We start from the raw sequence: 128,000 nt of genomic DNA on the forward strand, positions 1-128,000 counted from the left end.
AAGTAAACATGGTGCACGAGCCTGAGAAAAAAGGTTTTGTGTCTCTCCAAATACAAAGCAACACATAGACCAAACTAAAGTTAGATTATTCACATTAATTTGGATTTGGTTTATTTCAAGCAGTCAAAGCAAAAAATACAAAACTAGATGAAAAAATTGATCAATTAGATGGAATTAGACAGTTTTACCCTTTTTATTAAATATATTCCCATTGTCACATTTATGAAATGCTCCAACAGAGACAGAAACTGCTCTATGTTTGGATCCTATAGAGTCAGAAAAAATGTGCAAAATTTGTACCTTTAGAGGTACAATGGCTTGTCACTGGGGCAGTACCCTCAAGGGTACAAATGTTGTACTGACTGTCTGCAGACTGTCTGCAGAACATCAGTGGCGGTTGAGTTTCATCGTCTGAAATGTACAAAAGTGTCCTCCAGATAAAATAAACACATTCAAATAAAGTACTTTAACCTAGTAAATCCTCATAAACATGACCAAGTAGTTACATGGACTAAATCTGTCAAAGTTGAGCACAGAAAAGAATAGCAGTGATAGAACCATAAAGTCTATCTGCCGTGAAACACCAAATATGGGATTCATTTTTAAGCAGTTGACTCCTAAAGTCACCCCTGTTAGGATCTCATCTTTGTAACTTTTACAGAGAAATCAGTTTCACTGGAGTACTCGGGTGTGTCTGTTGTAGTGTACATGTTGTTATGGTTTATTGGGGTTATTGTAATGTCTGATTTTTACAGCAAAGTGTCTCTAAAGCTTAAACTTGATTCTGTCACGAACTGGTGGTGGAGGACCCAAATGCAGGAGACCAAGCTTGGTGACAGGAACTAAAACATTTAATTAGCTAAATGAAACATGACAAAACTATGAGGGGAAACAAAACTGTGACACAACAGAGCAGATGACCTGACAAGGAAGAACAGAAACCAAGACACTTAAATAGACTGAGGGCAATTAACTGAACTGAAGACAGCTGTGGATCATGAACCTGAAGGTGTGACTGACAAGGAAACCAAAAACATGACAAAGAAAACCAAACCACTGAATCCTTACAGATTCCTGAACATGTTTTGCCCTTTTAGATACTTTAGAGCAGTGCTGTTCTACTGCAGCTTTGTATTTGGAAAGCTGCGTAACTGTTATCACAGTTCTTTGAGACCAGTCTGTCCTCAATCAACACGAGGAGATGATAATTCCCTTCTACTTTAATGACTCCAATCAAAAACTTGAAAAAACTCTGTTTCACTAGTTAAAAACACAGCTATGTTAGAGGAGTATTTACAAACTGAAATTAACACATGAAACAGCTCGCAGGAGGGTGATGGTTCTACACCTGCCCCTCACAGGCTGCTGAGCCAAACTCTGTGACTGAGATGCTGAGACCATGCGGGCTGCTATCTGCGCCCTCCTGACACTGACACACTGCTCCCGCAGCCTGTCACAATCTCGCCTTATTGACAGGTTTCATAAATCCGCTGCATTCTGTTTTTTTCTTTTATTTATAAAAACAATTGCTGTTTTTATCATAGAACAAACATTCGTGGACAGACTCCTGTTTTTGAAGGCCGTACAGTTTTTTTTTTTTGGCTTGAAGGCCGTGTCGCACAGCAACCACGTACATTTTGCGCATTTTACACGTATAAACTTTTGGTCTTTCGTGATCCATAAGTGATATAAGTATTCCATAAGTGTTTCTAGTGTTCGTCATTGTGAGCGGATGTCTTAATCCGGGTCAAACGTGAATTCGGTTTTGAGCTGTTCAAAAATTTAGTTCGGTTGGGAACTGTGCAGTTCACGCGTTTTATGTAGTTTATGTGAGGGACCTGTCCAGGTTGTCCCCTCCCTTCGCCCACAAGTGGCCGGGATAGGCTCCGGCAGCCCCGTGACCCCGAAAGGGAAAAACGGTCAAGAAAATGAATGAATGAATGTGAGGGACAATGGTCAACGAAGTGTGCATTATCAAAAGATTTACGCACGCGGTGGAAGCCTGAACCATCCTAGGTGAGAAGCCAGCGCAGCGATTTTTAGAATTTAAAGTAATGACCGGACCATCTTTTTTAGATGTGCATTGTCACACAGTTTATGTTACACAGTTTTATGAGCAACTATAAAGTAAATCGTATGCATTTGTGTATGATTGCTGCGAAATTTATACGCAGATTTGTGGCTTTTCACGACCTTTCCACGTATGTCTGACAGAAATTTTACTCACCGATGTGTAACATTTATATCATGGATACAGTACATGTCAACTTAAAATTATGTAATTGGCAAAAAAATCACTAATGGATTACATAAAAACTGTGCAATTATCACGCACAGTTCATGTTCTACGCTGATTTACTTGTCTTCTTTGCTACTTCTACCATGGTTTTAACGTTGTTCATTTGTGATACATTTGTTAAGACTTAATGTACAAACCACACTTTTTCCACCTGCATTTATGTATGACCGATATTCATTCGTGCAATATGTGCAAATTGTATGTAGTGGCCTTCAAGTACAGATTTAATTTTGTTACTCTCCTTCTTTTTATTCCAATCTGAACACCGACATTTTTAATATTAAACAAAATCAAAGCTTTTATACCGTTTTCCACAACAAATTTGAGTAATATCAAGTATTTTTATATTGATTATTTTATTTTTGGTACATCAATACGAAAAGAAAAAGAAAAAAAAGAGTACTTTTTTAACATTCCAAATTCCGAGTTTTGGTGAATGCACCGCAAACGTGCGGTATTTCTGATCATTTTCAGTACATTTTAGCTGCAACATTTAAAGCTCGCCGTTTACTATAGTCGGATTATTAGTGGCAAAAGACATATAGAACGAAAAACAAAAACAAAAGAGATGTTCCGGTAAGAGTTTACTTTGACGTTCCTGTCTTTAAAGATAAAAATGGCGACTGCTGGTCAGGAACAGGAAGTCATTTCCGGCTGTCAACAACAAGATCCGGTGAGTTAGCCGTTACAATTTGGCCCTTTGAAAGGTTAAATGTAGTCTTTAAAATGGTATAAGACAAGCTATCTTGTTGTTTTAAAAGAGTTTTAAATGAATTTAAAGGATTTTTTTTTGTTGCTCCAATTACTTCCTAATTTGATACAATTGTAGCTCTTATCGATGTGATTTGAGTTAGCCGTAAGCACTTAGCTCTTTTAGACGAATTAAAATGTTTTTTAACCTTTTAAAACAAAGATAAAAGTAATTATCTTATAAGTTAAGAATGTTGCTATGACTAGTTCCTGGTTTGATGAAGTATTAGGCCTCTATAAAAATAAATATGACAATAATGTAGTAACATTATGAGGAAAAAAGTCAAACATAGACAGAGGAGAAAAAAAGTGCTAAAATAATTTTTAAAAATCCTAAAATTATGAGAAAAAAGAAATGATAATTTTACAAGATTAAAGTTGTAACTTAATGAATAAAAAAGTTTTAAAAAATTACGATAAGAAGTAGTAAACATTATTTTATAAAACTATGATTTTTACAAGACTAAAATTGTAAAATTATGAAAAAAAATCATATTTAACAAGATTAAAGTTGTAGCTTTATGAGTAAAAGTTAAAAAAAAGGAAAACTGATTTTTACAAAATAATGTGAAATTATGAAAAAAATGTAGAACTTGTAGAATTTATGAGTCGATTTTTTGCAAAAGTAAAAGCATAATTTTATAAGTTTTTTTTTTTTTTTTTAACTTGTCCTGTCCAACAGCTAGGCAGACAGATGAGAGCTGAGGGCCTCTTGTGTTGGACATATTTTACTTTAACAAGAGGGGTTATTAATCTTCAGACAAACCAAAGGTATGACTGAACAAACCCCTTTTGTAATTGAGGCCAAACTTTATTCATTTCAACCATGTTTGAAAATCTTTGGTGTTGGACCGAACGGAAAAGGAAAGAAGGGAAGCAGAGGGAGGGTTGTCAGAGGGGGGGGGGGGGGGGTGATAGTGAAAGGGGGGGGTAAGACCATGAAGCAGCATAGAGCAGACAGGTTTACTGGTTGTTTATCATTACGGTTCGGTTCAAATGTAGTACAAAAAGGGCGGGGCCTGTCCACACACACTCAAATATTATCAACACACCTGCTAGCTGCAAAAATGTCCACATGTCAACATGTACACAAAACAGATAGTGTTCACGAACGCATACCTATGCCTTTAAACCAACTAGTGTGAAATATTTCATTCATTCAATCATGCAAACTATAAGTGCAAAGGTGAGCTAACACCTGTGCTCAGGTGAGTGTTTATGTTCTTCTAAAATGGATGGTGGAATGTGAAAATAAGGAGGAGGAGCGCCCAGCCACCCCCACACCCAGACCCCCGCCGCAGCAGCAGCGGCAGCCGGAATCCCCCCAACGCCACAATAATTTTATAAGTTAAGAGTTGAGAAGTTATACATTTGAGGTAAAAGCCTGTTGACTAAGAAAATATAAACAACGATGAAAAAAAAGGACCAATATTGTGTTTCAGTATGTGAGATGTGAAGTGCATTGTAAGCGGTTACCATAGCGCTGGTTTCACAAATAAGGAAACACGGTCTTTTAGTGAATCAACAGGACGCTAGACCTTTTCAGAGGAAAATTCTTGACTTAACGTTGGGAGTTGGGTCATCTAGACCCACTAGACAGTGCCCTGAACCTTTTTTCTTCAATGATTTGTGATCTTCACTGGTGTCCATGGATTACATGAAATGTTTCCACCTTTATCCACCTTTGTCATGGTAGGGAGAACACGTCAATGTAAGGGAGGGATCATCTGGACACCACAAGATAGCACAAGGGTTAGAAAGATTGGTATTATTTAAGAGTTTAAAATGAAATAAAAACTTTTTTTTTTATATAAAGAGAAACTTTTAAAAGATCCAAAGGTAATTTCGCTCTGCTTAGTTCCTGGTTTGGTTCTGTAGTTGGGCTCATACAGGTATGGCTCTTTCAAGAGCCTTAAGGAGCTCAAAGTTTATGTGTTTGATTGAAGATCATTTTTAAAAATTTAAAAAAAAGTTATGCAATGGCTGATTTTCTTCTTCTTCTTTGTTTTAATGAATCTATTGGCAAAATGATGCTTAGTCTAGAGCTACCAGGCAAGAGGTCTTGAGGAAGACCAAAGAGGAGGTTGAGAGATGCAGTAAACGAAGACATGAAGGTAGCCGATGGTGGCGTCTAGATGACCCCATCTTTACACTGATGCTATCCCTTCCATGACAAAGGTGGACAAGATTTCATGTTTGCCATGGAAGCCAGTAACAATCAAAAATCATTGGAGAAAAAAAAAGTCTAGCTGTCTTGTGGGTCCATATGACCCCATTCCCACCAGTAACATGCCTTGGCTAGCACAGAGGGTAGAGGATGCAGAAAATGGGGTTAGATGGAAAAAACTGATTTGCTGTTGTGACCCCTGAAGATGTAAAGAAGCATATAAATGTTTTATGTTGCTGGAAATACTGTTTTGAACCCTTTAAATAACACTAGTTTTGTAAGGAGTACTGCCATTCTCGTTTTCAAAACACAGAATACAAAAAGTTACCATAAAGTACTGTCCTTCTGTTGTACATGTTTTGTTTGTTTGTTTGTTTTGGTGGGTTCTGGTCACTGTGGAAAAATCCATACCCAGACAGAAAATACCATTTAAAAAAAGCTTGTATTTGTGATGTAAAAACTATGCTGGGTGGGCCACAAACTTCCTGCTCCGCTCCATTCCGATGCATCCCCTTGCAGACAAATAGATCCATTCTACGTCTTTGTTTTCCTCGTCTGAGCTGGAATCTGGATCCAAACTGTACGGCTGGATAGCTCGAATATTGCTCGCCATTTTTGCTGCACCGCTAATGTTAGGTCGGGGGTGTGAGGGGCTGTAAGCTAGCAGGAGATGGTCATGGGGGCTTTGTGCCAACGGTCCCACCAGTAACCCAGAGACGAATTTGTAATGAACTCCTGCTGCTCTGCAGAAACGGTCCTAGAAAACGATACAGGTGGGTCTTTCACAAGGACATTTGCTTCAGTGATACCCTCACCCCCCCATGACAAGGTGGTAATTGATGGCGGCCCTTTATTTTCTCATCAGGAGGAAAAACGACAACTAACCTGTTTGTGTTTATGCACACTGAGTTGGCATCCTGGTGCAATCTAATTATTTAGAACCTTTTTGGGGTTCTAGCTAAGTACTCCATAATGGCTCTTTGTTTGAAAACTGTATTCTTTCCAAACTCCTTACACATCTCTTCCCAGATTAGTAAAACCTGATGACTGAAGTGAAAAGCCTGCTGGTGCGAGAGGACCTCACACCTTCTGCACATGCATGTCAACAACAGCCCCCACCAAAGCCTCCTTCACGCATCAAAGTGTAACACAAGCCTGCGCTGTGCAAAGGGGATTTAGTGCAAGCGTGCATAATTCAGGTTTAGAGAAACAAAGGCCTGCTGATGTCATAACCGCGGGACATTCTTGCAGGTGAAGCAGAAGCGAGGGAAATCCAGCTTCCACATAAACAGGATGAATGTGTGTCCAGATTCGGAGACTTTGAAGCATTTTCCAGGAAAACTTCTGTTTTTGTTGACATTCATTTATTTGAAACACGGCGAGAAACTTGTGCTAAACAAGACGATTTGGGCTTTATAGCAGATTTTAATTAAACATCTTTACATTTTAGTATTTTGTTGTCTGTGTCTTGGACTTATCCATCTTTAGTTTCTTTTTTTGGAGGTCAGTAGTGTTTATTTGTCTACACAAACCCCATCACTCATTTTGGATTTTAAGCGCTGCAGTCCCTTGTTTTATTTTGTGTATTGCAGATCTTTTCTCTTTTCTGCATCTCCAACAGTCTCGGGACAACGTGGCAGAGAGGATGTGAGTCTGATGCTACTCTGCCCCCTGCTGGCTGATTTAGAAAAGAAAACAACTCCAAATCCTCATTTACAGACTAAGGATTACTCTTTTTTTGTGTGTAAATTCCATAACAAAAAACACCATTTGGAATTATTCACTTTATATTTGTAATAGTTTTACTGCTGGATAGGACATATAAATGTAAATATGTAAGAAAGAAAGAAAAAAAGCATATGTGGACCCATCTGAGGGGAAATAAACTGCTTTTCATTTTACACTAGTGAAATAATTTACTAAACTCAAATAGATATATATTTTACAGTATATTAAGAAAAATTAACAATGGAAATAAAGAACAAAAGGAACAATTTAATATAAGAAGAAATAGATTTATGTGTGTGGGATGGATTTAGACTTTTGTCAGACAGAAACCTTTTGATGAGTCAAAAACTGAGAGGATCAGAAGTGACACCATTGCATCTTCTTAATGTTTACAGTGGTACCGACCGCTTCATTGCATTTATAATCTGATACTAAAAGAAGTTTTATTTTGGGAAAACAACCGGATTGTCTCCACCACATCTGTCTCTCTTTTGATGCAAGTCGTCTTGTTTGGGTGCTGGAAAAAACAACAACATACGCTTACTTCCTTAAAGCGGCTGCACCGCCCGGTTAGTGACAGTAGTTGCTATGGAAACGTTGTCTCAGACCGACTGGGACCAATCGCTGCTATTAACCTCGCCTGGCTCCAAATGGCGGCGTCCATATCGTGGGACAATGGCGACTGATACGACTCCATTTGTTTGGAGCTGGAATTAAACCGTTTTCTATGGGCGACGTCACTCCCACTCAGTCCAGTTCTCAGCTACAGTCAATAGTACAAATAAAGTTGAAAGCAGTTGCAGATATTTTACAGGGGATGAAGATAAAGTTGACCCTCAAACGTTAAAAGAAACGGGAAGCTAAAAAAAACCCCCAGAAAGACGCTGACTTCAGCCTCGCACAGGCCTGTCTGTGAAAATAATGTCTGATGTTAAACCGGCCTGAAGGAGGTGGGAGACCGCTGGTTCACTGCAATCGTTATGCTTGCAACAGCAACGACCTTTAATATTGCTTTCTGTTTGAAGCGTCTCATCATCATACCACCTCCGCCGTGCCTTATCTGCATTTTTGTAGATTTCTTTTAGTCTGCTAAAAGACTACAGCATCCTTCATCGTTAAAAACCTAACGATCTGTGAACGTAGCGTCTTTTAGAGGTTTTTGTCGCGGTAGACTGTAGAGTTTAGATCTTTGCTGGCTCACTTTAGGATAAATCAAGTTGTTCTGTGACTGTTCCAAGTAGAAACCAGCCTTTACTATTGCAGCCATGTGGCCACAGCAATTTCTTTTCTTTTCTTTTAAAAACAAACAAACAAACTGATCATGGAGATTGCTGTAGTCTTTGGAAAGGGCGCCATCTTCAGTCAGAAGCGGGTATCTCACTAAACGGAATTGTCCTTTTGGTCATATTACACAAATTGTTGAATTATTGAAACGATTTATTTATAAAAACAATTAAAATTTTCATAGTTTGTCCAAAGTGAAAGTCTGCCCATGAAACACTGGACCCTACATTTTCCATTGTAGCTTTGATGGCACGTGTAAAACGTTTGTTTTGGTTGGAAATGCATCGATAGATGATCACTGATGGATGATCATTGATGGATGTATCGATCAGTGGCATGACTGGAGTTGGAGACTCGGGTCTCCGTGGCAGACATCCGTTTGGTGGGATGATCCCGAGCTCAGGAGGACACTAGGGCCGCACGGACACCGAGCCTCACCTGAAGCGGCCAGAGGGCAGCTTCCGGTCCCGGTCCCGGTCCGGTCTGAGCCGAGCCGTTTGCTGGTCCATTGGAGGCGGTTCGGCGGCTGCAGAGACATGAGCGGAGCGGCGCTCCCCCCCAACGGAGCTCTGAAGGTAGGAGGGAAACCATCTTTACTAATCCTTTTTTATCTTCTGGGTTAAAAAAAAACACTGGAAGCTCCAATCATTTACAAAATCAGAATAATAATAAAAAAATACACGATTTAAACTATTAAAACTCATGAAAAATAAGTTTTAATTTTTGTTTACGAATTTCAGTGTCTAATAAAAAAGCAAAACCAAAACGGATTTGCTCCTGATGAACTTTTATTTGCTTTTTCATTCGTGTTCGTTAAACCATTAAACGGTTTTTACATTTTCTCTCCAAACTGAGCATCAAACTTTTCTCTCTTTATCGTGTTGAAACTTAACGAGCAAACGGACCGGCCACCAGGGGGCGCCCTCAACAACAACAAGGCTGAGCGCAAAACGTTTTTTATTTAAAGATGACTGCAAACCTCTGATTTCAGGCACAATAAAGTGAATGAAGAGAGTTTACGCTGCAAAACCTGGATCTTAAGAAAGAAAAAGACCTGTTTTATTCTTGTCTTCCAAGAAAAATAATCAGATTAAAAAGGTTTTCAAATAATCTTTGTTTAAGAAAACATGTGTTAGTGACTAGAATTTCTCTTTTAAAGTAAGATTTCTTAGTAGGACAACTTTATACCCAATTAACACATTTTTGTGCATCTTTTTTATTTATTTAAAGAAATTGTTTTACATTTTGAGGCCTGTTGTTGCACTGTAGACATAACAAATAGTTATTTAACACTTGGTGACATTTGAACAATTTCTGAAAAAACTCTTTGTAAAACCAGGTGACTGAATTTTGAAAGTTATTATCATTAATATTTTTTAGACCAATCTAAAATGTGAAATCCAGCAAATAAAATGTATTCTCTGAATGTTTCTCTTTTCTTTGAACTGTTTTTGTTTCTTTTTTTAATTTTCCTTCTTAAAAATTCAGCTTTTGCTGGGACTTTTTCTGGTTTACTCACATATTTACTAAAAGATGTGTTGACTTTGTTTCATTTTTAATATGACCAAAAAGTAACTGTGAACTTTGATAAAAATCAAATGACAACAGTTTTTGATTAAAAACAAAGAAGAATTCTGCTTTTAAGCAACAGTTTTCACACTAGTGATGGAATGTCACTCTAAATTTTTTGTCTCCCTGTCTCTTTGTTGGTTTAGAGCATACACTAAAAATTTCCGATAAGACCTTATTGCCTCACTAAAAGAAGCACGGTTTCAGTTTTTTATGTTTCAGTGGAGGTGGTATCAGCTTTCTTAGAGCAAAAATGACTTAAATGCATCATTCTGGAAGTTTTGGTTCCAGAAATCTTCTGGATTTGATTCAGAACCAGGTGCTGACTGTGGTACCTTAGAGATGGATCCTCATTTGAAGATGTAGATTTTATGTTTTATTAGGAGCACAAATACAGGATAAGCTCTGGTTGGTTGACAGGCCTCACATCAACAATAGACCTGAAGATGTCTTCAAAAATGTCCAGTTTCTTCAATTTGTTATCTTCCAGTCTTGATTTCTTCCATATTGTGTTCATTTATGTGAGCCATTAGGGGACAGTTCCACCCTGTGCCTTACATTTGGAGCTGTCTGCGGGAAGAATATGGGCTAACCTGTGCAGTGTCCCACACAAGATGTTCGTAAACCGCTTGGTGACCCCACAAAAAGGTTCCTGCTCATTTTTTATACTCTCATGGACCCTTGCGAATCACCTGTGTGCAGCATCTGCCTGCGCTCAGTAAGGGGCTATACTAACGACGAGGGTGTGGGGGAAGGACTCCGTACGACAGCATCACCCGTACGTCACAAATGCGACTAGCTTACATTAACGTTATTAATACTATGCAATACGCTTACCTTGCTCACAATTATGGTACATTTCATTTTCATAAGGTGGCCGCGTGAGCAGCAAGGGAACTTGGACACCTCAAAAGCCTGCAGCCCCCGTAGGGGTCAACCCCCCACAGGGGTGCGTTTGACTGAGTCTTTCTTTAAATATTGATATTTGCATTTAAGTTATTTATCAGTCTTTAGTTTAACCCTTGTGCTATCTTAGATGACCCCACCCTTACATTGACGTGTTCTCCCTACCATGACAAAGGTGGAGAGATTTCATGTAATCCATGGACACCAGTGAAGTTCACAAATCATTGAAGAAAAAAGGTTCAGCGCACTGTCTAGTGGGTCTAGATGACCCAACTCCCAATGGTAAAGTGCCTAGGATAGAACAAGGGATACAGCGACACGGTGACTGTCAAGCCCGGGATATCTGCCGTCATCTGACTTCATTTACGACGCACAACTTTGTGGATTTTTTTCTTTTTCCACGTCGTATTTCTTATTACTGTTGGGAAGAAAATTATATTTGATGTTTTTAAACCTTATAGTTTGTATAAATGTGCGCACGACACCGATGACCTCATGAAAACTAAAAGCTAACATGGTTGAAGATATTTTTTGGTTTTCAAATTGTTCTAATGTTAGTGAGGCTAAACCATCCATCCATTTATCCATCAGCTAAACCTGTCGGGTTAGTCTCCGCAGGAACTCCTGAACCTCTTCTAGTTCTCCCAGACGGACACTGAGGGCTTTCCAGGCTCACACAGAGATCGTGGCCCTGGTTGGATCAGTTACTGCAGGCGCTGCGGACTGTTTATCCTTTTTTCACTTGTGAACAAAAATCCTGGATGAAAACGCCAGACCTAGCATTTCAAGCTCTGAAGCTCTGGCACCTTGGAGAAGCATTTTTTAATTGGAGACAAAAATACGACACCAGAATATTAAAAAAAAAAAAAAACTGACATGTTTTGTGTTAACATTTTATGGAGTTAAAATAATTTTTGCACTTGTGCCCAGAATGCCAGACTGAAACCCGAATTCCTTTACTACTCTGAAAAGACTATATAGTGTGGGACTATCAGGTTCCCTGGATTTAAATGCAATTCGGACACCATTCTCACTAATTTATTATTTTTATTTATGAAGTCACCCATTTGCAGAAGTAAAAACCTAATAAATAAGAACATTTTACAAAGAATGTTTATGAATTCACTGTTTTTGATGATGAAAACTTGGATGATTTATGTAAAAAAATGCACACACATTTTTTTCCAGTGACCAATCGTTCAAACGATTAGTGGTCTGTATTCGCCAATCTAATGAACATAGTTGTACACTTTTTTTTCCAGAGACTTCTGGGAAATTTCCAGGGCATTGGATTTTGGAATTATAGATTTAGATGGTGATACAGTGCACTAACTGGTTAGCATTGAGTGGACTCGAACCTAGCCTGAGATTTAGAACTGTAGTTTGATGGGTCACGAACGCATCACAAAACTTTCCTTCCTTTCTGGCTCTAAAACCAATAATGGTTTGAGACAAAACGTTGTTGCTGTAATCTGTTTTTAAATGCATTACCTTTTAATGAGCCCTAAAACCTGTGCCAGGATGTTATGGCACAAGTGCCCAACTCCGGTACCCACCACCCCTGATTCATTTGTTGGTGATAGTGGAGGCTCTAGTTGATCACAAAAAAAAGTGGGGTAGAGGTTCTTTGGGAGGACCAGGGTTCAGCATACCCCTGTTGCTCAGTAGTTTACGATCTTATTCTCATGGTTGTAGACCATTGACCATGGGAACTGAAGTGTGACATCACCCGCAGTAAACGGCGCACCTCTGTGTCCAATTAAATGAAGTCAATTCAGTCGCCTTTTTTTCACGATACAGACATGTTGGAGCCAGTCGTTGTCAGCACGCAGTGATTGGTCCAAGTCCGTCTGAATCCCTATTGCAACCTTGCTCACCAATCAGGAGTGAGCTTTTTGGGAGGGCACACCCCTACCACTTGAAAGTGGAATACACGAAATCTGTCAAAGGTTTTGAACATTACACGTGTCGGCCAGCAGACTCCACCTTCCTTTATTGAGACATCTGATTGGTCAGTTTATAACTTGAATACCTTTAACTACAGGACAGATGTGAAAAAATGAGGATTAGCAAGAAGATTTTAAAAAAGGTATGAGGGCTAGAATGGTTCCTCTGACCAGTAGAATGAGTAACAGCTGTTTATCTTTCCTTTGAAGATTATAGGATGTTTGGTTATTGGAGCCTGCAGGTACCTCCTGTTTGAAACACCAGGGGGAAAGAGTCACTCTGTCCAGTTAACCTATACAGTCGATGTCATAGACATACTTCCACCCATCCACTCCTTATCCCTCTTGTGAAGCACTTGATACTTCCAATCGTATTGTCTCCAACCCTTCAAAATTCCTCATCACTCTGGCCAAAACATGGATTTCCCTGAGATACAGTCTAAAAAGTCAGTTTGTGACACAGACGCTTGAAAATATCATCGACATTTTTTCTTTCACACAAGTCTTGCGTTACCGTGTGACGGACGTGCTGCTGAAAAACAGGAATCTATGTCAAAAACCCATCCTCCAGTATTAGCACAACTGATTCAATGCAAACGTTGCAACCGAAATTGTGATTAAACTCATGGTTTTGTAACCCAGGCTCTGCACCAGCGTCAAAATGTGACACTAATTACAGCGCACCTACAGACACGCCTGCATTTTAGCTGTGGAGCTCTATAGTGACGCAGTGCTTTGCACCATAAGTTGCTATGGCAACCACCAATACAGAGTTTAACCATTTTGCCATCAACTCGATTTCTAAGTTAAGTTTGGTGATCAGCTGCTTTTGTAACTTTTAGCGACAATGAGCTGCCATGTTTGATTGGAATCTTACACATATTTTTACACACAGCATAAAAACGGGCTCATCTCAATATTGGAAAAGGAAAATAAATCTAAAAGAAGTTTCTTATAAATGAACAGATCTGGATGCTGGTATTTGTAGTTAAATGATGAAAGAAAAAAATGTACAACAGCACCGACTCGCTGGTTCCACTGGAAATAGGTTTAAAAGAACGATATTTTTACTTTAGCACACTTTTATAGGATCATATAATCATTTTAACTTTGAGCTTTTGCTCAACACAAACTTAAATAGAATATGTTCAGTCAAAAATAACAAAAATGTCTCCAGACGTTTTGTCAAAGTTCTAAGTAGACTTTTATTTATGATGAAGCTGTTTTCAGCAAAAATCAAAACAAAAAACAGTGTCATTTCCTAGGACATAGTTTCTGCAGAGCGGCAGGACTTGATTACAAATTCGCCTCAGAGTTGTGGGCAGAACCGATGCTGCGGAGCAACCCCAACCTCCTTCCCGTCATCCATTCTGAGAGCTCTCTGTTTACACACTCACCTGCTGGCTTACAGCCCCTCACAACCCCAAGCTAACATTAGCGCTGCAACAACAATTGCAAGCAATATTGGATCGATCCAGCCGCACAGTCTAGATCCAGATTCCAGCTCAGACGAAGAAAACAAAGACAAACGTGGATCTATTTGTCTGACAGTGGATGCATCAGAATGGAGCGGAGCAGGAAGCTTGACTACGTCACAAATAATATTTTTTTTAAATAGTATATTTTTCATCTTCTCCCGATTTATGATTTTATCATATGATTTTTTTCATAGAAATTGGATTTTTAGGCTTAATTTTCCTAATATATGTCCAACATCATGAGAAAAATGACACAAGACGTTAAAAGCACAATTTTCATCAGAGTGGGTCTTCAAACATATTTAAAAATTATTTCTGACTAAATGTCAATATTTGTTCCAAAGTTAAGTTATCCACGGAGAAAGATGCAACCACTTAACTAAACATTAGGCTGCACATTGACGGTAAGGGGAGTTTTCATCCGACAGGATCTGATTCATCACAGCCCAGCTTTAAATGACCCCTGGGGTCAGATCAGGCCTCCTGGGGGATTAGAGAGGACCTGCTGCAGAGCTGGGAGTGAAACAATGTCAGTGATGAACAGAGAGGGAGGAGAGAGAGAGATGAACCGCAGCCAATGATCCTTCAGCGGAGGAGCTGATGAGGAGACGCAGGAAAAGCCTCACAGGGACGCTTTCAGGCTGAAAACGCGAGAGGATGCGCGCGGAAGTCGGATATAGCCGTGACGAGGAGCTGTCGGGGGGTTTCGTCCATTTAGGCTATTAACTTTTGCTCAGTAGTCCGCGTCACGGGCGGCGCAGGCCGTCGGCTGGGTGGATTACAGCCTCCAAAACACCGCGTCCCCAATATGAGAGCGATGAGCTGAGGAGCAGCCGGATTGAAGCGCATGATCAACCGCACCTTCCCCTCCCTTCATGTCCTCGAACGGAGGGGAGAGCGCGTGGATCCCGCCGCGGATGCGCGGACTGAGCGGCAGCGGCTCGCGGCTGGAAGGTGGTACCCAAGCGTGGGCTCGGCGCTGAGGCATGGGCTGCGCTCCCAGCATCCACGTCTCTCAGAGCGGGGTGATCTACTGCCGGGACTCGGACGAATCCAACTCCCCCCACCAGACCACCACCATCTCGCAGGGCACCGCCACCGCGCTGCACGGGCTCTTCATCAAGACTGATGCGGCCGAGAGCATCCCCTCCGTCATCACCTACCAGAGCCGCCACGCGCGCAACAACTCCTGCCGGGGTCGAACCCACGTCCGCATCGAGGCCGAGACGCAGACCAGCAACAGCAGCGTCAAGGTACAGAGCGAATCCGTGGCGGCGCGCGGGCGCAGCGCACACCTTCACCGGCGGGCGGAGGGTGACGGCCACCCTGGAGGAGGCCTTTGTTTTTTGGCTTTCATCAGCAGAGGAGGCCGGGAGCTGCCGGTCCACGGGTCTGCGCCCTCCTAATGCTCTCCACAGTGAAGCTTAGAAACAAACTCCACTTGGATTTGGGTCTGTGACCTCAGGGCGCAAACCTGAACTCACACCAAAAGGCCCAAACATGCAGCATGGTTCGGTGGTTCTGTTATGGGGTTTTGTTCTGTTAGTAACTTTAGACACCCTGAAATAGGCATGACCTTTATTTTCCTGAACGCCTGTCTTTCATAATACAAGTCATAAAACCTTACTGACTTGGGCTGTTGGAAAGGTGCTTACATTTACAGCTGCTTTTCTCTTTTTAAGACCCACTCAATAAAAATGAGGTTTTTGGTGTTTTTAACATGTTCATCTGATGATGATGGAGGACATGTATAACAAAATAAGCTTAAAATTATATTTCTTAGTATTTCTTTATTCAGATTTTTGTGAATCAGGAGCAGAAGAAAAGATCGTATTGGTGTAGGAAAGAGCCTGGGTGGGGCTACAACCTCCCTGCTCCAGTCCATTCAGATTAATCCACTTGCAGGCAAATAGATCCATGTATGTCTTTGTTTTCCTCCTCTCGATCTAAGCTGTACCGCTGGATAGCTCTAATATTGCTCACCATTTTAGTTACACCAGTAACGTTAGGTTGGGGGTGTGAGGGGCTGTAAGATAGCGAGATGATGGGAAATGAGAGAAGGCTTACTCAGCGCCAACAATTCCATCCACAGCTCGGAGGGAAATTTCTAACCAACTCCTGTCGTTCTGCAGAAACTATGTCCTAGAAAACTTCACTGTGGATAAAAGCAGCATCAACATATTTAGAAGACCACTGGGAAGGCTTTGAAAATGGATCAAAAGATGACCGGAGTGAGACTTTAAAACTGCAGGATTTTGATGCTGCAGCCAAAGAGCAGTTATGATTTAACTGCCATTCACTTCTCTAATTGGTGCAGACTTTGAGCCATCTCCAAAGTGGTGCAGACTTTATGCCGGTCAGTGTGGTGAAGGCACTGGAGCCAAAGTATAAGCGCCTATAGACGGCTGATGAACAGCTTCATTGATGAGGAGCTCCTTTTCTGTTGAGACCGATGATGTCACACCTGAACCTGGACATGAATGTTAATGATGTGGGAGTGGAAACATACCTGCTGGTTGATAAAAAAAGATGGAAATGTGGACTTAGTCTGTCAATTTACAGAAAAATAACATGGAAGTAGCCTATTGGATTCAAATGTAAAACTAAAAGGTGCGGTTGCTGTGAACCAATCATCTTCTTTCCTGATCTGCTTGGTGTTATACCCCATGTCCGAATTCCCACCCTAACCCCTATAGAGTGCACTATACGGCATATACTTATACATGGTAAATGGCGTTTACTTATATAGCGCTTTTCTACCTTTTTCGAAGGCCCAAAGCGCTTTACAGTCACAGACCCATTCACCCATTCACACACACATTCACACACTGGTGGCGGCTCACTGGCACCAACATCCCACCAGAGGCAAGGTGGCCCAAGGACACTTCAACACATGGGTGGCAAGGTGGGAATCGAACCTGCAATATTCCGATCAGAGGTCGACCGCCCTACAACTGCTCCACAGCCGCCCCAATATATATTTACAGTATATATATAGAGTGCGTTTGCCATTTTGTAGTGCTGTCTAAATCTACAATTCCAAAATCCAGTGCCCTTGAAATTTCCCCTCAAGTCCCTGCGAAAAAACTAGTGTGCATCGATGCTCACTATATCAGCGAACATAGACCACAATGCTTTGTATCGGAACAATTTTTGCCCAAAACATGTATTTAAATGTATTTTTAAAATAATCCATCAATGTTTTTGTCTTCAGAAGACAGTGGACTCATAAATAATAGTCGCAAAACGCTCACAGCAATTAGATTTTAACTTTGTGAAATCGATGACATCAAATCCGTCGTTTAAAAAAAATAGTGAGCACAATGTCCAAATTGCTTTTAAAATCCAGGGGAGTCCATGGTGCCACACTATAAAGTTTTTTAGTAGTTAAGGGACCAGGGTGGGAATTCAGATATAGCCATAGTTTATGCAACATGTGATGTTTCATTTACAGCCAGAGGAGAATCTTCTTGCAGAATGACAAACATGTGAATGAACCTTAGAAATAGGAGGCCTTTCAACTTTTCAGGCTTTTTTTTTCTTCTTCAAAGATGGTAAATGGCGTATACTTATATAGCACTTTCTACCCTCTTTCGAAGGCCCAAAGCGCTTTACAGTCACACACACATTCACACACTGGTGGTCGCTCCGCTGCCAAACACAGGCGCCCGCCTACCACCAGAGGCAAGGTGGGGTTCAGTGTCTTGCCTAAGGACACTTTGACTCATGGGTGTGCAAGGTGGGAATCAAACCTGTAACCTTACGATCATGGGTCCACCGCCCCACCGCTGCACCGCGGCCGCCCCAAGATAAAATCCATCACATCACATGAAGATGATTTGAAGAGAAAAATGTAACAAAGAAACTCTCACAGCTGTAGCATTTGCACGTTTATTAAAACAGTGTTTAGTAATTATGCAGACAGAACAACTTTCCAAACTTTGCAGCTTGTTCTTCAGGAATCTTAATTAAGAAATTTAGCCTGATTCATACTCAATTTAGTGCTAGTGTACATTGATTGTTTTGATTCCAAATTTATACTTTCAGCCTCCAAAAACGGACAAACCAGGGACAGTTAGATTTAAAAAACCAGGAGGAATGAAACTGGGTTGAAGGAAAAATGCTGCTGCTGATGTCTGTGTGTAGAAATCACAAATGCATGCTGGGAAAGTTGGTCAGTTCTTTTGTTTCTTAATAGTAAACCAAGAGAAAATGTTTCAGATGCTGGAAAAGACAAGTTTGAACCTCTGCTGTCTGGACCAGTTTGGTGAGGCAACATGCAGTCATGTTTCTGTTTGAAACTTGGGGAATGCTTTGATTTAAAAAAAAAAGAGCAGCAGATGATCCAGTTATCAGACTCTCAGAGCCACACGAAGACTTAATCAGCAATCATTTTCTACCTCAGATGTTCATTTTCACTAAATACGAATTAGGAATAACAGTAAACCTAGAGAAGGAAAAGCTGCTCTGATGGTGGAGCAGCAGCAGCGATGGGGTCAGAAAGGCTCAAACTTTTTTTTTTTTTGATTGACTTCAGTTACATGAGGCAAGAGTGGATAATTACAGTGGAAAAACCTACGTAAGAGTTCACCCGTCCATCAAAAGGGCACCACCGAGGCTACTGCAGAGCTGACAGGATGAAAACTCACAGCTATGACCGCCATGGAAACAAGCGTCAGTCCAGATCACATCACCAGCCCTGCGGTCCTGTCAATCAAAGGAAAAAAGTCCTGCTCTTTTGCCACTAAAAGGTCCAAACTCCCCACTGGTCCCTGTTTTAGCCTGATGTCTGGTCCAAGCCACAAAACTGGAGGCAGGTCTTTTGAACTACAATTTTTATTTCAAAGTTGTCCTTGTGTTTGTAGGAATATGAAACAACCTTTTGACCAAATTAGAATTGATCAATACTGTAATTATTGCTGCAGTCCCGTGAAGAAACGTTATCACGCTTTAAACGTGTTTTTGTGAACTATTGAGTATCAATGTGCCACAGGACAGACAGATACACCGCCCTGCTCTGCAGCAGAGAACGTATGGTGCACGCCTTTGAGTGAATTGATTTATCCATGAACTCAGACAGAACGTAAAGCCTTTCATTCAACAACACAATGAAATTGAAAAGCGGACATTTCCTTTGTTTTTTTTTGTCCGCCGAAGGTGTTAATTTTAATAAAAGTGAAAGTAACTAAACACCTTTGGGAGGGATGAGTTGTAGGGTAAAATGCACCAGCGAAACAAGGAAGACACACCATAATTTTCTGTTAAATGATTTTAGTTTTAATATAGAAGAGATGTTAATTTAGTTGTTGAGTTTTGTGTGGTTGCAGTGAGAGCGGTTTGTCAGCTGTTCCTCTGTTCTGCCCCTTCTGTCACACAGACAGGATCAATGATAGCATTTATTATTAAAGCCACCCGCCTCTCCCTGCAGGATCTTCACCATCCGCCACGCTGTCGACGCAGCTCAGTGTTGGCTTGTGTGCGTTCACAAATCATTTGTTTACCCCTCTGGTGTGTACAGCAGGGGTGTGAAATGTCACATGTGCAGGAGCAGATGCTGGTAGCTGGTACAGATGACTCTACAGAACTCAGAGTCACTGACAGAAGAATTCTCAGAAGACAATTGTTCAAATCATCGAATTATAAGAGACTTTATGCAACTGTTCTCCTGATGAACTAATAATAGGAAGTGAGAGACTGAAACACTAAAGCAGAAACCTTTAATGCTGCCAATGTTTGGTAAAATGTGTGGTTCTGTAACACTTTTAGGACCATCCGGGCAGCAATTGGTGATGGACGTGTCTACCTTTCCGGGTTTGTTTACTTGTTGATGTGTTTGTGATACTGGGGAGAAAAAAACAATCAAATAGTTTAGACCTGTATAAACAGCAAATCTGAGTCTGTGGCCAAATCCAAATTCTTCCCCTACCCCTAAATTTACCCCGTCAAACAGATATAGAAAATTGTGTCTTTAAATTCGGAAAATCCGCCCTCGAAAATACACAAAAACATCGGTTTTATAACTTTAAAAAGGTCATGCTAAAACAAAAAGTCATTACTTGCATTTAAATATAGACTGCTGTGCTTACCCACATGAAGAAAAACGCTTCTCCTTTGCGGGAGAAACAGCTGTATTTCGGAAAACCCTACCCCTCCAAATACCCCTACAAATGGAGGGGCAGGTAGAAACTGTAGGGGTAGGGAAAGAAATCGGATTCAGCCTGTTTTTTATAAAAACGAATAACATTACAAGCTCATTTAGAGCCTTATTTTAAGAAGGTTTTTGATTCCTATCTAGTCCAGATGGAAGATATTGATACTTTATGTACAAAGATGACCTTTGGGACCATTTTTCTGCTTATAAAAGTCTTGAGTAACGTAGCTATAAAGGTTCCGTATTAAAAGACGCATCAGGATTTTCTGTGATGCACCAAAAAAAGGGAACCTACAGTCGTGGCCAAAAGTTTTGAGAGTGACACAAATATTAGTTTTCAAAAAGTTTGCTGCTATACTGCTTTTAAATCTTTGTTTCAGTTGTTTTTGTAGATACAATAGACGGTGGAGTCTATACTAAGGAGTAGATACAAATTGCTGTTATTTCCAATATTTATGTAATTCTCAAAACTTTTGGCCACGACTGTACTGTTGGTCAATACATGGATCCCTTCAACAACAGAAAACTACCAGCTGCTAGTTTGTCATAGATTTAAAACGTGTCTATGTTCAATTATTTTATTACAATCGTATACTTGTGGTAAGTGTTTTTAGTTTATGCACCAATGACAAACTGAGGAAGGGCTAAACCTAGAAAGAAAATTAACAAAAATTCTAGATCAAAATGTTAAATAATGAGTTTCATTGTTATGATCCCGTTTCGTCTAATTCATTCCAAGGGGGTTCAGCTCTCTGTAGGTTTTTTTTTTGGCAATAATCTTTACAGTCAGATTGCATTAACTCTTTAACATCAGAGTTGTTGCAGACAATAACAAAATATCGCCTGTTCTTTGAAATACAGTGTTGCTTCGCTATATCATGAGTCACCTTTCGCAGTCTCACAGGTTTTTTTTTCCATTGCAATTTGTCTGATTCATTTCTTTCTTTCTAACTGTGCATTGTGTTCTGCGTCCTAATTGGCTGTAGAGCATTGTCAATCAATCTATGTCCACCCTACATGTCTCCTGTACAGAATGCATTCAGCTCGCCAAATTTACATAGATCTTGAATTGCAATCAGATCCTTCTTGTCATTCTATAAAAGTCGACATCTTTTGAAATTTGAAAGTTTAAACAAGATGTTTGTCCCAGAAAAGTGTGAAAGTGTTCATGCCTGAATGAGAAAAGTGTAGAAAGTGTGCAGTGAGGAGTTTTACAGCCTTAAAACATTTATTATCCTACTTTGTAGATTTAACCTGTCGCAGGCTATTTCTTGGAACATAACTCCCAGAATAAATGAGGGAACACTGTACTGTGATTCTATAAAAGTTTACTTAAGAACATAATTCCAACTGATTGGCTGACAAAGGCATCTTTGGCTACGTTCACACTGCAGGGCTTAATGCTCAATTCGGATTTTTTGAAAAAATCCGAATTGTTTGCTAGACCGTTCACATTTCCAAGTAAATCCGAACTTTTGTGATCTCCAGTGTGACCGTGACACGACCCAAACGAGACCCGCATGCGCAGAAGCCAGAAGAATACTCAACGGTGAACGACGTCACTTGTTTGCGGAGCAGATGTCAACAACAGTGTTGTCAAAAGCGGAGCTCTTTTTGTAATATTAAATTTATTTTCACGAAGGAGCAGCACAATTACAATCTTCTCATTTTAAGAAGGCAATGGAGTCGGGATCGTCTGTACCCACTGTTGTGGAATGGAAATGTGTATGTGTTGGAGCCGCTCGCCCGCGTGTGTGCAAGCGCGTGCCGCGATAGAGAATGGGGGGGGGGGGCAGTGTGTGCGCGCATTCATGTTGTGTGTTACGGAGGACGGTAATAAAAGAAGGTTTCCCCCAGAATAAATGCTATGGACTCTTTATTAACCTGTTCTGGAGAATCTAAGGATCAGAACAGGGAGGAGGAGGAGGATCGCCTGGGTCCCCTGCGCTTGAGCACGGTGGGAAAGGAGAAAGAAAAAAAAGTTATCGCGGGAAAGGTTCAACACCACGCTCTGCCATTTATCTGGAAATTTTTTCAAAAACCGCCCAGTTGCGATCAGAGCCCTGGAGTTTGGCCTGAATAGAGCGATCAGCCCAAATATTAATCCAATCCGTGACCTGCTTCCCTTCCACTGACTGGTCTCAGCAGCATCGTCCACCATGGTTGATGTTTACGTTCTCGTTCCCGCCTACTTCAACGCAAAATGATGACGTTTGTTGCGTGTCGATGACGTACAGTTCGGAATCAAGTCGCCTGGCCGGTCAGACGGCGGTCGCAATTGAAAAGAACGGCTACAATTCGGAATCAGGACGGCAAACCCACGGGGCCTGGGTCGCAATTGAAAAGATCGGATCTGTGTCATTCAGACTGTCATGAAAAGATCGGAATTGGGCCGCTTAGGGGCAAAAAATTCGGAATTGGGTCGTTTCAGCCTGCAGTGTGAACGTAGCCTTTGTGCTAATATGCTACTATATGTGTCGCATATTAACCTCAGCATCAGAATATGTTGGAAGTTCTTCGATTGGACATCATTTCTGTAACATGTTGCATCTCAGCGCAAAGCTGCTTTTGTCCGCTTCTGAATCTGTTGAAATGATACGGTCGATGAGTTACAGTAGTCCAAAGAATGTCAGCTGGAGCTGAAGCTTTGGTGTCAAAGGGTTAAAAAACAAAACTAAAGAATGTTATATGCGTGCTGAGACGACATTTGGGTGTCTGTGGAGAGGAAAACCTCCAGAAGAAGCTAACTCAGAGGTAAAAACAATAAAGAAACGGACAAAAACACTGGAACATCTTTCACGAGACAAAAGCGGAACAAGTTAATAACAGAGGAAAGCGATCCAAATGCCACTGAATTAGAACCCAACCCAGAAGGAAGGAAAATCTGTTTGGTTGAACAGTTCTTCTCGACTTGTGGCGGTACCAGAAACTTGGCAGAGAAGATTTGGCAAATTGATAAAGTGTACAGCCTACATGTGCAGTTCTGCTGCCCATCACACAAATGCACCACCCTTACTAATGTGGCACAGCGCAGATAAACAGACTTTTCAACAGTTTAGGACTATTTACCAATCGGATAAATAGTTTTATAAATAGTTTTATTGTTGTTGTTTATTTGTTACTATTATGTCTATTACAGGGCTCCAGACTGCGACCATTTGGTCGCATTTTGCGACCAAAATTTGAGAGTGTGCGACTGACACTCGCGTGTCATTGAGTGATGCCTGAGGCGGCCAATGCATGTGAGAAGAATAGGGAAAGCCACTGTAAGTGGCTAAAATATGTGGAGGGGCGGGGCCTAGAGATAATGAGCGCGCGTAAACATCTGTGGGAAGGTAACGGAGACAAATATCATCACAACCTGATATGTGCGTCTGAGCTATGAGCAAGTGAACTATTGATTCATTCTTCCGACCTGCGGCTACGGTACCAGTGCCAGAGTCTATAGCAGGGGTCTCAAACTCGCGAAGCAAACCACGGTTCTCATCATGCACGGCTGTTACTACGGCAGCACACCGCTCCTGCGGGAGATGGTCAGCTGAGGAGCATAAATGTGCCACACCTACATGCGTGACAGCTAACGGGGCTCTAGCATTAAACACGTGCGAGCAACAACACGATTTAAAACAGGCGGGGAAAGTGCAACAATAGACGTGTTTAAGATGAACCAGCGCCCTGGGGGGGGGGGCATGAAGGCGAACAGGAATTAGGAGTTGTCCTTAACATTCAATTTAGTTTTAATTTGCCTCTCCCCCTAAGTATGATCTGTGATATTACATCTTTTATAATTATTTTAATGTTTTGCAATGTATGCAATCTTTTTTTAATCAGTTGGTATTTTAAATTATTTTAATTGATCAGTGAACTACAAAACCCATCAGGACACATGTCCCATAATGCATTGTTTTGTAGTCTGTAGGGCAGCTTTCAGTCAGTTCAGTACTAAATTTCCAGCTGCGTTCGCTCAGGTTGGGGTCTTGCTTCCGCCCCTTTATGGTGATATTTTTGTTTTGATTGACAGGTGATGTTAGAGCAAAAACAAAAATATGTCTCACACCAGGTGATCTGTGCAGCGTTGTGCATCTGCGTGATCTCAAATTATTGTGCATCTTGGTTGCACCTATTTGGTGTCGCCAACATGAATTTCCATCCCCTAATGTTTACATACATTTAAGTATTGTTTGAAACTGTGAAATGACCGAAAGGTTACTACGGTAATCACTTGTTACTAAAAACTTTTTTTAAATTATAAATGTATGGTATTTTTTTTTTTACTATTTCTACTGTCATGACAGCGATGGTGCTGTCAGTTTACCTTTTTGTTGCATCTTCAAAAGTGCAGATTAAAATGTGACACTGAATTTGGAACAGTACATTGTAATTTCGGCATCTAATATTAAAGTATTTATTCGTAATACAGTGGAAATTAGTAGATTTGGTTAGCATGTTGATTTACGGTATGCGCCCCTAAATTTTCTGGTTGTGCCCCTAAAATTTTCAGTTGGGGGCCACTGTGCTCCTAGTGAAAAAAGTTAGTCTGGAGCCCTGCTATTATGTTTGTTTCTTATATTTATTTTTTCTATTATGCAACAGGGCATTTTATAAGATAAAGGTCAGATGTTAAGATTATATAATTCCTTTGTCTATATATAGTATCACAGATAATCAATTTTATTTGCACAAATCTGTGGGTAAAAGCTGACTAAATGAACACTCCTCAAAAACACGACTGCTCTGTTTTCTTGATAAGCGAGCATTTGTCAAACAAATATTCTCCAGTTTAGTAGGAAAAAAATTCTCCCAAAATCTTTTTTTTTTTTTTTTTAACTTACACTGATAATGAGCTATTGAGAAGTCTTGATTCAGGTTACTCACAGTTTTAGTGTTTGTGGCTATAATTAGATCTGTGACAAATATTACATAACCTCCTGGTTGCAGTTATTTGTGCTGACCGCAATAATTTTGTGCGATCTTTCTAATGGTCTCCATTCTGGAACAAAAACAGCACCTAGAGAGGCCATATGTCACATTTCCATGGGTTTCCATATCCTTTTGCACCGTTTGAGGTTTCACTTCCTTCCTTTTTTTTTTTTAAACGTCATCTTGTGCCGGTCCTGTTTTCATTTATTTTGGTCTAACTCCACCTGAGAGCTAAATTAATAATCTTCATGCTTTTTGTTTTTTGAGAATTTGTCCTCTTATCAGACATAATTTCTTTAAGTACAGTCATCTATTTGAACTGATGCAGGCTGGCAGTTTGAAAAAAAGTGTCTGGAGAAGCGCCCAGTGCATGATGAGATAACCTCCAGCAACCTGGGCGTTTATGAGAGGAAAGTCTCTGGGTCACCGGAACTTTTCAACTTTCCAACCTGCAGCTTTGGGACAGAAAACAAAAAAAGAACATAAAGAAACTAAGTGCCAAACAGCAGCTGTGTAAATTTTCCACGTATGAAATTTCAGCGCATGATATACGTAATTTATAAATGTTTCTTGTGTTCCTCATTCATCGATCTGCGCAGATGTACTTTGAAGGTTTCGGCCGACGGGTCTTCACATGAATTTGGTTTTAAGTTGTTCAAAATTTTTGTTTGGTTGAGAACAGTGCAGTTCACACGTATTTTACGTAGTTTATGTGATGGATAATGGTCGACCAAGTGTGCATTATCAGAAATTAACGTACGCTGTGGAAGCCTGAACCGTCCGACGTGAGAATCCAGAACATTTAAGCTATGTGACCGGACCTTCTTTTTTAAGATGTGCATTATCGCTCTGGATTATCACTTTTTCATCCACACCCAGGAGCTTATCAGAATCAAATATTTACCCGTACAGTGGTATAAACGCAATTACCTTACACAATTGTGCGTGATTTTTGCGAGATGCATACAGAAAATTCATGGCTTTCCATGACCGTTCTATGTACAGTATGTCTTAGATTTTCATGTATGTACCACCACAGAATAACTTTTATATCACGTATACGGCGCACATATCACATTAAAATTACATAATTGACTTACAAATGGGCAAATTTGGCTTTTACGTGTTCTTTGCGTGGTTTATTTGCACTTCTTCCAAGGTATTAACGTGGTTCATTCGTGATACATCTGTGAAAGTTTTATGTAAAGACCACAACTTTTCTCACTTTTTCCACGTATATTTACGTAAGACCAATTTTCATACGCGCAAAATGTACGTAGTGACTGTGTGACACAGCCTTTTGTGTTTTGGCTGCTCAATTTAGGAGTCACCTTATCAAGTCATCCAACTTCATCCAACCCTCTTCTCTGTATCCTCCTCGTCGACATCACCCAGCACCACGACCTCCATCTTTTCATCCATGTACCTCCTCTTTGATAGCTTCAACCTCAGCATCCATCTGCCAACATCCTCACTGTTCTCCTGTCAATGGATCCAAACCATTTCTATCTGCTTCCATGCATTTATCTCCAAAACATCTACCATGATCTTTTCCTTAAATGGATTCATTCTTGATCCATCCTGGTTACTCCCAAAGAGAACCTCCACATCTTCGTCTCTGCGACCTCCAGCTCTGCTTCCTCTCTCTACATCAGAGCCACTAGGTTGGGTTTATGTCCCAGATTATTAAAGTGCGCTTGAGCTACTTTCTGTCCACACAGTTTGTGGTGTTATGGCACACTTTTATTTATTCTTGTAAATGTGTATACAAATCTTTAAATTTGTCCTAAACTTTCCAGCGTCATAAAACATCAGGGTGGACAGAAAAGTGCAGCTGGACAGCAGCTTGTGTGCTTAAACATGTCAAATGTTCTTTTAGGTTTTGCTTTGCAGTGCGGGCGCTGTCTGGGCTTCTGCGTCATCCAGGCAGAGTTTTTCAAATGCTTGACTGGAGCAGCTGTTTACACACAATGAAGAGCACGTATGATTGTGTTTACAGTCACAATATCTTACTTTTCAGTGTTTTGCAGGTGATCGCGCGAGAAACGGGGAAGATGAGAATCGCTGCTCACGCATGGAGCTTTGCAGGCACAGACAGACTGTAAAATGTGACTCAAAACAGCAGATCAAAACTCCATAAAAAGGAACAGATTTGGCTGATTTAAACTTTTGGCTGACATGCAGGTTTGGGGGAATAATCCTTGAACTGACTTCACCTTGATTCTTTCTAACTCAGGAAACTGAGAGTAAGCCTGTTTTCAGGAGATCTGAGCAAGTTTGGCTGCTTATAAGTTTAAAAGAAATTCCATGTCATCTTTGTAAAGAATTTAGGTGTAGACCTAAAGTTTAGGGGGAAATTCTAAGTGGACACATTTGGTTTGCTTGAAGTGGACCAGAGTTCGTCTCCCCCGATAATCCGGAACAAATCTGAATACACCCAAGCGAACCCTGGTCCAGGGCCTGGAAACTGATCTAGGATCCATCTTTCGAGGTGGTCTTGATTTGTTTCCAATCAGATTGAGTTTCCTCAGTCTGAATAGGCTCCATGCTAAGAGCAAAACAACCAACCCAAACGGCCACCGTAGCCGGGCATTACGGGATGTAAAAGAAAGCAACCGTGACGACGAGACACAGCAACTCACTTGGTCGGATGCAGGCTCATTAAAATTTTTTTTTAATGTGATACACATTGCTTCCCGCAATTTTTCCCGACGACAAAACGTTTGACAGATTTTGTGTAGCCCGCTTGCAAATGCCTACCAACAACCTCACTCCTGATTGGGGAGAGTGGTTGCCATAGAAACGTTGACACGGACTCCCTCCGACCGACCGACCGACCAACGCTTACCTACAATGTCGGTACCACAAAGAATTTGGCAACTGAACTGACCTCATTTGGTTGCATGACATCACTCTCACTCCTGTTCTCAGATGAAGTCGATGTGTTGAATGCAGTGGGTAAAAGAGACGGATCACGCCGTAGGCTGGAAGCAGAATCCTGATGCTTTTGTGTATCTGCATGTGTGCAGCAGCTTTCTGCACCACATACTGAGGTTTTCATGACAGATAATTCAAACCATAGATCAGAAAGTGTCATTCTCCTTGTTCTGACAGCTTCCTGTGAAACGCCGGTCACATGACTTTTCTAGCCAACTCTTGACTCCTTAATGTAAACGTTTAGAGCGAAGCCTGGCAGCAAAAGGGTTAAATGCAGAAAGAGAATGTGATTTAAATCTTTACCAGATGATTTTACTGATAATGTGGCTGTAAAGTCTGAAGGCTGCAGTCAGGCCGGCTCACATGACAGCCTTTCGCCGTGTCAAAATATCAGATGATCAGTTCTGTCTGACTGCACAGAAGCTTCAGAGTAGGGGGGGGGGGGCATGCAGGCGCAGATGACTTCAGGTCCATCTAATGCATGCAGAGGGTCACATGCACAGCAGATAAGATCCGTTCATGTTGAGGAACATCTCGAAATTTTTCAGCAGAAATGAGAGAGGTTCTGCGGTTAAAGGCGCCCAATAGCATGTCGTTTCCTCACTGGAAAACTTCAAAATAAGACAGAATTGTTGCACCTTTGAGTGCCAAGAAATCCTCTGCCCAACCCTGGTCCTCAAGGTCTTCCACCCTGTTTGTATGCCAACCATTTATGTCCAGATTACCTGGATCAGGTGTGATCAGTCCATCAGAACCTGGAATCAACTGATCCCGCTAACAGGGCTGCAACATTTTTTCCTGCATTTTCTTTAGTTTGACCTGCGTAACTAAACCACATGCACGGTAATCCAACCCAACTTTAGTTGTTAGCACTTTGAAAAACAGCTAGACTAAAGCTCTACAGACAGACAAAACCTGCTTTACTAGAATCAAGTTAAGCCTTGGTCAGTTACAGGCGTAGCGGCTGTTGATTTATACGGATGCTGCAGGTTTTTGGGTTTTCCGGGTCTGTGGAGGGTCACACAGACTAGTGTTTGATTAATAGGTCATGTCATACAGCCACTATATACATTTTGTGCGTATTGCATGGATGAATATTGGTCATAGGTGAATATACGTGGGAAAAAGTGAGAAAAGTTGTGGCGTCGGCGTGAAATTTTCACAGATGTATTACGAATGAACCACGTTAAAACCACTGAGAAGTAGAAATAAACCTCTCAAAGAACACATAAATTGACGTAGAACATGAATCGTGCATGACTATTGCTCTGTTTATATACAATTTATGAGCGATTTGTGTGTCGTATATATTCAGGTTATAAAAGTTTTAAAAGTGAGTCATACGTGAAAAGTCAGATGAATGTGGAACGGTCCTGGAAAGCCACACATTCGCGTTTGCTCACAGAAATTATGCAAAAATTGTGTCAGATTTACACAATATTGGGGTAAAAACTATAATAAATATGCATGAAATGCGTAATTTTTCAACAGACCAAAGATTTTGGACAGCTCAAATCTGAATGAATGTAAACGAAACCCTCAACAGACATCTGCGCACATCGAGGAATGTCAAACGCAAGAAACACTTATGGATTATGTACATCACTCACGAAAGGCCGAAATTTTATACGTGGAAAATGCGTAAAATGTATGCTGTGGTTGTGTGCCATTCCTTTAAGGGGAGCGCAGGTGAGTCTTGCTGTTCCCTTAAGGCTCACACCTTAAGGGGTGTCATGAAAATGGAACGTACCATTGTTGTGCGTGTGGTAAATGCATCGTGTTGACACACAAAAACATCTTGTCTGATGTGGAGGGCAGATTGGACCAGATTTTGTGCTGCAACAAAGGCACTTTGTCGTTTTGTTAGCTGATCAGCTGATTTTAGAAGATGCGACAACTTAAGAAACTCAAATGTTGAGGGTTTAAATCAATAAAAACAAATTGAAAATGAATCCTTAAACAGGTTGGATCTAACTAGAGCTCTCGTTACAGCAAAATCTTAGTAAATGAGAAAAAACGGATTGCATGATGGCACAGGATTGTGTCATTGTGCCACAATTTAGTAAAAGGGAGTTTGACTTTTTTTCTACTATTATTTGTGCTTTTTGCCTCCAAGAAGCTTTAAATTGTATACTTTTTCCAGAATCCTTGCTTTCTGTTGAGATGTGTTGCCTATAAAGGGGGACAAGTCCACTAAATGTTTTCCTCTACACTTCCTGTATCTTTTAACTCCACAGACTGATCTCTGTCCAAATGATTCTCATTGCTATGAATGCTGACCTGTTTCTGCCGCCTTCCTTCCTGTTCTGCTTCACATCTGGCTGTTGATCTTCAGGAGGAACACATTCTGTCATGTTTTGAAAGGCTAATCTCAGCTCTTACATTTCTGTCCTTCACAGAAAAAAAAAAAAACCAACACAGGAGCTTTTCCCGTGTTTTTTCGCTCAGGATTTCCAAGAAAGTCTGCGATCTGAAAGACAAACAGAACGTAAAGTCCACATAAACCAAAGCGGCTGCTCTGCTCTGTGATGTTTACAGAGTCAGTGCCGTTCTGGAAAATTCTCGTGTCAAAGCTGTAAGTAATTTTTGATTACGTTAGGCTTTAGTCACACGCACCCACTCGGTACGGGGGGGGTGTTAACCTGTACATGTGCTGTTTGTTTTTGGCATCTCCGGGTCCGTGGAGGGTCGTAGAGGGGAGCGGCTGCATCTTAATTGAGTGCAGATGTGTCTTTAGTCCCGTCGAGGTTCGTATGGCCAGCTTAAAGGGGGCCCTGGAAATGGAACGTACCACTGTTGTGCGTGTGGTTAGTGTATCGTATTTGTAAGACTAGCGAAAGTTACGCGTACTTATGATGCTGTCGTGCAGTGCCCTTATGCCACAATAGTCATTGGTGAGGTGCGAATACTGGCTCCTTACTGACTGACAAATGCTGCAGCCACAGGGTGTGCACGTGATGCATAAGTGCTCATAGGATGCTCTGATTGTCTAATTTCCATATTCCTAACAGTCAGGTTGGAGCGCACACTTATCATATTCAAAGGTTCCTACTGAGTCCGCAGGATTTGAGGGGATTAAAAAAAGAAAAATCCATATGACTCAGCTGCGTCTCATCTATTTCCCCTTTATTTACCTTGACGGGTTGTATGAGTGTTCACTACGACCCGTCCCTCACAGCATGCCTGTAGGAACAAATGTGCATTTTCTCTCTACCATCTTAATGATTTGTCTGGGCCTCCTGCATCCCCCAGACAGCTTTGATCAACCTCACCTGCAGACAGCCTGTGTCTACCCATAAGGACAGCTGTGACTTTGTCTGAGAACTGGGGCGACTGAGTGTGACGTCACCCATGAAAAATGACGTACTTCTGGCTCCAATCAGATTAAGTCAATTCTCCAGCCATTTTCCTGCGAGATGGGAGCCGCCATGTTGGAGCCAGGCGTCGTCCGTAAGAAGTGATTGGTCTGAGTCGGCCTGAGTCAAAAGGTTTCTGTGGTAACCACGCAATCAGGAGTGAATCTTTTGACAGTGATCCCACACACTTTTATTAAGGCATCTGATTGGTCAGTTTATAACTTGAAAAGCTTGGACTAAAAATCATCAAGAACATGTTAAAAAAAAGGTACGAGATTAGGGCTGCACGATATAAGGGTAAATTTACGATATGCGATATTAGAGATTAATATTGCGATAACAATATAATTTGCGGTATATAAACCAATAGCAAAATAACCAAAAACATCATTCCCATTTCATTGCAACAGTTTAAAAAGTATACTCCAAATGACCCTCGTCAACATGGGTGACAAACATCTAACATAATAGGCCTCCACCTGATTGGTCAACAACGTGAAGGCCTCCATCCGATTGGTCAAATGCACAAAGGGATTTATTTGATTCATTAAATGCCTCAAGCTGCCATAAGATTGTTTTAACACATTTAAGGTTTACGATTTATTGCGATTTTTGTTGTCTTTTGCGATATGGATATTGCCGAGCTGGATATTGCGATAACGATAAATTTGCGGTATATTGTGAAGGCCTATACCAGATCTAGAATGGTTACTCTGCCCTATAGAAGTGAGTAAAATATATTTATTTCTCTATAGAAGTCTATGGGATTATGCCTTCTGGGAGCCAGCAGGTACTTCCTGTTTGGAACGCCAGGGGGGAGGGGTCTCTCAGTCCAGTTTCACATATATACAGTAAATGGTTGTGACTAAGGATTTAAGAGTAAAAAGTTTTTTTTGTTTTTTTTACTACGTGTTGATAAAAATGTGTCCACTGCCTGAATCACCAACTCCTACCCACCAACACACCACAGATTCATTAGAATTCTGTCATCAGAAAAAAAAACAGCCCTCAAAGCAGACGTAGCTGAAAAACAGTTGGATTTGTGAGGGTTTCTACGCAGACATGACACACGCGGTTGATGCTCCGTCCGCTGAGGTACATCGTGATACTCTAAACCGCTGATTCACCCTGTGTTTTGTTGCGGGGTGTAAGCATGTTTTCGCAGAGATGCACCTGTATCTGCGTTGGTTGCTCACTGCAGAGTGACGCATGCGGTTAAGAGGCTGCTCAGACGGCCTGCAAACGCTCACACGCGTGTGTGTGTGTGTGTGTGTGATGCTCCCACAGTGGGATTATGGGGTTAAAGCTGCGGGCTCAGTGGGTGGATAATACCCTCCAGAGAGGTTAGCCGTGGACGGCTGCAGACGGCTCAGAATTCAGGAAGGTTTCCGTGACTCCAATGTGGGACAGACCCTCATAAAGCTGCAGATCAGACCTTCAGATATATACATTTTTTTATTTTTTGAAAAGCATAGCAGTCTTATTAGTCGGAAGGAGGTTGGAATTGCATCAGGAGCAGACAAAAATATGCAACATGTTTCTGGACATTAATGGTAAAATGGTGAGGAATGTTCCTTTTTCTTTTGGTCTTTGTTATGTTCTCAGTCTGCAGGAGATCCTCACTGGTTGCTCTCTTCTGCAGGTTTCAGCGACAGAAGAATGTCTTGGACCAATGAGACTGACCCAGGAGCCAATTCAGGTAACAAGACAACAGCATTTCTCATTTCTGTAACTCACAGTTCGAATTGTTTACATTTCACGTGAAGTTTGTTCAAACTTTTTATTTAGATAAAAACTTTTCCTGATGAAGTTGTTCTTCCATTTGTTATACACTGAGGCCTAAATGCAAATTTATGGTAGAATTGCACAAACTGAAAAACATGAATAACATAAATATTTGTTTCCTGAATATCCTTAATCAAACTAACGAGCCTGACACAAAAGGCAATGTTTTAGCTAATCTCTCCCCAAACAGCTCTATTTCTACAACAATAAGGTGCATATTAACATGAAAAAGCCTTAAAAAGTAATATAGGGAATAACTTTATTGACATGCACAGTGGATAATTGATCTGTAAATATGCTATTTCTATGACTAAGAATGCTCCAAAATGTCTTCATGTATTTTGGATTTGGTCGAAAGGCACCTTGTTTGTCCTTCTGGGATTAGAAGTGGGGTTTTGTTGTGGACGGCAAGAACTGGGGAATATTGCAAGGTTAGGGAGGCTGAGTCGGGATTGTTCGAGCTCATCCTCTGGTCAGGGATTAGAGCATGTGTCGGTGAGATTTATCCTTATGTAAGGAGGGAAGACAGAGCTGGTGGAGGTTACCAGCTGCCTGGGATGCAGGGCTTGTGTGCTCTGGAAGTTCCTAACCTGAGTTACTTTATTAGATCCTCATGTCGGAATTTGATTGAGTTTGGTTTGAGCTGCTCTTGTTGGACGGATCTCCAGGGATTTCTGAGGTCAGATCTGCTCTCACTCCAGCATAATAATGTGAGAAGCCTGGCTTGTGTCTTTCCCCCCCTTTTGACTCCAACTCCCGACTGAACGAGTCAAAAAGTGCTAAAGCAGGAATATCTGACAGAACGCAGGCAGGTGGAGGGTTTTAATAACCGTAAGAGCTTCCCTCTATGAAAGCCTAAAACTGCTCCTCCAACCAGAAATGTTCTGATCGATGCTCTGCTGAATCCATGACCTAACGCGACCCAACAACGGCGGGGTGAGGGAAATCAAAGGCTCTGCAGGAGAGAGCCGTATATTGGAAGTTTTTGTTGAAATTTATTGTTTCTGCTTTACAGCCGTGGAGAGTTTCATCCTCTCCACATTCCTCTCCCATGTCTGGAAATGCAGGCATTACATTAATTTAGAATAAAGTGTTCCTCAAACCCATCCACTCGCAAAGAACTTCTTCACAAGGACATTAGACTTCCTCTTTAATGAAGCTGGAAATCTAAGTAAAATTTGAATGAATTGGGAGAATCTTTAAACTGGATGTTTTGTGCAAACTCAGTTCCTGTTCAGTTTATTTATAAAGTGGCAGTTCACAACCCAGTCCTTGTAAAGGCGCCACACAAAAGAAGTCAAACTCAAAAAAACAAAACAACCACATTTTGGTGAAGCCTTAGACCCATGAACCTGTGTAGGGGCTGATCTGTACCGATGCTGCAGGTTTTTGGGTCGTCTGGGCCCGTGTAGGGTCGTAGAGAGGAGGGACTGTATCCTAACGGGAGCGCAGGTGTGTCTTGCAATACCCTTGAGGATCGTACGGCCACCTTAAGAGACGACAGGAAAATGCGACGTACCTTTGTCAATGTCCAGTTTCACGCACTTGAGGCGTACGGATGATGCTGTCGTATAATGCCCTCATGCCACACTCTAAATCTTGGTTGATTGATAAATTGGTTGACTGATTGGGTGGTTGGTTGGTTGGCTGGTTGGTTGATTGATTGATTGATTGATTGATTGATTGATTGATTGCTTGATTGATTGGTTAGTTGGCTGGTTGGTTGATCGATCAGTTGACTGGTTGGTTGGTTGGTTGATTGATTGATTCATTGATTGGTTGGTTGGTTGATCGATCGGTTGACTGGTTGGTTGGTAAATTGATTGGTCAGTTGGTTGATCGATCAGTTGACTGGTTGGTTGACTGGTTGGTTGGTTGGTTGGTTGGTTGGTTGGTTGATTGATTGATTGATTGATTGACTGATTGATCGATCGATCGATTGGTCGGTTGATTGATTGGTCGGTTAGTTGATCGATCAGTTGACTGGTTGGTTGGTTGGTTGGTTGGTTGGTTGGTTGGTTGATTAATTCATTGAACAGCACCAACGGGCATCTTGCGGAGTGTACAGGTTTTAAGGGAGTTGAAAATGGGAACAATCTGTACTAAAGTCCCGTGTCTCGCCTACTTCACCCTTGGCTGTTGTGTAAGTGTTCACTCTGACCTGTCGCTAGCAGCATGCATATGAAAAAAAACAAAAAAGTGCTTTAAGGGCTCACTGAGCATGCTCCGTACAGGTTTGCTTATTTTCATGTGTAAGGGCATTTGTGACTCAGGCTTTAACGACTGCTTTAGTTGATAAAATCCCAATCAAGCAAGGCTGAGTTATGCTAATCATCAGCATGTCTCCGTTAGACAAGCTAATGGTTAGCCTCCTTGGCTGGTACAGCTTGGTCTTTGTCTCTGGTAAAGCTCACAAATGGGACTAAAAATATTACCAATAATATTATGATTATATGACTGTTCATCAACTTGTTTAACCACAGATGGAATATACCTGTGGTTTGTTTTTGTTGGCGTTTTTCTATGGGTACACCACAGACTGCCGGACTGTACACCTCTGAGGTCACGCATTGGATTCTGCTTGGCTAAAGTTAGAAAGAGCCACGTGTGGATGTTCTTCTGTCCATCTTAACAGTGTTCCAAAAACAGAAAATGAGTGGGACACATTAAGTTTGAAGCTCTGTTGGGTTCACCCGAGGGTCCACTTACTTGCCAATAAAAATAAAAAAACGCCCCTAAAAATAAGCTAATTTGACCTCTGACCAAACTAAAACAGCTGTTTCCAAAAGGAAAATATACATTCCCCCAAAAAAAGCTCTCACAAACAGGAAAAAAAAGTCAGTTACAGTGAAAACTAAACTCTAAATACTATCATTTTGGGTGTAAAATCTGACTTTTTAACATGGAAGTCAACAGGAAATTGCTTTTTTCTACAACCAGCCTACTACAGTCTTTGGTTGAACTGCAATATATGATCCTTTATGAAGGATCCTTCTTGAAGTGACACTTCTTGTGACTGGAAGGTAGGGGCTGAAGATCAGTATTGGTTTAGAGATGAACATCAGCCAGTGTCTCACCGAGCTGTGAAAGTTTAAATCTCTTTAAAGACACAAAATAAGAGAAAAAGTCCAGTTTTGGTGCAGTTTTTTGCTTTAAAAAAACAATATTTTTTCATTTCGAGTTTCTTAGCACAGAGTCAGTAAAGTATGGACAAGAACTGCTGGACTTTGCAACGTTTGTGGGAGTAGTGAAGCTTTTTGCCCCAAGGAGTCAAAACTCCCACTTTTGACCCCATTTTTCAGGTCAGTTTCGTACACTGACCAAAAATTTAAACGCAACACTTTTGTTATTGCTCCCATTTTTCATGGTATGAACTCAAAGATGTGAAACATTTTCCACATACACAAAATAACCAGTTCTCTGAAATATTCTTCACAAATCTGTCTAAATCTGTGATAGTGAGCACTTCTCCTTTGCCAAGACAATCCATCCCACCTCACAGGTGTGCCATATCAAGATGCTGATTAGACAGCATGATTATTGCACAGGTGTGCCTTAGACTGGCCACAAGAAAAGGCCACTCCGAAATCTTCAGTTTTGTTTTCTTGAGGGGATCAGGGGAGTCAGACAACCAGTCAGTATCTGGTGTGACCACCATTTGCCTCATGAAGTGCGACACATCTCCTTCGCATAGAGTTGATCAGGTTGTCTATTGTGGCCTGTGGAATGTTGGTCCACTCTTCTTCAATGGCTGTGCGAAGTTGCTGGATATTGGCAGGAACTGGAACACGCTGTCGTATACGCCGATCCAGAGCATCCCAAACATGCTCAATGGGTGACATGTCCGGTGAGTATGCTGGCCATGCAAGAACTGGGATGTTTTCAGCTTCCAAGAATTGTGTACAGATCCTTGCAACATGGGGCTGTGCATTATCATGCTGCAACATGAGGTGATGGTGTTGGATGTACGGCACAACAATTGGCCCCAGGATCTCGTCATGGTATCTCTGTGCATTCAAAATGCCATCAATGAAATGCACCTGTGTTCTTGGCCCATACCATATAGTATGCCTGCCCATACCATAACCCCACCACCACCGTGGGCTACTCGATCCACAACATTGACATCAGAAAACCGCTCACCCACACGACGCCACACACGCTGTCTGCCATCTGCCCTGAACAGTGTAAACCGGGATTCATCCGTGAAGAGAAGACCTCTCCAACGTGCCAGACGCCATCGCATGTGAGCATTTGCCCACTCAAGTCGGTTACGACGACGAACTGGAGTGAGGTCGAAACCTCGATGAGGACGACGAGCATGCAGATGAGCTTCCCTGAGACGGTTTCTGACAGTTTGTGCAGAAATTCTGTGGTTATGCAAACCGATTGTTTCAGCAGCTGTCCGAGTGGCTGTCTCAGATGATCTTGGAGGTGGATATGCTGGATGTGGAGGTCTTGGGCTGGTGTGGTTACACGTGGTCTGCGGTTGTGAGGCCGGTTGGATGTGCTGCCAAATTCTCGGAAACGCCTTTGGAGACGGCTTATGGTGGAGAAATGGACATTCAATTCCCTAGCAACAGCTCTGGTGGACATTCCTGCTATCAGCATGCCAATTGCACGCTCCCTCAAAACTTGCGACATCTGTGGCATTGTGCTGTGTGATACAACTGAAGATTTCAGAGTGGCCTTTTCTTGTGGCCAATCTAAGGCACACCTGTGCAATAATCATGCTGTCTAATCAGCGTCTTGATATGGCACACCTGCGAGGTGGGATGGATTGTCTTGGCAAAGGAGAAGTGCTCACTATCACAGATTTAGACAGATTTGTGAAGAATATTTCAGAGAACTGGTTATTTTGTGTATGTGGAAAATGTTTCACATCTTTGAGTTCATACCATAAAAAATGGGAGCAATAACAAAAGTGATGCGTTTATATTTTTGGTCAGTGTATGATGTTTTTGAGGTGACTGGGCCGTCTACAATAGCCAAACCAATTTAGAGCTGCCAGGCTGTTGCACCTCCTCCACCAAAGCCAACCCTGGGTATCGTGTTGACCTCGGCGCCTTCTCCATAAACGCTGATGACCATCATCTCTGTGGAAGGTCATGCGACACTCATCAGTGAACAGGACGGTAGACCACTGCTGCATTGTCCAGGTCACATGGTCTGGTGCCGGTGGAGTCGCCTGCAACCCGGCTTTCAAGTCAAAGCGGTGGAGTCGGTTGTGAGTGGTTTGTCTGGAAACCCCAGTGCCCCCCACATAAACGGGCCTGCAGCTGTGTGGTGTTTGCCAAACCATGTCAGAGGTCAGAGGTCATTAGATTCTGGTCATGGTTGTGGTCTGTCGCTGGCGGGGCTCCACTCCTGGGTCTGTCACAGACTCTTGACGCATCTCTGCTGATGACACTTAGAGGCAAGTTCACCTGCAACACCTGACTGCCTCCTACCAACCTGAAGGCGCTGTGGCCACATCCTGTTCAAGGCTGTTTGAACGATGAACTTGGAGAGACTTACTGCCAAAATCTTCTTCTTATCCCCACAGAATGTTGACACTGATGCCACACTGAAAAAGTTTTGCTTTCAGATTTTGTGGTTTTGGCCCCAAAAAGGAAAAACACACTGTGGACAGTGAGACCATTATGTGGAAAACACTACACAAGGTGTGTCTGTCAGGACAATACAATTACATCCCTATAAAATCTGTAAAGTGAAACAAACACTGTGTTTACGACATCCACCAAGTTTCTTTCCAAATATCCAGACCTTTTTGTGAGTAATTCTTCAGTGAGGCTCAGATATCTGTCGATGGAGTCCAGGTTGAGACCAACGGCGCCTCCTAGCAGGCCCATGTTTGGGGACATATTTGGTTGGCGGATCGCAGATGCGTGTGGTCCTCGGGCTCCTCTTTGTGTGGAATTTCACATGCTAGCACCGTGGTTACACAAGCCAGCACAGGATCAAAGCGTGTGCAGCTTTCACAGGGACTCACAAATATGATTCCTCCCTCTCCATCTGTTCTCCTCTTTTTGCATCTTCTCCTCCCACACCTGCTTGGAGCTTCTTCTTCTTCTGGGGTTTCCAGCTGCATGGACAGTCTGCGCAGGAGGTGAAGGAGGTGAGCACGTGTGTGCTCCTAATGTCTCCTGCGAGGTCTCCTTTGGTGTTCAAAACTGCTCCTTGACAGAAGAAGCTCAAACCTTCCGATAAGAAAGTCCACTTTGAAATCCCCCTTGGTGTCATTTTCCACTTTAAGGATCTGAAAATGGTGGAAAAATATGAAACATTTCTTTATAACAGAACTTTTGTGAAGAAGGAGGGTCATTGTTGTGCTCCTCAAACTCAGGATTTGTCTGTGTCTGATCTTCATGGTTAAACTTCTCTTCAAATGTCTCTTCAGGTCCTCCTCGTTTTCGCTAAGGAAGACGGCCAGAGCGACGCCTTCTGGTGGGCCTGCGACCGCGCCGGCTTCAGGTGCAACATCGCGCGCACGCCCGAGTCCGCTGTCGAGTGTTTCCTGGACAAACACCACGAGATCGTAGTCATTGATGGGCGTCACTCACGCTACTTTGAACCCGAGGCTGTCTGCCGGTGAGTTTTGGATGTTCTCGCCGCATTCGCACGGTTTCCATCACTTTCTACATAGATGAACGTTATTTTCCCTCTAAACGGTACAGTGGATGTTTTAAACTGCTCAAAATAGCAGGGCGGATTATACAGAACAAATGAATCCAGTTTGATTTCATGTACAATTTCTTTACATTTTCCAATAAAAATTGAGCTAAGGTGAAATTTCCTTTATGAAATTGTAAATTATTCTATTAAAAAAACGAACTTCTTGGCCTAAAAATGCAAATTTTATTATAAAGATAAATCTATTTTATATTTATAGATTTCATTGATATTTTTTAAAACCTGCCTCACTGCACAGGAAAATTTGAAACCACAAGCCTCCATAGGAATTACGACCTAATTTACAAACACTATAAATCTGGAAAAGTTTCATGTTTTTATTCCAATTTGCAGAATTTTGCAGGTTTTATGACAGACTTTAAATCTTTTCTTTCTGCTAAAGAACACTCTAAGGTGTATTTGTACTAAATTTTAAATAATAAATCATTTAAAATCCTTTGATCTTGTTTAATTTTGGAATTGAGAATTGATTTACTTCAAACAGTCAAAACAAAAATACTAAAGAAGAAAGGCTAAAGAAATATGCATTTATGCTCAAACTCTGGACGATTTAGTGTGATTTAATTGGAAAATTAAAAAGTATAAACTAAAAGAAATACTTCTCCATATGTATACATCCACATGGAAATGATGTCATTATATGTACTCTTGGTCATAAATAGACATATTTGATGCAATAAAACCAATTAAGTGTAAAGTTTGACAAAAAGAGTTTAATTATTTGCTCTAAAAGAAGTGTGAGGAAGTGAAGTTATTCCACTTTTAACTTGTTTTTACATCATTTTCTAATATTTAAAAAAGAAACTTTTATTTTATAAATAGACATATTTAAAAAAATATTTTCAATAATTTTTTGGTCTCAAAACACCTGAGCGTCCCTGGTTGTCGCCATCTAGTGTTTGTTGGAGGAACTGCAGACCCCAGCAGCTGCAGAGACGTGCTGAAGGTCCTCGTGCCGCTTAGTTCAGTGCTCTTTATGCTATAATGAGTCTCTGCTGAGTTCATTTTTTTGGATTCAGGGGCTCGGAGGGGACACAGCTTTTCTTCTTGTTCAGTTTTTCCACATTAAAAGCCTTTGGCTTTGGTTCACAGGCTTCTTTTATGGCCGAATAACGCCTTTGCCCCCGTTTTCCCCAGCTGTGTGTCCCTCTCATGCCTGCAGAAGTAGTTCAGGATTTATTTAGGGATTATTTTTAGTCATGTATTTTGCACGGTTTCCTTTTCCTGTTGAGCCCCCAAGTGTATATTTGGTTGTAATGTCGTTTTGCCGGCTTTAATGCGACACTGAAGGCAGTGATGGGTGCTTTGCTCTGGTCTGCAGAGCTTCACTCTGATTTTCTGCAGACTTCCGATGATGTTATCTTCACACCTGAAGTGATCCTAATTTTCTCAGCTCGTTCCTCCCCTCTGTGGCCATTTGTGCTCCTTTCCTCCCTCTTTCACTCCCCCGTCACCCCTTTCCTGTGCTTCCTGCCAGCTGTGCGGCCTCGTGGTCGAGCCTTCAGCGCACATGTCGTGTTTGCCGTTTCTGTCGGGAGCAGACATATTCTTCAGAGCAGATGACATCACTCCTCCCATCCTGCCCTCCTGCTCAGTCCTGCTGAGTCCCAACCGCTTCTGCAGAACTCGAGAAGAAGAATCTAACCGCTGCCAGTCTGAAATCCGCATCTGCTTGTCTTTTTTGCAGCATGATCCGCGCCACAAAGCCCTCTGAAAACACAGTTATTCTAGCTGTTGTCCCACAAAAGTAAGTCTGGGTTTTATTCACGTCATACTTTATGAAAACTCCTTCAAAGCCACGTTGATCTCTATAATCAGTTTAAAAATCTCACTAACTGTTTTTCCTGCACCATATTTTTTCACCCTGGAGAACCCCTGGGGTCAAATTTGGCCACCATGTTGTTTTGGCTGCTGTTGATGCTGCTTCTCAAAATAAACATAAGAAAAAATGTCAAAATTTAACCTTTAGAAGGCCAGAAGGGTATAGTTTTGGGGTTTTCCGGGTTCAAAATGATTTTTATGACCAAATATTTCAATTCTTTATCTGGATGTTCAAATTAAAAAAAAAATGTACAAGCGAAAAAAAAAATTATTTGTCAAATTTATTTAATTTTTTACAAATCGTGAAACCTGAATGTCAAAGCCCATTAAAAACCCTGTGAAGACCACCAAGTCAAAGAATGAACAAAACATATTTACTTTTTTTTTTTTTTAATATGTTTTTTTTTAAAGCCTGTAATGAAATCCACAAAATAAGCTTCTTTTTTGTTGTTAGAAATAGACGGTGTCTGTTATGATGCCTTCAGTTTTTTGGTACTTTTTTGCTCACAACAATAATATCAGAAAATCTGCACCTTAAAAATATTTTCAAAAAATGGATATTTCTATTTTTTTTTTTTTGTGTGGATTTCATTAATAGGAAAAACCTCTTTAACCCTAAAAATGTGACTTTTCTGTCAATTCTCGGTAGGCTCCACAGAAAATGCTTTTGGAAGTCTGGGATTTTCACATGAATTTCCACTCTTTAAAAAAATATATCTCCAAAAATGTTTTACATAAAAGTTCAGAGAGGTTCAGAGTCAGAAAATGTTAGGAAATCGAGGCTAGATTGTGACTAACCAGAGACAAAAAGTAATGATGCTACATCTACTCATCTTTTTTAAATGATCCTAAAAGCACCCGACTTTGGAGAATCAACCAGGACGAATACTTCTTAAGGTTTACAACTTAGCCACAGTTTCAGAGCCTAAACAGCGTCTGGATTTCATTCAGTGGATTTGTTTCTGGTGTAAGAAAAAAAAAACTACAATTCCCAGAACTCCACATGAGTTCACAGTAGTTGATTCAGACGTATGAAGGGGTTTGGAGATACTCAGGTTTGTTCTCTACAGAGGACAAAGTTGCATTGCCGCTGGTCAGGAGGTTGCACAACAGCTCTAACACAGGAACGTCTCCAGACGGGGTCAGCTTTTGGTTTGAAACTATTTTTAAACAAAGGAGGAACTTTATTTTGGAAGTCTCGTATTTTCCAGTCTTTATAAAACTTTAGTTTTCCCAGTTGTTGTCTATTCTAGTTTCTGCCAGCAGGGCTCTCATCCCTCTTCTGTGTTCCCGCCCAGGCTGCCCGAGCAGGAGGAGCCGTCCGTTCTCCCTCTGCTGTGTGCCGGATTCAGCCGAGTACGTCCAAACCCTTTCCCGCACTCGTGGCTGTGCTTAGAACACACTAGAACAATCTGTGCCTCACTCATTTCACAGCAAAGACATGTCCAACTGAACCAGCATCGCAGTTCGTTTGAAGCCTCTACTTTCAGTCTGATTCTCCGTTTTCTTCTCCTTGTGGTTCCTCAAACTCCACCTGTCGGTCCCCAGAGGTTCGTGGAGAACAGCAGCGTGGCGGCGTGCTACAACGAGCTGCTGCAGATTGAACACGGCGAGGTGCGCTGCCAGTTCAAACTCAGGTACTTTTGGGGGGGGGGAGCTCTGATGGTCGTCACAAACTCCCGTGACGACCTGAAAACACTCCAAGAGCGGCTGAGGTTCTCCGGCATGGCAGTTTGAGGCTTTCACTGAGACGTTTGAGAAGTTCTGCCAGGACGCAAATCAACACAAATGCCTACTAGCACACGTGGAAACATAAAAATATAAAATGCTCGTTGTTCTTTTCCTGATATAAGTGAAAAAATCAGTTACTATAACTAGCAGAATTTGTCTTGGAAAGATTTGTTGAAACATGCCTTGATGTTCTGCGCTTTTAGGAATAAATAAGCTCTTGAACTTGGCTATAAACACTCAAATTTACGCATGTTGTTTTGTTTTGTTTTTATATTTATAACCAACCCCCCCCCACACACACACACACACACACACACAAACAAGTTAATGTCCAATTTAGTAACTCCAGTCTAAATGTCTCTATTTTTAGTCCATAGAAAACTAGAAATAAGAGAAGAACTACTCATTTTAAGGTTGTTTGTTTCTACATATTATACGTAAATGCATTTTTACTTTCATATTTCTGACCTGCTGTTGTTAAATGCATTTTTTACAGTGTAATGAGTCAAGCTCATCTGTTTCTTGAAACAAAAAACTTGTTTTTTATTTTGAGATATCGCTTAAAATAAGATCTTATCAAAATCAAATGACTGAAAAAAAAAATTGATTTTTTTTCAGCATCTTAATGAAAAGCTATTAGTGAGTCAGTTTTGTCTTAAATCTAATGTAATAAGACGCTTCAATAAGAAACTGTGTTTTTGCACATAAATTTTTTCACTTTCATTTTCAAGAATCTCTTTTGTAATTGTTTGTTTGTTTGTTTGTTTTTAGGGCCTGCAACTCTGTCTTCACTGCTTTGGAGCATTGTCAAGAGGCTGTAGAGATCACCAGTGAAGACCACATCCTGCAGGTAGACTGGATATGAGTTTGACTGAATATCACATTTCATGACAGCCTAGCAGAACAGGAACAAAGGAAAAAATACTCTGTTCAACTCCACAAGTCCAAACTAGCATCCCAGAGAATTATATTTGACTTTTATGGACTCAATTTCACCTTGTTGCCCCATAAAGTGTTGTGAACAAGTATTTGCATGTGTCTAGATGTTAAATTTTATGCGACTTTGATCATCTTAAATGATTTCTAAATTCTATTGCACAAGGAAAAACTTTGAAAGTACCAAAAATAATTTATAAATGTTGATTTTATTCATGGTAAAAATGTTTTTTCCTGGGAAATAAGTTTCAGTAAACCCATTCAAATAGAATATTAAAAACTGTTCCAGTATGTCAATCCTGCATTTGAGAGGATGACGGGATACCACAGGGGGGAGGTCATCGGGAAGGAGCTGACCGAGCTTCCCAAGAGCGACAAGAACCGAGCCGACCTTCTGGACACGATCAACACCTGCATCAAAAAAGGAAAGGTGAGTTCTGGAGGAGCCCGCCTCCAACAGACCGCCCTGCAGAACCAGGCCGGGTTTCACAGCACGGCTGTTTTGTTCTGTCTGAAGGAATGGCAGGGATGCTACTATGCCAGGAAGAAGTCAGGCGACAGCATCCAACAGCAAGTGAAGATCGTTCCTGTCTTCGGCCAAGGAGGGTAAGATCTTCATGAAGAGTGGAGAGAGGTCAATGGAGGTCAATGACCCTAACTGACTGCCTCTGTCCTTTCAGGAAAATTCGACATTTTGTAGCCCTCAAAAGACCTCACTTTGACAACAATAACCAGGTGAGGAGGATTGGAAATTTGGGTTCTCACTTGTTCAATTGGGAGAATATCAGAAAACGAACGAATAAACCGTCTTTTTAAAATCAGAGAAAAAGAGTTTCTTTTTTTTCTATTGTAAAAAGTAAGATTGTAATGAATGAAACGACCCCCTCCAATGATCATTTGACCTTAAAACGCTCCTGGTGGTCTTTCGATCATAGTGTTTTAGGCAAAATCAAAAAAATCTGCATCGTTTTAGGACATAGTTTCTGCAGAGCGGCAGTTCTTTAGAAATTGTTTACATGAAAATGCTGCAAAATCACTATTTTCTGGAAAAGCGTGGTTTTCATCAAAGAAAATCATGTTTTTAACATGTTGTGGCATTTCCACATGATGGAGGAGACATGCAGTATAAAGAAAATCAAGCTTTCAGTTGCTATAGTTAGTACTTCCTGTGTGAATCAGGAGCAGACAAAAAAATGCTGTTAGAAAACACCTTGTAGCAGTGACGGTGCTACAGTTTTCTTTGCAGCGTTAATGTTAGCTTGGGGATCTGAGGGGCTGTAAGCTAGCAGAAGGATGGCGGGAAGAAGGGGCGGGCTTACTCCGTGCTAACAACATTTCAGAGGTGAATTTGGATGAACTCCTGACGCTCTGCAGTCACCAGAAAACAACACTGGTTTTTGGATTTTGGATAATCAGAATTATAAGACCACCTTAAAAGTGGTTTAAAAGAGATGCAGATAGGATACTTTCTCTAAACTTTTAGGCCAAATTGTCTGGTTAAACACCTCAGCTGCCAGCGTGTTGCTGCATCCAGCTTAGTTCCAAGAAAATGACGTTAAGCTACATCTAAGAACCAGGGTCCCCCGCCGAGGTCGAGCAGAGCCATGTAGGCAAGGCGCCACTTTCTATTCATACGTCTGGCTTGTGTCTTATTATGTCTTTCTAAAAGTTTTTCAGCTTTTTGTTTGACTGCCGGGTCAAACCGAACCAAACAGTAGGGTTGAAATATGAGCATTTGGGACGGCTTTACAAACATATTAACTGTTTTACATGTTGATTACCCTAAATAAAAAGTACTTTGAAGTATTTTTATTTTTACATTTTTAAACGGGTCAATCTGACCCAGACCATAACAGGGAGGTAAAACATTACCGGGGTCAATTTGACCCGATGAAGTCCACACTGTTGCTCAGAAACTATCATAAAAGGAGGTTTTAAAATTCAAAAGCTATAAAAACACGACCCTACAGCAAGTTAAACCAATCAAAAACTGACGTTTGTTTTATGTTTTTCTGTGTAATTTAATACCAGTTCATGATGTTCCGTCTAATCTGTTCATCACACAAATGCACATGATGCTGTGTCAGCAGCAGGTAAAGGTGCAGTGACTTACACGGGTTCTTATGCAACCAGATAAACTGTTACACACTGATCCATCACCAGATAACCATGACTAACCCTGTACAACATCAACATAACAAAGAAAAGCATTTCTCTGTGTGGATTATTTTTAAACCATTATGTTTCCCTCAGATTGAGAATAAACCTCAGTGTCTTAGAAAAAGAAGGAGGCTGTTGTTTCATAGGAACATTAAAGTGCACTTAAGTTTAGTTATTTCCCCCCAGCCTATTACAGTTTGCTGTTTATACCGTTCAAAAAGTTCCTACATACAGTACAGCCTGTCTTTTCTTTTCCTGGTGTGACGATCTGAGTCTGAAAGGCGAAGCTCCTCCACCTTCATCATCTGTTGCTCTCTCTGACAGGTACACAAGTTCAACAAAGAGGAGCGATGTAGCGGGGAGCATTCTCAGTCAGGTACTCGTCAGTGAGACCCTGTATCCACAGCAGGATACACAGATTTAGGCCAAAATAGTCAAATATAGACTAAAATTGTATTATTTGTGGGATGCATTTGAACAGCCATGTTTTGATTGAATAAACTGGAAGAAAAGAATGAAGAATCAAATCTTAATTCACGTTTTGATTCGTTTTTTTTATTTTCCCGCAGAGTGCCATTCTTTGCGCCACAGAGACCGGAGGAAAGACTCGATCGACGCCAGATCGGTCAGTTCCCGTGGCAGTGACGGTAAGACACATTCCGATTCTCTGTTCCTCTGTAAACATTCAAAGGGGTTTGGATGAGTGGAGCTCCAGAAAATGAAGGTGAAGCAGATGCATTCGGGTTGGATTGGGGACAGATAATCACATGTGAGTGGGACTGTGTTAGGGGAAGGGCTTGACCTGAATTTATAATTTAAAGTCCTGTTTTTTTTCTAAACACCAACTGACTGATTTTGTTTGGTTTTTTATTTTTTTGTATGTGGATGTTTTATTGGATGAGCAAAGTTTGTAAAATGTCCCATGATGCATCTGATCTTCATTACAGGTCCAAGTTTACAGAATCGAAGGCACTCGTCCGTCGCCAGGATTCATTCGATGACCATCGAGGCTCCCATCACCAAGGTTAGCATGTTTCCAAAACCGATTATATTCTGCGCGGCTTAATCTGTTGTCTTTTATAAATAAGAAAACAAACTCTCTGTCCCTGAAAAATTAGACTAAAACTTAAAAAAAAGAGGTAAAAAAAGTTGCAGACAGGAAGTGAAGGCGCTTTTTAAAAAAAAAAAAAATAAGTGAAAGAGGGGTAAAGTTTGTGCTTTTATTTTGTCTGACACACCTGCCCTTCCTTTAAGATGCAAATGCCTCTCTATAGACTCTTCCACAGGCCCAGACACCCCAAAAACCTGCAGAACCGCTGTGGGTCAGTCTACGTACGGGTGCATGTGACCAAAGGCCGTGTCACACTGCCGCTACTTACAATTTGCACAAATTGCACGATGGAAAATTGGTCATACGTGAACATACGTTGGAAATGTTGTGGTTCTTTGCGTGACATTTTCACAGAGGCTTCACAAATGAACCGCGTTATAAAACCGCGGAAGACGTAGGGATAAACCACGCAGAGAACACGTAAACCCGCGCTTCATTGAGTTTCCTCACTTTGACATTCAGAGCACTCAGCAGAGATGGCGTCAGCACCACGGTCAGCGCCCGCCCTGTCCCTCGCGATGCTGTGTTTCAACTAAACAGTCGGATTAAACGGGAATTTCCATTCATTGCACGTCGGGCACATGTGAAGAATCGACAATAAAGTTGACTTTAAACTTTGACCATGACCTTTGAAACGGTTGGATTCCACCGATCAGCACCAGTTCTAAGTCAGCTGCTAGGCGCCAGGCGAGGCAGCCCACAGGGGGAGGGGACCCACACTGTGACAGAGGACCCCTAGCAGTAGCCGCAGCTGGGGGTCCCATCAGTAGTCCTATCCGCACCACTTCCCCTGCTAGAGACCTGACCTGAGTGGGAGACCCCCACCTGGTATAGACTGCTGGAGGGGTGAAAGATCGTCACACAACACGCCAATCGTGCATGAACTGTGCGCCGCTTATATGAAATGTATTCGTGGTTTGAGTATGTGAGCCGAATGCGCAATATTAGAGTTAAACATCAGTGGTAGTTGAGTGGAAAGTCCATTGGACATAAGTTGACAAACGTGGAAACAATCAGGCGCATTTGTATATGATGCACGTAATAATTCTGTATAAACTACGTAAAAAAATACGCATAAACTGCGTAAGTCACACTCAACCAAAAAGTTTGAACAGCTCAAAACCGAATTGGCATGAAGACCCGTTGGCCGAAACCGTCAACGGACATCTGCGCACATCTACGAATGACGAACGCAAGAAACACTTATGGTTGACGTCAATCACGCATGTACCACGACGACACGGCCTCGAGGCTTTAGTGAGGCAACATTCACGCCATCCTAGTTCAGATTAACCGCCAAACCCCAGAGAGACTGAACCCATCGACACACTTTACTGTAGTCCCTTCATTCCTGAACTAAAGTTGTTCCTTTGGCTTCAAGATCTCACAGCAGAGCGTCTGCCCTCCACGCTTTGCGGAATTTTATCCAATATCCACGGGACGTTTTGTGGTCGTCTTATTTTCAAACTGAGGGAAAAGACCAAGAATGGAGTTCTAATTATAGAGCCACGGTCAAGTGGCTCTGTGGGCCGGATTCCCCACAGAGTATCCCATTGTCTCCTTGGCCTCCTGCAGCGGTCCTGTGATGCTCTTGTGTGTTCAAGTGTCTTTATTTAGCCGATTTGTAGAGAATCACATGCAACACTAGAGTCACAAAGAGTCACTGTGTCGTGGCCCAAAAGCCAGAGAGGTCTTTGTGTTTTGGTTTGAAGCTTCTCTCCTCTGATCAGGACTTTTCCTCCAGGTGATAAACATCATCAACGCGGCCCAGGAGAACAGCCCCGTCACGGTGGCCGAGGCTCTGGACCGCGTCCTGGAGATCCTGCGGACCACCGAGCTTTACTCCCCACAGCTCGCCTCCAAGGAAGACGACCCCCACACCAATGATCTGGTTGGGGGGCTCATGAATGTGAGAGGCAGCTATCTATGCTTTCACAAACGCAGTCCTGAAGTCCTGCAGCTATTTAAAAAAAAAAAGTCTGATTTTCCTCAAATAAAACTTTGACTAAACAGAAAATTCCTGAGTCCCTGCTGGGGGGTTCGTTTTAGTCCTGAATTGATTACCTGCTGACTGCAGCTGATTTTTATGTAATGATATAAAAAATACTCAGTATATTTATTCAAATATCTTCTAAAGAATCAAATACTGAAATAGACAAAAGAAAAGCTTCAAAACTTCAAATTTTACTTTTTTTTTAAATTGCTGCTAATTGCCTGATTTAAATCAAATTCAAGGCAAAAAGGATTTTTAAATTTCACATTTAAAATATATATATTATATATTATTAAAAACTTATTTTGTTTTTATTTATTTTGTTTTTTCACTGGAAAAAGTGTTGAAACCAAACAAAAGTAAAGATAAAAATCAGAAACTTGTTTTTTTGCTACCGTACAAAACTTTAAAGGTCAAATGACACCGACTTTTATGATTCAATATATTTAAACCTTTATTAAATGTTTCTAATTACCATCAAAATCCACCAGATGACAGAACTTCTGGCCTGAAAAAATATTTATTTCTTTTTTCTTCTAAACTTTTTACAATCCACCAGCAGAAAACTTTTTTTTTCTTTTTAAATCCTGCACCTTTACAGGCTGTTTGGGTTGAACCCATTGACTGAGGCTTTTAATTGGTCACCTTATAACTTGACTAACTTGAACTGAACTGAAGGCTGATATGTATTTTTAAGAAAATTTATATGTGTTTTATATGTTTTTTTTGCAACGACATTTAATAAAATTCTGGCTTTGATTTTTCTAGGATGGGATGCGGAGACTCTCTGGGAATGAATACGTTTTCTCCAAAAGTAAGTTTAAGGTCATTTTTACGCTAAAATAAATTCATTTTTACATTTAAACCTTTAACTTGCTTTAAGTTGAATTCTGCCTGCAGTCTTTGCAGCTTTCAGTCACAGATTTGATCACAAAACATCCTAAAAGAAAAGCCTGAATTGGTTCTCTTGGCGTCTTCATGTGGACGTTCTGGCTCATTGTTTCAGTTTTCTTCACAGAGGGATCAGGATTGTTGGTTTCTGACCCTAATCTGCTGCGCTGCGTCTTTCAGACATGAGCCAGAGTCAGCTGGCCATCCCGGTCACCTTAAACGACGTGCCTCCGTCCATCGCAGAGATGCTGAATGACGAGGAATGCTGGGATTTCAACATCCTGGAGCTGGAAGCAGCGACTCACAAGAGGTGAGTCAATGTAAACACTGGAGCAAAGGATGCTGAGAAGACCCTGAAAAAGTTCCATCTTGGGTTTGGAGGTGAGCGTTTCTCCTCGGATTCGTTTCCCTGCAGGCCGCTGACTTATCTCGGCCTGAAGATTTTCACCAGTTTCGGCGTGTGCGACTTCCTGAACTGCTCGGAGGCCACGCTGCGCTCCTGGCTGCAGCTCATCGAAGCCAGCTACCATTCCTCCAACTCCTACCACAACTCCACGCACGCCGCAGACGTGCTGCACGCCACCGCCTACTTCCTGCGCAGAGAGCGGGTCAAGGTTAGAGAATGAACATCGCAGAGATGACATGAGTTCTTCCTGCAGGTCCTTCATGCAATCTGGTCTCAGAAGCTCTGCACGCACGAACCATGCAGGCCTCATTTTTACCACAACTCCCGGAAAAACTCCCGCCAGACTCATGGCACTAAAAACAGTCCTCGCTGCTTCAATTTGAGTTTTTTCTCTCTTGGTTGTTTATGTTTATTTATGTTTGTACAGAGAGTCAAGGAGCAACAATGTATGGAGTCCACAAATTCATAAGTGTGTATCTTACAAAAACAGTCGTTTGCACATGTGCAGCATCGGTTGCCATAGTGACAGAGTTTTCTCTGTGAGTCGGTGGAAGCGCCGTGGGTCGTCCGTGTGGATGACGCTTTTCCTCCGTTTGCCGTCTCCTTCAGAGCAGTCTGGACCAGCTGGACGAGGTGGCGGCGTTGATAGCGGCGACAGTCCACGACGTCGACCACCCGGGCCGGACCAACTCCTTCCTGTGCAACGCGGGAAGCGAGCTGGCCATCCTGTACAACGACACGGCCGTGCTGGAGAGCCACCACGCCGCCCTCGCCTTCCAGCTCACCAACAGAGACAGCAAGAGCAACATCTTCAAGAACATCGACAGGTGGGTCCAAATCCAAAGCTAAGAATCAGATGTGAGCAAAGAGACATTCATTGGAAATTCACTGAAACTCCAGCAGCCTGCAGGAAACCTGCAGCAGATTGGAGCTGCAATCAAAGAGAAAACAGAAGATGGTCGTTTGATGCTTCTGACCTCAAACACAAATCACTACTAGCTTTAAAAAACTGCAAATTAAATTGATCATTTATTCGTTCACGACAATTTGAGAGATTCAGTAAATAAGCTGCTTTTCCCTAAACATTCATGTTAATACTTACACTAACATTGTTATGAACAAAAACTTACCAAATCCCCCAACTCGTCATAATTAATATTTATTTTAATCTTGCAAAAAAAGAAAGCTACAATTGATTATTACAGTCACCATAAAATAACTATAAAGTCTTAAAATAACTATAAAGTTAAGAGAAAAAATTTTGAGTCAGAGTAACGTTGAACAATTATTTAAAAATTCAACATTTTACAAGAATAAAATAATAGATGTATTTTGTACAGTTACAAATTTGACGCATAAATTCATGACTTTATTCTTGTAAATTGTTTGGTGTTTTTGTGCAAAATTTACCTTTTTTCTCATAATAGTAAATGATGTTTGTACGACTTTATTCCCACAAAAACTTTACTTATTAATGATTGTTTTTTAAACTTTATTCTTGTTAGATTTTGACTCTTTTTTTTCTCTTTTTTATTTCATCTGGTAAACTTTTAAATATTTACCATAATTTTACAACCTTATATCTGTCAAATCTGGGCTTTTCTCTCATAGTTTATGGCTTTTTCCTAGAAAAGTTTAGACTTTTTCCCCATAAATTTTACAATTTTATTCCCATATTTTTGCTCTTACGGTGACCCTAAAACTCCATCGTAACAAATATATTAATTCCAAAAACATTTTCTGTTATTCTTTTGATTAAATGGGCTTTACAAGATTAACACCAATAACTTGAATGATGGCTGTAGTTTCTAGAGGAAGTCATTCATATTGGTATTTCATGAATAAAATGAGTTTTAGTAAAAATTGTAACCAACATTCAGGGACCTGAGAGTGTATTTCTGTTCCTGTAGCGGGTCCCGGTAGTTTAGCGAGGGTTGGGGTCACACAGCTGGCCGCAGAGATGAAAGCGTCCGCAAACATTTGAGGATGTTTTGGAGAATCACAGGATGACTGTTTCTGCCGTCAGGAATCAGTACCGAACGCTGCGACAGTCCGTCATCGACATGGTTCTGGCCACAGAGATGACCCGACACTTCGAGCACGTCAGCAAGTTCGTGAACAGCATCAACAAGCCCATGGCGGCCATCGAGGAGACCAGCACCTGTGTAAGACGCCGCCCGCCGCCGCCATCGCTTACAGAAAAAGAAACAGACCCACAGGAATGAGGCGGTTTTATTCTTTACAGGCCTCTTAGACGTCAGTCTTTACCCCATTGGTGGATTCTCTTCTGTCAATGGGATAAATATATATGTATCTTATTTTAAGAAAACAATTTTAGTCTCTAAGACGTGTTTCCCTAAAATTATTTTGTTATTGAAAAACCTTTTGATTTTTGATTTTCAATCACAAAACAATACAATAAGCATTCATACATTCATTCAAAGACGTATCAAACTTAGGATAAGTAAGGGTTAATGGCCGACGAAGTGTGCGTTATTACTTTTTAACGCACCCCGCAAAGCGGAGGACGGTTGCACGAATAGTGCATTAATAAGTAATAACGCATACTTCGAAGGCCATTAACCCGCTTATGCTATGGTCACTCACAAAAGCAATACACATTAACCAGTTCTTAGTCCTTAATTCTTGTTTTTTACCGATTTGCATCGCTTTTCTCACAAAAAGCCGACTATTTGTTGCGTGATGCGGCGCGATGCTTTTCAGAAAGTTCTCCTCTTACCGCTTGTTTTTGTCCAAATGATGAAGCAAGAGGTTGAAGCCGGCGCAGTGATACATTTAAGCTAGGTGACCGGAACTTCTTTTTGCGGTTATCAGGTTTTAACGCACACCCAGTAGCCAATCAGAATCGAGTATTCACCCGGACCATGGTATAATTAAATAGTAAATTAAATATTGCTTGATAGGGAGTGGAAAGATTAAATAATCCCACTACTGTTCTACCGTAACCATTTTATTACATGATTTATCATTATCCGGTTCATAACATAATAATCTGTTATCAATGCCTTACAAACGCAGTTTCAGGTCATTCCGTATGATTAAGGATCAATAAATCACATGACAATGATGAATTACGTTATACTTATGTAAAGTAGTTATACTTTTTTGACTGTAACTCTTTTATTTTGGTCAATATTTTATTTTTTATTTGTCTTGGGAAAATGATGCGTTGTTTAATTGTTATTACTAAATTTTAAAAATATTTATTTTGTGAATGTTGTTAATTTTTAGCATTTGCTGTTTACTTTCATTCAGTTTTTTATTTGTTTCGCTTTTATCCTGAACTGTTTTACAGATTTTCAGGCTTTTTTAGTGCTGCTTTCATGTCTTTTAGCTAATAGAGCATTTAATAAGTAGCTTAATTTTTTTTTTAATGTCTGCACCGCTGAAGCTTTTTTCAGGTTTTCTATAAAAACGACAACATTTTTCTGCCTGGCGTTTCCAACAGAGCGGGAACAGCGAGTCGGAGAGTCAAACCAACTTCAGGAACTCTGCGGAGAACCGCCTGCTGATAAAGAGGATGCTGATCAAGTGTGCGGACGTGGCCAACCCCTGCCGGCCGCTGGAGCTGTGCATCGAGTGGGCGGGCCGGATCTCCGAGGAGTACTTTGCTCAGGTGAAGGGATGTTTTAGCGGCGTTGGGTTTCCGCGTCCCCTCGGACGCTCACTGTTCTCTGTGCGCGGCTGCAGACGGATGAGGAGAAGCGGCTGGGGCTGCCCGTGGTGATGCCCGTGTTCGACAGGAACACCTGCAGCGTGCCCAAGTCCCAGATCTCCTTCATGGACTACTTCATCACCGACATGTTCGATGCCCTGGATGGTAAGAGGACTTTAGAATCCACAGTCACAAGTTCAGAGAAATCCTAACGCAGTATTTGATTTAGTTTGATTTGATTGGAAATAAAGAAATAAGGCAATAAAAGTGGACAAAACAGTTTTATGAAGCCTATTATAGGAATACGTTGATTAGAAAATAATCAAAAATGACAGAGATGATAAATAGACGTATTTGTTCGAGTCACATTGAATCACATTCAGTCTGATTTTCACGCAGAGTTTGATTGATTGCTGGACAGACAGTAGAAAGAAGTTTTTGCTACGTTTCTCCGGTTCTTAGGATATAGGTTCTAAAACTCGCATTTTTACGTTTCTGAATCTCAGAAACTGAATTGAGAAGCGTTTGAGACAGAATTTGAAATATTTAGAGACAAACGTGTCGAGACGTTTTTGGAAAAGTTTCCCGGTTTTGGGAGCAGAACTAGAGGACAGACTGATGAGGAAAACAGAAACCGTTTGTACGACGCTTTGCTGTTTTTGTTTGACGGTGGAGTTGACAGGAAGAGGAAGAGTCAGACAGGAAATAGGGGGAGGGGGGGTCCTGCCTCTTCATTCCCACTGAATCCTCTCAGCATCGACTCCCCAGGAGGAAACTTGTTTACTGTCAGCGCCGCTCTGATGTCACGGAAATATCCCAAACACCAGCGGGACGGAGGGGGGGGTTGGGAAAATTATGATGGGGAAGATGAGGATGGGGGGGGTTGAGCACACACACAATGTAACTCATCAACACGGTAGGGTCGTTATTGGGGGGGGGGGGGGTATTTACAGACTGGAAACAGGGGCACAAATAACGCCGGTTGGGGGGGTCAAACGCTGGGAGCACCGTTCACTGTGTGTGACGACCTTTCAACCCCTTTAATGTTGGTGCAACACTGCTCCGTGTACACAAACGCAAAGACACACACAAAAGCACACAGACACACACAAACGCACACAGACACACAAACGAACAGAGACACACAGAGACACACAAAGACACACACAAAAGCACACAGACACATACAAACACACACAGACACACAAACGAACAGAGACACACACAGACACAAAGACACACAGACACATACAAACACACAAAGACACGCACAGACACAAACACACACAAAAGGACACTGACACACACAAACGCACACAGACAGACACACACAGAGAAAAACAGACACACACAAACGCACACAGACACACACAAACACACACAGACAGACACAGACACACACAGAGACACACACAAACGCACACAGACACAGACACTCACAAAAGTGTGCGTGTTTGTGTGCTTGTCAGTGTGCTTTTCTGTGTCTGTGTGCGTTTGTGTGTCTGTGTGCGTTTGTGTGCTTTTTAGTGTGTGTGTCTGTTTCTGTCTGTGTGCTTTTCACACACACACACACACACACACACACAGGTGCACACAAACGCACAGAGACACACAAATGCACACTTCCACACACACAGACACAACCACACACTGAAGGATGACAGCAGATGTGTGTTTTTTTTAAATAAACTGCAAATTCTGCCATTAGGGTTAGAAATGTTAGAAAATGTTGAACGTTTCATACAGACGAGGTTTTGATTGTTTTTTTGCTTCTCAGAATTACAAATACTATTAATATACAGATTTAACTCAGGAAAGAAGACAAAAAAAACAAGGTTTTCAACCAGAGAATTTACATTTGCCAATAGGAAATTTGGCCAAAATGAGCAAAAGATTTAAAAGTAAACCAGAGTCCTTTTGTATCGTCTTTGAGATTAGACCCAACGAGACATTTTTCCAGAAATTTAGTCATCAATAAAATCACAAATCTTCTGCCAAAACACTTACAATCCATCTTACCAGAAAAGATGGATGACTGTTTCAGGGGAATTGCAGCAAAAACTACAGAGTATCAATGTTTAATCTAAATCTATTTTGAATAAACATTTAAACTGGGTAGGTGTGTCTATTTATGCTTCTCTCAACTGTTTGGATTCATTTCTGTCTCAGAGTCGCCCTCTGCTGGTCAACCTCAGTACTCTACACTCAACCAGATCTTTTTATTGAAAATAGTGACGCTCAATGAGATTTAGGTCTTTTCTGTATGGAAAGAATTGACAGATTGTCTGTAAAATTACTTTTTTACCTTCAGTTTGTTAGATTAAAGTGTTTAATGGGATCCTACAGATTTCCAATGATCTCAAAAATGTGACTCTTATTTTTATTTTTGTACACACAATTAATACACTTGTGTTCAAACAGGATAAAAAAATTATTAATATAGGTTCATTTAAAAAAACACAACGATGACAAGATGGTTAGTTTTTAAAATGTATTTATTTTTACATTTTTTTACATTATTTTTTTCAGTCAATACAAATCCTAAACTTCTGTCAGATTTTAAAATCGTCCATAATTTTTTTTGCATCTCTTACTAGCGAACTCATTACAGGAAGTTAACATTAAGTTATTTAGCGAATGTTTTTATATTTGTGGATCTGAGTCTCCAACAAACCGATTTCAAAAGATTCAAATCGTGTCAAAAATAAAAAATACATAGAAACAATTACCAAAGAGCCTCCAAAGACTCCTGTGAAAGAGAGAATCAATGCAGTGTTACAGCCAAGTGTTTACGTTAAAAAACACAAAGCGGCGCCTTGTTGGAGGGGGGTGGGGGTGCTGTTCTCTCCCCCCCTAAGTGTCTGTGTTCCTGCAGCCTTCGCCGGCCTCCCCATCCTGATGGAGCACCTGTCGGAGAACTACAAGTACTGGAAGACTCTGGACGAGGGGAGGTGTAAGAGCCTGCGGCCCCCGCCTCCGTCCTGACCTGCAGGAGGGTCCCCGGCGTGGTCATGATGGCGCTCTGAACCGTCTCCTGGCTGTTGAGGGGGGGGGGGCTCGTCAACCCCCCACCCACCCCCCCTCTCTGTAGCACCTCCGTGAACTGCAGGTCCAACAGCTCGCCTGACAATCTGTACCATACGATGCACCTCGCCACAAAGCCGCACTTTAGCCGATCCAGACGCCTGGAACCCCCCCCTGCGTTCGCTTTCCCCCTCCCTTTGTGTGTCACGTGGCGGAGGACAGACCAAGTCTGACTGGTTTCTAATCACGAACTTGTGACGGTGCTCAGAAGGATCAACTCCTCTTTTCCGTTTCTCTTTTGTCTCCAAGACCCATGGATGTGCTTCTGGGACCAGGTTCTGATCAGATTCACAATAAAACACAAAGGGCTGGACGTTGAGGAATCAGCTGTTTTGTGGTAGCGAAGCTAAAAAAAAAAGAAAAAGACCTTCTTCTCTTTAGTGAAAGCAGCGGATGACGACAACGAACGAGTAGAGACGCACTGTATTTTAGTTAGACCACATTTCCTAGCTGTGACACGAACTGTAGAAGCTCCTTCTGTGGCGTTTGGGGCCTCGGATCCAGAGTCAGTGTTCCTGTGAAGGCAAACCCTGCCCGGCCCCCCCTGCAATTCCACACCAAACACACCCACTGATGATGATGGGGTTGGTGCAGCGTGTCTGCCCCCTAGTGGCAGGAAAGACCCACTCCGATCGTCTAAAGTGTCTAACACTTAAAACAAAATCTGAAAACATTCGATTTTCTCACATGACTAAGATTTAATGAAACAAAGTAGTTGATTTATAGAAGAAAACATTCATAAAAAAAGCCACAGGACAGTTTTTTTCACAGAATGCCGTTATAGGACTGAGTAACCCAGACTCACGTCGTCTTTCAGGTCACGAGGATTTTTTTTGTAAAACCTATAATTTTTTTACATTTTCTGTGCTAAAAAATCATAAATGTCCCTTTTTACAAGTTGACACAAATTGAGAAACGACTGCATTTGATTGAATCTTCATTCTCTGCTAAATATGTGCGGCCGGTTCAAACTTAGACTTTGCGATGAAGATTTTTCCAAAGTGGAAGCTAACAACCGGACGCTAACTTCAGCCACGTCCCACTTTCAAGGTGTGACGGATAAATAAAGCAAAATACAAAGAGACACATTATTCTTCTTCGGTTTCCTCACTGATTATTTTCTCCCTTGTCCACAGTTTTATGCTCGTTAGTCAGCTTTTTATTTCTGGGCTTTTACTTTGGCGGTCCGAGCAGCAGCTTCAAGTCATGTGACACGTCAAGATAGACCGATGTGGTGAACAGAATCCGGTAGTTTTCTCAAATATATCTTCCTTCGAGATCAGAAAATTGTAGTTGTTTTCCTCCCCGTTGCTGAGAGCTCTCTGTTTACACACACTCCCGCTAGCTTATGCTCTCTGATGCATCAGGGCCGGAGCATGGACCCTGTGGCTTTTTTTTTTCGACGTTTCTACGTCAACCAGCATCCTGATTTTACAACCATTTGATGACATAAATACTCGAAAATGATATTTTAAGATTCATTTTCCTAATATTTGTTCTCAATCATCGTAAAACTGCCACAAAGGTTTTCATCGGAGTGGGTCTACGCGGAGGAACATTAGCGTCGGGGCATTTCTCAGGTCATTTTTCAGCTGAAAACCACTAAAAGGAAGCAACAGGAGGATGTTTGGTGGTGGAATCGATAGAAACCCATAAAAAATCATCCTAAGTGAAGCAGAGTAAACCAAAGGCACAGAGAGCTCTCGTTACCGGTGCCTTATTCAATTATTCATTCATCCGTTCTTCTGTATCGTTATTGAAAAAAAGCCATAAGTGTTTGAGAATCTGGGGTTGAGGCTCACGCTGGCATCCCGGCTCTGTGTTTCCAGCTCTGTAGTCACTTTACTGACAACGAAGGTCTGAAGAAACGCCTTAATGCTGTCGCTCCGTCGCCGTGGTTGCACTGTAAGCTACCTGCTGATTCTGTTCCAGCTTTGCTGTTTTTACCTGCTGCTTCCCAAAAGCTTCATTTTCCTTTCCTTTCATTTGGTAACCATAACTTGAAATGTGTTTCACCGCGGCTGCTTCAAACCATCTCCAGAGGATATTTTTGTGCCGCCAAGTTTTCTCCTGACGAGGAGCTGAACTCTGCCTCCTCTGTGGACAAAGTGGGACCGCCGCCAGGAGGGTGGCGTCAACGTGACGACAGCCACAAAACAATCACGGGATTTTTATGGAGGTGGTTAGAATGCATTGTACGTGTAAAAGCTTTAAACCGCCGTCACCTAAAATGTTCGTATCTCTGCGGTGTCTTTTAATGTTTTCTGTTCAACACGAAAATGTATCGTGAGACGATTAAAGCAGTTTGAAATATGACGCGTGTTCAGTATCACCATTTTTTATGGGAAATTTGACTCGATGCTGAAGTTTTGTTTTTGTAATGAAGCCTCCGAACACTAGATGGCAGCATTGAGAGTTTTCAAATTAAGCGCCTGAACAATGAAGAACATGGTACTAACAATGTTCTTCAATGAAGCCGCTTATTTCTGCTGATAATCTAAATTGAGGCTACGTCTTAAGTGCCTCACCACGCCCTGACCTCTAAAGGACTAGCCACGACCCCAGACTTAGTAGCCCAGACTTAGTACCGTAGACTTAGTACCGTAGAATTAGTAGCATAGACTTAGTAGCCCATACTTAGTACCGTGGACTTTGGGGTTAATATGAATCTTCTGCTTTAACCCTTGTGCTATCTTAGATGACCCCACCCTTAATTTGACGTGTTCTCCCCACCATGACAAAGGTGGATAAAGGTGGAAAGATTTCATGTGGACACCAGTGAAGATCACAAATCATTGAAGAAAAAAGGGTTCAGAGCACTGTCTAGTGGGTCTAGATGACCCAACTCCCAATGTTAACGTGCCTAGGATAGCACAAGGGTTACTTATCTTCAATGTTTAGCTTTAGGCTTTTTTTTTCTGTTTTCCACACTTTTCCTTTGGTCCAAGCAAACTTCAGAGCTTGGAGGAATGCTGAGGAGCCGTTTTTTACAGGAAAAGTTCACTTCTCTGAGGATTCTAAAGGATTTCATCCATTCAAGATAAGTCATGATTTATTTTAGGAACAGTTTCACCACGTAAAACCAAAAATAAAATCCACATTTTTTATTCCTTCATAAATATTATCGGCATCAAGGAACTTTAGTGCAAATCTGATCATCTGTTACAGCAAAACAGGAAATGATTTGACCAAAAAACATTTCAAACACGGCGCTAAAATAACCAGTTTGATGGCGACGTCTCAGCCAACAGGTAGACGTTGTAGAACGTAACAGACCGTCCAGATTCCGGCGCCTGAAAGCCGTCACAGTCCGCCGTTCTCCTCCAGCTTCTGGAAGAGCGCTTGGCTGCGCAGCCGTGACTGCCTCTCGCCGTTCTTCCACAGAATCAGCAGGTGGTCAGCGGAGCACGTCACCAGGCCGTCCTCGCCAAAGCCAACGAACATCTGAGGGAGGGACGCGTTCAGGAGCATGGCGCGAAAGGCGGAGCGGTATTCGGAGGGAGCGGGCCTCCTACCTGGACGGCTCCCGAGTGTCCGATCAGATCTCCGATCAGCTCCAGTTTCCGCGTGTTGGGGAAGTCCGTCGCCTTCTTGGACGGAGGAGCGGACTGTTTGCTGGAGCGGCCAAACGTCCAATTCCCGAAGAAGCCTGAGGCCAGATCCCAAACAGCGAGATGTAAAAAAGCGGAATCTTAAGGGTTAGAAGTCAAGCTTACCTAAGAGCCTCGAACCTTCTTAGGAAACAATAACCCTTAAAATATGTCTGTTTCCTGTGTCAATAAAGATCATTTCATTTTGTATAACTATGGTAATTGATCGTCTTTAACCCTTGTGCTATCCTAGGCACTTTAACATTGGGAGTTGGGTCATCTAGACCCACTAGACAGTGCTCTGAACCTTTTTTCTTCAATGATTTGTGATCTTCACTGGTGTCCATGGATTACATGAAATCTTTCCACCTTTATTCCACCTTTGTCATGGTGGGGAGAACACGTCAATGGAAGGGGGGGGTCATCTGGATCAGTGTTTTTCAACCTTTTTAGAGCCAAGGGACACTTTCTCCTTGACAAAAATCCCGCGGCACACCAGCATCCAAAAATTAAAAGAAAGGAGAAACTCATAGTCTGTATTGATGTACAGTCCCTCCACAATCTCACATGCATTTTTGTGATAATTGTGTCAGAAAAAGATGGAAGCTGCGTTTTTTTCTTCTAAAAGATGTAATTTAAATTAGAAGATTTAAAAACTGTTGTGTGTTCGTTGTTGTTTCAAGACGTTAAACACGAAGACTCATTGTGCGCTGAGACGCTGTCACTTTAACCCAGTGCATCATGGGAGATGTAGTGTAAAAACAGCCAGAGATCGTTTCTCTGAGCTTCATTGTTTCTGGTTCACTTGTTCCACGGTCTGACACCAGATTCTGTGGGAAGCTACACCGCTAAAGACGAGCTTTAGCTGGTATTTTTGTTGGAACTGAGATTTTATGAGCAGAATCAGAACAAGGAAGTGAAGACTTTAACCACTTCTGATTGGTCAGACTGATGACGTGTGATTAAGCCTCCAAGAATGATTGGTGGAGACAGTTAAAGGGGCGGGATTAAATCGCGGTACCGTCATTCTTATCAAAATGTCTTTAATTTAATCAAATGAACACAAAGAAAAAAGTATTTTATGATCTTTCATCTTCCTAACTACTCAGTGTTTTATCAGGGCCTGTTTGGATGAACACAGAGCTGATATCCTGGAGATGGGAAATGTTTTTAGATCAGTAAATGAGGGGAATTTCCCACGGCACACTGGTTGAAAAACACTGATCTAAGATAGCACAAGGGTTAATCCAGGCGGCAGAGAGATTCAATTCTGACTCTTTCTGGGATTTTTAAAAAGAATTCAGAGTAAAACGTCAAAAAATCCAGAAATTTTTATGAGTTGTTGATTTCTTAATTTCGTTTATAAACGAGAACAAATCCAACCTTCAGCGCTTTTGACGATGTAAAGCAGCTGAAAATTTGAACAATAGATTGTTCAAGGAGAATTTAAAGCATTTATTTGTTGAAATGTTCAGTCAATAAGTCTGGATCAGCTTAAAGAACCGGAAATCAATTCACTGCTTTGGTGATTCTTAGTACTAACATGGATGTGAAATCTAGATCCTCAGAAGATTTCATCCTGGATAGCGAACCGTTTACCACTCGGCTCTTTTCTATGGAGGGCGGAGCTCACCTGCAGAGGCGGGCTCGGCAGGTAAAGGTAAGTCCTGGATCTCCCACATCCTCACACTGCCGTCCTCAGAGCACGACATCAACTCGCTGGAACAGAAAAGGTCAGGAGGTCAAAGCAGGAAGCAGCCAAACGACTTTTCATGTTTAGAAAAACAAAACCTTTTCCAGTAAAAGTGACAGATGAGAGAAAATAAATGCTTTCAGCTTTTATTTTGTTAAAAAAGGAGCCTCTTGGAGGCTTAGTCAGGAATAGATAGATAGTTAGGAATAGATGGCATTGACTGATGATTTTATTGTCTAAGAAAAATTCATGGACATTTTAAAAAAAGTCTGTATTTAGTCTGTTTTTTTAGGATCAAAGTCCTGTTTTTGTTTTGTTTTTAAATAAAATAATAAAATACATTTTTCATATTTAACCCTTACGAGTTCAGGTTATTATTGGATGTTAACGTCAATTTCTGTTCACTTTGCTTTTGGTATCATTTCTTCAGCACCAACTCACCTTTATTTACATTTTATAGTCATTTTCTCGAATGACTTCATCTTAAAGAAAGAAGTAAAAGAATTTTGTTTGTTTTTTCTGTGAAAATCCCATAAATATTTAACTTTTTTAGGAAAAAGTAAAAATGATTTGTGTAAATAGGAAGAAATTTGTAAACAACAACAAAAACACTTCGAATGCAGCTGATGTCACAGGCGGGTTTGCATTGCTGTTGCTGAAAAAAAAAAAGTCTCAAAATGAGATACTGACTCAGAGTAAGAAATAAAAGGAAAAAAATGAAAGAAGAAAAATAAATGATAAAAAGTAGTAAAATTATGAGAAAGAAGTCAATCTTTTACCAGAATAAAGTCTTAAATTATGAGAAAGTTACAAAATCTACAAGGAAAAAGTCATGAGGATAAAATTGTGATTTCCTAAAGATAAATGTGTTTATTTTCACCAAAAGTAAAGCATACTCGGCAGATTCGTCTACAAAGTAACTTAAAGCATAAATTTACGACTTTTTAATCTCCTAAATTATAGATTTTTTACGCAGAATTTTACAACTTTATTCTTGTTAAATTTTGACTTTTTTTAATCATTTAACAACTATATTGCCGTAAAAGTTTTCATAATTGTACAGATTTTTTTTTTGACTTTTTTCCTCATAATTTTACAACTTTATTCCTGTATATTTATTAACTTTTATGCTACAAGGACAACCAGAAAAAAAGTAGAGAATTTTAGATAATAAAGGAGAAATGTTTCCGCTGATTCTTTCTGTTGTTTAAATTCACGTTAGGATCCTACAGGATGAAGAATGTTTTAATCAATAAGATCAATTTGACATTTTTTTTCTTGAAAGTTGCGTCTGCTTTCAGTTCTGTCCTGAAACAAATGTGCATCAGGTCTGCCAGGTAGGAGTAAAAACCGTAGAAAAAAGATTTATCCTAGTTCCTTGAGGTAAAACTAGAACACTAAACAGTTAGCGCATCTTTAAATTGACAGAAATGTTCTTTAAAGTTGGTCTTGTGACGCTCCTCAAGTCAATTTTCTGAAATACTTTTACAATAGCAGTGCGGTGCAGTGCTGCCCTCTTGTGGCGGTCTTCTTTACACCACTTTCTACTCTGTAATCATCAGAAAACATCAATGCATTTTGGCGAGGGTTCAAAAAGCTCCAATGGCGTGTTTTCGTCAGAAAAAAGATCATAAATCCTGATCTCGCGGCACCAATTAAACTGTCAAACGCATTTGTGCCGGTTAACCAGCATCCTGGCACGCTGCAGGACGGATTTACAGGGGAAAAAAACCACTCAACAAGGAAGCATCTGATCATAAAAAGCTGGCTTGTTTTGCTGAATTTCCTCCAGGCTTCCATTTGAGTTCTAAGCAAATGTGCTAAAAGTGACCATCACGGCTGCCGAGGTCACAGGAAGTGGCTCCTCGCCTCAAATCAGAACAGCGGCGGGCTTGAGTTGGTTTCCTGGCAGGGAGCTGGAGCGCACGGACAGAGAGGATTGTGGGAAAGCCTCACCTGTCAGACAGCAGCATGGTGTGCAGCACGTTGGAGTCGTGCGCGGCTTTCCTGTAGGCCGCCACTGATTGGCTCTGCAGGTCGTACACGTACAGGCCGCTGCCCACCGCCGCCAGGATCAGCTGCAAACACACGGACGCTGTCACGGACGCCGCGAGGACGGAACGCTTGTTCGTGTCCACACTCACCTGTCCGTTGGTGGTCAGGTGCTGGATGGACATCTCGCTGGGCCGCAGAGCTTTCAGCCGGCTCTCGCTCTGGACGCCCGTTTGTGACTCCTCCCACAGGATGTGCTGGTACTTCAGGGCGTTCCAATCAACCGCGTCCCACAAGATCAACTCGCCGGCGTGGGAGCCGCTGGCGAAGAGGCGGTCTGAGGAGCAGGAACCCAGAAGTCAGGAGGAAGAAAAGAATGAAATGATTTTATTCAACTTTTAAATAAAGTTTTGTTCAAAATGTGTCACTAGAGCTCAGATCCTTAGGAGGATTTTAGGAGAATCCTGTGGTTTCTCTGCTTGTTGTGTGTCTGTGTTTTGTGAGTGTTTGTATGTGCGTTGGGGTTTGTGAAAGTTTTGTGTGAGCATGGATACGTTTGTGTGTTTTTGTGTCTTTGTGATTTTTGTGAGTCTCTATCTCTGATTTCGCATGTCTATGAGTGCGTGTCTGTGTTTGTGTGCAAGGGGGTGTGTATGTTTTTTGTGGTTGGTGTGTGCAAAAATGTACAAGTGCGTGTGTTTTGTGTACACGTGTATGTCTGTGTGTGCGCATCAGTGCAAACACACATATGTGTGTGCATGTGTGTGTGTTTTTGTCCATCTCTGACCGTCTTCTTTTTGCTTTTTGAGTGCATGTCTGTCTGTGTGTTTTTGTGAGTTTGTTTACGTCTAAACAAAAACTAAACTAAACTAAACCGTAACCATATCCTTAACCCTCCTCCGGGTCCGTGAGGAAAAAAAAAGAAAAAAGTTCAGCACTGACTGCATGTATTTAGAAAATTACGAGCGAATAAAAACGTTCTAAAAAGAAAAGTAAGGAACTCCTTAGTGTGGTCCTGCTTTCAAGCCCAGTCGTTGTCACGCCCCCAAGAGTCATATACCCCACTGTGATTGGTTGGTTCGTCAGATCCGTGCACAACACTGAAAAAGTGTCATTCATACAAACTGGCGGGACGCATTGACATTAAATTTTCTTATTAAGGCGGGGGCCGCAAAATATCATCTTGAGGGCTGCAAATAGCCCACGGGCCGCGAGTTTGAGACCCCTGCTCTAAAGCTTCCGATGCCACTGAACCCTCTAAAGGATCCGAGGCTTCTAAAGCTTCCGAGGCCTCTAAAGCTTCCGAAGCCTCTAAAGCTTCCGAAGCCTCTAAAGCTTCCGAAGCCTCTAAAGCTTCCGAGGCCTCTAAAGCTTCCGAACCCTCTAAAGCTTCCGAAGCCTCTAAAGCTTCCGAGGCCTCTAAAGCTTCCGAAGCCTCTAAAGCTTCTGAGGCCTCTAAAGCTTCCCGAAGCCTCTAAAGCTTCCGAACCCTCTAAAGCTTCCGAAGCCTCTAAAGCTTCCGAGGCCTCTAAAGCTTCTGAGGCCTCTAAAGCTTCCGAAGCCTCTAAAGCTTCCGAGGCCTCTAAAGCTTCCGAAGCCTCTAAAGCTTCCGAACCCTCTAAAGCTTCCGAAGCCTCTAAAGCTTCCGAGGCCTCTAAAGCTTCCGAAGCCTCTAAAGCTTCCGAGGCCTCTAAAGCTTCCCGAAGCCTCTAAAGCTTCCGAACCCTCTAAAGCTTCCGAAGCCTCTAAAGCTTCCGAGGCCTCTAAAGCTTCCGAGGCCTCTAAAGCTTCCGAAGCCTCTAAAGCTTCCGAAGCCTCTAAAGCTTCCGAGGCCTCTAAAGCTTCCGAAGCCTCTAAAGCTTCCGAACCCTCTAAAGCTTCCGAAGCCTCTAAAGCTTCCGAGGCCTCTAAAGCTTCCGAAGCCTCTAAAGCTTCTGAGGCCTCTAAAGCTTCCCGAAGCCTCTAAAGCTTCCGAACCCTCTAAAGCTTCCGAAGCCTCTAAAGCTTCCGAGGCCTCTAAAGCTTCTGAGGCCTCTAAAGCTTCCGAAGCCTCTAAAGCTTCCGAGGCCTCTAAAGCTTCCGAAGCCTCTAAAGCTTCTGAGGCCTCTAAAGCTTCCCGAAGCCTCTAAAGCTTCCGAACCCTCTAAAGCTTCCGAAGCCTCTATAGTTTCCGGGGCCTCTAAAGCTTCCGAGGCCTCCAAAGCTTCTGAAGCCTCTAAAGCTTCCGAGGCCTCTAAAGCTTCTGAAGCCTCTATAGTTTCCGGGGCCTCTAAAGCTTCCGAGGCCTCCAAAGCTTCTGAAGCCTCCAAAGCTTCCGAAGCCTCTAAAGCTTCCGAAGCCTCTAAAGCTTCCGAAGCCTCTAAAGCTTCCGAAGCCTCTAAAGCTTCTGAGACAGACTCACCATTGACATTGATGAGAGCTCTGATCTGGTCTCGGTGGTCCGACAGACAGCGGATCTTTGTGAGCGACACGTCAGAGTCGTCGGAAAACGTTAGCCTGTAGATGACTGCAGAGAAATGAGGAGAAATTCCTTATCGACGTTTCTCACGCGGAGTGGCGACAAAACCAATCCGGTTCTTTTACCGATCTCTCTGTCCACCGCCGCTGCCAGGTGGTTCTTGGGCAGCTCGATCAGAGTGGTTACTCCTGAAAAAACACAAACGTTCAACGGCTGTAGGGGGTGGGGGGGTGGGGGGCTCAGCAACGATGGCACAAAATCTGCGTTCTCACCGCTGTCGCCGTGTGTCTGTTGGAGGCACCGCAGCTGGAAGTCTTTGCTCCAAACACACAACTCCTCCCCGCCGGACACCCACAAGCACAGACGCTCCAGCCCCAGCAGACACTGACACACACAGACACGCACACGTCAGCAGCGGGTTCCGACCTACACACACACGCTTCCACAAACATGAAGCTCCACTGAAGCTGAGAAATCAAAGCTAATTAGCTTCTACACGCTGCAATTAACCTTCATCTGCAATCAAAAGGAGACAATTAGCTTCTTCCAGCTCGCTTCAGAACTTCAGAACAACCTTCAGAGTAAAACCTTTTAATTAGAACATTCCAACACGGAATGAGGGAATCAAGGAACACACAAAAAAAAGACCGGCCGTCCAAGTGGAGCTTCAGCAAAAATGTATTTTTAGTGATCTTCACCCAGAAAACGCAACCAAACGGTTTTTATGTCAAATTTCTGAAGTCTAAAATATTATCAAGTTAATTAAGGAGGATTTTTTTGACAGGATGTATTTTATTTTGAAAGTAACTTCTATGTGCTGCTGTCAAAAGTGAAATAAATGGAACAGGCCGGAGGATGGATGGATGGATGGATGGATGGATAAAACCATAAATAGTGTTGTGTTCTAAAGACGGAGCTGGGATTTTGCGTCTCTCGTTGGGTTTAGTTCTGTCAGACACTGGACCAAACGGTTCTGTTAAGAGTTGATCTAAATTCCAGATGTGAGTCAAACAAACCTAAATTTTATGCAAGAACCCTGAAACCGCACAGAAACAATGGAAATCATGGATCGTCTTTAAAGGATGGAGGTGTAAGAATCATGGTTTGTGTCTCTGCTAACTGAAAGAGCCTCAGAGGTTTTGGTCACCTTCACCGAGGACTGCAGGTCCGACACCGTCTGGACTCTGTTTCCGGAGTCTGGATCCCACAGCTGGCGGTTCGGATAAGGACAACAGGAAGTTCTGAGCGACCATCTGAAAGTTTTGTTGTGGTTCAGGATACGCTGACGCTGCGGTCAGAGGAGGCGGTGATGAGCCCCGTGTGGGCGGCGGCCTCACAGGCGAAGGTGATAATGGCGGTGATTTGCTGGGTGTGGCCTCTCAGCTCCTGCAGCCTTTCGCCGGTCTGAGAGCGCCATCAAAGTGGTCAATGATTGGGAAGCGGGTTTTTTTTGTTTGTTTTTTTAGATCCGATGTCCGGCGGCGTCTTACCTCGATGTTCCAGACGAAGACCAGACCGTCATCCCCCGCAGACGCACACCTGGAACACACATCAGGAACATCAGCTGACAGGTAGAATCGTGTCGCTCAAAAACAGCAGGGTGGGGGCTCCAACCGCCCCCATGGCTCGCCCCTCCCGCCGCAGAATAAACATGCAGGACGAGCGGATGAAATGGAACCACAGGATGCATCCGTGGACTCCAGAAGCAATCTGGAGGGAATTTTCTGGCCTTTGCCCCCCGACTGCGGACCTGCGAGCAACGAGGACAAGACCCCGAGGAGGGGGGTTATTACCGGGGGAGGCCAGGCGTGAAGCAGCCCCCGCACACATAAATGGCCATCTGGGCACTCGCCAGAGGAGAGCAGGTGCTCAGCCTTTCCTTACGCGGGGAGGGGGGCCGTTAAAGGCTGTGCGGCATCAAACAGAGCCCATGATGGGCCTCCTGTCATGCTCTGTAGGTCTGCTGTAGGTGAGGATCTCCTGTCAATCACAAGGGGATGGAGGCCAGCTGGGGGGTGTTATGGGGGGGGGGGGGGGGTCTGTCTGCTTACCTGAAGTCATCAATCTGCACCAGAAATCGAACGATGTCAAAATGTCCTTTGAGCACCTGCAGCTCAGTGAAGCAGTTTCTGGGCTGTTCCTCTCCGATGCTCAGCACGCCGCTTCTCTGCAACACCCAGGAGGGAGGGCGGGGGGGCATAGGAGTCAGTTCATCTGTTCCACCAGCAAGTTTATATATACATTTAAAAAATGCAAGATTTTTTTTTTTTTTACACCAAATGTGGAAACAAACACATGGAGGTCACTGAATGTCTGGAAAAAGAGGAACAGTTCGGTTTAAGGCGACCAGATTTGACCACAAACAAGTTTATGTTCACATTTTACAAATGCCACAATCTTTCTTTATGTTTCATTAACATAATGCAATTAAACACATACACACACACACACACACAAAAGGGAGAGAAAAGAAGATCCAATTTGTGTTTTCTTTGTCACAAATCTCCACCATCAGAGTGTGAAGAACCGGACATTGGCAGCAGATCTGACGCCTTTTTCTAAATCTTCTCTGCAAACTTCACTCATCTTGGATGTTTATTTCTGAAGGAAACGAAAGACGACTTAATAAGAAAGAAATTCGCTTTGTCCTTTTATTTTGACACTCTGCGTTTGTTGTGAGGGCATTTCCGGTTAGACGGAGGTTTAATTTGAAGGTTTGGTTGGAAAATGTCGATTCTGTGTAAAAAAATAATTTAAAAAAAGCAGCGAACTTACTTCCACTGAGCTCTGCGCTTCTCGGCCTCCCAGAAACCACCGAAGCATGATTTGATACTTTAGACCCAGAAAACAACCAAAAACCAGGAATCTGCTTGATTTTGTGAGCGGAAACGTCCAGTTTTGGTTTACGCGCTGCACCAAAAACTGACGATTTCTCGATCGACGCGATGTTTCTGACCTTTATGGAGGATTCTGACACAGAACAACCTTCCCCATCCACGTAGTACCTCGATAAACAGAAAGCAACGACGTTAAACCGCAGAATATTAAGCTACATCGTCTGTTTGTTTACGTTTCAGTCATGACAAACAGAAATGCGTTCACGTGACTGAACTACGGAAGCCTGACGCGGACCTTTTTGACGGCGTTCCAGCAACGCTGGAAAAGGGAACTCGATGCCCCCCGAAATGACAAAACAAATCGCTTTTCAGAGCGCAAATACTATTAATATTCAATTACAGGGCATTTTGCTTACTTTTCTTTAATATTCAAGCTGGTCTCGTTTGAAAACACATTTTTAAACAGCTTAAAAGCCTAAAAAGTGGATGATTCGCATGGTTATTTTGGCAATTTTTTACGCCGGATGCCCTTCCTGACGCAACCCTCTCTATTTATCCGGGCTTGGGACCGGCACAGAAGTTACTGGCTTGCAACCCCTGTGGCTAGAGGATGATTCGCTGTGGCGACCCCTGATGGGAAAAGCCGAAAGAGAAAGAAGAAGAAGAAAAGCCTAAAAAGTAACATTTTGCCTTGTTCCTTATTCTAACATACTACAACTAGGTAAAAGAACAAAATATTGGCAACTAAAAATACAAAAATAAGCTGCAAGAAGTCAGAAAAGCCATACAAGTTTATTTTGTGTAACCAACATTGGAAAAGTGCTTTATAAAAAAAAAAGTTTGATTTTATTTGAAAGATAAATCCAAAGAATAGTTAAAATAATTAATTTATACCTCTAAGTCAGTGTTTTTCAACCACACTAAGTGCACACTGGTGTGCCGTGGGAAATTAGCCATTTACTGATCTAAAAACATTTACCATCTCCAGGATATCAGCTCTGTGTTCATTCAAACAGGCCCTGATAAAACACTGAGTAGTTAGGAATTTGGAAGATCATAAAATACTTTTTTCTTTGTGTTTATTAGATTAAACTAAAGACATTTTGATAAGAATGACGGTACCGCGATTTAGCCATAGCTTCAGCTCTGTTTTTGGAAAAGTCCCGCCCCTTTAACTGTCTCCACCAATCATTCTTGGAGGCTTAGTCACACGTCATCAGTCTGACCAATCAGAAGTGGTTAAAGTCTTCACTTCCTTGTTCTGATTCTGCTCATAAAGTCTCTCAGTTCCAACAAAAATACCAGCTAAAGCTCGTCTTTAGCGGTGTAGCTTTCCACAGAATCCCGTATCAGACCGTGGAACAAGTGAACAAAACAATGAAGCTCAGAGAAGAGAGTCTGTCTGCCATCTGCGGCCGTTTTCGCACTACATCTCCCATGATGCATTGTGTTAAAGTGACAGCGTCTCAGCGTACAATGAGTCTTCCCTGTTAAACCTCTTGAAACAACAAAGAACACTCATCAAACAGTTTTTAAATCTTCTTGATGAAATCAGGTCAACAGTTTAGTTCTCCTTCAAGGTTTGTGTTTATTAACAGCCAAACATCCCAGAGTTTGGTCCAAGTCATCTTTCTAACTGAAACACTTTTCTAATAACGTCTGTATTATTTTTTATGTTAAACGTGAGAAGAAGTAATGACAACATTGAAGAAACAGGATTAAGGTGAAGTGGCCAAAAGACACAATTAAACTAAATTGAAACAATTTAATCATCCAAAAAGAAATAAAATATTTTTGTTAAAGTTTTCAAAGACTTCATCTTTGATTAAGACAATAGAAAAACTAATAAAACTTCAACACGTTCACTTTTTGTGTAGTTACAGAAAACATAAATATAATGTCAGTCTTTTTGTGTAGAATTAATCAAACATATTGTGATCATATAATTGTTCAAAAAATACAGTTGCCTTTGCACCAACATTGAAATAAATATGTTTTAAAAATCTCTATTTAGAAAGAATGTATTTATTTTTTGTGAGGTTACACAAAATTGCATGTTAATAAACTTAAGGGAAAAACAGCTACCAGGGTAAAATGTCAAATAATTCAGTTGAAAATTATCACTGAAAACTAACTTAACTTTTATTACAATTTCAGAAAAAACAGCTGCAACTATCAGCTTTTTCTGCTGCAATTATCACAAAAATGCCTGTGAGATTGTAGAGGGACTGTACATCAAAACAGACTATAGAGTTTCTCCTTTTTCAATTACTTTGAATGCTGGTGTGCCACGGGAATTTTGGTCAAGGATACAGTGTGCCTTGGCTCAAAAAAGGTTGAAAAACACTGATCTAACCTTTGTGCTGTGCTATAACCCCACCCTTCCATTGACGTGTTCTCCCTACCATGACAAAGGTGGAGAGGATTTCATGTAATCCATGGACACCAGTGAAGATCACAAAAAAGGTTCAGCGCACTGTCTAGTGGGTCTAGATGACCCCACTCCCAACGCTAAAGTGCCTAGGATAGCACAAGGGTTAAGTAATGATTAAATAATTTCAAATTTTTTCATTTGGTTTCTGTAGCCTCATGGTTTGTTGAATCAGTTACAGTTTTTCTCAGTGGCTTTAGTACAATTCTCTGATCAGAATTGAAGTTTGCAAATACGTGTGTGCATTTCTCAAAACAATTTGTAGAAACAGCAAAACACTTTGGATTTCTTGCAAAAGCCTGTAACTTGCTCAAAATCTTTAGTTCAACTCTCAAAACTAAGTCTTTATGTCATTGAACATGTCAGTGCCATCAGAATGTCAAGTCCTTGTGTCATTGTCTACGAACAAGACAGTCAAATTACTCAGTCATGTTGTCAATATAACTGTGTACTTTAGAGGGAGGTTCTGATGGAAACTATGGCTAAAGTTTGGATGACAATTATTGTAAAATGTAAGTTACACCTTTTTTGATTGATTGCAAGAGACTGGACAAGATTCACATTTACACTTTTATTGTTCATATTGTAATTTGTTGACAGACCATGTCATCCCAACATAGAAAAAACCCACTGCAAACAGTAACACAAAGGGGAAAAAAGATAGGACAACATTCTGTACAACAGTCCAGGCAGTGCAGTAGGAATTGGTGTGGTCTTCCTACACCTCTTGTCGTTCCTGTATGTTAGGACACAAATTCTCATCCACATCACAGCGAATATATCCTCTCTTGCAATGCAGCCAAATATGTTTGTCACATTATGACAACTTGGTCAACCATTTTGCTGTTAATGACTTATGGGATGAACTAATGACTAGGTGTTTTGAGGAGTAAGACTATTGCACAGTGAACTATATAATACATTTTGATCAACATGACATAAACAATTGAGAATGTAGGAATGAGCAGAGAATTGTACATAATCATTTGCATGGATGTACCAAAGCAATTGCAACTTGTTCAAAGAAGTGAGAAACTGCTTATATGATGTGCACAAGTGACATCATGATGTGAAGACTGAACAAATAGTTTTGGGAATTTCATTCTGATCTGAGAATTGTACTAAAGCGACTGAGAAAAACTGTAATCAGACCCTTAGCCAAAAGTAGAACGTGGAGTTTATTTTATCAAGTATACTTGAGTGTAAGAAAAGCAAGTATACTATAGACCATGAAGTGTGGGAACTATACTAACTGAATACTTCTCCAGACAAAATGGGAACATTTTAATTTTGCAATACAAATATATATGCATGTTTCTCTCTGGGGACTCCTGCTTCCTCCCACCGTCCAAAAACATGCTTCATAGGTTAACTGGTTACTCTAAATTGTCCCTAGGTGTGAATCTGAGTGTGCATGGGTGTGTGATATGTGTGTGTGATATGTGTGACCCTGCGACAGACTGGCAACCTGTCCAGGGTGTCCCCTGCCTTCACCCGTAAGTGGCCGGGATAGGCTCCAGCAGCCCCGTGACCCCGAAAGGGATAAAAAGAAGAAAATGAATAAATGAAAAAATATATATATGCATACATGTCTGCACCAACTCCACATAGTTTTCATATGCACATACACATATATATATACACATAAATATATATAATTTAACAGTTGTAGTACACTTAAATAGATTACTTTTTGCAAAGGGAGACACATCTTTCACTCGTGGATGATATACACCATTGTTCTACGCAATTATCTCAGCTTTTTAAATAAAATACCTTCTTGTGTTTTCATTCTGTTGAATACTTGAAGATAAGTTGTTGTGCAAAAGTCAAACTTAAAATGATAATCAACTGAATCGGGAAATTTCTGTCTTTCAGTACGAGTTCAAGACTTTTTTTTTTTAAGTCATTTTCCTGATCTCAATCCAGAAACAACATGAGTGATTTTCACAGCATTATTGAGGCTGATTTAGGGAAATGAATAAAAAAAAAAAAAAAAGGATTTCTTGTTTTTTCCAGCAAAACATTATTTTTATACATATATTTTAACACATTTCGAGGTGTCTTGAAAACAAATGTACAAAACCTCCCATGTTATATGTAATTTTGAGCACAAGGAGCTATGTAAACACATTTAGAAAATAAGAGTTCACGATCAAAAATATTGTTTTAGGTTGTTAAAGGAAATCTTATACAAGACTTATGGGCCAAACGTTTTGAAGAAGGAAAGAGTTGATATTTAAACATCAAAAACAAAACTTTACACACTGATTAAGAATTATGCTGGCATATAGGTATAATTTACCAGGACAGAAAAATTAAATTTTTGTTTTAATAAGTGAAAAAAAATCCGAACCATTCTCCTAAATCTCAATTTTAAATCCTTTGGTGTCAAAACGTGATCTCTTTTGAATCAATAGATTGTTAGATTTACCCTGCAATTGCCCGATATTTTAAGGAACGATTCAATTTTTATTTACAAATCAATCCTTGCACATCATTTTTCATTAAACATGATAAAATAAAGGGACAAACAATTTTGCACCAAAGATCTATGAACATGTGTAATGTGCCTTATGACCACTAGATGGCAGTGTATCACGGTGCTTTCAAATGTAGAAATACACAGACCTCGATCCAAAGAAATGTCCTTTTTTTCAGCTGTTTACACTTTTAATTGTGTTAATTCCTCTTTGAATTATTGGAAAATATTCCTATACAACGTGTTCTTTTATAAAATAAAATCTGTCAACGTTGTCTTTTCAAATTTCCTGACCTGCTCTCCATCCCCTTTCCTCTTCTCTTCTGCAGCATCCTCCTCCTCTTCCTCTTCTTCTTCTCACTGTAACTCCTGTTAACACACATTCAGTTCTCACACAAAGTCACACAGCCCCCGAGCTGTATCTGCTCCCGCTCCCCCAATTGAAGCGACACGCAGTGTGGGGCCTGTGACCTTCATGGTGGCTTGGATCTGCAGCTCGCACTGATTTCTGATTTAGTGTCGATCCGCTGCGCTTGTCAGGGGCTGCGAGGTGCTTTCCATGCGGTAATAGAAAAGCTCAAGGGCAGCTGGAGAAAGGAGGCTCGGGGAGAGGGACCGGCTGTGGGAACAGACAAGTCGTTGTTGGTTTTACTGCTCTGACTGACAGATTTCCCAGCAACAAATACATCTGTACAAAGACGGAGGGTCTAAGTTGAACATGCTCCATTTTTTTTTTATTTCCCAAAAAGGTTTTCTGAAAAAAAAAAAAAACTATTCTGAGGTTAATCCTGAAGATTTTAGCTGCTAAACATTTTCTTTAAGACCAATTGGATCTGATTTTAACTTAAAATGAGCCCAAAAATGAGGATTTTTTGCTGTAAAAACACTTCTTGGTTACAACTTTTACTTTGAAATTTTGCCTTTTTTCATAGAAACTCTTGTCTGGGTGGGCAGCAGAAAAGAGTTTAATTAAATTCTGCCTTGGTTTTATATTTGATGGTTTCATTGATAAAAATCTTTTTTTGTTTTTTTTAAAAGTTGGACATTTTCACAGTTAAGCGTTACAGCAGCTGGACGATGAACTGCACCCCAAAGATGCTCACAAGTCAGTGCTTTTATTATGAAAATCATTTCATGGTGTCCCAGAAGATCTCTTCTATGCTCAGCGGACAACTGGCAAGAATTTACAGAGCTACTGAGAAAAAACCCACAGTATTTTTCAGAATCTCAATATCTCTTTGGTGTCCCACACCATCACACTGCCTCCTCCAGAGGAATGGTTCAGTTCTATGGACTAAAACTGGACTCATGCTTGGATTCCTCCTTAAGGTGTCACAGATACTCAAAATGGGCGTTGGAGGTGGCGTCATGGCAGCAGTCCTTCAGGCTGAAGCGTTGCTGCGTGGAGTTAGTTCAGGAGGTCTGAAGGAAAAGTTACAGAACCTCAGATGGCGTCAGGAGATCCACTTCCTCTACCGCTTACAGCACAAACGTTCAGTTCGGAACCAGAACTGGAAATGCTGAGCTTGACTGGCAGAACTTGCTCATCTGTGAATCTCAGCCTGTTATTCCATTTTATTAACAAATATGGCTCCGTCCAAAAATGAAACACGGCGTTTCCAACAGTTTGAACTTAAATTATGGTTAGAAATATTTCAAATTCAAGCTTCCTCGCTTTCACTGCAAACTATTTCATCCCAGTAACGATTTCAAACCTTGTGTTTTCTTAAAACATTCAAGATATTTGACCAGATTTGAAACTGTTTTCACTCTCTTTGCTCTACGCCTCTAAGCTTTTCTTAAAAAATCAGCAGAATTATTTTTCTCATGAAGAGCTGGAAATAAGGACTTTCTTTTGAAAATGAGCTTGCTTCAAATTCAATCTAAAGACTTGATTTAAGACAAAAACCTTCACATTTCACTGTAAGGTTCAATTTGAAGCATGTCATTTTAAAGTTAGGCGGACATTTATTGACTTTGTTTTGTAAACAAGAACTTTTGGTTTAAGAATAAATGCTGGTTTTAGATCTGATCAGGATTTAGTATGTTTAAAATTCACATTTTGTTCTAAAATGAGTCATTTCCACTTATTACACTCATTTGAAATAAAAAAAAAGAATAATTAGGTTAATAAATCCAAACCGTTAACTTAAAAGTAGCAAAAATACTTATCAAAGTGCCTTTAAAACATTTAATTTGAAGTAATTTTATTCATCAATTTGCTGTTTTAGCCTATTTTTCCCTTTTTTTGAGTGCGTTTCTAAATTTTTATTTATTTTTCTTGAGGACCTGCCCAGGGTGGACCTTCGTCCAACAGTAGCTGGGATAGGCTCCAGCAACCCCGTGACCTCCACAGGGAGATAGAGGCTAAAGACAATAAATGGAAGATTTGTTGAATAAAGACGATTTGCTGCAAGAACACATAATGTGACTAACTTTCTAGTTGTTTTTGTTGTTTTTTTCTCTCTTGAACAGGCATGAGAGAGTAAGAAACGGAATTTCCATTCATTGTTATGATGCACATGTGAAGAATCGACAATAAAGTTGACTTTGACTTTGATTTATAGTGATTTTCCTCTGAAGATGAGTTTTCTTTTCACACATTTAGGATATTTACATTGTTCTGTGCTGCTCATTTTTGGCCGCTCAGTTTCTCTTAACCTCCTGATTACCAGGAAAAAAAGTTTTTTAAATTCCCTAAGGTATCCCTGGACAGACATTTGACCCCCCCTGACTGTTTACTGTGATTAGACTCATTCTAAAAATGTTATTTATATTCATTTTCTTTCATTTTCTATTCCGTTTTATCCCTAACGGGGTCACGGGGCTGCCGGAGCCTATCCCAGCCACTTATGGGCGAAGGTTTTTCGAATGTTATTTATAATTTAGAATTTCATTTTTTAGACATTTTTAGACTGAAGATGTCTCCGAGACAAACGCGATGTTTTTGTGTGTGATCAGCAAAAAAAATAAAAATTCCTCCACCTGCTGAGTAGAAGCTTAAAAGCTAATAAGAAAAATCACTTTGCACACATGTTTGACACATCGAGGAAGGGCGCGTTAATGAAATATGAAGCAGCGCGGCTAAAAATGATGCAAAGCTGGCAAGAAATCTGGAAACGACAGAAAACACAGACAGGAGCGGCAGACTCAGATGAAGCTGAGCCTCCGGCTTCCAGCCTCCAGACTAAAGCAAAACTAAATGGTGACAAGAAGATCAAGCAGTTCAGTGATGTTGTTTTTGAGTTTCCTTCTGTTGGAGCAGAGTCTGGATTGTTTCAGCCGCGAAGACTCACCCTGATGAAAACGGTGTTTTAGCTTTTTGTTTTTTACATGTTCTTGAGGTAATTTTCTGATAACGTGAAGAAAATTAAGTTCAAATTTGCATTTCTGAGTATTTTATTTTTGTTCAAATCCTTGTAAATTTGGAGCAGATGAAAAAATGCAGTGGATCATATGTGTGCTCCCTGCTCCGCTCCATTTTGATGCATGCGCCTACAGACAAACAGGTCTGTGTGCGTCTGTGTTTCCCTCGTCAGATGAGCGGAGCAGGGAGCTTGTCATTTGATGTCGTAGCTTTTACGTCACCGCTACAAGCTTTTTAAAAAACAGTACTTGTTCGTCTGCTCCTGATTCACAAGGATTCAAATAAAGAAATACGCAGAAATGCAATTTTAGGCCTAGTTTTCTTTAAATGTGTCCTCCATCGTCAGAAAAATGCCAAAACAAACTCTTAAAAGCACAATTTCTTTCATCAGAATCCCTTTATCTATTTGATTGGAAATAATGAATCTCTATAAATACTGATCTTCATTGGGTTCTTTTTTACTTTGTCTGGTTCCACTCAGAGCAAATCACTTAGAACTCCCAGTTTTTTACATTCGAACCAAATGAAGAATTGACATTTTTGGCCTGGATGGAGTCAAAGACGGACGATGGGAAAGGATTTCTCCCGTAGGGCAAAGGAGGAGAGCCTGCAAGCCTCTGTCACTTTGATTTGTCACATGAGCATGAATGTAATTGCTGTGTTTCACTCATAGCAGGTTAATTAGCAGCCCTGACCTACAGCCTCACAGACACACCGACGGATGGCTGAGGCTGCATCCGGCGTTTTTCACGTCCAAACCTCCAGGGGGCGCAAAAGCTGCCTCCTCCATCTCTTGATCATGGCTGTCTCATCTCTGAAGGCCTCCCCCTCATCATCCTCGCACACACCCCTCCCTATTTGGAGACCCACTAATGTTCTGTTCATTTTCTCTTATGAATAGATAATGGGCAAAAATCAAATCTCTTCATTTGCATGTAATACAATTAAGACCTTTTCAAACAATGACAAATGGAGGGAGCAGCGGCACGTCACTCAGCCTCATCAGCGGGAAAGCAAACACGCCATCGCTGAGGCTGTCAGCTTCACTGGGAGAAAAAAAACTTGAAATGGGATTTTTTGTAGCGCCATCTGCTCTAAAGAAAGTGGCAGAGTCTTCCTGTCAGAGGACATGAAAGCAGCATGAGTTTAGACTCAGAAAGGAGGAGAGAATCCGCTGATGGAAACCCACAGGATCCGGTTCTGACAGTGATCCCAAGAAGGATCAGGAAGGAGAGAGGAGCAGAGCAGATCCACACATTTTCATCCATCCATGAGGGCCTCTAGTCATCCATTCATCTGTTTGTCCCAAACCATCCATCCATGTGACCATCCATCTGCTCATTCATCCATTTGAGATTACAGTAATCCACCCATCCATCTACCTATTATGCATCCATCCAACTATGCATCCATCCAACTATCCATCCATCCATGGGACCATCCATCCATCCATCCATCCATCCATGGGACCATCCATCCATCCATCCATCCATGGGACCATCCAACTATCCATCCATCCATCCATCCATCCATCCAACTATCCATCCATCCATCCATCCATCCAACTATCCATCCATCCATGGGACCATCCATCCATCCATCCATCCATCCATGGGACCATCCATCCATCCATCCATCTATCCAACTATCCATCCATCCATCCATCCATCCAACTATCCATCCATCCATGGGACCATCCATCCATCCATCCATCCATGGGACCATCCATCCATCCATCCATCCATCCATCTATCCAACTATCCATCCATCCATCCAACTATCCATCCATCCATGGGACCATCCATCCATCCATCCATCCATCTATCCAACTATCCATCCATCTATCCAACTATCCATCCATCCATCCAACTATCCATCCATCCATGGGACCATCCATCCATCCATCCATCCATCTATCCAACTATCCATCCATCTATCCATCAATCCATCCATCCATCCATCCATCTATCACTTACCTGTTCATCTGTTCATCCTCACCATTAATCCTCCATCTTTCATCCATTTAACCGTCATCAGTTGATCTATTCATCATCATCCAATCTTTTCCCACATACACAGAGTAAGTAACAATGCCACTGAGAAAACAGATAAGTACAAACCAAATACTAATAGAAATACTTTCCTACAAGATACTTTATCTTAATTTTTGACGTAAAGAAGACGTAATCAGGCTGATCTTATAAACATCAAGTGTTCATGAAATCAAGTTTCTTCCGTTTTCCCCTGAAAGACAGATTTCTGACATGTAAACCTTCTGTGGAAGATCTCCTTCCTTCTGTGAAATATGAACACCAAAAATAAATGTGCTCACATACATATGTCCAAAAACACCACAACATACCTCCTTCCCCCCATCTCGCAGGAAAATTAATGAGCTCTCATTCATAACCCCACAAAGAGAGAGAGCTGTATTCACCCTCGGGTGGTTTATTGACTGATTTCATTTATTTGCGTGGAATAAGTAGCATAAACATTGGCTCAGCCTCACATTTTCTGTGACACACTGACTGCACAGCATTCTGGGAGAAATGATCCCACCCGCAGCTGGGTCAGCGATTGGCTGCCTCGTCACCGCGTGACAAATTATGCAATGAAAAACAGGTTACCCGTTTCCACAAACTAATTAACCTGGCTGATGGTGGAAAAAATTGTTACATTCGTGTAATATTACTTCACATCTGTTGGCAAAAAGCAAAAAAAATGTGTGATTCTGTCTCACATTTTCTGTGACAGAAGCCCACTCTGACGTGAAGGGTTTGGATTTAGTTAAATATCATAAGAATTTAGTCCAAATGTTGATGAAAGCAGGTCATCATTTGTAGGTTCAGAAGGGTCTGCTTAACCCCTGTGCTATCCTAGGCACTTTAACGTTGGGAGTTGGGTCATCTAGACCCACTAGACAGTGCTCTGAACCTTTTTCTTCAATGATTTGTGATCTTCACTGGTGTCCATGGATTACATGAAATCTTTCCCCCTTTATCCACCTTTGTCATGGTAGGGAGAACATGTCAATGCAAGGGTGGGGTCATCTAAGATAGCATAAGGGTTAAAACCTTTTGGACCAATAGCCCTTGAAGGCCAACATCTTGTTGGTTTTCCTGCCTTATCCGCTGATTACCTGGATCAGATGATCTTAGCCAATAAGGCAGGTTAGTTGGAAAACATGTGCGACACCGGCCCTTGAGGTCAAGAGTTTGTGACCTCTGATCTATAGCAAACATAAAATTGATCACATGATAAGTATGTCTGCCAATTTTGGTGTTTTTTTGTTTTTTTTTACCTGTTGGGTTTACAGAGTTGCTGGAGCCTATCCCAGCTACCTTTGGGATAGATAGATAGATAGATAGATAGATAGATAGATAGATAGATAGATAGATAGATAGATAGATAGATAGATAGATAGATAGATAGATAGATAGATAGATAGATAGATAGATAGATAGATAGATAGATAGATAGATAGATAGATAGATAGATAGATAGATAGATAGATAGATAGATAGATAGATAGATAGATAGATAGATAGATAGATAGATAGATAGATAGATAGATAGATAGATAGATAGATAGATAGATAGATAGATAGATAGATAGAATGTATTCCAGACTCATGGTCCAATCAGTAAAAAGGAGTACACAGACCGACTACATTAAAAATACACAGTGTCAAGAATACACAAAGAAGAGAAGGTAGGTTATAGTGGTTGCAGGGGGACAGCTCCCCTTCCAGCAAAAAGCCCCCCCAAGCACTTTCTCTCAATCAATATTTTGCTTCTTTAACACTTGAACTCCAAATGTTTTGTTCCAGTTGTATGAAGCTTCAGCATTTGGATATCTAACATGTCATATTTCTTGGATTTCATAATAAAGGTAAATATTTATCTGTCAAGAATGTCTACGCTTTTATTTTTGTGCTTCAACTTTACATTAGTAGTAACACGACAGCTGCAAAAAGTCCGGTTAAAAATAAATACCAGTAACAATAATAAAAGTTGTAATGGCTCTCTACTATAATTACACTGAAAACAAAATGTGTCATTTTAGCTTTAAAAAAAGAAAAACTTCTTTGTTATTTTGGGGCTGTTTCATGATTTTTCTATAACTTTTTTAATTATTATATATTAAATATTAAAAGGCTTTGCATCTTTTAAGAGATGCTCCAGAAAATTTATCTTAGTGGCGAATAGTCTAATTGGCCTCTTTTTGGCACTGTTGCCATGGTAACATCAGGTCCCTGCATCCAGCGACAGGTGTTTGGAGTTTTCCTTATAGGACCCACTGAGAGGTACGGTCGGTCCGGAGCTACTGTTGAAACCTACAGCTCTATTCCTCTTCCCCGCCCTGCAATCTTCTCTCAAACAGCTTTAAAGGCTTTGTTTATGTGAAGAACCACAAGCCATGCACGAAAAATGAGCTACTGGATGACCTCCATTGTTGTTGTTGATAGCTTCCGCCCGCATGCGCCGTGACGGTCCAACTTCTCGTGGAAACGCTTATTTGAATTGCCTGGACCACTTTAAAACCGGACCGGAACCAAGGCCATAGAGTTTTTATTTAGAATAAAATAAAATAAAAATGAAAAAAAAAATATCTAGATGGCTTTACCCGACAGAGACGAGAACCAAAACAAAAAAGCCTTCTGTTTGTAGAAACCAAAGCAAAATATCAACTTCATCTACATTCAGATCCAGGTCACTGATCACAAGTCAATTTTTACTGGATCTTAAATTTCTCCCAAGAATAGTTTAAAGTTAAACTTCAAACACACTTTGGAATTTCAAATCAATCCGTTTTAATTCTGTACAAATAAAGTACAGTCATCTGCATATTGTGTATCATGCCATTTCAAAAATATGTTTTTTTATTGATCAAATGCAAATAATGACTCATTAACAAAACATTCTATGCGCTACTGCTTTTCTAGTTTGGGTGTTTCTTTTGTTCTGCCTGTGTTATTATTATTTTTTATTTCATTTTTATTTTTCCTCCATAAATGTTTTGCATATTTTAAATGTTCACCTTAACACTTGATCCCTGGAGCTGTGAGATCAATTATCTCATCTTAACTATTTGTTCAGAATTCTAAATGGTTTTTTAGCACATTCTACCTTCCTCCAAGGCTCAAAAGCACTTTACAGTCACAAACCCATTCACACATTCACATGCTGGTGGCGGCTCTGCTGCCCCAACATTCCACCAAGGTCACTTCAAAACATGGACAGGCAAGTTATCAAACCTGCAATTTTCCGATCAGAGGTCAACTGTCCTACCACTGCACCACGGCTCCCCTATGAAAATCATTATATCTTTGCTCTAAATAAATCCCTATTTAAGTAAAGAGCCTGAATTAGAGGTTGGAGAGTGTAAACATTCTAAAAGTGATAAATGAAAGATTTTTGCAAAGCAAAAGTTTCTTTTTTCATGACATCACTTGTTTAGTTCCACTTTAATTTCGTGCTTTTAATCATCACGAAAAAATTCTTTAAAGGAAACAAAGTTTGTTCTTTAATGCTGTAGGTTTGAAAACAGATTTTGAAAAGGTAGAACAATGAAAAACACACAACATTTGAATGATTTTGGGAGCAAATTGGATTTGAGGATTAGAAATATATGCTGAGTCGTCGCTGTGAAAGCCTGACTCATGCGCAACATCTCAGTCCTGAAGAAGACCTCAGGCACAGAAAGACGAAGGAAAACATGAGAAGACGGAATCAAAACCAAAAATCTCCAACTGGGTTTTGATTAAAAAAAGGATTTTCTTTTTTGGGGGATTTAGTCGTTTGCAGTTTGTTCTGACTTTACCGAATATCACACAAAGAAAATCAGAGTGAATAAAACGTAAATATTAAACAATGATGCCATTAAAGCGAGCTCTTCTGTGACATCACTCCACATTTCCGAGGTGAACTTCTCATGCACTTTCAGGACATTGGAGGGTTTTGGAGGTTTACGCTCACAAAACAAAATCTCATTCCACTTGTAGTTCTGACTTTAAACCAGAACTTTCAGACTGATCCATTCAGAGGTGAACCTTCCTCTGTGTTTGGATCTTCCTTCTCCAGTAGAACCCAATTTGATCCTCAGTTCACGAATTCTCTGATAAAGAGTAGAGTTCTTGGATCCATTCATTATTTCAAAAATCCTTCAGAAACTCCAAAGCAGCCCCACACCATTACTCTACCACCACCATGTGTTAGCGTTGAGTCCCGATGTTTCCTCCGGAAAGTTTCTGTCTCGTCAGATCGTTTGTCCAAAAGGTTTTGGGATAATCCAGATGTTCCACGAGAGGTCCGTGTCCTTGGAGTTGCTGTGGTCGGTCACTTCAGGTTCTCGCTGTTTTCCCAAATCTTTGACTGAAACGTGTCAACGTCCACTAATTCTGATGTTCATCTGGAAGTTTCCTGGATGGAAACTCCGTGTGATTGACTGTAAAACAAGGTTGAGGTAATTTCTCGTTTCCAGCATTCTGACAGGAAAACTGAATTTAACTGATTTCTTTCTGGATTTTAAGGATTGTCCTACACGAGAGAATTGTATCTTTACATGCAATAGTCAAAGTTTGGACATCTTTTGTTCCTAATTTAATAAAAATTGTTGTTTCAAAACTGCGTTTTGCATTTTATGAAAGCTTGGGGGTTAATTCAGAAAAAGAAATGGAGAAACTACTCTTTTTTTCTTTTTACATGGAAATTTTCAAAAGTCTCAAAAATGAAAGATTCTTGCATTTCTCCAATTTTATAACAATTCTTCCAGTTCTAGTAATCCACATCAGCAGACAAAATGCATTATTATTATTATATTACAGCTATAGTTATGCAAAGAATAAACCAAATAGAAGCATTGCTCTGCTTGCTATTAATAAGACTTATTTGTTATGTGCATTTTTTTTATTTTACTTTTATTTGGGGGACACTCTTCCTTGTTTGTTATTTTATTTCCTCATTTCTCAGTTTGATTCTAACACAAATTGAGTTTGACTTCTAATTTCATTTCTATTATTTATTATTGATTTTAAATTTAGGGATTCTTATTTTGGAGAGAAAAAACGGTTTCCTTTTTTGAAAGTTCAAAACAGGTACATGGTTCATATGTGTGATTTTTGAAAATGCATAATTATTTTTCAGATGTTCTTCAGCTCCTTTTTGTGTATTATCAGGTCAATAACAATAAATGGAAACTCTTCTTTTTTAAAGTTGTAAATTGCTCAGGTAATAAAAGCGGATTAACTTAATGGATGGTTTTCTGGAGGCTTGGAAATATCATTTTACTCCAATTTTACATACATTTTTTGTTATTTTTTTCGGGGTTTTTTTCCCTGCATATTTATTTATTGGAAGTATATCAGTAAAAGGAAGCAGATTTACACAAAAGGAAAAGGAAAAACGCACAAAAGCAGAGCAGCTGGGCTTTGTTTTAGACATAGTTGCGAATGCAAATGCTGACTGTGCAGAAAAAGCGTCATCAGCCGAGTGTGGCTTCGATGTTTGGAACCTCTGTTTAAAGAAATGAGGGTTTCAATGTCGTGGCATCATCGAAAATGGGCTTTATTGGATCTTTTTACACTGAATCGATAGAAACGTGAAACAAAATGGATCAGACATTGAAGAAATGCATCTTTGAGAATAAGCACAGACAGAACTGATCACAAACTGACCAAATGGGAACGAGAGTTTCTGCTACACAAAACATCCTATAGAACAGCGTATAGTCTTTTATTTATAGCGTTTCCCCTCTTTTTGTGGATTTCTTTTCTTTCTTTTTTGTTTTATTTTCTTTTGTCGCTTCTGGCAGCACATGCAGTCCTCCTGGTCCTCTCCTTTTTTTACGCGTCCTCGGTTTTTAAAACCTCCACGGGTCCAGTTTGTGCGCGTCCACGGTCCCACCCTGCAGGTGATTGCTGTGCAACGGGGGGGGGGGGGGGTGAAGGTTTCCAGAGTTCGTCCTCAGAAACGTCAGCAAATGTCTCGCAGCGCCAAATAAATAAATAACCCCCAAAAAGTTTTTTTATACAAATAAATGACGACATGCGAAATGATGAGTTACAGCATCAAACGGAACCGGCCCGGAGAGAGTGCCCGCGCGCGCGCCGTGGGTGTCTCCACAAACATCCTGCGTGGATGAGCAGCAGCAGCAGCGGCAGCTCTAGGTGAAGCTCATGGAAACTGTGTGCTCCAGCGCTTTGCGGCGCAGCGACGCGATGCTCGTCCCTCTCCACACGTCACTGTCCGGGGAGCTGCACAGCTGCGGGGAGCCGCTCACGTTGGTCGGGCCAGACAGCGACGCGGGAACCATTCCCGGGAAGGTGGGCTGGTACAGGTGCGACTGCAGGCCCGATCCGTTCGACGACATGTTGGACAGAGCCATGGAGTTGGGTGGAGGCCCCGCGCCCAGGCTGCACTGGGACAGCGACTGCGCCATGGCCTGCTGGCGGCCCAGCGCGGGCGGCAGCTGCAGCTGCGACACGCCGGGCATCCCCGCCGTGGCCCAGCGGGTGTCGTTGGCGTGGAAGGAGCACAGGCTGTCGCCCATGGCCGCCGCCGCCGCCGCGGCCGAGGGGAACTGCGGCAGCCCGTGGTGCGTCGGCAGGAGCGTCCCCGGCGCGCGGAACACGTTGGTGGTCTTCTTGCGCTTCTTCCACTTGGCGCGTCGGTTCTGGAACCAAACCTGCGGGCGGAGAGGGCGTCAGGAGGCGGATGTCCTCAAAAAGGTCCAATCAATCAATCAATCATCAATCAATCAATTACTTTGTGGCTTTGCTTTAATAAAAAAATAAAATACGATTTTTGTGATTTTCTTTGTAAATGTTTATTTTTCCTGTTTTATTTTACATTTCTAGTATAAGTAATGTTTTGATTAAAAATGTAAAACACTTTATATGATTGAATTCGTAAAAAATACCATTTTTATGAGTATTGGTTGCCTTTTTTTAAATTATAAATTAAACTTTAATACATTTTTTCACGTTTTTCTTTTTTGTTTTCATTTTTACTTTTGTATTTCCCATCGTTTCTTTAATGTTTTGTTTAAATTAAAGATTTGATAATTGAACAATTAAGCGATTTAATAAGTCATATTTGGAGGTTTTCTATTATTTTATTAATTTAAAAATGAAAAATGTTTTTCTATTTTGTATTCTATCCTAATCAGATTTGATTTTTGGCTCTATCAGCTTTTCTGACATAAAAACAATCGTTTTGTTAGATTGCGGAGCCTCTGAAGATGATTCTCGCATGTGATCCATCTTCCCTCCGGCGGTCCACGTGCGCCGCCGCCGCTGGATAAACGGTCGTCCGTGATTAATGTGGCGTTTTGCGTGGGGAAAGTGGGAGGGGAGAGGGGGGCGTTCGGTGATAAGAGAGCCGTGAAATCCGTCCTGGAGAAAGAAAGAAAAAAAGCCTCCTTGGTTTGGACGAGAGGGCTGGAGCGCACGTGAGGATGACATCTCCTCCTCTTCATCGAAGCGGCGGACGAGCATCATTTCACTAATTCTGATTTTATGTAAATGGGAAGAAGCTCTTATTTCACACGTGAGCGCGCGGAGGAGGATTGCTTAGCTGCAGAATAAAAAGCCGCGTTTCAGTGATGAAGATTGGAGAGGAAGAGGCGCGCGCGGCGCTGACTTTACAGCTTCTGTCAGAAAAATGAGCGGAACAAAGCTGCTGTGAAACATTAGTGAATAATTTTAACAACCAAAACCAATTTATTATTTCCAGTCGAAACTGGACTTAAAATTGTGACTTTTTGTAAACTTTTAGAGCTGCAACAACTTTAAAAAAAAATATAAAATAGGAATTTATGGGAAAATAATTTTAAAAAACGGAGCGTTTGTATTTTTAAGACAATTACTTTTCAATCTTTATTTTTTAATGCATAGATATTAAACAAATTTGACAATTTGCATTATTTTTATTTGAATATGTTAAAACTTTTATTTATTTTTGTATTCCATCAATAATACTATAAATTCGCTTCTTTTTTTAATTAAACGGACCAATAAAAGAGATTTTTTTATTACGTAAAAACTTAAAGTGTGAGGTCCCCTCTTTTGAATTCGGCTATTTTGATTTTAGTAATTGGAGATAGAAGCCAAAACAGGGTGGTGTCTCCATCGGGTTCCAGCTGCCTCACCTGCACTCTGGACTCCGTTAGGCCGATCCGCAGGGCCAGCTCCTCGCGCATGAAGATGTCCGGGTAGTGCGTTTTGGCGAAGCTCCTCTCCAGCTCGTTGAGCTGCGCCGGAGTGAAGCGGGTCCGGTGGCGCTTTTGTTTTTGGGTCTGCTGCCCCCCACCCTGGTTGGGGTTGCTGTTCTGCTGCTGCTGCTGCTTGTCCTGCTCCTTACCGTTCACCTGCACCGGGTTGGAGCCACCGCCGCCGCCGCTGATGTCATCGCCGGGGAGCATCGTGGCTCCCTCCACGCCGTCCGGACCCGGGCCGAGCTCCCCGGAGTGCCCCGGGTCCGGACCGCTTCCCCCGCCGCCTCCGAGCCGGCACTTCAGAGCCTCCCGGTGGCCCAGAAGCTCCGCCGCGGCATCCTTCATCCCTGCAGACAAACACGCGCGTGAGCTTTGCGCACGCAGCGGCTGCGACTCATACAACCAGCAAACCGGCGATTTTACACCGGAAAACAGAATTATTTACTTGGAAAAGCAAACAGTAAAAAAGGGCAGAACCAGCATGCAACACTTTCCATGCAGCTCCACCACTCCAAAAATCAAATTACGCAGTAATATAATAATAATGGTAATAATAATAATTACTTTTCCAATGAATTAAGCGAGTTTAGTTCACTTCGGGCGCATTAAGGACAAAACGAGAAGCAAATTGACAATTTTCTGAGCTTGATTTGAAGGAAAAAGTTGCTCCAGCTTACAGCAGAATTGAAGAGCGGAGTTGGGTGATGATAACTCACCGAGCCGAGCATCCAGGAGGTCGGCGTGAGAGAGCATTGCGCACCGCTCCAGGGCGAAACGCTATTCTCCCTCCCCAGTACCAAATAAATAAATAAAAAAAATCTCTACGACTTTAACCTATTTAAGGAATATATATCGCGTAAATGAAAGCAAATTCGGTTTGTGGTTAAAAAGGGAGCTTGGTTGCATTATAATGTAGTTTAGAGGAACGGGGAGGCGCTTAACGGCAGAGTGAAGCCACGAGCTCCTGCAAAGGAGGACCAATCAGAGCTGCTGCCGGAGCTCCTCTCTTCCTCCTCCTCCCTCTCCTCCTCTTCCTTTCCCCCCCATTCTCTCACATCCCACAAGTTCATTCCTCCTCATTCTTGTAATTGGCTTTGATTTCTCCTCCAAATTACGCCCAATAAAATATACTGATTTAATACAGAGCCGCAAAACGACACAATATTTGTTTAATTGCGCGCAGCCGCGGCTCTTGTTGGCATAGCAGGAGGGATGAAGAGGAAACACGTGGCCTCTGATTTCCGTGTAAAAGCAAACTTTATTCACCCCGATTATTCTTGGTTCCTCCAGTTCATCAGAGCCTCTGCGTAAAAGGGCGCAAAAAGGAGGAAGAGGAGTCTGGAAACGAGTCCATATCAGAGGAAGGCCGCGTCATCTGCACGTGCACAAATCTGACTAACATTTTTGGATAAATGAACCAAAACCTGCTGGCTGATACAATTATTTAAAAACCAAAAAATCAAGGGGGTTTAAAAATGAGCTTGATGTCTGGAGCTTTTCAGACTGCAGGTTTATTTCTGGGCCACAAAGGAGGCGTCCGAGCGTAACGCCGCGCAGTTTTTTTGCCTTCACGCGCCTGCAATCTGGTGGCACGAGTGGCGCGCGTGGAGGGACATAGCTGGTTGGATTACAAAGATTTGCGCACTTTTTCATCAGACACAGTGGATCTATTGGAGCCGGATCAGAACTGGACCTAAAATGTGGATCTAGAACTTAATGCGTAAAAATAAAGTTCTTCTACTGTCCCGAATAACGCGTAAGATCCGAGAGTTATTGTTTTTTGCACAGCCGTCAGGGGCGTGACACTCATCACTCTTCCCGTTTATCGCTGCACAAACACGCGTGGATGAGGACACATTTATCTCAAACCACGACACGCAGACACCGGCAGATCTCAGCGTGTTTTTCCGGCGCCCAAAAATTCCGCCTTTTGGGGTTTTATTTGATGGTTTCCTAAAGTGTCGCGAGTTCCCCGACGAATCAACCGTTTTTTTAATAAAACCATGAAAAATGTATCAAGTTTATTTTTAAGATTTATTTTAAAATAAGACTAAAATTAAAGATTGATTTGTTTTGATTGTAAAACAAATAATTTTCATTTTATTTTATTTAAAATCAAACACGCAACAAATGTCAATACATTTTTTTCTAACACTTTTCGGGGGAAAATAACTTCACCAGGGTTGGTTGCACGTGCACGGATCGAGCACTAAGAGGAAATTGTGCAAACATTAGCTTTTGTTTGTGCTGCGTTCAAGTACCAGTGAAATACTGGGAAATTTTGATGATCAGGTAAAACATTCTTTTGCATTCAGACCAGAAAATGTTCGCAATTTTAAAGTTTGAAAAAATCTGTCTGCCAGAATTTGCTATATAAATGACATTTAACACATTTAAGAACTTGATTAAAATTATTTGATTTACAAATTTTAATTTCTGCCGTAGTAAAATTGTAGAGTAACTCTAATTTACAATATTTTATTTTTTTACCCACCATCAGAGCTGAGCCAACATTTTGACAAAATATCGGCTTTCTTACATTTCTTTTTTCCCCTGGCAGAAGTCAGAAACAGTTGTCAGTCCAAACTAATTTATGGTAAATAGTTTGATTGTCCCAGCTTTGTAGCTGCACGTGAATGCACTCATCTCAATCTCTGTTCTTTAAATTAAATAATTTTAATTTTCCTCCTTTATTCGCCCGTTTGTCAGCCGTTCTAAAACAAATGCTTCTCTGATTTAACTATTTTAATAAAAAGTTGTAACACATTTGGGTCAAACAAATGTTTATTTTTAAAACATGACCCCCAACGGAACTAACGAGGCTCAGATGACTGGAAAGAGTCGAACCTGTGACCTCCAGCATTCATTTGGCTCGTTCTTCCTGCTCCGCCTTCACATAAGAAATTCACTCGATTAGATTTTAGCTGGGAGGGAAAAAAAATAAAACATTAATCGATCTGCGGCAGCTCCCAGGTGAACAAAAAAAAGCAGCAGAGAATGAAGCAACCTGGGTTCAAATGGGAGTCATTCCAACCTTATCTGGGAGGGAAACCTTTGCTTCTGACTGAAGTTTGGTTTTGAACACAGAGCTTTCACACAAACGCTGCTCTCAGCCCACAGTCGGCAAGAATCACCTGCACGGCGGCGGCGGAGCGCAGGTGCAACGCCCCGCCACTGCATCTCATGCCTCAATTAGCGGCTCTGCCCTCTGCACGGACTCCATTAGGACGTGATTTATCCGAAAGAAATATAATTATACCTCCAAATAAAATAATCAGCATTGAAGAGCGATTTCCTTAACGAGATGGAGCGGGGTGGATGTCACGGAGTAGCAGCGCCTCATTAGGGCGGTAATGACACTTTGGGGGTGATCCCGATAATTATCGAAATCTGTAAAATACGGATCAAGTCAAATGTAACCTTAATTTGTCTGGCAATTGAGTTCATTTATTAGTAGGACTATTTAGGCGGGACTCGGAGGCCTGGTGGAAGGTGGGCTTTGGATAACGGATGAGCCGGCGCTCCGTCACTCATGACCAGCGGCAGCATTTGTCATCAGACTGACAGGCTTCCCCAAAGAGCTCTCATCTTTATTGAAGGCATCAGGATCACAGCTGTAAACGGCAGCAGAGAAACACACTCAGCTGATGCATCAATTTGGGGACACGACGTGTCCTTACAAACGTTTAAAACTGGATTTTACCACCGTACATCGTTAGGAATCATTGAAATAAAAAACAAAACAAAAAGAAGTCCAGGTTTTTTCAGTGTATAGTCAACATTTTTCACCGTGTTCTAGTGGTTTTCACAAAGCAGAAATAATTACAACAGAGCAGAAACGAAGAGTGAGCTGGGCTGGGCTTCACGGTTCCACCGGGAAAGGCCTTGACGAATGGAATGGACGTTGTAGGCGACAGAGTGGGAACGCGTCATTCGTCGAGCTTCACAGAGTCCAGCATCGTCCTGGCCTCTTTGTACTCCTCTGACTCCGCCAGATCCTCCTCTGCTTCCTGGAGACACACAGTTGGAGTTAGAGCCGCCGCCTGCAGCCGCACTGACGGACAAACGACCACACAAAACTTCATTTTAGCCGCAACGGAGGACGGCGTGGCCTCGATGGAGAGCATCTGAAATCCTGAGGTGGTCACCGTGGCAACAGCCCCGTTAATGAGCTGCCACGAGGGGGGGGGGGGGGGTCTCAGAGAAGTTACAGTAGAGACCCGCAGGTTTTACTTGAGACGGGTTTTGGCTTCTTCTTGCCATAAAAAGAATTTATAATCTGATATGCTGTACGATGGGGAGGAAACACGTCACGGGTCACACAAACACAAACCGGATTTTATTGATTTTTCCCTGAAATTCTGGCCTTAATGTCAGAATTCTGATGTAAATGTCAGGATTTTGAAACATTCTGACATTTTAAACCTTTTAATTTTATAATCACAGGAGTTTACAGTTATTATTCTGAGATTTACAGTAAAATACTTCGGTAAGAAAACAGAATCCGGGAAATGAGGTTTCATTCAAACATAGCAATCAAAATATATTATATTTTTAAATTGTGTTCATCTCTAAATGTCAATTTATCTGAAGCACAAATGTAGTATTTGCTCAAATTCTTCACTTTTATGTCAAAATTTTAGTTTTAAAACCTTTAAGACGTGAATAAAGTTCTTCAATCTCAGACTTTAGATGCAATTTTGACCTTGAAATTCCTAAATAAACTAATTCTTCTGCCAAAATCTCAATTATAACTCAACGTTCATGTATTAATACAGAAAAAACAAGTCTGGTACACAAACTGAGATTTATGTCAGAATTCTAACTCCAGGAACTTTTATTAATTTCATGATCATGGGCGATAAAAATCAAGACTTTGCATTTTATAACCTGAAATTAACGGTCCAACTCTGAGAAATTATGGATTAAAATGAATGAATAACCGTCACTTTAGACTTCAGGTAAAATCTTAAAATAAAGTCAAAATCTTGACCGGACTTGAATTATGGAGACTAAAGCCTCTAAACTTTTTATCCAAACCGATTTGTATAAAAACTGTTATCTGCCTACAAAACTGGTCCCAAACCCCTGGGCCACAGGTAAACACACAAAAAAAACCATCTGGCAACTGAAATTATTTTTGCTTTGTTTCTCATTTTTTTTTGAACGGGAAGGGAGTTTTATTTTGAAAAACTACCCGGCTCTCTCCTCCACATCCGTCCATGACTCTTAAATACATCCTCTAGCTTCGTGAAGCGGCCGCTAAGTTAACAGCCTAAAAGGTAACAAAGTCAATACAAAACATTTTTGGAAAGTGTCTTTGGGGAGAAACAAGCCGGAGAAGTAACAAAAGACGAGCCTTCAACTTCAAAGAAAACTTAATTGCACTAAACATAAGTCTTGTTTTGAAATATGAATTAATTGCAACTTTGCTCCCACGTACCAAGCCGCTCTGCATTTGCAGCAACTGCCTTTTTAATGTTGCAAACACACAGCTGAAGACGTTGCATACATGATGCACTCACGTTTTTATCGTCATCGTTATCATATGTAGAAAAAAGAAGCTTGCTTTTATGACGGATGTATTATTTCTATTTTGTGGTTTTATCCATCACAGCTTTAAAGTCGGACGAGGCTGAAGTTGGCGTCTGGTTTGTTGCTTCAATTTGCCGGACCGATTAAGGGAAAAAAAAAAAAAATAGACATTTTAATTGGTCCAACGCAAAACTTAGAAACCAAAGAAAGTTTAAATATCATCTGGAGATTGGGATTAAATAAAATAAAGTTGCTGATTTGTGTGAACTTGTCAAAAGCGCGTTTAAGAATTTTCCTAGAGCAAAACTAAACAAAGCAGGCGTCTGTTAAAGACCCACTCCGTTGAAAACCATCCTTTTGGTGTTTTTAACTTGCAATGGAGGACAAACATATAATAATTTAAGATGAAAACTGCATTTCTGAGTATTTCTTTATCCAAATCGGGAGCGGACGGAAAATATGCTGTTTGAAAAAGATTGTATTTGTGATGCAGCAACTAAAACGGGCCAATGTCTAAACTGTACGGCTGGATAGATCCGACATTGCTCGCCATTTTTGCTGTGCCACTAATGTTAGCATGGAATTGTAAGGGGCTGTAAGCTAGCAGGAGAGAGTGCAAATGCAGGGATGATGGGATACCAGTGGAGGCTTACTTCACGCAGAACAGTCCCGCCCACAACTCGATTTTACAAATCAGAAACAACTTTAACAAATACACAACTTTGTTTCATCAAATCTTTATCTTCTGCAAAATACCAACGGAGTATTAGGGTCACAATTAAAGCAAATAAATAAAATAAATTCATGAGAATAAAGCTGTTAAATTATGAAAAAAAGTTGTAAATTTACGAGAATAATGTTATGAGAAAAAAGTACAAATTAAGTAGAATGAAGTTGTAAAATTATGAGAACAAAAGCACAATTTCAGAAGAATACAGTCATATTTGAGGAAAAAAGTCAATTAAAACAGTGATCCACAACCACCGGGCGCGGACCGGTACCGGGCTGCGGGAAATTTTGGCACGGTGACGCATAGAAAGAAAAAATAATTTCCATTTTATTGTTTTTTTTTGAAACAACGTTTTATTTTGAAAAGTGACCGGATTCTCTCTGTTACATCCGTCACACTAAAGCTCGTCAAAGTCGCGACACCAAACGTCACGTGATACATCCCGCTAAAATTAAACCCAAACAACCAAAATGAGCAAAACTTCTTTATTGTTAATATTATTACTAAAGAGAAAATACCACCCCCGGTCCACGGTAAAAGTGTCTTGGATGCAACTCACCCCCCCCACACACACTCACACACACACCGGTCCGCGGTAAACGTGCCTTGCGTTGTACCGGTCTGCGGTGACAAAAAGGTTGGGGACAACTGAATTAAAAGAGCCAATATATTACCAAAATAAAATTATTTCACAAAGACTTTTAGTGAAACAACATCGTTTAATTATACATCTAACGGTTGTTGGAGGCTTTTTCAACAAAACAAGGCCCTTTTGCTTGTAAAATTATGACTTTTTCCTCCTAATTTTACAGCTTTATTCTCATAAAATTAGAGAATAAGAGTTCTGTCAACACTATCCTAAGAGCTTAGATGCTTTCTTTTTAATATATTAATTTTATTCTCCCTGACAAGAATCCTATTTTTACCTTTTTTTTTTTTTTTAAAGGAAGACTGGAACTTACGAGCAGCTGAAGCAGGTCTGCGTGTGCGATGGCCAGACGGCGGTGACAGTCTGGAATCATCATTTTGCACTCCTGCAGAACCTCCATCTGAAATCACATCAGCCTCATAAGAACCAGAAAAGTGTTTTTCCAAACCTCGTTACCAGCTTTTATTAAAAGGAAACATCTGGAGGAACACAGACGTGGCACCAACGCCGGCCGGGGAGTCCCTCACGCTCTCCGGTTAGCGTCTCCACGAGCCGGCACTATGAAAAATGTTATTGAGTTATCGATCGGGCGGCGGGGGACCGCCTGCACACCTGGATGAATGAAGGAACCTTGGACTTGCCCAGCCGTGGCTAATGTGGAATTCCCCCCACCGGCCCCCTGAAGAGCATAGAGGAGTAGGCTAACACCGTCAGACAGTCTCTCCTGACAGATGCTTCCTCTGAAGCATCACACAGTTACACATCCTCGCCGCCGGCTTGCAGAAAACTTTGACACACTCATCTGCTGAAGCTGAGGGGAGCGGAGGTGCATGGCGAGGCGGGGAAGGGGGGGTCAGGGTGCCCTCCCAGCACGCTGGAATGATCCCATCAGTGCGGGATTATGACGACACTTAGAACCTATTGATTCCATTAAGCTATAAAGCTCCCACCCATCCTTCCTCAGACCCCTCATCTTCAAGCATAATCCATCTGGCCCACTAATCTAAACATTTAATACCAGTGGAGCGGCTGCAGCAACACAACCGCCGCCCGGGAAATGAGCAAACGCCACAAACGCTGAACTGTTCGTCTGCCGTTTGTGTGAACGGTAACACCACACAACACCGGCTACGCCGCCGCCTGCACGTTGGCGAGTACGGTTTGGGTTTTATGATGCAGAGCACACTTAAAAAGCTGAGTTTAGTCTGTAACATTCACCACAGAAACATTGTAAAGTCACGTTCATGTCGCCCGTGGCAACTTCCAATGAAAAGTCTATGCAAACTGTTTTCAGGGGTGTGCAGACGTGGGTCATTTGGGGTATCATTTAGGTCATGTTGACTTAGCACACGTTGCAAATTCCCCTTATACTGTGCAGTCCCACTTTGTACGTAGCCACTCCTTGGTTGCCTGGGCGATGTGTTCGGGATCAATGTCATGCTGGAGGATCCAGCCACGTTTCAGCGTCCATGGTCTTCCCGATGGACGGTTTCTGTCCGAAATGTCACAACACGTGGCCCCAATTAATCCTTCCCTTGAGCCGGATCAAACGTGCTGCGTCCGTTGAAGCACAGCAGCCCGATATCATGATGTTTCCACCCCCGTGCTTCACACTGGGTGTTCTTGGGATGCAACTCAGCATTCCTCCTCCTCCAAACATGGCCAGTGGCGTTTCTACCAAAGATTTCCATTTTGGTCTCCTCTGAAAACGTGACTTTCTCCCAATCCCCCTCTGGATCATTCCCACGGTCTCTGGGGAACTTTAGGCGGATCTAGAGATGTGTGTTGGCTGAAGCAGGGGTACCTTTTGAGCTCTAAAATGATCTGAATTCTTGACAATGTCTCCCCTCTAGATCTCTTGATCATTTGAACCGCACCAGAGGTTGTCAGTAATCCTATATTTCCAATAACTGCTCAGACCGTTGATTTCTTCTCAGCAAGTTTCTAGCTTATTGTTGACTGGTTCATCCCAGTCTCGTTCAGGTCTACAATCTTGTCTTTTGACAGCTCTTTGTTTTTCGTTATGGTAGTCAGGTAGTAGTTGGGCTGTTTATTGTGTGGACAGATGCCTTTTCTACAAATATTCTGTTTAAACAGGTGACATTAATACAGGTAACAAGTGGAGGATAGAAGAGCTTCTTAAAGTCGTCGTAGCAGGTCTGTGTAGGAACTATATTTTCATTTTCTGTACTTGTAAAACAAATACATTCTTTACAAAACAAGCAATGCGTTTTCCCTGATTTTTTAATTCTGTCTTTCACAGTGAAAAAGCTTTGAATACATAAATCTAAAGCAAAGTTTTCTGGTGTTTTTTTCCTCTCACTGAAATGACTTAAAACATCAAAAGTAATGTGTGCTGTAGGACAAAGATATACGTCTGTAAGAGAGCAGAAAAGGAAATAAAAAGGCTTCAAAGTACCAGATAAAGTTTCTTCTGTGAATTCTTCTTTTATTTACTGTCATTCTAAAACCATCTGTTTAGAATCATAAATAGTCAGGGAAGGTCAGGTGTAAACTGGTCTAATTCTGTCCAAATGAGTCCTCTGGTTTATTTCTTACAAATAAATGTGGGTGGAAAGAAAAAATAATTCAAAAATAAAAGATTGCTTTTATTTCTGATCATAAAACCTGCTTAGAAATATCTGTAATGACCTGGGGCTTCACACTGAGGTGGCTCTCAAAACTAAATGAGGTGACCCCGTCACTTTGACCAAAACATGGCCGACCTGTGGCTAAAGATCAGGATGGCTGTAGCCTCAGATACCTGCTTCTTGATGACGTAGACGTCTCCGTCCTCTGCTTTCATACGCTCAATCTTTGCTTGTTGCTGCTTCTCCTCGGAGATGTAAGACACCTTTTCCTTCGCCAGTCTAGGAAAAACCAAAGGAAGAAAGGGTTAAAGCCGGCGACGGTGCAGTTCTTCAGAAAGGTGAACTCAGGGCTGGAGCATGAAAGCAGCACAGCGATGGTCACTTTTTACAGAGGAGGCCATCAGTCCTCATCGTCTCCACCGACACAGGAAGATCATCTCCCACAGGATGGCGAGAAGCAAACCTCAGTAACACGCAGCATCACTCCTGCTTCTGCTGCCAAGTCCAGGTCAAGAAGAGAGAAACACGACACGGATGCGCTTTAACCGCAACCATCGTTGAACATGAAGGATATCAAAGCCTGACCTCAATCAAAGACCAACCCCGATGAAAATCCTGTCTTTGACATTACTTGTGGTATTTTACTCATGGAGGACATTTAGAAAAGAAAAGAAAGCTCAAAATTGCAATTCTCAGTCTTTCTTTATTCGAATCGTTGTGAATAAGGAGCAGACGTAGACATAGAAGCTCCCAACTCCAAGCTCTCAGCAACAGCGAAGGGAAGGGGGGCGGAGATGCTCGGTGCCAACGGGCAGAACTCTGGGGTAAATTATTAATGAACTCCTGCTGCTCTACACAAACTATGTCCAAGAAAACAGTTTTTGGATTTTGGCTTAAATCAGCATAATCATAATAAAAACACCACTTAAAATATTTTGAAAATGGATCAAAAGATGTTCAGAGGGAGACTTTTAATGTGAAGGTAGATACTTTTTGTGGCTTTTTCTGCTTTAAAACAGATTTTTAAGCTCTGTGATAGCCTGTTCATCCTCATGGCGAACCGCCATCGTGGTGAGGAAATCATCTGCAAACCTGAACTCCTCATAATATTCAGTAACTTTATGGATTGAGTTGTCACTGTAGACCAGTGTGTTTCCACCAGTGTGCCGTGGGAAATTACCCTCATTAACTGATCTAAAAACATTTTCCATCTCCAGGATATCAGCTCTTTGTTCATCCAAACAGGTCCTGATAAAACACTGAGTAGTTAGGAATATAAAAGATTGTAAAAGACTTTTTTCTTTGTGTTTGATAAAAATGACGGTACCACAATTTAGCTGCAGCTATAACAGTTTTCTAAAAAGTCCCGCCCCTTTAACTGTCTCCACCAATGATTCTTTGAGGCTTAATCACACGTCATCAGTCTGACCAATTGGTTCAAGTCTTCACTACCTTGTTCTGATTTAGTTCATAAAGTCTCTAAGTTCTAAACAAAAATACCAGCTAAAGCTCGTCTTTAGCGGTGTAGCTTTCCACAGAATCCGGTATCAGACCGTGGAACAAGAGAACAAAACAAAGAAGCTCAGAGAAGCGAGTCTTTCTGCGTTTGGCAGCTGTTTGCACTACATCTCCCATGATGCATTGGGTTAAAGTGACAGCATCTCAGCGCACAATGAATCTTCGTTGTTACACGTCTTGAAACCACAACGAACACGCATCAAACAGTTTTGACCTGAAGGTGGCGCTCTCTGTGAAGATCAGTGGTGGTTTTGACTGAAGGGTAAAGACAATATAAGACCATAAACCTACCGGTTTTTATAATATTGATTTGTTCTGCAGATGAGGTTGTCCACAAGTCTGACATTTGTTTTAGTGAGAAGGTTTGAGTCAAAAAACTTCTTCAATCATCACTTTGCCTCTTCTGGGATGATTGATGACTGAGGAAAAAAGTTACAGAAAGGGCAACGTTTGAATTAAAGCCAAACGAGGGTCAAAGGTCAAATAGCCCTTGAGCAAAACACTCAACCACTAACTTGTGCATAGTTAAAGGGGCAAAGTATTTACAAGGAAAAAATATAAATTAATGTGAAGAAGAGAAATATTATAAAATGCTTGTAAGAAATAAAAAGGTTTAAAAAAAGGCTATTTCAAAAGTAATAGATCGCTTATAATTGAGTTTTTTTAATGACTTTACATAATAACTACAAAAATAAGTATTCCACCTTCCCCAGTTTATTCAGAAAAGTTTAAAAGAAAAACTTAATTGTCTTTACGGATCAATAAAACCAATCTGTGGTGTGAACTGAATTCATTTTTTCCCTCATACATTATGTATTTTGTAAAAAAATTGACAACAACAAACACGAAATTTGCTTGTTTATAAAAAAATAAATTAAAGAAATTATTAATTGGTGACGGTAAAACAAAACATTTATGAAAAATGACATTGAACCAACTGCGTGCCATGCCGTGTCTCCTGTACAGAATGGGATCAGTTTTCCAAATCTACATAACCAACAAACACGTCTGTTTTAATTTTAGAATCCTGCACTTATGAAAGTTTGAGCCTTGGGTGTCCAAAAAGTGTAGAAAGCGTACAGTTAGGAGTTTTACAGCCTTAAAACATCTAAAATCCTACTATTTGACCTGGTTGAGAAAATTTGACAATAGTCTACATGTGAATCCAGCTTCACATTTAGATGGTTTCATGTTAGCAGTTTGGTTTTCGTACAGACTGTGATAAAGAGTTCACAATGAACATCAGCTGGAAACTAGTATTAGTCAATTCTGGTGACCCAAAATAGATAATAACCGCTTTTCCTCATCAGATTGTTAAAGATGTATACATTTCAAATTTAATGTAAAATAAAAAAATAAAAAATAAATTAACTTTTATTTTGAAAGTCAAAAATACTCATTTCATTCTATTGTCATTCCAGTTGTAGATCTGAGTCCAGCCTCCCCCCCCCACAAAAGATAGTTAAACATTATAGTTGGATCAATGTTTCTTTAAATGTGGCCGTTAATTTCCCTCACTGGTAGAACTAATTTAATTTCAGTTTGCGTTTTTTTAAATAGATCAGGGGAAAAAAGAATAACCCAACTGAACGTGAACTTGACTAATGATAACCATGGCTGTTTGTTTTAGCACTTTATAACTGTGCACGTGTTGACTGTATCACCCCCCCCCTCCCAGCTCACAAATCATTATCTGACGCATTCATGCCCCCCCCCCCCCCAAACACACACACTCCCACACACTACTACTACTTCTTACAGATTAATTGATCGTCAATTCAATCCCTAATTTGAACCAAGTCAGCTGGTAAATAGGCTTCTTTTTATTGATTGGTGGTGAAAATGGGCCTAAGTACATTGATAAATTTTGATTATTTATCAATTACCGGCCAAATGGAAGTAAATCTATTAAACAGAATCAACCCTGATTGGCATAATGGAGTCTGAAAATATTGCTATTGATAATGATTTCACACTAATTGTCTTTTTCCGGCTGTGGCCGCTTGTTGAATGACAACACAAATTTCATTTTGCACGAAATCAGCTGTGTGTGTGTAAGTGAGTAATCCTTCATTAGTCCGTCACATTACTGGAGACCCTTCCCTCCGTGTTGCGCTGCGCCTTCGCCTATCCGAGGACGCCAGCGGCACTCTGTCATATTTTACATCAATTACAACTGGTTGTAATACGGTTCCATCAAGGAGCTTTTCAGCGGGCGCCATATGCAGCGGCAGCTCCTGAGTGATGCCGCCGGCTCGCGGCAACGGCTGAAGGAGGCGGAGAGAGGAGGCCGGAATCATTTGAATAAAACCCCAAAACAGTCTAATAACAAAACGTCCATTCCTCCCCTTCCAGCCCTCATGTTAATTCCTTATTTCTCCAGACTAGGCTGCTGTATGAATGAGGGGTGGGGTTGTGGCTGGTTTTAAATAGACCTGCCACCTCAGGCTTAATGGAAAAGGCAGCTCTCTGGAAAATAGAAAGGGAATTAGGGCCAGCCGACACACACTCGGCCACCTTCTCCAGCACTGTATTTTTGAGCGGTGCTGCAGTCTGAGCTCGCAGCCGAATGACAAAAGCAAATTACTGTTGTCATTTTATTAAGGGCATCCGCCTCGGTGGGGGCACAGAGGCGCTGACTGGAATAGACCCGATGAAAAGAGCTGGCTGGTTTTTCTATGCCGAAATGCATGAGAGGGTGGAGGGCGGGTGTAGACAAAGAAACGGGAGGCTGACCAGGACACGAAATTATGAAGACACAGAGAGCAGTGACACTGTGTGCATTTACACCAGACAGTTTGATTAAAGGTTCATGTCAGGATGGTGGCTTTGGTCTGGAGGGGGGGGGGGGGGGTAGATATATCTCCTGTCGGATGTTCAGAGAGTTTATTCAACCTGAAAAGCTCAGCACAGGAAGGACAAGAGCCCTACTGTAGCTGACCGACAGCAGGTGGACCCGCCATGCCCTCTGAAGGAAACTCATCCTTCAACAGAACCACTGACTGTATACGAGAACTGGACTGAATTACCCTCCTCCATGCTTCAAACAGGAAGTAGCAACTGGCTCCAAGAAGCCAAATTCCCACGGTGCTCTCTAGATCAATAAACAACTGTTACAGTCAGTCTGTTGGTCAGAATAAACATTCTTGCTCCGATACCTTTTTTTTTAAACATTTCTTTGGATAATTCTCTTATTTTATCATATTTTTTTTTCTGTAGTACAGGTTTTCAATAAAAGTATTTGGTCTCACATCCAGTGTTCAAAATATTCGATAGACAGATTTCGCCTATCGAGTGGTAAGGGTGTAGCCATCTCTAACAAGCTCACTCCTCAATGGCAGAAGTAGTTGCCATAGAAACGTCGACTCAGACCGACTTGGACCAATCATTGCTTACTGACTGACGACGTCTGGTTCCAACATGGCGGTGTCCGTGTTGTGCAAGACTTAATTTTGTTGGTGAGGAAAACAGAAGTCATGTTATGGGTGACGTCACATTTACTCGTTCCAGTTCTCAAATACAGTCAATGATTCGCACATCCCGAAAAAAAATGGCAAACGCCATATGTGGTTCACTAAATAGTGAGGGAATTCGGACACAACCTAGAGGTTTGCTTAATGTTGAACTGAAATAGTGGAGAGAATAGAGACTAGCTTGCTTTTACAACAAGCACCTACAGTTTCTGCTTTTAAAACTTTCCAGCTGATGAACACAATCACAAAGATGGAGCTTCACTGTGAAAGAAAATAATAAGAAATTTGAAGGTTCACATGTTCTAAACACTTTTTATTCCTAAGAGTTTGCCGGGTTTATGTCTTGGTGTAATTTGGTGTCCAGATTGAAATTTCACCTCTAAACTCTGATAATCCTTGCAAACTACAACGAACAAGTGTAAATGGGGGAACAGCTGAAAAACATTAGTATTTTGAACTTTAACATGTTCAAAAACGTATATCCAGAGATATGTGTTGGATCTATGACCAGTTTATTTCTTTGGATCAAATTTAAAAAAACATGTGTTTTACTGAAGGTTCCTTAAGAGAAGCATTTAAGTTTAACAAAAAGGACCTCCGTAAGAAGACAAACATCAACTTAGACTCCATCTTAGTTTATCATACTGAGTGTTTGCTCCATTCAAAAACCACACTTAAAGTTTTAGATCAAAAAATTGCATTTACCTTAATGCACAGATTGATCAGTAGTGCAATAAGAAAACGATTCCATTTGAACAATATTCTATCTGGTTTAATTATGAACATTTGCATAATTTTGCAATAACTCAGTACAAAGAGATGACAAAGTCACTGAAAATGCTAATTGAATTCTAAAAAAAAAAAAAGTTCATTTTAAGCCACACAATTTCTGAAAAACAGAGACCGCGATTAATCGGACAGGATTAGACATTAAAGAAATTATTGCTGAAAATGTCACACTAAGCGTATTTCAAAAATGATCATGAATTTACTTGCAGCTCAAATTAAAAAAGTTAAAATTAAGTGTTGTGTTGATTCTTGTCACTGTTTCTAACGTTTTAAAGACCACAATAATAACACCAACCACCACATTACGTTTTATATTACCAACATTTTTTTATTACGAATTTCTATTATTATTGCATCATTATCAGGTATTTACATAACAGTTAGATAAGTTCAAGGAATACAAAACTGAATTTTTATTTTTAGTATTTTGTTTATCACAGCTTGCTTATCATACTGCTAAATCAATGCAGCAGAGTTGCTGTGAGGAGGAAGAATAGGATGTTATGTTGAGAAACGCATTAACATCTCTGCATGTTTAAACAAACAGATTTTATTTACTTCATTGCGGGTAACTGTATCCTCCAAATGTATTTTAATGTGGAAGAAAAGATACCTTTATGCTCAGTCGATTTGCTGATGACGTTGTTGCGCTAACTAGCAAGTAGTCCACAAGTTGTTTAAACTCATATTTAAACACAATATTTTTTTTAAAAAAAAATCAACTACAATACAATTATTCGAAATACTTTGGCTGAAAACTTAAAGGCGTTTAAAAAGTCACGCAAAAATAAGATTACGGATTTTCAAGGTAGCCGCCAACCATAGGCCTAAGTTGCACCACCAGCAGCGGTCCATCCTTGAAACGTCGCCGCTAAACGCTCTCCCATTTCGGTGTTCGCCTCATCAGACTGCCGGGTCAGCTAAGCTAGTTAGCTTGTTAGCATTAGCCAAACAACTGCAATCCGTTTATCTAATAAATATTTGTTTTGATCTTTTTAACGTGTTAAAAACAATTCCTTACCTCTTAACGACGCCCGTTTTGATTTTGATTTGTCTTATTCTTGGATCCGTCATGGTGGCAGATTTAGAGCTATTTTTTAGTTGAAATGTGCTGGTTCGAGCTAAGTCATGGAGCAGGATGGAGTTGGAACTCAGGGATGACAAGCTAGTTTCTTCTTCTTCTTCTTGTGGTTTCAATCGCGGAAGGCGCCAATGGCACGGTGCAATACCGCCACCTACTGTGTTGGAGTCCGAGTAGGAGTGGGGGACTGTATAACTAAAACAAAAACTATATTCTCCAGTTCTCCTAAAACAAATAAAAAAAATAAAACAAAAACAATTACAACTGAAATTCTGCTTCCCTCCACAAAGCCTTCTCAAACTCAACTGCTCTCCCTCTGGCAACCGTACTCTATCCTCCAGTCTTTCTTCCCCATACAATTCACAGTGACACAAAATGTGCTCCACTGATTCCTCCCCTTTCCTGGAATCACACAGACAAGTAGGATGTTTCCCCAGTAAATGTAATGTATTATTTAAAGCCGTGTCCCCCATCCTGAATCGCGATATTAGGATTTGATATCTGGTGTTTGATCTAGGATGCATACCTTTCTCCACTTTGTCTTGTATAGTGAATTCATGTCCTCTCCCTTTCCCATTGTTCCTGCCAGCTTTCCAAAAAACCGCCTCCTAATAATTGTCCCAACTTCTGTTCTTCCTTACGTAATTTCTCGCTCCACACCACATTTTAACGCCTGCTTTGCCAGAAAATCAGCCATTTCACCCCCCCCCCATATGTGCTGGTACCCACATAAATCTGATACTGATCTTCAATGTCTCCAATCTGAACAGACTTTCGTACATTAGATCTGACCTGCTATCGGAAGAAAAAGATTTCAAAGACATCGGTGATACAGAGTCTAAGCAAATTACACAATCGCCAATTCTAATCTGTTCTAACAAGTGTAAACTAAACGACATTGCCAACATTTCAACTGCAAAAACTGAAGGATCAATTTACGTCTTTATTCCGACATACTTTCCTAATTTAGGGATACAGAAAGAAAAAACAGTCCCCTTTGTTTCTGGATCTTTAGTGCCATCTGCGTAAATGGGAATGAATGAAGCATGAACCGTATCTAACCAGTCTGCTGTGATTTCATTACCGATTTTCCTTCGTTTTGCTAACCTCCATCTTCATATGGAGATAAAAAAAACTTGTATGGTTGGAAAAACCCAGAAAAGAGTACAAAAAATCCTTAACTAGGGTCTTATCATGAATCTTTGTTACTCTTGCCAATCTAGATCATTTCCCACTACCACTCTCCCAACAGTGAGCAATAGCTCTTCTAACCCTTGTGCTATCCTATGGGGTCTAGATGACCCGATCCTCACATTGACGTGTTCTCCCTACCATGATAAAGGTGGTTAAAGGTGAAGAGGATTTCATGTAATCCATGGACACAAGTGAAGATCACGAATCATTGAAGAAAAAAGGTTTAGCGCACTGTCTTTTATCAATGTTAAAGTGCCTAGGATAGCACAAGGGCTTCCCACGTGTTCTTCATGTGCACTACCCTTTGTATTCACCCAATGGATTTAAAAAATAAAGAAAAAAAAAATTCTAAAAAAAATAAAGCAGCAGTTTTTTAGATCTGAGATTCAATGGCGGTTACCCCATTTCAACTTGTGGCGACACCGCCGGAGTTGACCTCATATCCCCTGCGCATATTCTCAACGACTAATCATGGATGACCTCCACCGTATGTAACAGCGTTTTGCAAGCTGAATAGTAAATACTAATTCCATAATCAAGAACGGACCTAATCATTGTAATATATTTGTGTTCCAAAAAGCCTGTGCACTAGCTCCCTATCCAGTGCCGTCCAAGCATCTCATCATATTTATGACTTTCTTACATTTCCCTATATCATACTATCAATGTTCTCTCTCCATTACAACTTTGTATCAAATATAGCTCCAAGATACCTAAAGCTATGCACTTGCTCCAATACTTCTCCATATCAATTTAAGTTTAAGTTTTACGTTTCCCAGTAAAAAACAGTTTTCCAACTCTGTCTTGCACCTTTCTCTCCACGTAATGAATATTCTGTCCCCTCTTCCACAAGGCTCCATCATCTGCAAACAATTCTGCTTCACAAATTCACATCTGATGGAATTATGGACAATGTTAATCATAATTGAAAACAATACAGGGCTAATCACACTTCCTTGCAGGATTCCATTATCCACTAAGTATCTATTAGAAGCAGACTTTCCTGTTCTGACTTGAGCAGACCTATCAAATACAAACCCCTTAATCCAATTATAAATGCTTCCAGTAAGTCCTAACCTACCAAGTTTAATCAATAAAGCCTCTTTCCAAACCATGTCATACACCTTTTCTACGTCAAAATATACTGCAACCAAATATTCCTTATTTACTTGGGCTTTTCTAATGACCGCTTCTAGGAAGACTACAGGATCCATTGTCCCTCGACCTTTCATAAAACCATTTTGACATTTGGGCAAAATCAGAATGAATTTACTTTACAGGTAATATGTCAGTCTCTCAGTTATCATTCTCTCCGTTATTTTGCCGAAATGTAATACCAGGGCTATTGGTCTGTAATTTTCTGGGCGGCTTTGATCTTTTCCACAGCCCTTTTCCAATAACCCGGTAATTCGCGTTTTCTCCAGACTCCGTTATACATATACATATATACATATCCAATAACTTCAACTTCCTTTGCCTACCTACACACTTTAGCATAACATATCTTACGCCATCTAGTCATGTACCATTGCCGATGTCTTTGAATCTTATCTTTGGTTGCTAGTGTAGGAATTTTTCCAGATTCAAGAGTATTTTTAATTCAGTCAGATATTTATCCTAAAATACAGATAAAATAAAGTTTTGAGTGTTTCTATTTTAACAGAATTTTTTTATTTGCAATTATGTATTGGTTTTTAAAGCCCAAAATACTGTTTGTTAGTAGAGATTGACATTCTTTAATTACTCAGTCAAACTTTTTATCATAACATTTCAATAGTTAATTTTAAAATAAATGTATATGGTCTAAAGAAACCTATTTGAGACCAAAGAGAACTTTTCCTTTTTTAAATATAATTTTATTTCATGTCATTAGCCACTGGTCTTGATTTGGAAAAATAAGTTTGATCTAAATCCTAAGAATTTTACTTGCTTAATTCTTAAATTTATAAATCATTCACAGACCACTAGGCTACCACCACTGTGCCTTACTGTTGCTTTCATGATCTATTTCTGAAATTCTGGCATTTTGAGTCCAGATGTAGCGACCACATTGAGAGTTTCTCTACAGTAATCTTTGAATAATATAAACTTCTGCTCATTTATGACTTTTTATCTATTTTCCTATTCTAATAGTTGTTTATGCGGCACAATTCAGCCAAAACCTACCTGATTTATGGTTCCTATAACAAATAACGATTGTGAAGTTTCCGCAGTTTACAGACTTTTGTAAATGAGATTTAAAATAAATAATTATTTTAATCAATTGCTGATTATTTCACTTTAGTTGACCTTAAGTAATCTTCTTCCAGGCTTCTAAATTTTACTTTTTTTTTGTTTCATAATGGGGGGCAGCCAAAAATATTTAAAAATTAAATTAAATTAAATTAAATTAAATTAAATTAAATTAAATTAAATTAAATTAAATTAAATTAAATTAAATTAAATTAAATTAAATTAAATTAAATTAAATTAAATTAAATTAAATTAAATTAAATTAAATTAAATTAAATTAAATTAAATTAAATTAAATTAAAGCATAATAGCAGCCACGTTAGAATAAACATACTTTATTGGACACTTACCTTCCGGAAAGTTCCTCTTCTGTCTCATAAGGTCACAGAAAATTTCTCCCAAAGTTTTGTGGATAATTTTGTTTTGTCAAGTCTGTACAGATGAACTTAAGAGGTGTGATATCATGTTTATACTTTAAAAAACCTTTTTAAAATGTCGATCCTGGTAAATATGATTTTGTTTGTTTTGTTTTTGTTGGTGAGAAATTGGTATGGAAAATTTTGGATAATTTTGTTTAAATTTGAGTGAAACGGTTTCGCAGGTGAACGTTCTAATTAGAAATATGGGGGAGCTTTGTTATCATTTGTCTCAAGGAACTTTTCTTCAGTTTGACAGAAATCTTATCAGGCGCAAGACGTCACAGCTTTTGCACCGTTGTGGTGAAATAGCTTGTGAGATAAAATTGTGCTGCAGAGTTTGTGATGAGCTGATCTTAGCAAACTTTTTCACCTAAATAAAAAGATCTGTCTAAAATCTCTTCGAACTCTTCCATGGATCAATTTTTGTCCTAAAGTTTTCTGAATCAGGAACTCGGACCGGAACTGAGTCAGGTGAGGTCTGCAGTTCTTTCCATTTTCTTCTGCTTTGTTCCTGATCTCCTGGGTGAGTCCTTGTGTTCCTGGAGTGGGTCAGCCACTCCTGTGAAGGGTCTCCTCTGTTCCAGTTTTTCTCCATTTTTCCATAACCAGCTCAGACGAGGAAAACAAAGACGTAAATGAATCTATTTGTCTGCAAATTGATGCATTAGAATGGAGCGGAGCAGGGAGCTTGTGGCCCGCCCAGAGTATTTTCTACGTCACAAATAGGATCTTTTTTGAACTGCAATTTTCCATCTGCTCTTAATTTATAACGAATTGAATAAAGAAATTCTCTTAAATGCAATTTGGCCTTGATTTTTTCTACATGTCCTCTATTTTCAGAAAAAAATGCCACAAAAACACAATTTTTTTTGTCAGAGTGGGTCTTTGAAAAGACACAGCATGTTCCTTTCTGATACTTTTTAGAGTGTTTTCCTTGTTAGACCCCTTTTCATGAGAATAATTTATAAAGTCTGACATTTGTGTGCTGCAGTAAATCTGTGCTTTGCTGTCTTTGTAAACTATAGGAACAGCATCTTTACGTTTTCTCAGTTAGATCCTCTAAATTCAGTAAAAATGTCCAAACAAAATTCTTTGTAGGACTAAAGCGTGTGTAGATTTAAAGCTCTAAAAGACACAAGACGCTGTGCTTCAATCTCAGCATCGTTTAAATCTTTGCACAACTCTATCAGATGTGGAAAAAACATCCAATTCCTAGAATTTCACACGGCATCTCGTGTCACAAATATCTGCTATTAAGTTCGGTCAAAAGTTAACAACATTTAACATTAACACAACTTTTTCTTTCCCATACCAGCAAAAAACTAATTATGCAGAGAGTTTAAAACTCATTGTCTTAATTGCTCATCACATCTGATTATACTAACAAAACTAATAAGCTGTGCAGGTGCCAAGTCAGCAGCAGAGACAGCAGGAGAAGGTTCCGCATTGACAGAAGGTGAAAATTTACGCTTTTCTATACCACAAAATCTGGGATGGAGAAGTGCTAAACAGGGCCTGCATTTTTCTCTGAAGAAAACAGGCTCGTGTTAATTGAGTTCTGCATTTTTTGTTCTTCTCTGTGTCAAAATTGATGAGATAGGAAAAGAAATATGATGATCCTTAACAAAATTTGTGAAAAAAATAACCAATTTTAATCATAATAAACCTATACGACCAAAATGTAGTTTTTTACATTAGAAGCACCTGTTTCTATATGTTTTTCCAAATTAACACATTTTGTGAAAACCTTTAAAAAAAATTAAATATTAAGACAAGCAGACTTCAAAGTTCACTAAAAAAACTGTAACTGAAGCAACTCTATGAATAACTATAGTACTAAACGGTTAAAAATGATAGTTAAGTATGTATAATATTAAGGAGATGTCATAAAATCCACAATGGTTGCCAAAAAGAAGAAAAATTGAAATAAAAATTGACAAAAGGTTAACATGAAAAAAGCTTTAAGCATATGAAGGTGGAATAAGTGAAGGATTTGCAGAATGATGAGGTATTTTCTGGGTCGATCGGCAGGAGGGATGGCACAACTTTCGGCTTGAAACAATAGAACGGAATTTTGGGAAAAGTGAATCGTTGCATCCCTGTTTGAATATGTTTACGTTAAAAAGTCAAAGGTGTTTTTGTCAAATGAAATTTTATTATTTATTGTTTTTTGCACCACTGTAAAAGCAGGCCCCATAGAGGTAAAAAATTCAAAAAATTGGTAAACATCTTTCCCAAGACATGTTTTCATACATTAGGAAAGCTTTTGTTGCTGAAAAACGTTTTTGATTATTTTTCTTGCTAGACAGAAAATAAGACAATTTATTCTTTCTTTCTTAAAGTCACACACTGATCATTTTCTAATTGTTTTAAATACCTCTGAGTTCATTTAATTTAAACCGGTTTACATGTTCTCCCACTAGCTTACAGCCCCTCACAACCCCAACTTAACAACACCAGGCCAACAAAAATGGTGAGCAATGCTGGAGCCATCTGGTCGTTCAGTTTGGATCCAGACTCCAGCTCAGATGAGGAAAACAAAGACGTTCATGGATCTGTTGTCTGCAAGTGGATGCATCAGAATGGAGCAGAGCAGGGAGCTAGTGGTTTGCCGTGGTTACACACGAAAGCTTTTTCAAACAGCATTTTTTCGTCTTCGCCTAATTCACAAAGATTTGAAGAACAAAATTTTCAGAAATGCAACTTTATTCTTATTTTGTTTGTAAATGTCCTCCATAATGTGGAAAATGCCACAAGAACATGTTAAAAACAGCAAAAACACAATTTTCATTGGGGTGGGTCTTTAAGATTCAGTTTTCAGTGTAAACCAACTAAAGGTTTTTCTACTGTTTAGCAATTTTACAAAGAAAAAAAAAGGTTTTTCTGAATTTTTAGTTTTCTGTTGTTTTTTTAAATCCAATATATGAACCATGACACGAAAATTAGGTTAGAACAAGGGCAATGGGCAATGCCGAGGCTGCCCCCAAAAATGTGATGACCCCCCCAAGACCAACAATTAACTAACGAACTAAAAATGACCACACACAAAAAATTACCTTAAAAAAAAAAAAAAAAGACAAAAAACTGCAAGAATGGATAGACAGACAGACGTAAAAAGACAAAAAAAGAAGTGCAGCCTCGCTAGGGTATAGCAGTGTGCCTGTCCAAAGCCCGGCATCCAACAAAAAAACGCATAAGACACATCGAAGAGATCGAAGGAGAAGATAGATGACTGATATAAAGACAGCATAGCTTTCTATGCATTTTAGGGGCTGGAGGGATAAGACACATCAAACTCTTAGCCCCCCCCCCCCCCCCAACACACACACCTGATAGAACTGAATTGTGGGGAAAGCCATGGCGACCCTACAGTAAATAAAGTAATCAAAAAATTAACCTTTTTCTTAAAGTAATTTATCGGATTCATTTGGGTAGAAGGATGCGCGCGCAGCTCCTGAGAATTGAATGAAAATGTTGCATCTTTTATCATGTTTAACAAAGGTGCAGTTTGTTCATTTGACCTAACAAAGTGGAAACCGGAAGCCACTGCGCCACAGATTTACTTGACGACCTTAGATATTTGCATGTATGAGTGTACGTTGTTTTTGAGGCATTACTGTGTTCCCAGAGCTTGCGGATGCATTTGCATGTCCCATCTGCAGGCTGCTGCTCAGGCCTGATTGCATCTGAGAGCAGCAGGAAAAACCCCTGCAGCCTCACGGCGGCTGGTTATTGGTATTTTCCGAGTTTTCCAAACTAATAAGTGGCACTATCAAGTATTTGGAAGCGCCGCGAGACTACAGACGGGCTGCTGCGCTTAATTGATATTGAGCGCGGCGCCGGTCGGCGCGGGCGAGGCCGCTGCTGGGTAATTTGCAGTTTAATCAGCGTTTGTAATGAGAGCCGCTGATTAGCGCGGGCTGGAAATAAAGGGAGAGTTACAAGGAGCGTCTGTCAGAGTCCAGTGATAATTCACAACTAATTGTGATGATTAGAGCAAACTGGATGACTTCGGAGTTCCCCCCGCACTGTAATGTGCGCGCCCTGCACACGCGCGCCCCGCAAGTTTGAGCCTTTGCTCTTTTCCAACAACTCTCCTCTGCGCGTAAATGTTCCAGACGCGCGTGTGCGCAGAGGTAACAAGACAGAATCGAGCAGATTTGATTTTCAAACGGCCCTGGATGAATTGGTCGGGGGGAGGTGAGTGGAGCAGGCAGCCAGCGAGGCCCGGGGTGTGCGCCCGCTCCTCGGGACGCGCCGCGCGCGGCTGGAATAGCAAATGTGAAATTAGTGGGAAATGTGCGCGCAAACGTCGCTGGCTAATTAGCGAGAAGAAGAGGAGGCAGAAGCGAGGAGGATCAGCTGGACCTCTTGTGATGCGGAGATGTCTGCAGAGGCAGCTGACGCATGCGCATCTCATGTTCGACTCCTTCCCTCCAAAGAAGGCTTATATTAATCTCAAATGTCATCCAGCTATACTTTCAGCTTCCTAGAGGTCAGACATATGCATGTATTTGTTCTCAATGGTAACTTTCAAAGGCGTTAGAAAACATTTATGGGGCCAGGGCAGTGCGTCTCCCCCTCACCTGATGACCAGCTGAATCAGAACTAAATAGTCCACGGCCTTTTTGAGGACATTTTTGTGCACACTAAAAACTTCTTACAGTTAAAATAACTTCACTTTTTCCTGGGGTAGTTTAAAAAAAAAAACTCAGGAAGAAAAACATATATTGGGTTCAAATGAAACCACTACTACTCAAAAAATTAGTATATTTTTAGTTCAACCCAAACTTATTTTTTACAGATATGTTTTTGATTATTTTACACAATAAGTTCCATTCCACAGTCAACCTTTTGTCAGTTTAGGTTTTGAGAAAAAGTCCATTTTGAGCAGTCATTTTTTACTTCAAACTAAAAATTTATTTTAGACCTTTTCATGAATTAGAAGAAACAGTAATTTATTTTGATGATTGTCATTTATTTGATTCCCATTAATAATTTCTCATTTGGGGGGGGGGGGTCCTTCAGTTACTCGACAGACCAATGAGTCAATCTGGCAACCACAGGTGTGTCCTTCTGCTTACGTGGCAGTCTTTCCACAAAACATCTGCAAAAGTGAAAAGAAAAATCATTGATTTGTTCTTTCAGTTAATAGATTAAAGTCAGATTGGGTTTAAACATTTATTTTTGACACATTTATGCAAATTAAGCTCAAAATATCTAATAATAATAACAACAGTTATATATTTTTTATCCATAAAACTTATATTTAATTCACAAACTTAACACTTGAGCAGAGAAGTAAAGTATTACTGATATATATATTGTAGTCATTTCAGCATAAGTACAATCAAGAAGAAATCTTTTATTTTACTTCAGAAAAAAGCATGAAAACAAACTTAGAAAATATTTAAAATAACCAAAAATGTATTTAAATATGCCAAATAATAATGTTTGATCAGATTCAAATAACGTCAATAACATTCTAACTTTTTTGCTGCTAGAAAGATTAAACTAAATAGGAATTTAGGACTTGAACTGATCATTTAAATTTTTGTTAAGGCGCATTGAGGTATTTTCAAACTAAATTAGGTCAGAAATGATAGATTTTTGGATCTTTAACTATTGCTTATTATTGTGATTTAAAGATATATAGACATTTAATAATAAAATGAAGCATTAATATTGTGTAAGTTCTAATTATCTAAATATTTAGAATAAACAGTTTTGTTTGAGTCAACTTTATTATAATTATCTTGATTTTAGAAAAGCCACCGATTGAAAAATAATTTAAGTGCAAATTCCAATGGAAACAATAAAGTTTGGCTGCAAAGTAAAATATCTGAGCCGTTATAAATGAAGCGTCTTTTCCTGCAGGAGCATCACACCTTTATCTCTTGTGCTATCCTATGGGGTCCAGATGACCCGATCCTCACATTGACGTGTTCTCCCTACCATGACAAAGGTGGATAAAGGTGGAAAGATTTCATGTAATCCATGGACACCAGTGAAGATCACAAATCATTGAAGAAAAAAGGCTCAGAGCACTGTCTAGTGGGTCTAGATGACCCAACTCCCAATGTTAAAGTGCCTAGGATAGCACAAGGGTTAAGTATGTAGGAAATTAAACCAACATGTTGGGGCTCAACAATGAACTCCGGCTTCTTCTGAAATGACAAAGAAACCTTTGTCTTGGCTGACGTAAAGTGAACCTCAGTCTGCTGCAGGTGGCCCCCTTCTCCCGCTGCACCTCTTTCTCTTTCGGGTTTCTCACGAACCCCCCTGATAGAATGCTAAACGGGAGCACAGCAGCAGCACACATGACCCGTTTGGTATCAGATGTGCAGCTAAAATGACTTTCTCCCATCTGATCTCCCGCTCGGCAGCTCCGGAAGATGAGGCCGGAGGGACCGCCAGCACCCCGCCATCGATTTTCCAGCAAGAGGTTATCTATATGTAGTATTTTAATGTCACGGAGTCACGGCAAATTGATAGTGATAAATATTTGCCGGAAGATTAGGTGAGGGGAGAGTGTTTCATCTCAGACCTGTAACCCCAGCAGAGCGGTTCCTCTCCTCGTCGGATTAGCCCCATCTATCCAGTGTCAATGGCTGTCTTGTTGAAAAAAATCAGTGAGTAAACATGGCTGACAGAGTGTCAGTGTGTGTGTGTGTGTGTGTGTGTGCGTGTGTGTGTGTGTGTGTTTGGTGGACAGGCAGCTGATCACTCATACAAATAGACTCCAAACTCCGCTCAGCCCCTCCTGAAATGTGTTCTCCCTCTTTTCACCTCCTGTTCTGTCCTTTTTCTACCCCCCCCCCCCCCTGCCGCCTCCTTGTTGTCTCCCAGGAGCTCTGCAACTCCACCCCAATACCCCTCCCCACCACCTGTCCCGCTGTTCCCCACTTTGTCCCCATCAATCACTGCAGCATTGTGTCCTGGATGTTATATAGAGTGACTTAATGTCCCCCCCCCCCCCCCCCTTCATCTCTATTCTCTAAGAAAATCCTTCTCCACGAGGGTCCACCTCTGCAGCCTGCTTAGTGTTTCTGCAGGGGGTCTAACAAAAAAAAACAAAGAAGTGTTTAATGCTACATGACCTTGTACTGAATGCAACATAAAAAAACACATTTTCATGACGTTTACACACAAATAAACCTCACAGAAATTAATTCAAATGTACACAAAATAAACTGACCACATCACATAGTAGGATGGATCAGAAGAGTTTGAAACTTGTGGAAACAGAATATGATTTTTTTTTGAGTGTGTGTGGAAAAACTTGATTTAAAACACTTGGTCGACTTCCCTCACTACTCAGGTCACTTTAGGGCCATTTTTTCAGGGTGTCCACATCTACAATTTCAAAATCCATCACCCTAGAATTTTCTCAAAAGTCTCTGCTAAATTACAATGAATAGAATATAATAGAATTGAATGGAGTAGAAGAGAATCTTTATTAATTAAAATTCAAAATAGGCCATGCAGCTATGTGCACACTACTTCACCAGAGAAAACAATAAAAATAAACAATTCAAAGATTAAAAATCTATTAATTAAAAACACAGTAAAAGAATATTTCATGGTTTTATTGCAAAAACTAATGTGCTTCAATGCTCACTATGGTCAATATAGACCATAATGCATTGTGTTTGAAGAGTTTTTTATGGGGGAAAAATGTAAACCATTCAAGTTTGCATCATCAGAACACAATGAAATCATAAACAGTCTTTGTAAAATGTTCATATTTATTAGGTGTCTGACATGAACAAACGGAACAAACAGAAAGTAGTGAGCATGGATCCAAATTATGAAGAAACCCAGGACGCTATAGATAGTTCTGTATTATAAAGTCTTCCAGGCGTTAGGGAGTAGAGAGCCTTGAGAGGCTGGCGGCGTGTCCAGGGTGTGCCTCTCCCTCGCCCAATGGCAGCTGGGATAGGCTCCAGCAACCCCCTAACCCCGAATGGGATATAGCCAGTTAAAAAAATGGATGGATGGATGGGAGTAGAGAGGAATTCAGACGAAGCTTTTGTAAAGCTTGTAAAATAAAGTTTTATTTGATGTGATAAAGCAACCCAATGGAGTATTATAATTTACATTTATTTTATACCTTGACGATAAAATGCTCAAACTTTGATTATATGGATTATTTATGGGTCCTTTGAGTTTTATGTTGAATTTAAACTAAGCAGAAAGTAATGTAATGTCATGTGACCTGTTGAAAGAAACTGCTATACGGACCAGTCAGATGTTTAGTTTTCCAAAAAAAGTTTTATTTTATGTTACTTCCCTTTAGAAATATGCATTTTGTCTATAAAGATCCACTCTGATCATCTTTTCATCTGTTTCAAAGCGTTCACTGCGGTCTATTAGATAGGATCATGTCATTTCTAGCCTAAGTAAAAAGATAAGTAATTTTCTAGGACATAGTTTCTGCAGAGCAGCAAGAGTTAGATGGAAATTCGCCTCTGAGACGTGGGCGGGACTGTTGCCACGAGTGAGCTCGCCCCACTTTTTGTCAAAGCTTTCCGTGTGCATGCTTTCCTGCTAGCTTACAGCCCCTCACACACCCAGTGTAACATTATTGATCCGGCTCGAACAAGGAAAACAAAGACGGATCTAGTCGTCTACTCCATAAGAATGGAGCGGAGCGTGTTTTCTACGTCTACATTTCTATGTCTTTTTCAAACTGTATTTTTCATCTGCTCCCTGCATAACAGTTAAATAAATAAACAATCAATAATTAAGCTTAATTTTCTTTATATATGTCCTCCATCATAAGAAAAATGTCACAAGAACATGTTAAAAACGCCAAAAACACAATTTTCATTGCAGTGGATCTTTAAAGTCTTCACTGCTGTTGAAATCCACACAGTTTATTTTTTTTAAACTTGTACCAAAGCAATGAAGTAAGTTTCATCTTGTTAGGCATCTTCTTTAACCTTTGCCAGCAAAATTCCAGAACCAATTTCTTTAAACAATTTCACAGAAATGATCACAAATTAAGCAGATTTTCAAAGGAGAAAATAAAACAAGGAAAGGAAATTATTCCATTTCCAATCCTGCTGTTTGACTAATTTTCTTTGATGAATGCAATTCAAAATATTCTAAGTAGAAAATGAACTTGAAAAGTACTTTAATTTCACTCACAGACTTAATTAAGCCCAAATTTCCAGTAGCAAAAACAAAGAAAAAAAGGGCTAAACGCTCCTGGAACAACCTTTAGGGCTTGTTCAAATAAAGACATCACGTCTCCAACATCATTCCCGTATTTTATGAAAGGTCCCTGACAAATAGTGTTCCCCGCCACGCTTGGGCAGCCACCTTCATTCTGCACTTTGGCTTGTTTACATAGCACCGGGACCATTTCCACAGATTAAACAAATCACCGCCCGAAGGGGACATCTATAATCTGCTAACGGGTCACCAGCAAGACGGTTATAAATGTCCGTGTCTGGAAATGGGGATTGGATCAATGACCTTCCCTAAATGCAGCACTGACTGCACTTTATAATGGGATGAGGGGGAGGGGGTAACGTTTCATTAAAGAGAATATTTTGAGATTATAAAGGGAGATAAAAGTCATTAAACAGCCTCAAAAAACTGACACCTGCACCACTAATAATTGAATAAGACATTTTCCCCACAAACAGTGAAAGGTCAGTAAAACACGCAGCAGATCTCAGACCACTTTACTTCATCATTGCACATTACAGCCTCATGAATTGTTCAAATTTGAGAACAAGCACTCAATTCTCTTTATTATGTTTATTATGTACGTTAAATTAAACTTCATGAACAGAGAAAGTTGCAGCGACGTTCCGCGGCTCCTCAAATAAAATGTAATTTGTGGCGGAATTTGTTGTATCTGTCACAAATATTCACAATTAGCCGCGGTAATTATTTGATAGTTTCTGCAATTACGGCTTAAACGGTTAAATTTTGAACTGTATGGAAGCCTAATTGGCCTAAATGTGATATTTTGCATATTTGCATAATGAGGAAATTGGTAGAAAATTGTGTTCATTCATTTGTGAAAAATCCTATGAATTTTATGAATTTGAGAAGCCTGCTCCTGCAGTCTGTGACTTTGCTGGCTGCTCCCTGAGGAGGAGGCGCAAAGTGGAGCACAGGCAGGAGGCCAGATGGAGGTGGTTTTAGAAGGAGAGGGCTTTTTAACACAACTTCAGGACTGCCCCATCAAACCAGCAGAGTTGGGAAACTTTGGCTCCATCCATCCATCCATCCATCCAACGTTTTCTCTTTTTCCCATAATGCTAACAAAACAATCATAGTAGATCAAATGGGATAGCTAATCTATAGGTCGGTTTATTGTGATAAAACAACAATGATGCAAAACTTTGTTGAAACAAAATTAATTACAAAAATCATATTTTTAATCTTTTTCGACCAAACGAAATCACTAAATGTTTTTATTAATTACAAACCCATTAAGCCCCTTTCACGGTGTGAGTATGTTATTTTACTTAATCCTATTCTATGTGCCGTTTGGGCTGCAGAAATTTGAGTTCCACTTTAAAACATTAGTTAAAGGGGGAAATAAATCTGCTCCTCTCGTTTCTCCCCTCATTTAAAAACCAACAGTTTCAGGTGTTTCAGCCTCCATAGCCCGGTTTCCTTTGATTGGTTCTCTTTAAAAACAGCAACACACTTTAGTCGTCCTTTACTTGGGTCCCTGTTTACAGGTTGAATCCACTGCCAGCTCAGCAGTTTTATGAACCCCGCAAGCCCATTTACAGCAGCAAGCACAACGCAACAAATAATGAGGGAATACTGCAAAAGTGTCCGAAGATACCATAAAAAGAGGAGTATATCAGTGTTCCCTCGTGTATCGCTGGATAAACATGCCAAACGTAACCTGCAATAAGTGAAATCTACAAAGCAGGATTCTAGATGTTTTAAGATTGTAAAACTCCTCACTCAACACTTTGTACCCTTTTCTCAGACAAACATGAAAAGTTTCAAACCTTTTTCCTCTTGTTTGAACCCTCAAAGTTCAAACCTTCATCGAAAATAAGTCCATGATTATAGAATTCAATTCAGTTTTATTCATAAAGCCCAATATTACAACAACATAGTTGTCTCAATGGGCCTCATACCGGTAATTGTATAAGAACATTAGACAAAATTGGTGCTTTCTAAACTAAACTAAATAAACTAGTCTAAACTGGGCATCTCTGCCCTAAGGCCCTCCTTCTTGGTAAGGAAAAACTCATAAAAAAAACAGATTCCGGGAGAAAACAAAAGAAGAATCCACAGGATGGACAGGCGATGTACCAGAACTGTTAAAGAAGAATTAGCTTATCTAACTCTCCGACTGCATGTTTGAGTAGTCCAGCAGTTGGGCTTCTGTAAAATGGAATTAGGGGACGGCTTGGGGGGGGGGGGCAGAACCAAAGGCAAAGTCCACGGCCAGGGACAGGAGCACAGACGAGCCAGAGGCAATGAGAACAAAGATCTGATCGCCACCAAAGATTTATGTCAATCTGGAAATCTGGAGGTATTGTGTACAGTAGACACGGCACAGAGGAAATTGATTGGCAAGGTGAATGGCCAATCAGGACACAGAACACAATGTATTAGGGGGAAAAAAGTACTCTCGCAAAACAGTGAGACTGTGAAAGGTGAACCACAAACTGCAATTCAATTCAAACTTTATTTATCCCTGAGGGCCGATTTATATAAGGGGCAGACAGTAGCGTTGAAAAAATGAATGTTACGTAGATGCGTTAAAAAACAATACCATACTATACTAAGCATTCTTGAAAAACAGAAAAAACTGCAGTTTTGTGTTAAAGAAATTGTTAAATATTACTATAAAGTTTAAGTTTATTTTAAGTCTAGTTTGAAAACGTTTTTTTTCCCCCCATCTGACTTAGTAACAACAAATAAACAATCAAACAAACCACTTTTATCCATTAACATTGTATGGAATCTTAATTGAAGATGAACACAGAAACATTACAGACCAGAAGTTTGGACACAGCTTCTCATTCAAATGAATGGGTGGATGTGTCCAAACGTTTGGTCTGTACTGTACACTGAAGTCACTACATGTTTAGCAAACAAGTTGATGCGGCTGAATTCCCCCAAAAGAATGACAAATAAAATCAACGATTAAACTGCATCCACTGCAGTGTGGTAAAATAAGACTGAATATTAAGTTTTTCTTTGTTCGCGGCAAAAAAAAGCCCCATTTTTTGAACACCACAATAAAATTTGGGAAGTTGGGGTATTCCTCCCTCTTGATTGTGTGATAATGCCAATTAATGATAATTGTGTGTACAGTAGTTGTGGAGTCCTCAAGGCTCAGTTCTAGGACCTTTCCTCTTTTGATCTCATTGAATTTAATCTTAGATAAACTTGGTCACATTACCTGTCTTGCTTTTTCAACCATCATTAACTTTACATATTTAAGATTCTGGTAAAGATTTTTGGCTCATCAAAAAGATTTATTTTCAATGAAACAATGAAACATTATTTTAACTGGAGCTAAGACCTCTGGGTTTGTTTGGTTGGTTTTAAATGTTTAATGCAGAGTTAAAGCAAATTTACGTGATATTAAACATCATAAACAGTTCAGTCTGTTTGTTTATAATGAAATAGATTTTTTCACAAAGAGCATTTGGGAGCATAATTTTCATCTTGATTAGAACCGGACTGTTTATGTTTTATTTTGCGGATCATCCTCATTGATTAGAATTTGACAGATCCAATTATGATTGTCGGCCCACAATCATGTGACGGGTTGCCACCGGGGGGATCCGCCTCAAAACAAACAGCCCTGCTTGAATGCAAAAGGTTGATGGGCTGCCGTGACGGGTGGTTTGTGCGTGCGTACGTACGTGCACGCCACCCCATTCCGCCGCTCTGCCATTCCCCAGAACCTCATAAAGCTCATGGACAATAATGATCCTGCCATAGACTGTAATGATCCCACCATTTCATGGGGTATTACACTATAATGATGATAGTTCTAGACATTTGCATCCCATCCGGAGCTGAGCTGCTGAGCTGCACCTCCATCTTACCTGGTAATTTATAGAGCAAAGGCGTGAATAAGCCGCTCTGGAATAATACAATCCACACTCGGAGTGGAGCGTGAAGATTTATTACACCAGCGTAAACCCAGAAGGCAAATAGAATCAGCCGGATCTGTCTGAGTGTGTGTTTTTGTGTCCAGGAATAAAGACATCCGCGAAAACCGGCCAATGACAGCAACATAAAGGATGATGGGGTGGTGGCGGGGGAGGAGATAGGTGGAGGAGGGTGGGGATGTGGGTGTGGCTTCATCACGAAAATACCCCAAAGGTTGACAGAGGCGGGCGGCAGAGGGAGGAGGGAGGAAAGGAAAAGGAAAGAAAAAAACTCTTTTTGCCAGAAAAATATTTCTCCACTCCTCTCTTTACAAACATGCAACACAAAGAGGACACACACTCCAACACACACAATCACAGGATGGAGGGGGGGGGGTAGAAAAACAACAAGCCTGTGCGTATTTTACTCTGAGAGTTAATGGGAATAAAATACCTTGGTGGATGAGTGCAGATGTGTTTGATACAAATAGTCATTTTCCTATTTGCTGCCTCATTGAGCATGATGAATGATGGGAGTCAGGGAGGCGGCGTGATGAATGGCAGCACCTTGGCTCCATTGCATGCCCTATTGATTCTCCTTCTTTATTACTCCTACAACCCAGCTGGCTGCTCATGCCCTCCCTACACTCCCCTGTTCTCCGCTGAAGGGGGGGGACGAGGGGCCAGGTCTTCCTTCTACTGTAAGAGGCTTCGCCTCTTTGCCTCTTACAGGAACAACTGGCTTTGGTGTGTGCGGGTGTGTAAACACGCAGGGGGAACAAGCAGAGTGTGTGTGTGTCCCACGGCCTGCTGGGAGTTCATGGATAAGGGAAAAATGAGTCTTCTGATTAGCAGATTAGAGGCCAACAGTCTCTAACGGGGACTTAGCTGCGAGCTGCTTAATGAGAACAAACTGAGTAGAAAAAAATCAAAAGAGGTTTTAAAAACTCCAGAGGGTTCATGGTACACATGGTGCGTTCAGGGACAGAAGTTTGAAACCAAGGTGAGCTTCATCACTGAGTTGTACCCAAACTGTCACAAACTTGACTCGCTGCTCCGCTTTACCCAAAAAAGACAAAGCAAATTTGATTTTAGATCAAAATGAACTTTTACAAAGAACTCAGTTTTGTAGTTGTTGCTTTTTTTGTTTTGTTTTACGTAATCCGAGTTATTTAATATTGAAAACATTTTTGGTACATTTCTGATCTGATGCTTTTGTAAAACATTTAAATGAATAAAGAAATGCAAAATCAACAGGTCCAAGTTGAACCCAATTTTCATTTTATTCATCTTATTTTCTCATTTAACACTTAAACAGAGCACTTCTGTCCAGGGGTTTGAACAATTGAGTAAAAGTAGTGCAACTATCAACAATACAAAACAATTTACTAGTACATTAATTCAGTAATTAATTAATTCATCTTCTAAACCCGTTTTGTCTTATTCGGGATCACGGGGCTGCTGGAGCCTATCCCGGTCACTTGTGGGCGAAGGCAGGTGACAGGAACAGGTCGCCAGTCTGTCACAGGGCCTTAAATACAAATAGTGGATAATTAGTCATGTGAGAAAGTTTGGTGACTCCATTAGAATGTCTTTAAAAATATTTGAATATTAAAATTGTTGGAGTATGAATATGATGATGAGTTTTCATGATGAGCTCATCAATGAAACCATATATTAGTTACAGATGTTTTTGACAATTTATTGGTTTATTTTTTTCTCTTTTGATCCCCAGAGTTTGCACTTTGTAGACGGCCCCTTAACAGTTGTCTGTCAGCAGCACAGAAAGAGCCATTCATATTCAAAAGAAACAAAAAGCTGATCTTTTTTTCTATTAAAATGCCTGTAGATCGTTGTTTTCATTACGACGAACCAATAGAGACACTTGGTGTCAGTTTTAAATATTTATTAAAAGAGTCATTGATCCCAGAAGTCCAAATCTGTTAATATTTTACTACCAAACTGTTTAAATGTTTCTCCTGCACCACCTAGTGTCATATTTTTGCTGCACTTTACGACAGTAAAATGTGGTGATCCGTTCATACGGTAGTATACAAGCTTATAATAGAGTATTTATCTGGAATAATTAGCCTGAAATAAATAGCACTGATCAAAACAATAATAAAATAAATATTCGATCCCTAAACAGAATGGAACATCCCATTTCAGTCGAGTCTGAAAGTAGTTCATCGGATCTGGACACCCCTAGTTGTCGCCTTCTTCAGATTTGATGTCTTCAAACTCTAAAAAAAAAGGCAAAACGGTGGGACAGACGCAACCGAAAACAAACAAACAAGCAAAATACATTTTCACAGAACACGCCAATCCTTGATTATAACTCCTTATCATACATCAAAGTTAAAGTCAAACTAGTTACTCCATTAACTGTAAATGGGAACTGGACTGAGTGGGTGCCACGACACCCACAGAAAATAGTTTATTTCCGGCTCCAACCAAATAAAGTTGCTTTTTTTTACCCTACATGGACGTCATCAGTAAGCAGGGATTGGTTAGAGTCGGTCTGAGTTTCCATGGCAACCACTCTCGCCAGTCCGGACTGAGCCTGTTGTCCATACCACCCCCAACAGGTAAGCGGGGTCGGGAAAAACTGTCAGTCAAACATTTTGAATGTTGGAGGTAACAGGCTCCACTTACTTTTATTGAGGCTTATTATTATTTAACAATGTTGTGCATTACTTTGTTGAATATTTTAAAGGGCTTAAATCCACTTCTTTGAGCTTTTAAGTTTATTGGATTGTTAATTCCTCGCCAAAACCAACCCTAAAGTAGTATTTTGATCAATTCATGTATTTCTGAGAATTCCTCTAAAAACTGGCTCTCTGAGCATCAGCCCCCCCTAATCCACGTAAACAAGTGGGTCCTCACATTGTGACATCACAAAGTGAGGAACAGCCCCTTCCAGGAACATATTTTCATGCTTCTTTACAACTGTCAGAAGTAAAGGTTTGGGTTTCATTCTTTTGGTCAAATGTCGTTTTCTAGATACGTTTCCAGCCCTGAATTGATCTAAAACTGAGCTTCTGGTCTAAATATTGAACGTGCTAATCCTATCCTTTGTGTTTCTATGTTTTATTCCTACTCTGAGGAGAGTAAAGTGAGATAAAAGCTGTCACAGAGGAAGCTGTTTTACTGATGGCCTTTAGAAGATCAGAATCACCGGAACGGTGAGCCCCCCCTCCCCATCGGCCTCTTCAAAACAAAGCTTTGCTCATCCATCCGTCGCCGCAGGACGAGTCGACATCTGAGCGGCCCGGCCTCGTTCTGGACGGCGCCTCCATGGGGGGCTGCGGCGAGAGTGGGGTTGTCACCGTCCTGTCTGTTTGGTGAAGGCCTCTTCCTGGTTAGGGGGCAGCTGGGCGCGACGTGATTGGTCTGCAGGAGGACAGAGGGGACGTGGGGTCTGGGGACAAAGATGCATCAAGTTATGGACCATGAGTTCCTGAACCGTGTACAGATCATTGCAGAATAAAGAACGTTTGTAACCAAATCAAATCAAACTTTATTTATAAAGCACTTTTCAGACAACTGTAACGCAAAGTACTTTAAAGACTTCAGATAATTAAAAAGGAAATTATAAACCACAATGCCCTCCTAAACCCCAGCACCTAACGTGAAGAAACTGGTGCTGTGGTAAAGCGGTCCACTCCTGATTGGAAGATCACAGGTTCAGTCACCGCCTTTCCCTACCATGCTATGAAGCGTCCTGGGGCAAGACACTGATCGCCACGTTGCTCCTAGTGGTTACAGGTTGTTCAGCGGCGGAGCTGCAATCAGTGTGTGCATGGCTGAATGAGCCTGTGACTGTAAAGCTGTGTTCACACCCATCTCTAAACACGCATTGTAAATTAGATATACAGTCAATGCTCCCATGTAGACGAGGCTAAAAAAACATCAGGCGGTAGCTCCGCCCACAACACATTTTTGGACAAGCGTCAAGCAGCAAATCTGACATGCAAATCCCGTTCGGCGTGAACTCAGCCTATTGCTACTCACACCGCCCTTGGCAAGGTGCGTTCTAGCGACCACTTCCAGTCAAAGGTCTATGTGAATTCACGTAAATGTGCGTTTTAGGCTTCCATGTTAAAAACTTGTGTTCACGCCTAGCTATGCACAGTTTTTGGGCTCTGTGTAGAAAACACCAATCACAACTGATTGGTCAAACTTTGACCAATCAGGGCTTTGTATTTGGGAGATGGCGTCAACTGTTTGAAAAGAGATCACGGACGAGAAATGAATAATGTCGGTTTGTGCCCGGCCGGATTTCTATGACACCAAGTCTTTCATATATCGGAATAGAGCTGTGAAAGAAAAAAAACCTGGAGCAAGATTTGAGATTTGCAACGTTTTGCATCAAACCTCTTCCAACTGTCGGTGGTGGACATGCGCTGGTAACCAGTAGTAAAAGAAGAAGAAGAAGCCCCTCCTTGCTCATCCAGTGTGAAAGCCGTGGGATTATTGCGTGTTAAAGAAGCCACGTGACTGACTGGTGTGAACCTTACTGCGCTTAGGGCCTTCTAATAAAGCGTCACATAAGCATACTCCACTTGAATTGACTCAAAATATGATAGAAGCGGAAACTGAAATGGAAACCTGGTTGATGCTGAGTGAATCCCTGAAGGAGGGAGGACGGATTTTGATTGATTTCCTCCATTGTGAGGTGCACAAACACAAACAGGCGTTTTTCATACTCGCGGGGGTCTTCGCGGCTTCCCCCGACTAAATTACAAATGTTTCAGCGGATCGGAGTCGCGGGACATAATGAAGCAGTGCGGCACGCTGAGAGGTAATTACCCAGCAGCACTCCTGCAGCTCTGCGAGGTGAGGGAGAAGATGAATAGCCAAAGTACAAAACCACTGACCCTCTCAAAAGTTTCATTTACCTCGCCTCCTCTCTCCCCCCTCCCCTCCATCTCCCTCCTCCTGGTTTTGGGGAGCTTGGAAGAGGTAATCATGGAGGGACAGTTTTGGTAGCCTGATGAATGGTGTGTGCGTGGCTTTGGTGCTCGCACCCACACCCATTCATCTGCGCCGGCCTGGAAATGTGGAGCACGCTGAGCCTTATTGAGTCGCCAGAGCTGGTAGAGACAGGCCGAGAGGAGGAGGAGGAGGAGGAGGAAGGAGGACAGACTACCTGGCTGGGAGACGTGGAGCCGATCAATTTTCCCCCTCCAGCCTATCAGTCATGTCCTCCCCGTCTGTCCGTTTCTGCTGATGACACACTTTCTGTGCCCACCGGCCCATTTCCAGGCCGAGAGGAGAAACTCCGGCTGCGCGTTTGTTTGTGTGTCGGTCAGGGAAAGGTGAGCACACACCTGAGGGCTGTCAAGGAGCGGTTTGGTTGAAGGGAGCCGCCTCCTGTCTGTCAGAGCCTCGGGAGGGGCTCTGGGAGGGAGCGGTGGCCCCTCAGGTGAGCTGCCTCCTCGTGCCGGTGGAGTTGGAGGTGGCAGCAGCAGCAGCATCCACAGCTTTGTCAATGCATAATGCATTAGAGGCCTCCCCCCGCTGACAGCCCCCCCCTCCACTCCGCGAGCCCACCCGCTAATCAGAAACGACACATCCCAATGTCCGGACACTCACACACACGTGCACAGCTGCTCACACGCGCGCGCACACACACACAGGCTGAAATTTACCAATCAAAAGTGTATTTCCTGGAGGCCGACTCCCAAGAGAAATCCAGCTGGAAGAAATTGGAATAATTTATTAGCTTACAAGTTTTCGTTGACAGTTAGCCCGAGGCTATTTATCTCAGTAATAGAGAACGTCTCCAATGTGGCAAAATTGACCAAATCAAACAGCTTTGATCAGAAAATGAATCTGGCAA

General features: G+C 40.9%; 4 protein-coding genes and 1 long non-coding RNA gene across 10 annotated transcripts; 1 reads left to right on the top strand and 4 right to left on the bottom strand.

The window, feature by feature from the left end:
- Nucleotides 1–2,796: 2,796 nt before the first annotated feature.
- Nucleotides 2,797–60,094, top strand: pde8b (phosphodiesterase 8B). 4 transcript variants are annotated; one of them, XM_020707479.2, is made up of 22 exons: nt 2,797–2,972; nt 33,134–33,190; nt 39,677–39,867; nt 41,657–41,716; nt 43,089–43,146; nt 43,339–43,427; nt 44,293–44,371; nt 44,747–44,887; nt 44,975–45,063; nt 45,138–45,192; nt 46,942–46,993; nt 47,187–47,264; nt 47,565–47,641; nt 49,473–49,637; nt 50,490–50,535; nt 50,793–50,922; nt 51,028–51,226; nt 51,628–51,845; nt 53,045–53,183; nt 54,488–54,655; nt 54,730–54,859; nt 57,570–60,094. In XM_020707479.2, exons 1-22 carry the CDS (start codon nt 2,916–2,918, stop codon nt 57,677–57,679), a joined length of 2,388 nt encoding a protein of 795 aa, XP_020563138.1. In that variant the 5' UTR covers nt 2,797–2,915; the 3' UTR covers nt 57,680–60,094. The 4 variants fall into 4 exon arrangements, with proteins under 4 accessions (XP_020563138.1, XP_011479758.2, XP_011479757.1 ...); XM_011481456.3 differs by lacking the exon at nt 2,797–2,972 and adding an exon at nt 8,309–8,803; XM_011481455.3 differs by lacking the exon at nt 2,797–2,972 and adding an exon at nt 14,648–15,380.
- A 718-nt stretch (nt 60,095–60,812) lies between these two features.
- wdr41 (WD repeat domain 41) lies at nt 60,813–70,631 on the bottom strand. The gene is made up of 13 exons (XM_023960517.1): nt 70,287–70,631; nt 69,563–69,678; nt 69,002–69,050; nt 68,793–68,915; nt 68,659–68,721; nt 67,784–67,895; nt 67,637–67,699; nt 67,455–67,559; nt 65,206–65,390; nt 65,018–65,139; nt 63,002–63,087; nt 61,294–61,427; nt 60,813–61,222 (listed from the first exon to the last, which is right to left on the bottom strand). Exons 1-13 carry the CDS (start codon nt 70,332–70,334, stop codon nt 61,082–61,084), a joined length of 1,347 nt encoding a protein of 448 aa, XP_023816285.1. The 5' UTR covers nt 70,335–70,631; the 3' UTR covers nt 60,813–61,081.
- A 15,540-nt stretch (nt 70,632–86,171) lies between these two features.
- otp (orthopedia homeobox) lies at nt 86,172–90,891 on the bottom strand. Of its 2 annotated transcripts, none has more exons than XM_023960724.1 (3): nt 89,522–90,891; nt 88,779–89,191; nt 86,172–87,314 (listed from the first exon to the last, which is right to left on the bottom strand). In XM_023960724.1, the coding sequence occupies exons 1-3, from the start codon at nt 89,595–89,597 to the stop codon at nt 86,793–86,795; spliced, it is 1,011 nt and encodes a 336-aa protein (XP_023816492.1). In that variant the 5' UTR covers nt 89,598–90,891; the 3' UTR covers nt 86,172–86,792. The 2 variants fall into 2 exon arrangements, with proteins under 2 accessions (XP_023816492.1, XP_023816493.1); XM_023960725.1 differs by having other exon boundaries at nt 89,561–90,890.
- A 1,522-nt stretch (nt 90,892–92,413) lies between these two features.
- On the bottom strand, nt 92,414–105,512 carry tbca (tubulin folding cofactor A). The gene is made up of 4 exons (XM_004074503.4): nt 105,151–105,512; nt 98,523–98,628; nt 96,072–96,158; nt 92,414–92,854 (listed from the first exon to the last, which is right to left on the bottom strand). Exons 1-4 carry the CDS (start codon nt 105,201–105,203, stop codon nt 92,774–92,776), a joined length of 327 nt encoding a protein of 108 aa, XP_004074551.1. The 5' UTR covers nt 105,204–105,512; the 3' UTR covers nt 92,414–92,773.
- An 18,534-nt stretch (nt 105,513–124,046) lies between these two features.
- LOC110016029 lies at nt 124,047–127,687 on the bottom strand. Of its 2 annotated transcripts, none has more exons than XR_002291291.1 (2): nt 127,489–127,687; nt 124,047–125,576 (listed from the first exon to the last, which is right to left on the bottom strand). It is a non-coding gene; the product is annotated as an uncharacterized LOC110016029 (long non-coding RNA). The 2 variants fall into 2 exon arrangements; XR_002291290.1 differs by having other exon boundaries at nt 127,308–127,687.
- Nucleotides 127,688–128,000: the final 313 nt, after the last annotated feature.

Source organism: Oryzias latipes, chromosome 12 (assembly GCF_002234675.1).
Source record: "Oryzias latipes chromosome 12, ASM223467v1".
NCBI classification, from domain to species: domain Eukaryota; kingdom Metazoa; phylum Chordata; class Actinopteri; order Beloniformes; family Adrianichthyidae; genus Oryzias; species Oryzias latipes.

Bases quoted from the DNA above. Each gene is read 5' to 3' on its own strand.
- tbca (XM_004074503.4), bottom strand. From the start codon at position 105,203: ATGACGGATCCAAGAATAAGACAAATCAAAATCAAAACGGGCGTCGTT. The intron at 96,159-98,522 runs GTATCTGAGGCT...ATGTGATTTCAG, and splicing joins TCTACGTCATCAAGAAGCAG to ATGGAGGTTCTGCAGGAGTG. The intron at 92,855-96,071 runs GTAAGTTCCAGT...GTGTGTCTCCAG, and splicing joins CAGACCTGCTTCAGCTGCTC to GAAGCAGAGGAGGATCTGGC.
- otp (XM_023960724.1), bottom strand. From the start codon at position 89,597: ATGCTCTCTCACGCCGACCTCCTGGATGCTCGGCTCGGTGAGTTATCA. The intron at 89,192-89,521 runs GTAAGCTGGAGC...GTTTGTCTGCAG, and splicing joins CTCCGCTCTTCAATTCTGCT to GGATGAAGGATGCCGCGGCG. The intron at 87,315-88,778 runs GTGAGGCAGCTG...CTCCGCCCGCAG, and splicing joins TAACGGAGTCCAGAGTGCAG to GTTTGGTTCCAGAACCGACG.
- wdr41 (XM_023960517.1), bottom strand. From the start codon at position 70,334: ATGCTTCGGTGGTTTCTGGGAGGCCGAGAAGCGCAGAGCTCAGTGGAA. The intron at 69,679-70,286 runs GTAAGTTCGCTG...TGGGTGTTGCAG, and splicing joins AAGCGCAGAGCTCAGTGGAA to AGAAGCGGCGTGCTGAGCAT. The intron at 68,722-68,792 runs GTATCCTGAACC...CCGAACCGCCAG, and splicing joins CCTCTGACCGCAGCGTCAGC to CTGTGGGATCCAGACTCCGG.
- pde8b (XM_011481456.3), top strand. From the start codon at position 8,534: ATGATCATTGATGGATGTATCGATCAGTGGCATGACTGGAGTTGGAGA. The intron at 39,868-41,656 runs GTGAGTTTTGGA...TCTTTTTTGCAG, and splicing joins GAACCCGAGGCTGTCTGCCG to CATGATCCGCGCCACAAAGC. The intron at 46,994-47,186 runs GTACTCGTCAGT...ATTTTCCCGCAG, and splicing joins CGGGGAGCATTCTCAGTCAG to AGTGCCATTCTTTGCGCCAC.